The sequence below is a fragment of the Mytilus galloprovincialis genome, chromosome 11 (assembly GCF_965363235.1).
Source record: "Mytilus galloprovincialis chromosome 11, xbMytGall1.hap1.1, whole genome shotgun sequence".
Taxonomy (NCBI): Eukaryota; Metazoa; Mollusca; class Bivalvia; order Mytilida; family Mytilidae; genus Mytilus; species Mytilus galloprovincialis.
Window position 1 is genome coordinate 45,902,136 of NC_134848.1, and position 144,179 is coordinate 46,046,314.

Here is a 144,179-nt window from a genome sequence, read left to right on the forward strand (position 1 = left end):
CCTCTGAACGTTACAAATATGTTGTCAATCAAGAAATCAAACATCTTGATAATATCAGTTTCAGCGATTTTTTTGTTTATATCAGAGTTATCCTTTACAAAGTAGGATTTATCCCTCCCTAAGACAAGATACTTGTATCTACGTTGGCCATTCTTTTTTTTATAAAGTAAAGCAATACCAACTCTTTTAATTTGTCTTTTAGTTCTGAATGTGGAACACTTGTGTAAAGAGTAGAAAAGTCAAATGTTTTAATACTGTTACAAGATGAAAGAGTGTTAGATTGTATGTTCTCTAAAAGATCTTTGGAATTTCAAGTGTCCACATCTGATTCACACCACCTCTAGAATAGGCAGTTTCAGAATAACTTTGAAGCCCGTCTTTGATTGCTAATAAAATAGATGTTAATAATTTAGAAAGAAGTTTCGTGGAGCACTTGCAAGACCCAGCAATATACCGTTGCTTGTAAGGACACTTATGTAGTTTATGTATTCAATACAGTGATGGAAGATCCAGTTCTTCATCTTTGGTGGAAATTCCAAAGGAACACAGAACAAACCTATGATTATCAAGGATTTCCTCTTTGGAGTGTGAAGTGTCGTGAGGGTATATGTTGAGTTTCCAAGTGAATTGTCAATACCTAATTTGTTTATCAAGCGGTTAATGTAATGCGTTTTACACACACAAAAGATGTTGTTTGGGGCTTTATCTGCGGGGACAGCAATATATTTGTCATGGAGGTAGGATAGGTGTTTTGCAACATTTTGGGTCTTTAAAGATTGACGTAGCATGGGCATTGATAGACCCATTCAGTTTCATAATTCTGATTTGTATTAGGGAGTGAGAACATTGCAAAGAAATAATTCGTGTTGATTCCGGCTGCTGTGGAATAAAAGGTTAGGTTTGTGTTATTGAAATTTGAGAAGATCATGTTGAAGTAGACATTAACAGCCCACATGTACAGTCATTATGTCATTAGTTGTGATATAAAAAACAGGTTTTTGTACCGTTATCAATAACGCCGCTATTGCAAGATAATCACTATATATGTTCAAGGTGAAATGGAAGGTTCTTACACGAATCGATAGCAGGCAAGTGATTTATTTGTTTTTGTTAATCAGATGTGGACACTAAAAAAATCAATAGGGTTATTGGTGAATTTACAATCTCAATCATTAAAACATTGTACCAACATTAAAACCTTTGATTTTTTTTAACTCTTTAAACCACTATTCCACATACTACACGTTTTAAATATCTAGTTTTGGGCAGAAATTCAGCTTACTTTGTGAAAAATCATACAAAATCAAGGAAAAATACACCGAAGAGGATATCACTGCCGTGCTGGACTTTTTAATTGACATGTTTGTTGAATTTGGAGGTTTGGTCTTCCAACAGACTATTGGTAACCAAATGGGTACCAATTGCGCTCCTCTACTTGCAGATTTGTTTTTGTATTCCTATGAAGCAGAATTTATTCAAGGGCTCGTATTGAAAGGAGAAAAGAAATTAGCCCAGTCTTTTAATTTCACCTTGCGGTATATTAATGATGTACTGTCTCTTAATAATAATAGATTCAGTGATCACTAACATTTAATATATCCAAGTGAACTTGAAATTAAAGATACTACCGACACAGATTCATCGGCTTCATATTTAGACCTTTTTCTCGGGAGTATGTGTTTCAACTGATACGTTACTCTAGAGCTAGTTCAAAGTACGTTGATTCTGTTGAAAGAGGAATATTGCTTTCTCAAAAGTTGCTTAGACAGGGCTATGAGTCAATAAAATTTAGGTCATCACTGAAGAAATGTTACGGTTGCCATCATGAGCTGATTGGCAATTATGACAAAAGTGTGCCAGAAATCAAATTTGATATTCTTCCTCAGTCATAATAACTTTCCATTATTACCGAACTGAACAAAGAAATAACCCGACGGGTGCCGTATATGGTGCAGGAAATGCTTAACCTTCTGGAGCACCTGATTTTACTCCCGGTTTTTAGTGGAGTTCGTGTTGTTTCTTATTCATTATTTATAACTGTTGATGTGAATGTCCTTTGGTTTTTGAGTCTTTGTTTACTCCTTGGTTTTGATTGTTATTGTCTCATAGTAGGTCAGGTAATGCTGAAAGAAGGAGGAAGGATCTCGGTTGATTTGAACATCAATAAGGTTGTTCAGACTAAAATCGATTGGAGAAAGCTCACCTACACTATTTCCAAGATTATTGTTTGATTTGTTCATGCCAAAATAATTGCATAATGTGATTATTTTAAAAGGAAGTGTCTACTGGGTCATGGTGTTGTCTACTCATTCGCTCATCGTCGTCGTTTTACGCTGAAATTTGTTCAGTTAGCTATATCTTTGCCCATGTTGATTTTGTGGATGTTTTCGTTTTATTCCGCGGTTTATATGTTGTTACGTACTATTGTATTTCCATGTATTTCCCGGTGCTCAGTCTTTTTGCGTGTGTTTTTAATATATTCCTGTCGCGTTTCTTACATCTTTCTTCGTACGTAAGAAGCACTTTACCGAGTAGTTCCTTCTTCGGGAACTCTCAAATCCGAATACTCTTGTTCAAGGATTTCTAAGAATCGAAACAACTGAAGAATTGTACAGAATAATATATTTCAGTTCATATGCCAAAATTTATAATTAAAAATCGCATTCATTTTACAATGTTGTATGTTGTAAGTCTTAAATTAAAGATAGATCGTTTCTTTGTAGGTCGATCAACAATCGCATGAAAATGAGAGATAAACACGTGTTCAATTTTTTTTTATATGTTGCTGAATTGTCAAACGACTTACACAATATCATGTCAACCAATGCCAATATATTATTCATTGTACGAAGATGGTATCATCAATAACGCAAAGGTAGCTGTTATTTCATTACAAAAAGAAGCAACAACCTGTTTTTAAAATAAAACTGATATTATTTGAATGTTAGGAAATCGTAGACAGTTTATTCTTATAACAAAATATTATGAACAAAAATGGCAATGATCATAAATACGCTCTTACCTATATGTTTCAGGTGTATTACAGTGAAAATAAATGCTTTGGCAATGGTCCTAGTATCCATTCAATGTCAATGAAGATTCAAGTGAAGAACTGAAAATAAATTAAATAATTGATAACATATTTATCAAACGAAAAATGTTAATAACGCATTACTTAAAGTTTATGGTATGGGTCTATACCTTTAATATGAGACAAACACTTTCAATAAGTATTATAATCTTTGGGTTATAATTGATTTGTTTCCTATATCCATCGACCCAAAATGTTAGCATAACCGATGTCTTTTTATCTTTCTAGATATACAAACAGATTTTTAATCCACCATTTTTTATATAAGGAAATGTCTGTACCAATAGTTATCAAAGTTACCAGGATTATAATTTAGTACGCAAGACGCGCGTTTCGTCTATACAAGACTCATCAGTGACGCTCATATCAAAATATTTATAAAACCAAACAAGTACGAAGTTGAAGATGATTGAGGATCCAAAGTTCCAAAAAGTTGTGACAAAATACGGCTAAGGTAACCTATGCCTGGGATAAGAAAATCCTTAGTTTTTCATAAAATTCTAAGTTTTGTAAAACAGTTAATTTATAAAAATGACGAAACGCGCGTCTGGCGTATATATAAAAATTTAGTCCTGGTGTCTATGATGAGTTTATTTATTGATATTCATGTCAACACAGAAATGTTGACTACTGGGCTGGTAATACCCTCGGGGACGATCACCATCAGTTTTTGGTGGGGTTCTATGTTGTTTCTTGTGTACTATTATTTGTCTGTTTGGCTTTTTAAATTTTTACCCATGGCGTTGTCAGTTTTTTTTCGATTTATGAGTTTTTCTGTTTCTCTGGTATCTTTCGCCCCTCTTGGAACTTTTGATTTTGTCATTTGATAAAGACTTTTTAATTTGAGTTTACCTTGGAGTTCTGTATTTTTTTGTTATTTAACTTTTTTAAACCACACATCTATTCATCATAATTATCCATCGGAAAGGTTCGTAAATTGTGCGTGACTCTATGGCGTCATTTATTTTAGATAGATTGGATCACCTTATCCCTGCGCTATATAAGTTCTTAGTGATTAATATCATACAGGATAAATCAAAAATAATGTTTTTGTTCCGAAGTAAATATAAACTAATGAGTGTAATGGTGATTCTCAATTATTAGCTTTAAAATGTAAGAATAATTCATACAAAAGAGAATCATGTTTTAGCTGCTCGCTCAACATCGGAGGAAGTGACGATGTCCCTTAACACTCAAATAATGTTTCCAAGTATCAAAGGTTTTGAGGGAGATGCAACTCGATATGGCCGTGTGGTCTATTGTCGCATATAAATAGGTATGATATTTGTATTGATACAAATTTTGGGTTTGCCAACTCATATTGTATAAAAAAAATCTTTGTTTTGAAGATTTGACCTCGAAAATAAAATATCTTTTTTGGTCCAATTTCCCAATAAATATTGATAGTAAAATTTTATATACTCCTGCCTTCATCTAGTTAAATTTCTGTTTCTAAGAATCAAACATAATTTATTGGAGAACATTTTGGATCGTATGTTTCTGTCAGATTTTTAATGAAGCTTTTATTTCCAGACAAAGCTAACCATAATCGTATTTTGACTTTGCTAAATTTTCTGATTTGGAAGCCTATGTTTTCTTATTTAAGAACAATAATTATTATCCTTTAAACAGCTTCTGCATTTTTTTTTCGAAATGGTTACTATATACTATATAGAAAATTTTTAAACTAAAAGTGGAGTAATTATTTGTTAAATAAAGAACCAATGATACAACTTTTGCAATCAATTGTATCAGAGAAAGAAAAGAATAAAAAATTGAACCGCATTCAAGCAATTTGTTTTCAAATGATTATAATGGATGATTAGCAAACTCAATAGACAATATAATAACAGTTAACGTATTTTAAAACATGTTAATGGAAAAACTGATTTTAATATGCGACAATACATTATATAGTCATGTTAACATACAATGTACCATCGCTTATCAGTAGATCTTCCATGAGACTACATTATAAAAGGTTATAAATTATAAAGGAGTTAAAAGATTTATTACAATAAACTTGTTTTGCATCGTTTGCCATCAATAGAACTGAAAAAAATACTTAATGGATTTTCGATCAATATTCAAAAATATGCGTTGTGTATTTTTTTTTAATCTCAATTTATTTCATATCGATTGGGAATAAGATTCCCTTATCATGGATAAAAAGGGTCACATGACATTCATTATTCTTCAGTAATAAATTCCATCGGTAATTAACAGAACAAAACAGACCAGAAAGCCGGTCGTTAACGAACTTTACATGATAATGACCGGTGGAGCGTGGTGTCCCTGTTAATGACCGGTAGGGCGTGGTTTCTTTTGTTTTTAAAATTATATTTAAGTTCTTTTTATTATATGTGTTTGTGAATTCTTAAATTAAAGAGAACTTGATTAAGTATTTTTATTATGAAAAATTGCACTAAAATGAATGGCAGTATTACTACGACTAGTCTTCACTCTTTCCCATAGAAATCGTACAACTACTCGGGTTCTCTTTAGACATTTTGATATCATGAGAATTTTCCAAAACATGGTTTCTCAATGAAATAAACATAATAGTTCTTGAAAAACTGGTCATTTTCGTGTTACATCGACTGCCCTTAAGACAGTGGCATTGACTGTGACAGCGATAATGACCTCGTCTTCGGCTGAGTCATTATCATTATCTAAGTCAATACCACTGTCCTGTGGGCAGTCCATATATCACGATAATGACCAGTTTTTTCAAGAACTATTATATAATTAATGCACGTATTAATTCAATCTGCATGTTTTATCGTTAATATGCTTGAATGTCGCTTGATAAAAAGACTAATACTCCAATTTTAAAGGTTGCATGCATGCTTTAACACTCTACAAGCTATATGACGGAAAAGAACACAGAAATAAAAATAAATATTCATCAAATGTCAACTTAACCTCTTTCAATAAAAGGAAATGACAATAGTTATTACAAATAATATGCACAAAATAGACAAACTTGTAAATAGACTGACGAGTGGTTCGTTGATTAGAAATGCAAAAAAGTTAACATAAACATATAAAAAAGTAATATATATATATAGGATATTTGATAAATATTCGCATACTCTGTCTGCAAAATTATAGACATACTAACCAGAAAATCAAAATATATCATCAACTACTGACATGCGCCTTGAAGGTTTTAATCAATGAAATCATTCTACAACTGATTTTGTTTTCTATCTATCCTTAGTATTCTTAGTAACTATCATTAAATATATTTTGAAGACAAAATCATGTATGCATGCACGCACCGTTTGAATCATAACTTCAAAAGGTGCGCGCATGCATACATGATTTTTGTTACATTACTACTTAGAGATAATAAGATGTATTGAGGTATGATACAGTTAAAATCGGAAAGAACTACTTATAAGTCAGTTAAATATTCTTGCTTCCTTTTATTACAAGTGTAATTGATCATTTTACATTTAAACCTGATTGATAGATTAGAAATATGTGAAGTTTATTTTGTTGTATATGTAACATATCAAATGGTACATTACCAGGAGTGATCAAATGAAATAACAAGTGATGAGAGATCTTTCTTTTGACAATCCTGACACCTTAAGATACATAATACGAAAAGTTGACTCGACATTTACCGATGACATTGAACTAGATTATTCATTGTTATTCCGGCCGCAATCCAATCGAATCAGTTTTACGGGGGGAACATTTGCACTAATTAAGATATTAAGAGGCCATTTCAATAGTGTGCATTTTTTTGTCAGTAAAATTGGTACCATCTATATTATTTAAGATTACTCTCTAAATTTACTTTGGAAATATAAAAAGAAATGCTTTGTAATATCAAAAGTATCTTTGAAGATATTCATAACAGATAGGATATACTCGATAATATCTATTTATTATATGTCCAAAGTTGAAAATCCAATCAGTCGTTGTATTAACTATAGATATGGATGCAAATACTTTTTATAATATTTTCTTTTGGCTTGGTGTTAAGGTTATACACAGCTTGTCTAGACAAGGCAATTCAGAACTTCATGCCATTGTCGTACAAGTAAGAGATTCAGCTAGCTAATAAATCAGGTTCAAATGAAGTGTTCAGGTAAACAATTATCAAAATGTATGCAAACAATGAAACTTACACTTTTGATTTGTTTTTTCGTACGAGTGCTTTTCTGGATTGCTTGATATATAAGATCATAACATGAGAAAATATATATTATAAAGACCAACAAACAAAAACAGTCTATTGCTCAGTGTTATTCAAATGTTTGTACATGTTTTATTTTTACTAAATTGTTTCGATTTTAAGAAATGCATTTTTTGTCGATTTCTGCATTTCCTACTTTGTGATAAAACGGTTATCTCCGTCATGTTCTATAATGATCATATTCAACTTGAACGTTTATATTGTCAATTCAACTTTAACTTTTAAAATGTCAATAACTATTGGTTAACCTTAATTACTCCAATTTTAGTCATTTTAATGAAGTGTTATTATGTATTTTAGCTGGCACGCCTATTTAAATGCCATACATGATTATATTATAAGAATAAAATTGAGAAAGGAAATGGTGAATATGTCAAAGCGACAACCACCCGACCATAGAGCAAACAACAGCCGAAGGCAACCAATGGGTCTTCAATGTAGCGAGAATTCCCGCACCCGTAGGTGTCCTTCAGCTGGCCCCTAAAATATGCATAATAGTACAGTGATAATGGACGTCATACTAAACTCCGAATTATACACAAGAAACTAAAATTTAAAATCATACAAGACTAACAAAGGCCAGAGGCTCCTGACTTGGGACAGGCGCAAAATTGCGGCGTGGTTAAACATGTTTATGAGATCTCAACCCTCCCCCTATACCTCTGGCCAATGTAGAAAAGTAAAAGAATAACAATACGCACATTAAAATTCAGTTCAAGAGAAGTCCGAGTCTGATGTCAAAAGATGTAACAAAAGAAAATAAATAAAATGACAATAATACATAAATAACAACAGACTACTAGCAGTTAACTGACATGCCAGCTCCAGACCTCAATTAAACTGATTGAAAGATTATGTCTTCATCATATGAATATCAGGTACAAAGAAGCCTATATCTAACATTTAATTTGAAGTGGGAAACTAGATAACACAATTTCGTGTCCGACTAATTAGACAATTGTCATAATTGTGGTCACGTTATCCAAATACATGTATTATTTTAAGGATGAGGACACGAACATGTCAACATTTACCATGAATAACGTTACTACCTATTACCTTATTGAACTGACGGTACGAAATGCAGTTTTAAAAGAGGGGCGAAGGACACCAGAGGGACATTAAAGTCGAAATAAATACTAACAACGCTATGGTTAAAAAATAAAGAACAGAAGACAAAACAATAGTACACAAAACAAAACATAGAAAACTAAAGACTAAGCAACACGTACCTTACCTAAAACTTGGTGTGATCTAATGTGCTTTGGGAGGTTAAGCGGATTCTGTGCCAATTGTTCTGTCCTTGTTAGTACACACCCAGTAATAAGTCTATAAGCATAACATTACTGCAACTTTTGTCATCTGCTATTATATTGTTTACTGACTTATTTCTCTGTCTTGTGTGTTCTTGCGTTTTTTTACCTACTTTTATCCTTTAGCGTAATGTTAGAGCGGTATCCATAACAGTGTCATATAACCGGTTTCAATCCACCATTTTGTTCTTTCTTAAAATGTCCTCTACCAAGTCAGGAATATGGGAGATGTTATTAAATAGTCCGTTTCTATGTATGTTGGGGTTGTTTTTGATGCAGTGTTTCTGTTATTCCGTAGTTTTCCTCTAATAGTTGATGTGATTCCCTCGGTTGTAGTTTTTTACCCGGATTTTGTTTGATGAATGGCGAAAGAATTTGAACAAAACCTGGAATGAGGTATGGGTGTTTGAAGGTCAATGTATGATTAATTAAAAAAGGACATTCTTCACCATTTCATTTGCATAGAAAATAAAATGAATGACTCGTGTCGTAATTTGTGTAAAATGTCATTGAATAATTAATGTTAATTGGGATTTTCTAACAAATGTTATAATGTTTCACTGTTATCAAAAGAAGTCATCAAATATATCAGGCTTTATTTACAATAGACCCCCAAGGACATTCGAATGAAGTTCAAATTGAAAAGGATTGACGTTTGAACGATTATTGCACCGGAGGTAGGACATTCTGGACGTCATTTAAAGTTTTCATTAAAACACTTATTATTCTCGTTTTGAAATTCCTTAGTTCTTTTGAAAAATTATTAAATCCTATGCGTCCTGATCTTAACCTCTTAATCCGCTATATGCGTCCTGATCTTACCTCATTCACAATGAACTTTAAAAGCGTCAATTATATTTTGTCGGCCCTGAAATATTGCTATTTCAAATGAATAATAATTGCTCTTTTAAAACAAAATTACAAATTACTGATGATAATTTCTGAAATGTCATTTAAAAGTAATTAAGGTACTTCCTGTTTCGTGTATATTCAATAATACTTATTATTAGTTCACTTCGTGTAAATATACTTCTTTGGTGAGGACATACAAAACAGCTGCCTAAATATAAAGAACATTTCTTTCGATCAAGGTTAGTATTTAGATAAATTTCTCATATTTTAAAATAAATATTGCCAGTATATTGTTGAAAGAAATAAAAAATAATGATCAACTAAAAAATGTAACTAATAACATAAAGCGGTACCAGATTTACTGCATCAACCATGCAAAATTTAAAGACTGCTATTTATATAACTGTAAAAGACCGAAGCAAGGCAAATAAATAAACTCATCATATATTCCAGGATCAAATTAAATTAAAGAGAGACATTATATGAATATTTCTTTAACACAACTATAACTAATGTGTACTATGAGTTTCTGGAAAGACAATGGCATATTGTTCTGACATGTTAAATTTAAAAATTGTTATAGCTGACTCGATATAAAAAATATAGTATTTCTATCTTGAAATAAATGATAATGATATTTGGTTGAAAAGAACTAAAAAAAGTTACGAATAAAAAGATATACTGCACTCCACAAAAATTCATATATGAAATTCCATAAACATAAACCATATCAATAGCTCATACCAACAAACATGGTAACAACTGTCATATTACCGAATTGGTGCAGGCATGTCCGTACGTAGAAAATGATGGATTAAACTTGCTTTTATAGCTAAATGTACCTTGTTCATATTATTCTCATATTGAATTCATCTAGAAGTACTTAAAAGTTACTATTCTGATCGCATTTGTTACTTGGTCTGCACTGCGACATATCATGCTACCGAAACTGCTTTCGTAACATATTTTGACTCTATGCCAACTTTACGGAGATATGGTTAATGGATTACATGACATTAATACACCATATGTTTAGATAGGGAAAAGTTAAATCACAAAAATACTGAACTTACAGGAAAATCAATTCGGAAAGTCCATTATCACAAGGCAAAATCAAATAACAAAACACATCAAAAACGAATGGACAAGAACTGTCATATTTTTTTACTTGGTATAGGCATTTTCAAATGTAGAAAATGATGGATTAAACCTTGTTTTAATGCACTAACCCTATCACTTTGGTGACAATTATTATAGAGTAAGAACGATTTTCGAGCTAACACATCTGTAAAAATCATTTATTGACTATCGTCCTGTGACCAATAGTTCATATATGTTCAGGAAGATAACACATTAACGATAAATACTAGACATTTGGAAGGTGTAATACCACCAAATCAGGATACGTCACATCCGTTTATATGCGAAAATATGTCGAAAAACATATTCCCGTGAATTTGACAGTTGTAGATAATTAATCCTACATTGTATTGCTGTATACCATTTCAGTATCATAAACATATGTCTTGGGTATTTCAAGGCACAATTATATTTTCATTTGGGATTTCTATAGAATATTTTGTAATCTTGAGGTTACATGATGACAAAACCCTGTACATATATAAAATAAGTGGAGACATTTGATTGGTTAACTTCCAGTGATGGTTACATTCTTGTATGCAATGAAATGTTATGTGAAAATTTTTCTATAGTACTGGACAGGATAAAACTTTACTCATGCCAAGTATTTCTTTATTTGAAACAAAGATAAATTCTGCACATTTTTTTTGAAAAGTGCAAATTTAACAAAGACTAATTGGGGAAAATTAATGGGGGTATAACACCTTGGAATGACACACTATAGACAATGTGTGTATAATGGATAGGGACATAAATTTAGCTTTGTAACAAGCCACATACGGACCATTGAAAGAGATGTTGCTAGTGTATTCAATGCACATAGAGCATTGCACACTACTTTCACGAGGCACCAGACTCAAGTCATTATTGTGATCGAACTTGGCTGACAATTAATGATATTGCACACGTGATTATGCCGTTCGAAGAAACTTTATTGATAGTTATATACTCCTGTTAAGCCTTAGGGTGTTTGAAAACAAGTTAGATTTTAGAGTTATAAAAAAATGCCTTCTTTTTCTTTATTTCTGTCAGAGAAAAACATTTAAGTTGGCGGGATACTCTGTGTATGGTTATGGATGGCATAATGTGATATTGTTTGTCAAGACAAACTGGTCTAAACTTACCATATAGTGTCCCTGTTCGAGTTATGATTGACATGGGTTGCTCGTTCAAATCGATACTGTTTATAATTTTACCTGTAGATTGAACCGGCGGTTAGTGGTTGGTGTTGGTTTAGATGATGAAATAAATTTGGTGAATTCCTGTTTTTTGTATTTATTTTATTGTTTTATTGAAGAGGTCAAATAGAAACCGTTTTCAATAATCAGGAAAGTTTGTTTACTGTCTTAACTACTAGTATTTACTTTTTCGCATTTCGCACACCTATGTATAATGAATTTCTATCATCAGAGATTTCTAGGGTATTGTTCCAATTGACACCATTTTAATGTTTTGTGCATTTAACAAACTTGAGGCACTGAAGAGACTGTGTCACTCACCTGTTTTTACTGATATTTAAGAAATCATGTAAAATAAGGTTAAAATCATAATTGATAGTAATAGATATTAGATATCATATTGATATTTCAGATAATAACAAAAAACTCAACAATTTCCGTATAATAACTAACTCAGGGACAGCAACCTAACAACAGGTTATCGGATTCGTCTGAAAATTTCAGGGCAGATAAATCTCAATCTGATGAACATTTTATGCCACCTGTCAGATTTTCCCTAATTGTTTTGGTTTCAGAGATATAAGTCAAAAAATACATTTTAGCCCAATGTTCTAGTTTTAACCATGTCGGCCATGTTGTTTGGCATGTGGGGTCATCGGACAATTTTTTTTTATAAAACTAAATACCCTAGTGATGATGATGACCATTTAGGTTAAATTTGGGCCTTTAGTTTCAGAGAAAAAGATTTTTTGTAAAAGTTAACAGAACGACAACGACATTTCAGGTCAGGTGAGCTAAATAGGAGATGTGGTCTTAATTGATTTAACCCCTTTTTTATTCAGAAAATTGAAAGACATCTGTCGCCTTTAATTCTAAACTTTACATTACTTTATAGGTGACCAAGTTCACAGCTATGATGGGATCAAGAACCTTAAAGATATTAATATTGACTACAATGGTATTGGCAATTGCCAGAACATGTAAGCTAAGATTTTAATATATATATATATATATATATATATATATATATATATATATATATATATATATATATATATATATATATATGCACGTCTACATATTATGCCCATATAATCTATCTAGTTTCATGAAATTCTATTGTATGATTTCTGGGGAGTTTCAATGACAAACTGCTGCAGTAGTATGTTTAGGCCAAACTTTTACGTTCAAAGTGGCACAGCTCATTTAAAAAATATGAAATCATAATTTCATGTCGATATGCACATCTATATAGTATATACGTATTTTCCACACAGCTTCGTGAAATTTCAGGTACGTATTTTCTACGGTTTCGTAAAATGTCTGGTACGTGGTTTCATAGAGTTGTGAGGACAAAACTTAACTGCCGGACGGGTCTAAAAACATTTTACCCTACGGAATAAAATAATAACAACGATAAGTAGATATAGGAAGATATCGTGTGAGTGCCAATGAGGCAACTCTCCATCCAAGTCACAATTTATAAAAGTAAACCATTATAGGTCAAGGTACGGTCTTGAACATGGGGTCTCGATTCACACCGAACAGCAAGCTATAAAGAGCTCCAAAAATTACTAGTGTAAAACCATTCAAACGTAAAAACAACTGTAAAAGTGTCGTTATATTTTTGCAGACGATGATACGTGTAGTTACAGTATGATCAAACATTGTAATACTGATTATAACGATTGTGTCTGGATTAGTGATTGGTGTGACGGTAAAACGGACTGTGTGGACCTTTCCGATGAGGCCAATTGTACAGGTATGCGGTATTCTATGATACTTCTTACAAGTACTTAGAATAATATGAAGGAAAATGATAACGTCCATAGTTTGACCATTTTTGAACAGGTTTATATGTTCACATGTTTTCTCAAAATGCACCCATTATGACAAATGATCAGTATGTTATTGCCATGAATGGACAATTTTAACTTATTTGTCAATTTTTGGAATATTCGCAAAACCTAAAAGATCAGTAGACACATAACAAGTAAATATTATCTACTATATAAGATCTCGAAAAAAGCCAAATATTAACGAAACAATTAAGAAATTATTTGCATGAAAGTCTATTATTTTTTAACTGTAAAGATTTGTAGGAACATTAAAAGCATAAATTTACTACAGTTCAAGATCTACAAAAAATTACAAATATTAACATGCAAGAAGTCACTTCCATGAAACGATTTCTTTTACTTCAAACACGTGTGTAGCTCACCTGACCCGAAGGGCCAAGTGAGCTTTTCTCATCACTTGGCGTCTGGCGTCCTTAAATCTACAAAATTATTCTCTGAAACTACTCGGCCAATCTAGTTTCGAAAATGAGTCCGATGACCCAGCCAACCAACCAATATAGCCGCCATGGCTAAAAATAGAACATATGGGTAAAATGTTGATTTTGGCTTATATCTCTGAAACCAAAGCATTAAGAGCAAATCTGAAATGGGGTAAAATCTTTAAAAAGTCAAGAGTTATCTGCTCTTTAATTTTCAGACAAATCATACAACCCGTTGTTGGGTTGCTGCCCCCCAAATTAGTAATTTTAAGGAGATTTTGCAGTTTTTGGTTATTATCTTGAAGTTTATTATAGATAGAGATAGACAGCAAACATGTTCAGCAAAGCAAGGTCTACAAATAAGTGACATGACCAAAATAGTCAGTTGATCCATTAAGGAGTTATTGCCCTTTATAGTCAATTTTTAACCATTTCACCCCTTAATTGGTAATTTTAAGAAAAAAATCAGCTTGATGGCTATTATCTTGAATATTATTATAGATAGAGATAAACTGTTAACATCAATAATGTTAAGCAAAGTAAGATTTACAAATCAGTCAACATGTCCAAAATGGTCAATTGACCCCTTAAGGATTTATTGCCCTTCATAATAATTTTTTTACCAATTTTCGTAAATTTTGTAAATTTTTACCAAATAATTTCCACTGAACCTACTGGGTCAAGTTATAGATAGAAATAATTGTAAGCATCAAGAATTTTCAGTAAAGTAAGATCTACAAACACATCACATCACCAAAACAAAATCTTGTCATGAATCCATCTGTGTCCTTTGATTTATATATTTTTATATCTACAATACAAAGACGGATGAGCGATAAATGTCAGTCCTCAAATACCTCTCTCTTATTTTTGTTCTGTCTATAGTTTACTCTTTTGTAATCAATAAAAAAATAAGTCAATTGGGAAATGCAATGTGTTGTAATATGTTTTAGAATACACATGTCCAAAATATAGAACTAAGTGTGCTAACGGATACCAATGTCTGTACAGACACCAGTTTTGTGACGGGGATGTAGACTGTACGGATGGCAGCGATGAGGATGAAGCTTTTTGTCAAGGTATATTGAAGAATATATATATGAATATAAAGTAGGATCTGCTTATCCTCTATGAACATCTGACTTCGTGTTCAAATTTCAAAAGAGTACGTATGCCAACAGTATTAATTGTTTTTGAGAGTATAGATATAAGAAGTTGTGTTATGAGTGCATATGAGACAACTCACCATCCAAGTCACAATTTATAAAAGTAAACCATTATAGGTCAAAGTACAGTCTCAACAAAGAGCCCTGGCAAGCAGCAAACAGCAAGCTATAAAGGGCCTCCAAAATGAATAGTGTAAAACGATTCAAACGGGTAAACCAATGGTCTTATAATTATATTCCGGACAGGTGCAAACAATTTGCAGCTGGTTGAAACATTTTAATATATACAAACATTTACCCTTTTCTGAAACAATAGTGTAACATCACAACATAGAAAAAGATGTGTATGTGTTATTACTAGTATATAAATAACACATAGCTGAGAGGGTGATAGTATACAGTTATTTAATCACTATATTACTATCAGTGGCGGATCCAGAACTTTTCCTAAGGGGGGAGGGCTGACTGACCTAAGGGGGAGGGGCCCGCTGACTGCTCCAGTCATGCTTCAATGATTCCCTATATAATCAACCAAAATTTTCCCACGAAAGGGGGCCCCGGGCCACCCAGGCCCCCCACCCCCTGGATCCGCCTATGACTATGCAATAGATCAAAATTTATTTCCAGAGGTTTAAAGATCAGCTATTTGTTCTATTGCCTAGAGCCAACGGTTGAGGGCAGTAGAACCAAGAGCTGATCTTCATACCGAGGGAAATATCTTTTGATCTATTGCACATATGCATGTTTTTTGAAATTTTGGATCCTCAATTGCTCTTCAACTTTGTATTTGTTTGGCTTTATCATATTTTGATATGAGCGTCACTGATGAGTCTTAATATGTAGACGAAACGCGTTTCTGGCGTACTTAATTATAATCCTGGTACCTTTGATAACTTCTTATTACCTAAAACATACTGAGACAGTTCTCACAAATTCTTAGAAATAAAACACATGAAAGTAACAACGTTAATAATTATAATGTGTAAGGAGCATACATGTATAACCAATACTTTAGAAATGTAATAAAACGAACACAAATCGGAGTAATTTAAATAACAAGAAATCATTAAACACAGCATATTAAATACTCTTCAACATTTAAGTTATTGCAGACAATCCACACAATAAACCAAAGAACGTTTTAAAGACCCAATTTTATTGGACAACATAAATACTTTTTATCTAATCAGATTTCTGAATAAGAGGTCATAACAGGTCAGTGCAACAGACTGCACACAGGTGCAATAGAACGATAATTTCCAGTGTAATAGACCATGGAACAAAAAATGGCAGAACAATAGCAAATAATATAGAAATAATAATAAAACAGTAAAATACTCTTTATTAGGTAATAAAGCAGAATGTTACTCCAAGAAAACATTTCTTTCGACGGGTACCAATGTTTAGTTGAAAGCAAATCAGTCTTAAAAATGCTATCAAAATGTGAGTCTTAACTCATTTTAACTCTCATTCCACGAAAGATCAAACTGCAGTTACAAGGGTTACATTATATCTTTACCCCACTAATATTCTATTCAATCATAATCTTGATTTAAGACTTGAAAACAACAGTTTGTTTTTGACGTCTTCACAGTGAATCCATGTAATGTTGGATGTGTACAGATTTATTATGTAGTCTAAGATGCCTGAAAGGTTGTTATTTGCGTTAGACAAGCTTTCAGTAACTGTGAATACTCTCATATCTGTACTTTGTGTTTTGTTGTTGTTGGAATGTACACTTCTATGTTTTTGTTATATGTATTTCCAAGAGCTTGTTATTCAGTGGTTATCGTTTGTTGCTGTCTTACATATATGTTTTTCGTAAAAACACATTGTACATTTACTATGCTGTTAGTTTTCTCGTTTAAATTGTTTTACATTTAAGTTTCGGGGCCTTTTATAGCTGACTGCCGTATGGACTCTGCCCATTGGTGAAGAACTACGGTGACATATAAGTGTTACTTTCTGTGTCATTTTGTCTCTTGTGGAGAGTTGTATCATTGGCAATCATACAATATCTTCTTTTTTTATATTTACTTCAAATCGCATTCACTTATCGGAAAGATACACACAGGCACAACAGAAAAAAAAACACATTTCGCTATCACTTCAAAATGTAAATTTGATAAAAACAAAACTTACCTGTTCTTTTTTTATCACACATGTGTAGTTTCAGTTTTAACCATGGTTTTAAATTTAGAATTTACTTTCCCCAACAATTGCGAGAGGAATAGAAAACACCTGTCAGTATAAAGGTCGAAAACAGAGTGTTGAATGATATAGTGGAATGTTTCGTGGACTGATTTGGATGTTTTTCGATATCATTTGGAAACGGTTATACCATAATAGTCAACCAACTCGTGATGGCGTCCGTAAAATTTCCGAAGGGATGTTTTCAACTTCACCCTTTGGAACTCTTGGTTTAATAGCTTCCTTGTGAGCAGAAATCCTCTATCAAGGAAATCATGAGAGGAAACACAAGCCCAGGAATATCGTATCATTGGGAGATATATACTCCGTATGCATGCGCTGCTGGAATGTTGCTACATAGGTAAGGAAATTTCACAATTGGGAAGCTAAAGTCATCTCTTTTGTCGTGTAGTTTTGTTTTCGACAGACCCTCATTGTCAATTTCTAGATGTAAGTCAAGATATGAGGCAGACTTACCTGTAACTGTAGTACCTTGTATCTCTATTTCGATGGGATAAATTCGTTTAACAAAGTCACCAAACTGTTTTGTATTATAAAGTGAGATAACATCATCTATATAGCGGAACGTAAAGTTAATGGATATTGATAGCTGCTCATCTTTCTTCCTAAACATTATCTTTCTTAGGTGTAGTGTACCCCGTCTATTCTCACCTTCCGTTTTCATTTTTTTTATTACGTTACCCTTTAATGACAGATGTATTGTTCTTCATTTCAGACTATAAATGTTTGGATGGATACATGAAATGTCGTGATGAACAGCAATGCATTAGGGTAGATGCTATGTGTCGGCTAGATACTGTGCGTCATCATTGCAATGATGGCTCTGATATGGACGAAGAGTTTTGTAAAGGTTAGTGCAGTTTACTCCTTGCTATTAGACGTCTTCTCTAAAACATTCAAACTGAAGTTAATTTCAAAATGTTTAATATATAAAAGTAAGTACTGTAATGACGTGTACATAGCTTTATCAAAGTGTACACGCTTGAATAAAAACCAGACCAAATCAAATACAACGTTAATCGCATACGATACAGTAGATATCCCTCGTTGATTTGTTGTTGATATATTTGTTACAAGGTCAATGCCGATTTGTACGTTTAAAACAAGGAAAAGGAACATATACCTTCATGACTAACTTTGTTAAATAATTTGGTTCGAAATTCACATCTTTGAAGCAAAAACCCTGAAATTTCACGAATAAGGACTTTTAATGAATGTAACAGTTCTTTTGAACGAACAATCATACCTTTATCTTTACCTCGTTTTCTTGTGAATTGTTCCCTTGAGCCACGGAGTCACAATTCTGTAACAAGTTTTAGGTTAAACAAAATTGTTAATTTAGGAATTTCCTATTAGTGAAATAAAGTAATTGACAAAACATGCAGAAAAATATTCGATCGTTGATGTTTTCTTAAAATTTTGGCGGAGTTCTTTAAACATTGCTTGGCGGATTATAAAAACTTGGGGTCCATGTGCTTTTTTTTTCAATAAAAGCAATAAACCTTGATTACAAATGGATAATGGGTCTTTTGTCAATAAGGCGCTAAACTAATTTGAGAAAAGTTTTAATCGCAACAATTTCGTGAAATCATTCCCGCCTTTCCTAAGTACGCAATAGTTCAGTAGTATAGCCAAGGTTTTTCAAAAGCAATGAAGATAACGAAAAGAAATATTCGCGAACAAAAAAAAATCTGTTAAAAAAAATAATGTACGTCTCTATCCAACATAAGAATTACAATGCATGTTTTTTTATTTGCTTTTTGGTCGAGTCGTTGTCTATTTGACACAATCTTTTTTTTCATTTTTCATTTTTTTTTGGAATCATATGGGTTGTATTCAAAAAACATTTATCATAACATTTTTTTTAGATTTACAAACTGTTATTTTACAATTAGATGAAAAAAGTGAATAAGCAAACAATTGAAACTAAGTATTTAAAAAAAAAGAAGATGTGGTATGATTGCCAATGAGACAACTCTCCACAAGAGACCAAAATAACACAGCAATTCACAACTATAGGTCACCGTACGGCCTTCAACAATGAGCAAAGCCCATACCGCATAGCCAGTATAAAAGGTCTCAATATGACAATGTAAAACAATTCAAACGAGAACACTTACGGCCTTATTTATGTATTAGTTATATGTCTAAATGCTATTTTGGTACTCTCGTCCAAGATGACTTAAAGAACGTCATATTTTAACATTTACATATTTTTATCATGTTCCTTTGCATTTCCTTAATTGTGAAGTTCATAAATATTATAAAAAAAAAAAATGGTCTTCTAACATTATGTTAACTTACGATAACTTCAACTTCAGTAAGCATAAATCAATTTGGAGATTAACATATCAAATAAGCGTGACTATTTAAAAAAAATAATAGTTAAAATATTTGAAGTTTCAATTAGATTTGCATTTAATAACTTGACAAACTTCTCAATATCAGTAATTATTTTGAAAAAAAAGTACGCATACCGTCCAAATACTGTTATGGTCTGATACATGTATTCTTATTTGCAGCTGCAGATTGCGGTGAAAACGCAAGGAAGTGTGATGATGGTGCCCACTGTGTATATGATTCTGCAATGTGTAATGGATTTCAGAACTGTCCCGATGGAAGTGATGAAGCACCGCAAAATTGTACAAAGGGTAAGTAAAACAAATTAAAAAAAGGCTTTAAAATGGTAAGTGGGTGAATAAATTTCACATGCCATAATCATTTTGCATAATCAGCTGTGACACAAAATCAAACCTCGGTTCATTTATACAAAACGATTACTCGTGATTTCTAGATTAAAAGAGAACGGAATTAAAGCTAAAATATCATGCCATGATGTGCTCAAGTAAGAACAAACCCATTGAAAAGTCTAATAAGAGCGGTCAACTTAAAGGAAAACAGAACGTGAATGAAGCTAAAATTTGAACATTTCTACCGATATCTGAAAAACATATATCCGGGTAAATTCTTCTAAATCTTCATTAGACATTCCTGTATTAATTTTGCATCATATGAATAAAGGAATAGGTTATCAATAAAAGGGGTACACACATTTTTGTTCAAAACCACGTCAGCAGTACTAAACAATGTTGGCCATCATTTTCTTTTCAAAGTAGGAACAACGTGTAGGTTAGTTTTGAATGACGATTGTAAATGGTAGAAAAGTTAACTGTTTTCATAATACTGCATTTAATAGACTTAGATTGTATGTACTTTTTAGAATGTCCAACCATTTCAAAAATACACTCAAGAGCAAGTAGTTTCACAATTAGTTCACGCATCAGTGAAATATAACGGAATTTGATGAGACTGTCAACAAAGTGAGAGGTTTAGCGCTATAAAACCAGGTTTAATCCACCATTTTCTACATTTGAAAATGCCTGTACCATGTCAGGAATATGACAGTTCTTGTCTATTCGTTTTTGATGTGTTTTGTCATTTGATTTTGCCTTGTGATTAGAAACTTTCCGAGTTGATTTTCCTCTGAGTTCAGTGTTTTTTTGTGATTTTACGTTTTTCTATGAAGCCCGGCTTTAATCTGTATATGTTTTATTTTAACATGTCATAACAGACAGGCAATGCCAATCTGGTTTATGGAAGTGTGCCGATGGAATCGAGTGTATAGACGAAAGATTTGTGTGTGACAACTGGTGGTATTGTAGTGACAAATCCGACGAGAACCCAGAATTGTGCACTCAAGGTATAAAATACGTGTTTAAAAGAAGATCTGAATATCTTTTTAAAGATGATTCTCATCCTGTTTGATGTTGTACAATAGAACTCATCTCTTCATCCGTGCTATCTATGTATTTAGCATAACCATATTCGTGAAAGTGTTTCAATCTTAATGTGTTGAACACTGTAATGATTTCCCCTTATTACAGTTTAAAGAAAAAGTGAAAACTTGTAAATGATACCGCATGCTTACATGAAGCAAAATAAGGTTTAAATAAAGAATAATTAAAGGCAACAGTAGTATACCGCGGTTCGAAACAGATATACGGGTAAACCAACTCTAATGGTTCCCGTAAACGATTTTCGAATGGACGACTTTCGAATGGACAACTTCGGAAACGATTTTTAGGGGATTGTTTTGTACCATGTCATAAATTTATAACTAATAGTGTAATAAATAAAATTAGTAATGAAAAAAACAGATTTTTGCTGAAATTTTGGTACCCGCGAGCCTTCAGAAATAAATTATTTTTCTTATCATGTATGATAATATCGTAGTTTCTGCTGCTATGAAAATCAATAAAGCAGAGTGGATTAACAATTTTTTTTAATAGAAATATTTACATTTAGATATATATATATGTCATTCTATTTTTCATCCTACCAAACTGACCGTGTATATTCTGAACACAGCTCTAAATTTGACTGAGATATTTTCACTTCGATGTATGTCATTCTCTTTGTTTATTCTACCAAACTGACCGTGTATATCTGGGTACTCTAAATGTGTCCGAGAAATTTTTATTTAGATGTATATGTCATGACAGAGGTCGGGTGTCATATTGTTATTGTACGATTCTTTTTTTCTTATTCTTATTCCACACTTTTTTGTTCAGCTTAGTTCTCGGAACTGAATGGACCAATGTTGATGGAACTATAACATAATGTTGATCACCATGTGTAGTTGTGCACTATACTTTGGAATTAAAAACATGGCTGCCATAGCCATGGAAACAGCAAAAATATGAAAAATTTCATGGAACATTCCAGAACATTAGTGTTAAATTAATTCTACAGCCATTTAATGTTATTTTATGGTATATTATAATGGGGAGCACAATATGAAGCAGCAGTTTGACTTCGGATTTTTTTAATGGCGGCCGTTACCATGGAAACAGCAAAAATATAAAAAAATTGTAAAATTCAATGAAATTTGAAACAAATGTTGCTTAGCATATATAAACTTGACTTTAGACTTTGGAGTTTTCAAAACAGCTGCCGTTTAGTGGCAATAGGAGGACAAGGGTTACATCCGCTATTGCTGGGAATGGCAATTATTGTTCTCTTTAGTATTCTACCAGACAGACAGTGTATATCTGTGTACTCTAAATGTGCCGTATATATTTTTATTTTGATGTATACGTCATTCTCTTTTCTATTTTACCAGACATACCGTGTATATCTGATTACTCTAAATGTGCCGGAGATATTTTTATCTAGATGTATACGTCATTATCTTTTTTATTTTACCAGACATACCGTGTATATCTGATTACTCTAAATGTGCCGGAGATATTTTAATTTAGATGTATATGTCATTCTCTTTTCTATTTTACCAGACAGACAGTGTACATCTGGGCATTCTAAATGTGCCGATGGAATACAGTGTATTCCTGATGGAATGGAATGTACTGGTGAGAGCGAATGTATTGACTACTCAGACGAATCACCGGAGATTTGTCATAATAGTAAGTTATTAGTATTATTATTTATTGAAATTCGTGATCAACAACACAGCAACATTTTGATCGTCATTTCACTACATTTTACTCTGTAACCTCCAATTTTTGACAGGTGTAGAAGTGTTGGTAAGTCTTCAGTTGACTATGTTATTTTTAGTGAACTATTAATGGTTTGTTGGTCTTTTTATGCCCCATTTATGAGCATTATGTTTTCTGGTCTGTGCGTCCGTTCGTCCATCTTTCATGCTTTATGTTAAACATTTTGGTGATGAAGTTGTAGTCCAATCAACTTGAAACGTAGTAAACATGTTCCCTATGATATGATCTTTCTAATTATAATGTCAAATTAGAGATTTTATCCCATTTTCACGATCCACTTAACATAGAAAATTATAGTGTGGATTGGGCATCCGTGTACTAGGGACACTTTCTTGTTTTTTAGCCATGGCGTTGGCTGTTTGTGTTTGTCTTAAAAAGTTGAATATTCCTTTGGTATATTGTGCATCTTTTTTTTATGTGTGTTAGGAGCGTTTATCCTATGGTTTATTCCATTCCAGAGCTACCACCAGTAGTAAAAGATTTACGTGCAATACCGTATCAAGGAAAAATTAAAGTATTTTGGATGTGGCCAGACTTTGCTGGATCTGCACGTGGATATAAAATAATCTATGGCAAGGAACTGTCAAGTTTACGACATACACAAGACCTTGGACCAAGTAGAATCATGCACATAATCAATAACCTAGGTAAATATTAATTGTTGCACAGACGACTTATAATAAATATAATCTGCAGAAAAATATGTTTTGAAGGCCAGAGACGTAAAACAACACAATTAAGATAAAACTTATATAATTGCTACCCAACTGTTTGTGTTGGTATAGGTGGAAATTTAGACTGAATGATTGATTGGGGATTGCTTTACGCCGCACCGGCACAAGGCTTTATTTAAATGTTTTTTTTAGGATGTACTTAGGTGAGGTTAGGTGAAAATTCATAAATTAAGAAGTTAAAATTAATACTTTAAACTGGTAGAGCATCAATTAAGGATAAAAATAAGCTAAAAATATTGACAGGTCATGGACCTCCTTTTCGAAATATTTGAGATTTAAAATATGGCGAGAAAAGGCTGACTCGGACTTCTACCTTATATTTGCATTGGTATTATTAGTTCTCAAAACAAAAGAAAGAAAATTAAGAATCTTCTAAAATTTTGGTAAATGACCTTTCATGAACTTTTATGAAAATAAATGGGTGTTATGGGGCAAAATATTTTACATTGTATTGTATGGAAAAACACCAAGGAGTCTGAACATTTGACACAAATTCCAAAACCTCACCTAAGTACATCCTTAACTGACAAAAAGTCATTCCATTTTTTAAAGCGAACATACTTATTAACAAATAAAAAATGATCAATACAATTACATAATTACTTAAAGTCATTTTAAAGTGATACAACAAATTCAAATGTTGATATATATTCCAATTTCTTTAAAAAAAGGAAACAAAGGTTTCAACAGGAATGTTATTATACATATTGGACAGTTAGAAAATCTGTATTTAAATTTATATTACCAGTATATATTAATTCATTTGACCAATCTTTTGTTGACCGTTTATGTCATGCGATTTAAAAAAATCACGGTATGTATGCAGACAATATGTGAAACATTTTAAGATGAGCACGTTGCATGTGATTTAAAAAAAATTAAGATAAATACAGATTGGAAATACCGTTTTTTGTTTTGTTTGAAAAATTCTTTTAAACCATATAAGGTGAAATAACTCAGATAATTATAAATAAATGTGTAGTAAATATACTTAGTGTGTAGCAAGAGAGCGGGTCGTGTGGCCAAAATGTTTCTGTTCATTTTCTTGAAAGCTATACTCTCATATTTTTTTAATTCTATAGTTTGTACTCTTTCTGTCATTCAAACGTTTTATCAAATTGAAAAAGACATAAATTAAATTTTGGCTACACTCGATTTGTTATACCGATTATAATTAAGATCCCAGTCTGTCTTACATAGATATAACACATAGGTCTTGAAGGATTGCACATGCTGCTTTCTCTTGAAAAGTAATTTGTCAGTTATATGGCGTATTGCAAGACAAAATGAGGTAAGCTTTGGTATTTCAATTGCAAACAACTATCCTAAAGTATTCATTTTTTAGAACCATATACTAGTTATACAGTAAGCGTTGTAACGTATAACAACTTGGGCGTAGGACAGGAAGTTACCGTTAAGGCGACGACTACTGGAGTATGAACTGTGAAGGTAATATTTATATATAATTATGACAAGATGAAATACTATCAATTTTGACATTATGTGCTATATGATTAGCTAGATTTACCGAATAATATGTTAAACTGACAGTTGGCTCATAAGAGCACGCAGCGATTTATAATATTCTCTCTCATAAAAAGCTGAGCGTTTTTGAATTTAGCTGTTATGTTTGTGAAACAAAAACAATTTTTTTTGAAAACAACTGCCATGTACTGACTTGGTACATGACGTTTTAAGATAAATGGTGGGTTGAACCTGGTGTAGGTGCTAACCAAAGATCCCACTTGTATGGCAATATTTCATTTGAAAATACCTCTCAAATGACAACACACCATGACAGAATTACAGCACAGACAAACGGAAGAACACTTAGCACACAGATGTGCAAATCTTCGTTACATGTAAATCACAGAATAACACACGAACATCTTCCATTAACTAAAGCACAAGACATCACAAACAGTGACGTGTTATAGTTACGAATATATAATCTTGAAATTTATCTAATTTGTTTTACAATACTATTCTAAACAGTTAGCTTGATTAAAAAGACGATAATTATAGGCTATTTCAAAACAGAAATGCTATGACGTTTAATTGTTAGGACCAATATAATGCTTTGACCATAGAACATGGAAATTAACACGTCCAATCTAATAAATGCGAATATGTGAAATAACCTTACCTACAGATTTAAAACCTCAAAAGATAAGACTTAATTTGTTTTCTCTTATTTTTGAGAGTAAATTCACATTGCGATAAGACGTGTCACGGTACTTGTCTATCCCAAAATCATGTATTTGGTTTTGATGTAATATTTGTTATTCTCGTGGGATTTTGTCTGATGCTTGGTCCGTTTCTCTGTGTGTTACATTGTAGTGTTGTGTCGTTGTTCTCTTATATTTATTGCGTTTCCCTCAGTTTTAGTTTGTTACCCCGATTTTGTTTTTTGTCCATGCATTTATGAGTTTGAACAGCGGTATACTACTGTTGCCTTATTTAACAATAGATATCCAAGTGATTATATCTAACCGTAACCACAACAGAAACATCAACAAATATTGGATGAATAAATACCGATACACGTCGAAGAGCGATACAAATTCACACTTGTCAAAACTTCATATTTGGTTGATTGATTGATTGTTCGTTGCTTTACGCCGCATTAGCACAGAAAGACTGTATCGCGGCGAGAGCCAATTCGAATATTTTTACAATTTAAAGCATATTCTTAAAATAAGACAAAAAGTCCTTCAATATACTAAAATTTATATTTTGGATTAGGTCACAGGAGTAATACATCCATGAATGATTTGTCACTGGACGTACATGTAATGCAATAAACCATCATTAAATTAGAACTTCCATTTTTCAGGTGTACCATTGCGTAGTGATGAAAAGTGCAACCAGAAAGAAAAGTCGTAAACGCCGTTTGATGGATTATGTGATCAATCGTGCTAAATTTTGAATATAAATAAATTGCTTATATCGTTTCGTTGCGGTATTACCAAACTGTTTTCTTTGTCGAATTTTTCTTTCACTAAGCGTAGAGTTTGGTATAGTATTGGAAAACAAAGGTTTTTAATCTGTTTTTATAAAATCGTGTTCTATAGTTACTTGCTGTCTTTGAATGAATAATTGCGTAAACGATTAAATTATCCATGCTCCATAATGTAGCGAGCACAATTTAAACATGTTCTCAAAATTTTGAATTTGTTTGTTCGAATGAAAATGTCTTTTATGTTATGTTTTAAAGCCCCCCCCCCCCCCTTTGAAAAAAAAAGAAAACCCATCCCGGAACTGGCATATCGAATGTAATAGACAGAGCATGCCACACTCACGTGTTTTGATGTTATTAAAAAAAATATATCAACAGGTAGTGATTAGAGCAACTTTGTGGAATATACATGGGAAAAAGACTTGGTAAATAAACTCATCATAGATACCAGGACTAAATTTAGAATAAACGCCAGAGGAGCGTTTCGTCTTCAAAAGACTCATCAGAAACGCTCGAAACCAAAAAAGTTAAAAAGGCCAAATAAAAAACGAAGTTGAAGAGCATCGAGGACCAAAATTTCTAAAAGTTTTGCCAAATACAGCTATTTAACGGTTATGTATGCCTGAGGTAGAAAAGCCTTAGTATTTCAAAAACTTCAAAATTTTGTAAACAGTTATTTTATAAATATAACCATATCAATGACAGTAAACGACCTCATATTGTATGCTCACGGCAAATACAAATAACATGTACTTTTTCAAGCAGTGATACATGTAGTGTTGCAAATTTATACCATCTTTTAAATATTATCATAATCCCAATGCAGTGAAATTTAAAACAAATAAAAATATTGTTATTTAAGTATCAGACATTTTTCAACATAGTGTTTGGAGTTCTTTGTTTTTTTCTAAACTTTGTGGAAGCATAAGGGTTCACAAAAATTGGCAGAAACAACAACAAAAAAATTCAAAAAAAGTGTTGCTAAACTTTTTTGGCTTAGTATACATCGATTCATAGTTTGTAACGCAGTAGTGAAATTTTGATTTGCTTGAAAATATACATTAAATTTTCTTTTTCTTCAAAACTGTCCCGTGGCCTTGACGTTTTAAATAAGTCAGAAAAACGTGTATCAATTTAACCCCCATTTAAAGCCTCGGTCACGACTTAACGGATAGCTCGAAAGAACCCATAACGGATAATGATTGGATCTGAAACGGATAAATATATAAAACAGAAGATGTGGTATGATTGCTAATGAGACAACTCTCCATAAGACCAAAATGACACAGAAATTAACAGTTATAGGTAACCTTACGGCATTCAACAATGACCAAAGCCCATAGCGCATAGTCAGCTATGAAAGACCCCGAAATAACAATGTAAAAGAGTTCTAACGAGAAAACTAACGGCCTTATATATACAAAAAAATACACGAAAAACAAATATGTAACACATAAACAAACGACAACCACTGAATTACAGGCTCCTGTCTTGATACAGGCACATACATACATAATTTGGCGGGGTTAAACATGTTAGCGGGACTCTCCCCCTTCCTCACCTTGGACAGTGGTATTATAAAAGTACATCATTAAAACGAACTATAAAAATCAGCTGAAAAAGGCTTAACTCATCAGATGGACAAAAATAAGGCAGCTTTGACAATTTAAAATTCTCGTCAGAAATGCTGATTATTGGTATGTCAGATTTCTTAAGATGTATCAATTCTTATTATTCATAATCGATCTTAGAGTAAGGGCACGTCTTCATTATCAAACAGCTCTTATTCAGGCCAGACATTGCCATTTGGTGGCATTTTGAAGAACAAACCAAAATCAGTTACACAGAAACATTTTGAATATTTATGCGATTTACATGTAATCATTATTGTCGCCCTTAATTTTTCCGTACATCTTGTTCATCCGTTTTATCCGGTACGCTTCCGTTAGGTGTCCGTTTTATGTGGCACTCGTCCGTTAGATGTACGTTTGACGTCTGTTATGTCCGGTACGGTTCCGTTTCTCTTACGTTGCATATCCGGTGTGTGTCCGTTATGCATTCGTTACTCGTCCGTTTTACTTGGTTTGTACATCAACGGACTCCAAACGGATAACAATTTTGTCAACGGACAACTTTTATTTTCATTCGTTAGGCGGCCGTTCGTTCTATCCCGTAAGGTGTGACCGAGGCTGACAAGGAAAATTCAGTTTTATGTAGATACTTACTCATTCTTCAATTAGGAAAATGTATGGGCCTCTGCGACATCATTATATGACAATTTAAAAAAACTTTACTAAAAATAAAAAAAGCAATGTCCATATTTAAAGTTGATAAGACACTCATATGAAAAGGTTCTCGATTAGCTGATGAAATATAACCTGATGTGTAAGCTAAACTTTGAAACGATCTAGCCAATCTTAACTTTTAGTAAATAACGCTAAGTTAAGATATCAATGCAGACACCGACATGCAGTTTCATTTGCTATTTTATCTAACATTAACTTCTTACGTTTTCGTTATATCTTTCACGCAGTAGAATTTCTGATAAAGATATTAGAATAATGTTTCAAATTATCAATGGGCTTCAAGATACAGCTTACACGCTACCTCCCAAAGATCTTTTTCCTATAAATATTATACGCATTTGTTTAAATCGTTTGTATTTAGATAGTATATAAATACAGCTCCTGTGTATGAGGTCGATACAAGGATTTTGACACGAATGAAGTATATTGACTGAGTACGAAGTCCGAGGTAAATAAATTTCTTTTTGTCGTTCTATCCAGTATTGACCTCATACAAAGGCTATAATCGTTATATTATTAATTTCCGACCATATTTGTATCTAAATCGTCAGTGTTATATATTCGATCATTTGATTTTGTTGGAATTCTATAGATATCACATTGTCTCATAGACAATAACAAATTACGTGTGACATAGTTGTTATTATTTTTAATTTATTTTCTTTAGTTTATTTTTGTACATCTTATATGTTTGAAGATTTTTTCCTTAAATAATCGATCATAATTATCATTTGTTTCAAAATATTTAACAATATCATGGAATTCATTACCTGACGTCACAGAGTATATCGGTTTTCAAATATTTTATAAATAACCGTGCAATATGATTTTTCCTATCCGCCATTTTCTATTTACCTTCGAAAATATAGTTCATTATGTGACTATCCCTGAACGAAGCAAATTAGTAAAAATATATGAATTAATAATATTCTTTGATATTATTTATCTAATACTTTAAGGATTCGGGATTTGTTACAATTTGACTACAAGTACATTCGTAATCACTCAATTTGCACACCGATACTGTTGTGTTTAGCTTCACGTAGGTAAAAAAACAGAATATTGCACAGGGTTTACAGAATGTAACGCGCGTCTGGCGTATATATAAAATTTAGTCCTGGTATCTATGATGAAGTTATTCACCCAAATACATTCACGAAGATGACTACGCTAGTTCGATCAATTCGATCACTCCGAATATACGACATGAATTCGTGATATTATGGGCACCAAACAGAAATAAAGTGTAGATACAATTAGGTGTATGATTAAGTACATGCAGGTACCTCAAGAATCGTTTAATTTACATTATGCTATGTTTAGTAATGAACATGATGAACACCTTGTCTACATTTGAGTCGATTTAGAACTTGTGAACCAGAAATGTTACAATTTTAAGAATCTATTGTATGCTGACCTATTAACGTCTTTAGGAGTAATATTTTCGTAGGTTAGCTGTTTAATTGGTGTATACGCAAAACGTTTTCTTATAACGTACAATATGATCATTTGAAGAAAACAATCTTTTTTATAAGCTTTAGTTTTATTCTATACATGTTTATGAAATCAGTTAGAAAAGTACAGTAGTTCCATTTAGAAATCAAGTCCAGTTTCAAAGATGAAAAGGATAGTTAAACAACTAAACTGTGTTAAATGTACTGCAACCATTCATCTCTGCTGTGCTCATTGCTATCATCTCGTCTTCGCTGATAAGTTTCACGTTCCATTTCGTCAGGATGAAAATTATTGCCACATCTGCTGGCGTAATGACTTTCGGCGATATTGTCATTTTCTTGCATGGGCTTAGATATTACCTTCTTATCTTTAATGTTAGGAACTGGTCTAATTCGGTTTTGTAGCCTGACACCATGACGTGTCCAGAAGTGAATGCAGCAGTTAAGTATGTCTATGCCGATCAAGAAAACGATTGGTAGAATGAGAAAAACAATGCATCCCCAACCTATGGATTGTGCAGATTTTCTTTTGTCTTCAGATGAGTTTTTCTTTCGTACCTCCTTTGTGATAAAGCTTTTGCAACCGTGCTGATATCGATATCATCACGGGTGGCTGATACAGCACTCTTGCCAATGATTGTATTACACATACAATTTATCTGTATTTACTACTAAGTATATATATAATAAATGCACATATAAACTTTTTTCGTAGATGAAAAAAATGGCCACATTTTTTACATACGCTCTAATAGACACAGATTTAGAATCTAAACACTCAATGAGTGATTGCCCCTATAATTTGTTGCATTCCAATCAAAAGTTTCAAAGAGGAAGATTTTTTGAAGTACAAGTATGTTCACAACTCTGTTTCATATAACAAGCTTTTTAAAAGACTGTCATCAATTGAAAGTATGTGAAAATCAGGTGCTCCGCAGGGCGCAGCTTTATACAACCGCAGTGGTTGAACCCTGAACAGTTGGGGCAAATTAAAGTTGGTCACAATGTTCAAGCTTGATGCTGTCTGAATTTGGATTGTGATTGCATTTTTGACAAAATAAAGGTTTTTGTTACAAAATAAATGTGGTCAAAGATCAACAAATCTATTGCACAATACTGTGCAATTGAAGATTTCTTCTTGAAAATTTTCAAAATTTGAAATTTGAAATATTTTGAAAAAAAAGGAATGCCTTAAAAAATTGTTGACAAATCCCCCCCCCCATTTATTGAAACCCCCTTTAAGGAATAACCCTTAAACACAATCCCATCCTTTCCTTTTAAGTATAGAACCTTGTAGTACAATTACAGAGAGATCCTTATACTTAAACCCAAGTTATTGTTTGGAAACTAGAAACATGCTTCTTTTTGTCCCTTTTTTGGCCCCTTATTCCTACATATTTTGGACAATTAATCCAAAACTAAATCCCAGCCCCCCCCCCCCCCCTCCCCCCTTTGTTATATTGAGCATTGTGGTACAATTTGAGAGAGATCCATACACTTACACACAAGTTATTGTCTTGAAACTAGAAAAATGCTTGTTTTTTTGCCCCTTTTTGGCCCTTAATTCCTAACTTTGAACCCATGACCCATTTAAATGAATCCAAACCTTCTACGTGTGGTTTTAAACATTGTGATACAATATCAGAGCAATTGAAATACTTATACACAAGTTATTATCCCTAAACTATAAAATGCTTGTTTTGGGCCCCTTTTGGGCCCTTAATTCCGAAATGGTTGGGACCATCCCCAAAATCGATTAAAACCTTCTTTTTGTGGTATTGAACCTTCTGAAAAAAAATCATAAAGATCTATACACTTAAACTAAAGTTATTGTCCGGAATATAAGTCTACTTTGATCAGTTTTAGTTAAAATATTAAGGGGCAAAAACTATAACAATTAGTGCATTTTATAGATATTTGGGAGCATATTTTTACCAATTTCCCAATATTTGCCAGGCCAAATTTTTTTACTTGTCTTAGAACTGATATGCACATTTAAAAAAATCCTAAAAGTTGAAAAAAATAGATATGATCTTGAGAGAAAACACCTACTGAGTACATGTACTACATGCAAGTTATCTAATACATCTGTTGCACGAACCTCTCTGGCAACCTGCCAAAAGGTAAAAAAAATGTCAAAATGCATTTTTTCTTTTTTTTTTATAATGTTCTTTGCAAAATATAACAAGATAATGCTATTTTTAAGAGATATATCAATTATCCAGACCTTTAAAAAGTACCTAAATATTGTGATTTTTTTTTGCATTTTTTTTTTTTAATAATTCACAAATATGCAAATAAGGCTGTTAAATGAAAAATAGTGTGAATTTACAAAAAATTTTTTTTTATCTTAACTCCTAAATACCCAAAGATTTTGGAAATATATATAATGTTGCCCAGTTATAACTACCAATTTGGACGAAATTTGAGATTTTGTATTGTTTTATGGCAGACTGGCTCTTAATATACACAACAGCTCTTTTGAAATAATTATTTTTATCAACGTTTCAGAAATTTATGAAATAACGGATATCTTTACGGTATATTTATCAAATTAAGAAAACAATGTTGACTTTTTCATCAAAATTTGTACAAATAATCTCCACACGGTAAAAAATAATGCCGTTTAAAAATAAGAGGAGTCCATGTACTCGTTATCAAGTTAAATCAGTTTAAATCATATAAAAAAAAAACCAGTCTAAACATGCATTTTTTCACTGTATGTCAAAGCTTAACGTCGCGAAAATAACATGTTTCATTAGCAACGTCATTGCCTCCCATGAAACTGTATCGTATGCCCTTAAAATAAAAAAATAAATAATTTGAGATGTTATTAATATTCGCATACTCTGTCTGTAAAAATGCTTACCGGAAAAACAAAGTATACCTCAACTGTACTGCCACGCACTTTGAAAGTTTCAACCAATTAAATCATTCTACAACTGATTTGTTTTTAATATTTATTCTTAGTATATTTAAAAGCTGTTATTTAAATTTAAATATATTTTGAAGACAATTACCAATTGTTTAAGTCATAATTTCAAAAGTTGCGCGCATGCATACTTGATTTGTTTTACATCATAGAGTAATTAACTTTTAGAGATAATTAGATTTATTGAGGTATGATACAGTTAAAATCTGAAAGAACTACTTATAAGTCAGTTAAATATTCTAGATTTTCTTTATTACAAGTGTAATCGATCATTTCAAATTATAACATTAGTGATGGATTAGGAATATTTTAAGGTTTATGTTGTTGCTAGACACATCAAATGGAATATTATCAGAAGTGATCAAATGAAATAATAACCGATGAGAGATCTTTCATTGGAAAATTCTAACAACCTTTAGATACATTAAACAAAAAATCTGGTCAAGAATATACTCGAATTCCACCGATGACATTAAAATGGGGTATTCCTTGTTATATAAAAAAAAAGAAGATGTGGCATGATTGCCAATGAGACAACTGTCCACAAGAGACCAAAATGACACAGAAATTAACAACTATAGGTCACCGTACGGCCTTCAAAAATGACCAAAGCTATTTGATAAAAACTTTTTTTTGTTATTTTTCTTTTTTCACCACAAATGTGTTCATCATAATTCTCCTTCGGAAAAGTTTGACAATTGTGCACGACTCTATTGCTTCATTTGCCAGATAGAGGGAATCGCCTATATCCCTGCACTATAAAAGTTCATAATATCATACAGGATAAACCAGAAATAATGTTTTTATTCCGAGGTAATTAATCACAATTCCCTAGGCTAATCACTGCAATGCTTATTCTCAATCATAAGCTTTAAATGAACGAATACTTGGTGCAATATAGAATCATATGTTTTCAACTGCTCGCTCAGTATCGGCCAGAAGTGAAAATACCCTAAACGCACAAATAATGATTCCTTCTACCAAATATTTTGATGGAGATGCAACGACATCAAAGGTGGCCTATTGTCACATAGAAATAGTTGTGATATTCATATTGATACAAATTTTGATTTTGTCAACTCAAGTAATATAAAAAATATTTTGTTTTGAAAATTTGAACTCGAAAATAAAATATCTTTTTTTGTCCTATTTTCCCATAAATGTTGATAGTAAAGTTTTCTTTGCTTTTGCTTATATCGAGGTAAATTTCTGTTTCTAAGAATCAAACATAATTTGCTGGAGAATATTTTGGATCGTATGTTTCTGCCAAAGTTATGCCGGTCTGCATAATCATTCCCAGCGAATCAATTTTACGGCGGAAAAATATTCACTAATTAAGATATTAAGAGGTCATTTTAATAGTTTGATTTTCCTATCAGTAAAATTGGTACCATTTATTATTAGTATTTAAAATTTCTCTCCTTATTTAATTTGGAAACATAAAAAGAAATGCTTTGTAATATCAAAAGTATCTTTGAAGATTTTCATAACAGATAGGATATAATCGATCATATTTAATTATATCCGAAGTTGAAATCCAATCAGTCGTTGTATTATCTATAGATATGCATGCAAATACTTCTTTTCTTTTAGCATGTTGTCTAGACAAGGCAAATCAGAAATTCATGCGACTGTCGTACAAAATAGAGATTTAGCTAGCTAATTATTTAGTATCAAATAAAGAGTTCAGGTAAACAATTATTAAAAATCTTGCAAAAAATTAAAAATACACTCTTGATTTTTTTTGGCGTACGGAACTCTGTTCTTGATTTAAATTCATCTTGAACGATATATAAGACCATAACGCGATAAGCTATATAACATAAAGACCTACACATAAAAATATCCGCTTTCTCACTGTTATTAACATGTTTGTATATGTCGTTTTTTACTAGATTCTATATTTTTTTAACAAATGATTTTTTGTCGCTTTTTGCATTTCCTATATTGTGATAAAACAGTTATCTTCGTCATGTTCCATATTCACCTTGAACTTTTTATTGTCAATTCAGCTTGACCTTTTAAAATGTCAATGACTATTTGTTCTCCTAAAATACTGCAATTTTAGTCATTTTAATGACGCGTAATTATGTATTTAAGCTGGCACGCCTATTTAAATGCCATTAATAAATACTTGTATAAGAAACCTATATCTAACATTTAATTTGAAGTGGGAATCTAGATAACACAATTTCGTGTCCGATTAATTAGACAATTTTCATAATTGTGTTCACGATATGCAAATACATATGCAATTTTTTTTTGAGGATGATGACAAGACAATACCGTCATTTACCATGAATAACGTTACTACCTATTACCTTATTGAACTGGCGGTACAAAATACAGTTTTAAAAGAGAGGCGAAAGATACCAGAGGGACATTTATGTCTAAAAAATGAACGCTATGGTTTAAAAAGAAAGAACGAAAGACAAAACAAAACAAAACATAGAAAACTAAAGACTAAGCAACACGTACCTCACCTGAAACTTGGGAGATCTAACGTGCTTTGAGATGGTAAACAGATTTTGCGCCACTGGTTGCACTCGTTGTGCTGTCCTTGTTAGTACACACCCAGTTTATAAGTCATGTTTTGTAAGCATAAAATTACTGTAATTTTATCATTTGCTATTATATTATTTACTGACTTATTTCTCTGTCTTCCCCCCCTACTTTTTATTCTTTCACGTAATGTTTGAGCGGTATTCATAACAGTGTCATATAACCGGATTCAATCAACCATGTTTTTCTTTCTTAAAATGTCCTCTACCAAGTCAGGAATATGGGAAATGTTATCAAATAGTCCGTTTCTATGTATGTTGGGGTTGTTTTTGATGCAGTGTTTCTGTTATTCCGTAGTTTTCCTCTAATAGTTGATGTGATAGCCTCGGTTCCAGTTTGTTACCCGGATTTTGTTTTGATGAATAGCGAAAGAATTTAAACAAAACCTGAAATGAGGTCTGAGTATTCTATGTGTGATTAACTAAAAAGGATATTCTTCACCATTTCATTTGCATAGAAAATAAAATAAATGACTCTTGTCATAATGGGTGTAAAATGTTATTGAACAAATAATGTTAGTTGTGCTTTTCTAACGAATGTTATAATATTTCACTGTTGTTCATGTTTTTGTCCATTAACTATTAAGAAGTCATCAAATATATCAGATTTTTTTTACACTAGACCCCTCAATGACATTTAAATGAAAACTATTAAAGGTAACATGAAATTCCAATTGAAAGAGGATTGAGGTTTGAACGATTATGAGGAAATCCTGGACGCACGTAAATTAAAATATCATTAAATACTTATTATTCCCGTTTTGAAATTCCTTAATTGTGAAAAATTATTAAATCCGCTATATGCGTCCTGATCTAAACCTTATTCACAATGAACTTTAAAAGCGTAAATAATATTTTGTCGGCCCTGAAATATTGCTATTTCAAATGAATAATAATTGCTCTTTTAAAACAAAATTTCAAATTACTGATGATAACTTCTAAAATGTAATTTAAAAGTAATTAAGATAATCGTACTTCCTGTTTCGTGTATATTCAATAATACTTATTATTAGTTCACTTCGTGTTAATATACTTCTTTGGTGAGGACTTACAAAACAGCGGTCTAAATAAAGTGAACGTGTCTTCCTATCACTGTTTTTCGATCAAGGTAAGTGTTTAGATACCTCAATACTTTTAAACAAATATTGTCAATCTATTGTTAAAAGCAATACAAATAATGGTCCAACTAAAAAATATAACTAAATATATTAAGTTGGACTCATCACTTTCAGCGTTTTACTGCCCTTCGGAAGAGACTTATGAATAAGGACATTACTGTCAGGCCTCTAGTTGTTTGTAAAAAAGTTACAGATTAGAGTTAAAAAGGTGTTTCTTTCCCTTTATTTCTGTCGTGAAATAATCAATAAAGTTGACAAGATATACTGTGTATGGTAAAGGCTGACAAAAGTGTTATTTTTTGTAATAACCATAGCACATAATGTGCCTGTAGCTGTTCAAATAATGATGGGTCATGTGCAGCTCGTTCGTTCGAGTTGTTCATGTTTGTGTTTCTATCTGTCAAGGCTGTTGGTGGTAAGTTTTGGTCTGGATGGTAACATATTTAGGTATATTCTTGTTTCTTTTCTGTATTTTTTGTTCTTTTCTGTATTTTCTGTTCATTTTTTGGTTTTATTGAAGTGTGTCAGTTGAACCAGGTGTATCTGTTGCAGTAATCAAGTACGTATGTTTACTATCATAACTATTAACGTTTTCGCTTTTATCTTGCACACTTACGTATAATGCATTTCTGACATGATATGAATGTCTAGTGAATTGTTCCAATTAAGTCCATTTCACAGTTGTGTGCTTTTAAGATTATTTAACAAAAATGTCCGTTATTGATTTGGGGATGTACGGGGGGCGGGCGGGCGGGCGGTCGGGCTGTCGGGCGGGCGGGCGGCAATCAAATGTTGTCCGTGCATTAACTCATGAACCGTTCAACCAAAGCTTTCAAAATTTTAATGTGTTATTACTGACAACTATACGAAGGTCAAGTTCAATAATGGCGATTTTGACTTTTACCGTTCAGGAGTTATGGTTCTTGAAAGATTGAAAAATGGAGTTGTCCGTGCATTTACGCATGAACTGTTCTACCAAAGCTTCCCAAAGAGGTAGGGACAATTTGTCGGCAATTTGTTTCATTCGATAAGATAGGTAAATAATGTTTTAAATAGCCCGATAGATGCTATTTATAGTACATAAAAATACGTCACATCATTTATTTTCATACCTTGAACAGGTATTCCTACAAAAACAAGGCCATGACTATTGATTTTTTAATATTGATTTTATTTTATTATTAACATCCTTTATGCAAGGTGCCATACCATGTAACTTCTCAAGGAGCCAAGTAATATCGAACTGATTCAAATCGTGATTTTCTCATTCTGAATATGTATATCTGTTACACAGTAATTGTCCTGGTCTTTTAAGGCTTTATCGTCTATAAGATTAGACAAGAAAATACATGTACATGTATATATTTTAACCGGAGAACATCTTACATCAGTTGGTCATAGATCACCCTGTGTTACTACTTCATGTTGTATTGCCTTTTCTGTAATTTTAACAAATCGGCCCTTCGTTGCGATACAGATGCAACAGCTTCTTGATGTTTTACCTACAATCACGATTTGTAGTGTAATTGATTTGTTCTGTTATGTTGTTTTATTTTTCTGATGAGTTATGTACCCGTGTATAGACGGTGGTAAACATTTCAGTACTAGTATCTTTACAGTTTGTGATTTGGCGACAAAATTGTTGTTAACTGCATTTGTTACATATAATACCATGTTCAAAAAAGGTTTCGACGAAATGTGTTTTGTTGTTATGAAAATTGTATACAATGGCCTTATTTAAAGTTATGTGTATATTACACCCCCATAATATAGGCTTAATTTCTATAGAATTAATTCTCGTGTTATTGGTTATGTACAGGCACCTACATCAGTTTGACGGCAGTTGTCCCTTGGATATATGTAATAACGTAAACACATGAATAGAAAGTAATTCAAGAGTATGGACAGTCATAGGATTGCACACAATAAGCGATACTTTGTTTTTTCTTTGATACACGTAAAATTATTTACTAGTACACCAACTGAATAGTCAAAATGAACCAAAATGACTCTATGAATCAAGCAAACAACCGAAAACATATGATAAAAACTTTAAAATTTAATATAACAACACAAAAAAATGCAAAAGTTCTGAGCGAGGTTCGAACCCTTTCTTCAAAACCGTCATTTATTAGTAGTTCTGTGCTCTATTGGTGGAGCTACGGCGATTCTTATCATTATTACTCTTATTTAGAAGCTATATTGGTACAATTTATCGATGTTACAATTTTTTCTTTAAAAAGTTGTTTTTTATGTAATAAGGACACACTAAACCAATTTCATTTTTGAAGTAAAAAGTAGTATGAATAACAACAGTTATAAGCATAACTTTTCTTTGGTTTGAAATGTCCTTCTTGGGGGATTCCCTGTTTTTTTCCACAGAAAAACATCCGAGATATTGGACTTTCATCCTTTTTTTAGGGTTAAATTAACTATTGATCACACATATCATACTATATGTAAATCGAGATATTGATCAAAAAGCATTTTTATTTTTGGTTTTTATAGGAAATTTTACTCTGTTGGCACTTTTTGAAATTGGCCCTTCTGTGAAAAAAATCCTCGGCATATTGGCCCTACCTCTTTTAATATGTTGTTACTAATAAAAGAATGGAGGTCAAGTTCAATAATGACGAATTTGACTTTTACCGTTCAGGAGTTATGATTCTTGAAAGATTGAAAAATGGAGTTTCCAGTCGTGTCCGTGCATTTATGCATGAACTGTTCTACCAAAGCTTCCGAAATTTTAATATGCTGTTACTGATGACAAAATGGAGGTCAAGTTCAATAATGACGATTTTGACTTTTACCGTTCAGGAGTTATGGTTCTTGAAAGATTGAAAAATGGTTTTTCCCGTCGTGTAACGTGCATTTTCTCATGAACCATTCAACCAAAGCTTTTGAAATTTTAATATATTGTTACTGATGACAAAATAGAGGTCAAGTTCAATAATGACGATTTTGACTTTTACCGTTCAGGAGTTATGGTTCTTGAAAAATCGTAAAATGGCGTTTCCATTCAGGTTGTTGCATTTACTCACGAACCATTCAATCTAAGCTTTTCAAATTTTAATATGTTGATACTGATGACAAAATGGAGGTCAAATTTGATATTGACGATTTTCACTTTCACCATTCATCAGTAATGGTTCTTGTGATATAGCCAGGACACAAATAAATGTTAATAAATCCGGTTTGCTGTCGTTGTGACAGCCTCTTGTTTGTTAATATTTTATTTCTTTCATAAATTTCAAGGAACACGAGTCATCATTAATATTGATATTTATGTTACTTTATAGGTGAGCTAGTTCACCACTATGATGGGATCAAGAACCTTAAATATATTAATACTGACTACAATGGTATTGGCAATTGCTAGAACATGTAAGCCATGATTTTAATATCACATTTAAAGAGTACTATTGATACTGCTGTTCATTCGGAAAGTTGACCCTGCGACATCCGCGTATTCACCAGCCATGGTTTTAACAACTTACATATTACATTAAGAAAATACATGTATTTATAGACAGTAAAGCTTATGAGGTGAATTAATTTTAAAATGATAGATAAATTGTAGCATTGAATGTCATCCGAATAAAATTGTAAGATTTATGTTTTTAAAAGAATTTGTAATAATCAGAAATCACCCGTTATGTGAGGACCATCACAGTGAATGTTAGAACCAATTTCTATAAATGATGATATGTATGAAATGCAGTAAATAAATAATTAACCAAGGACAAGCAAATAACACATCTGTAAAATCAAAGAACCTTTGAGGCAAACTCATATACTTTAGGGTCCAACATTGTCACTGGACATACATTATCTCTTATAGTTCCTACAAAACTATGCACTTCTACATATTATGATGTCCTTTTTGTCTATAAAATTATACGAAATTCTACTGTGTGGTTTCTGAGTAGTTGCGATGACCAACTGCTGCAGTAGTATATTTAGGCAAAAATTTTAAGTTCAAAGTGGCACAACTAATTAAAAAAAATATTGAATCCTAATTTGCTGTCGATATGCACATCTACAAAGTATGTTAGTATTTTCTATAAAGTTTAATGATATTTCTGGGTTGTGGTGTCAGATGGTGTGATGACAAAAAACAGGAATGACTGGTGGACGGGTCAACCACATTATACCCTACGGAGTAAAAAAAATAACAATAATGATGATACACAAGCTGGATCTGATAAAAATCGACCTTATGTAATTAAATATCAAAACATCTGTTAACTTTTTTTCGGGTTGACAAAAATATCGATGCAAAGTATGTTACTAATTTGAAATTGAGTGGATATAAGAACCCTACAGAACAGACCAAAATCTTTCTTTAATTTCTTATTTGAATGTTACAAAATCAATCAAACACTTATAAACGTACATGTATAAAGTGCACTTGTAAATGGTCGATTTCTTTCCTTCACAGCTGACATTGATAATGAACAAGTATTGTGTTTTGTCATTTTTATGAATTTTACCAATTTTTGTTGCCATGGTAACAAAAAATTTCAAAAAAACCCAGATGTTTTTTTCCTGTTTTTAATAATTCAATGTATGAACTTTAAGATGCAATCATAGTTTATAATGAACTTGTCTGCTCAATGTCAATTTTTCTTGATTTAAAGTATGATATTTAAGCTATTTTCAGAAAATGTCAAAATACAGGTATTTGCACCTATTAAAAAACCATTTTAGCCTAATATCAAAAAATTTTTTCACAACCTCAACATCAAAATATAAACTTCAAATAATGCCTAATTATATGTTGAAATTATTTTTTTTCTTGAAATTGTCATTATCATGAAATTGCTGCAACCAAAAAGTAGACATTTTCCAATTTTCATGCCTGATTTCATCATAAATTCCTCAAAAAAATGGCTGCATGTTTCTACAGCAACCGTTCAACAAATTTAAAAAAAAAAGCTTGCAAACTTTATTTCAATCTTAGCTAACTATTATATAAAAGAATAAAGCAATTCTGAGACATACATGAATCACCCCCTGCCTGGATCTTACAAATAGCTGTACTTAAATATCTGCATTCCTGCATCACATTTTGCTAACTTGATAGATTATCTGGACCTTAGGCTCTCGTTTTTTTTAAATCCAAGATGGCGAAGACACGATACCAGGACTAAATTTTGTATATGCGCCAGACTCGCGTTTCGTCTACTAAAGACGCATCAGTGACGCTCGAATCCAAAAAAGTTAAAAAGGTCAAATAAAGTACGAAGTTGAAGAGCATTGAGTATCAAAATTCCTAAAAGTTATGCCAAATACAGCTAACTTTAAGGTAATTTATACATGAGGTAGAAAAGCCTTAGTATTTCAAAAATTCAAAATTTTGTAAACAGGTAATTTACAAATATAACCATATCAATGATAATTCATGTGATAGTTAAAGTGATGTTGTTTTTATATTGTTGCAGACGATGATACTTGTAGATACAATACGATCAAACATTGTAGTACTGATTATGACGATTGTGTCTGGATTAGAGAGTGGTGTGACGGAAAAACGGACTGTGCTGACCTTTCCGATGAGGCCAATTGTACAGGTATGTGGTCTATAAAAATTGTTACTAGTTCTTAGAATAATATGAAGGAGAATGATAATGTTCATTATTTGACCCATTTTGAACAAGTTTATATTCTCAAAATGCATCCTTTATGACAAATGATGTTATTGCCAAAATTTTGTGAAAACTGTCTAATTATGAGAAATTAAAGGGTGACAGGTATGTGAAGCTTACATAAATGAAGAGATAAATGAAAAATGAAAAAATTGATACCCGATTTATATAATTCCAAGGCCGTTGGTTGGCACTAGAAGCGACGAAGCAGCGCATATATTTTTGACGGGCAAATATCCATTTTTTGATGGGACAAGCTCTGACGTCCCACGGCCCAAGCTTGTCTGGCAAACAGCCGTTGAACGTCGGAGTAATCAAAGACTAATATAAGTGGAAACCGTATTTTTTTATTTTTTTTTATCTACAATACAAAGATGGATGAGCTATAAGGGTCAGTCATCAAATCCCTCTCCCTTATTATTTTTTTGTTCTGTCTATAGTTTACTCTTTTGTAATCAATAAAAAAATAAGTCTATTAGGAAATGCAATGTGTTGTAATATGTTTCAGAATACACATGCTCAAATTATAGAACTAAATGTGCTAACGGATACCAATGTCTGCACAGGTACCAGTTTTGTGACGGGGATGTAGACTGTACGGATGGCAGCGATGAAGATGAGGCTTTTTGTCAAGGTATATTGAAGAAATATATATGAATATAAAGTAGGATCTGCTTATTCTCTATGGCCATCAAACTTCGTGTTTTTATTTAAAAGGAGTACGTATGCAAAAAGAATGAATTGTTTTTGAGAGTAGAGGTATAATAAGTTGTGATATGAGTGTCTATGAGACAACTCTCCATCCAAGTCACAATTTATAAAATTAAACATTATAGGTCAAGGTACGGTCGCAACACGGAGCCATGGCTAACACCAAACAGCAAGCTATAAAGAGCCCCAAAAATGACTAGTGTAAAACGATTCAAACGGGAAAACCGAGGGTCTAATATTTATAACAAAAGTGCACACACTGAAATGTCTCGCCTTCTTTACTAATCATTGATATTATGTTGATAGTCCTAAATATAATGCTTTATTACAACTTTCACATAAATTTAACATTAACCAGGAAAACTAAACATTGACCAATGAACCATAAAAATGAGGTCAAGGTCAGATGAACAATGCCAGGCAGACATGTACAGCTAACAATTCTTCCATACAACAAATATAGTTGACCTATTGCTTAAAGTTTGAGAAAAACAGACCAAAACACAAAAACTTAACTATAACCACTGAACCATGAAAATGAGGTCAAGGACAGATGTCATATGCCAGTTTGACATGTACAACTTACAGTCCTTTCATACACTGAATATACTAGACCTATTGCTTATAGTATCTGAGATATGGATTTGACCACCAAAACTTAACCTTGTTCACTGATCCATGAAATGAGGTCGAGGTCAAGTGAAAACTGCCTGACGGGCATGAGGACCTTGCAAGGTACACACATAGCAAATATAGTTATCCTATTACTTATAATAAGAGATAATTTAACATTACAAAAAATCTTAACTTTTTTTTTAAATTGTCACTGAACCATGAAAATGAGGTCAAGGACATTTAACATGTGACTGGCGGAAACTTCGTAACATGAAGCATCTATATACAAAGTATGAAGCATCCAGGTATCCCACCTTCTAAAATATAAAGCTTTTAAGAAGTGAGCTAACGCCGCCGCCGGATCAGTATCCCTATGTCGAGCTTTCTGCAACAAAAGTTGCAGGCTCGACAAAAACGAGAAACACTTATGAACAACATCTACAAAGAACAACTACTGAACATCAGATACCGGACAGATGCAAACAATTTGCAGCTGGTTGAAACATTTTAACCAGTCAACCAACTCGTGATGGCGTTCGTAAAATTTGCGAAGGGATGATTTCAACTTCACCATTTGGAACTCTTAGTGTAATAGCTTCCTTGTGAGCAGCAATCCTCTTTTAAGGAAATCATGATAGGAAACACAAGCCCGGGAATATCGTGACAATTGGGAGATATATACTCCGTATGCAGGCGCTGATGGAATGTTGCTTCATAGAAATGGAAAATTCACAATTGGGAAGCTAAAATCATCTGTTTTGTCGTAAAGTTTGTTTTCAAACGACCCTCATTGTCAATTTATATATGTAAGTCCAGATATGAGACAGACCTATTTGTATCTGTAGTATTCTTTCTCTAGTTCGATGGGATTGATTCGTTCAACATAGTCACCAAACTTTGTATTATTTAGTGAGATAACATCATCTATATAGCGGAACGTAATGTTAATGTATTTTGCTAACTTCTCATCTTTCTTCCTAAGAGTTATCTTTCTTAGGTGTAATGTACCCCTTCTATTTTCACTTTCCATTGTCATTTTTTTTATTATGTTACCCTTTTATGACAGATGTATTGTTCTTCTTTTCAGACTATAAATGTTTGGATGGATACATGAAATGTCGTGATGGACAGCAATGCATTATGGTAGATGCTATGTGTCGGCTAGATACTCTGCGTCAGCATTGCAATGATGGCTCTGATATGGACGAAGAGTTTTGTAAAGGTTAGTGCAGTTTACTCCTTGCTATTAGACGTCTCCTCTGAAAACATTCAAACTGAAGTTAGTTTTAAAAATGTTTAATGTATAAAAGTAAGTAGTGTAATGACGTGTTCATAACCTTATCACAGTGTACACGCTTGAATAAAAACCAGACCAAATCAAATACAACGTTAATCGCATATGATAAGTAGATATCCCTCGGTGATTTGTTCTTGATATTTTTGTTACAAGGTTGTACTTTAAAAAAAAGAAAAGGAACATATATCTTCATGACTAAATTTATGAGATAATTTGGTTCGAAGTTTGCATATTTGAAGCAAAAACCCTGAAATTTCACGAATAAGGACTTTTAATGAATGTAACAGTTTTTTTGAACGAACAGTCATAACTTTACCTCGTTAACTGGGGAATTGTTCCCTTGAGCCACAGATTCTCAATTCTGTAACAAGTTTTAGGTTAACCAAAATCGTTAATTTCGGAATTTACTATTAGTGAAATAAAGGAATTGACAAAACATGCAGAAATATTTCGGTCATTGATGTTTTCTTAAAATTTTGGCGGAGTTCTTTAAACATTGCTTGATTGATTACAAAATAAAAAAACTTGGGGTCCATGTGGTTTTTTTCTCAATAAAAACAATATTTTTTTGTCAATAAGGAGCTAAACTAAGTTGAAATAAGTTTTAATCGCAACAACGTCGTGAAATCAGTCCCGTCGTTCCCATGTACGCTGTAGTTCAGGAGTCGATTTCACAAAAAACTTACTGAATTGTTCATGACTTACGATCAATCTTAAGTTTTGTTTGGTGGAATCGACTCCAGTAGTATAGCCAAAGTTTGTTTTTTTCGAAAGCAATGGTAACGAAAAGAAATGTTCGCGAACAAAAAAAGATAAATCTGATAAAAAAAATTAAGGTACGTCTCTGTCCAATACAAGTATTACAATGCATGTTATGTTATTTGCTTTTTGGTCGGGTCGTTGTCTGTTTGACACAATCCTTATTTCCTTTCTCATTTTTGGGGGATCATATGGATTGTATTTAAACACACATTTATCAAAATATTTTTCATCTAATTTACAAATTGTTATTTTACAATTAGATGAAAAAAGTGGAAACTAAGTATTTCTAAAAAAAAAAGAAGATGTGGTATGATTGCCAATGAGACAACTCTCCACAAGAGACCAAATTGACACAGCAATTCACAACTATAGGTCTTCAACGATGAGCAAAGCCCATACCGCATAGTCAGTATAAAAGGCCCCAATATGACAATGTAAAACAATTCAAACGAGAACACTAACGGCCTTATTTATGTATTAGTTATATGTCTGAATGCTATTTCGGTACTCTCGTCCAAGATGACCCAAAGAACGTCATGTTTTTGACATTTACATGTTTTTATCATGCATGTTCCTTTGCATTTCCTCAATTGTGAAGTTCATAAATATTATTAAAAAAAAATTGTCTTCCAACATTATGTTAACTTACGATAACTTCAACTTCAGTAATCATAAATCAATTATAACATATTAAATTAGCGTGACTATCTAAAAAAAATAATAACTCAATCTTCGTCTCAACGTCAAATTCATGGTACCCCAGTGAAACCAATAACTAGGAGTAGACTTGAAAAGTCACCAGTTACTCCTACAGAAAAACTTCATGATGGTGCTACAAATAATAGTACAAAACGATCAAGAACCACGAAAAAAAAAATCTAATCTGTCTAAGTGTAATCAGCAGTCAATACTAGTGAACACTGTAATATTGTATTAAACCTATTTGTGAAGGTCAACCAAAATGTAACCTAATTATCAACGCTCCAAAGGGGATTTACCTAAGTTTACTGAAGCATAATGGATGTTACAAATAAATATTAAAAATACTCACCAACTATGGTATTAAACAAACATCTTCATATCTGTACAGTAAATTGTAAAGGCTTACAAAAATCTGATTAAAGAAAAAGATTGTTTTAATGGTAAAAAACCCAAAAATGTGACGTCAAGGGAAATTGCCATATGGCTGGAAAAAAACTCAACTTTAAAATTATAGAGGACTATAAAGATAATGAAGGAAGGCTATTGCTTGTTAATATTGAAATAGATGACACTATTATAACAATAGCTAACATTTATGCGCCAAATAATTCAAAAAACCGAAATATTTTTTTTTTAAACTGTACATACTGTAATAGAAGAAAAAAGTTTGGGTCAACTAATTCTATGAGGTGATTATAACGAAATTTTATCCCTTATTGATTCAAAAAGCAAATCTAAGCACCAAAAAAATTAAAAAAAACTGCTCACAACTTAAATAAACTTATAAAGTCCCTTAAACTAAGTGATGTGTGGAGAAACAGAAATCCAAACAAAATTCAATATACATGGAGTAGAAAAGATAGATCGGAGTCGACAATAATAGATTATTTTTTAATTGCTCCTGAGGTATTCAAAAACTGTGTTTCATGTGATATAAGACCAATAGTACTACAATACACAAATCACAACTGTGTTTCCTTAAAAATAAATTTAAGTAGAGGACAAAACGGAAGGGGATACTGGAAACTTAACAATAGTGTACTTCAAAATGAAGACTACATTGAAATAATTTATAAGATAATACAAAATTATAAAAACAAGGCAAAATCTAAAACTGAACTTGATATTCTGTGGGACAATTTCAAAATTGAAGTTAGAGACAAGACAATCAACTATTGTAAAATAAAAGCTAAGAATAAAAAAGACCAAATCAGCAAGTTGGAAAAAATGTTAACGGAATTAAAATTATAGACCAGTCATCATGCAATGATAAAAACAAAAGCAATTTAGTACAGAAAGTAGAAAATGTAGAAAATGAAATAGGAAAACTCTATAATGAGAAAATAAAAGGTACTCGAATAAGGGCAAGAGTAAAATGGGTTGAAGAGGGAGAAAAAATTCAGCATATTTTATATGGATGGCAAAAATTAGACAGAATAGAAAAACAATAACCCAATTATATGATGATAAGGGTCAAGTTACAAGATATCAAGACAAAATATTAGTATTAGAAACAAATTATTAAAAAAATTTGTACTCTACAAAAAATCCTGAGATAGAAGAAACAAAAAAGTATTTAGAATCTCTAAAAGAATATAAAAAATTAAATGACTCTGAAAGTATTAATTGTGAAGGGGAAATAACTGTTGATGAATGTACTGATGCAATTTTTAAAATGAAACTTAATAAAGCTCCTGGGCTTGATGGATTAAATTTTGGGAAGAATTAAAAACTTTTATAGTCGCTACTTTTAATTATTGTTATGAAAAAGGAAAGCTATCAAACACTCAGAAGGTAGGTTTTAATATCCTTAATTTATAAAAAAAAATGACCCTTTTTCACTAGATAATTATAGACCTCTCACTCTTTTAAATTATGATGCAAAAATACTTGCTTATGCATTAGCACAAAGATTAAAACCCCTGCTACCCAAAATTATACACACTGACCAAAAAGGATATGTAAAAAATAGGTATATTGGTTTTTATATTCGACAAATACAAGATGTTAAAGATTACTCTGAAACTTTTAAAATAGATGGGGCAATCTTATTCCTTGACTTTACAAAAGCATTTGACTCGTTAGAATGGGACTTCATGTTTGAGACTTTAAAGACATTTGGCTTTAAAAATAATTTTATTAGGTGGGTTCAAACAATGTACTCGGATATCAAAGGATGCATTATTAATGACGGGTGGGTTTCTACACGATATAGTGCTTCTCGTGGAATTCGACAAGGATGTCCGTTATCATCGTTACTATTTGTTCTAGCAGTAAAGGTAAAGGCAATTAAGATAAGGGAAAATAAAAATTTAAAAGGACAAGAAATAAAACTAGACGGTAAAAGTAATACTCTGAAAATTTGTCAACTAGCAGATGAAACTAATTTATTTCTTCAATAAAAAAAAAGATGTTACTAATTAATTTAATAGAAATATTTGGTACTTTCTCAGGTTCAAAATTGAATAAAACAAAAACTGAAGGGATATGGCTAGGCCAATTGAAACACTGTCGTGATAAATGTGAAGATATAAATTGGTGTACTTCACCTATTAAAAGTCTTGTAATTTATTTTGGGTATAATAAACAAGAATGTAAAAAATTAAACTTTGAAAAACAGCTTTTGAAATTAGTATGGCGTACAATTTGGAAATTAGTATGGCGTTCATTATCACTGAACAAGTATATATTTGTTTAGGGGCCAGCTGAACGACGCTTCCGGGTGCGGGAAATTATCGCTACATTGAAGACCTGTTGGTGACCTTCTGCTGTTGTTTTTTCTTTGGTCGGGTTATTGTATCCTTGACACATTCCCCATTTCCATTCTCAATTGTATTTAAAATGTAAAAAAATTATAGCTGATTGGAGTAAAAGAAATCTTACTATTATAGGAAAGATAGTCATCATCAAATCACTTGTTTTGCCAAACCTAACATATATTGCATCAAACACTATAATTCCTAAAGAAATGTTGCAAAATTTTAAAACTTTGATATATAATTTTATATGGAAAGGCAAAAAAGACAAAATAAAAAGATCCACACTTTCAAAAGATTTTTTGGTAGGTGGACTTGAAATGACAGACATTGATGTTTACATAAAATCACTGCATATCAATTGGATTCTAAAATTATGCGAAGATAAAAATGATAATTGGACAATCATTCCAAAATTTTAATTTAACAAATTATGGAAAAATCTTCTTATATTCAAAATGAATTTAAAGAGTATTAAAGACATTGATAAAAATAAGTTACAAAATATGCCAGACTTTTACAAGCAACTAATTAAAGATTGGATTAGTGAAAAAGGAGGGAACACAAAAGATCCCAAAAGAGTTTTTGAAATTAGAAAACAAGTTTTTTTGGGAAATGATAATATAAGGTTTAACAGAAAATGTCTAAACTTTGACGATTGGATAAAAAGCGATATAATTAATATAAATGATATCATTGATGAACAGGGTAAAATCTCTGAAACTACCATCTTATCTAAGCTTAAATATAAACAAAATTGGATAAACCAAATATATATATGTTAAAAAAACCTATACCAATGAATTGGAAATTAATTCTTTGTACTGAAGAATCCATCAAAACTAAAGTTAAAGTTGTCAACGACTTAAAAATTAGGTACACAACAATAACTCCATTAACGAGCACTAGAGAACTCCATAAAATGTTCAAACTAAAAGAAAATCATGAAAAACCGAATGGTTTTCTTTTGTGGGAAAAATTATTTGACAAAAATTTAAGTTACAAGTTCAAAAATAATGTTGTTTTTATTTTTCAATATCTCACTGTTAACAGATTGAAAATATTTAGATGGAAACTTATTCACTATATTCTGCCATTTAATGAACTATTAAAAAAGTGGAAAATTACTGAAGACAATTTATGTAAGCATTGTAAAGAAAAAGATAACTATGAACACTTTTTTGTGAACTGCTTATTTAATACAGACTTCCTAAAAATAGCAATGAAATAAATAAACTCCCTAGGGTATAGACAAAAACATTATAAGTCTTAAAAATCTACTAATAGGGTACAAAAGTGAAGACTCAGCATACTTTGATATTAACTACATACTAACAATAATATCCTTTTCGTTATATAAAGCATATTATGTCTCAGAAAAGAAAACAAAAAATTTCAGATATTATAGAAATGAACAATTTTAATAACAAAAATAACAGTAAGACAATTCTAAAAACAGATAAATTCATTGAAGATTATAAAAAAATCAGAATTAAATCAATTTTAAATGTTTGAAACATTATTTTATAAAAAGTACAAAACGTAAGCACAATTGTTAATTGTTTACATTGATTGATTGATTGTTGGTTGCTTAACGTCCAGTGGCAAATATTTCATGCATATTCAGGACGAGAACAAGTTCACAATAAATACAATAGGTAGGTTGATACAATAGAGGCCATCTGGGATGATGGTCGGGGAAATTTGGACTGCCACTGAAAAATAAGGGTATATTGGATAGGGACAGAAATTTTGCCTTGCAACAGGCCACCTACGGACCCCTCACAGAGTTGTTGCAAGGGTTCTTAACGTGCAAAGAGCGTGGCACTCTCTTTACTCGAGGCATCGGACTTAACGTCCCCCTTCTGACCGGACTTGACTGCGAACTTGATACATCCCGCACAGCCAAACGGACGCCCCACTTTGGCAAGCGTTTTACTGCCGGTCGGGAGAAGACCAAGTGACCATATTTCTATAGCCAGTCACCCTTGGTGTGGTAATTGTTTACAAGCCATATATGGTCATGTTTATTCACAGGTTCAATCATGCATGTCGGCATGTGTTACAGATATGTTTGTAATAATGTTCAACCATGCATAAGTATCGACATGGTACATATTGTTGTTTTATTTATAAACATTATAAGAAAAAAAAAGATAAACACGTGTAATCACGATTATTTAATAATTCACAGTGTAGACAAATTGTGAATTGTGCACGCTAAAATGAATGATTTAACTTGTGTTATACATATACACGACGACATACAATATATCAAAAGAAACTTAAACAAAAATTGTATACTTACCAAATTTTATAAAATAAGTTAAATCCTGTTTATATAAGAATATTTAGACACAATCGATAAAGCGATAACGCACATGCTTGCCGAACGAATACTATGCCCAATTTCTTTAAATGGAACACGGATCATTTGATAAAATGGATAACGGAAAAGATTCCGGAAAAGTTAATGTATAAAAACTAGAAGCTCTAAAGAGCCTGTGTCGCTCACCTTGGTCTATGGGCATATCATAAACGAATAAAAATTTACAAAATTTACAAAATTTATGAAAATTGTTTAAAATTGACTATAAAGGGCAATAACTCCTTAAAGGGTCAACTGATCATTTTGATCATGTTGACTTATTTGTAGGTCTTACTTTGCTGTACATTATTGCTGTTTACAGTTTATCTGTATCTATAATAATATTCAAGATAATAACCAAAAGCTGCAAAATTTTCTGAAAATTACCAATTCTGGGGCAGCAACCCAACAAGGGGATGCCTGATTAGTCTGAAATTTTCAGGGCAGATAGACTTTGACCTAACGAACAAATTAATCTCGTCAGATTTGCTTTTAAATGCTTTGGTTTCTGAGATTTTAGCCAAAAACTGCATTTTACCCTATGTAATATATTAAGCCATGTCGGCCATCTTGGTTCGCAGGCAGGGTCCTTGGACACATTTTTTAAACTACATACCCTAATGATGATTGTGGACTAGTTTGGTTAAATTTGTCTCAGTAGTTTCAGAGGAGAAGATTTTTGTACAAGATAACAAAAAGTTACGAAAAATTGACAAATATTGACTATAAAGGGCAATAACTCCTTAAGGGGTCAACTGACCATTTTGGTCATGTTGACTTATTTGTAGATCTTACTTTGCTGAACATTCTTGCTGTTTACAGTTAACCTCTATCTATGATAATATTCAAGATAATAACCAAAAACGGCAAAATTTCCTTAAAATTACCAAATTGGGGCAGCAACCTAACAACGGGTTGTCCGATTCATCTGAAAATTTAAGGGCAGATAGATCTTGACCTGATGAACAATTTCACACCGTCAAATTTGCTCTAAACGCTTTGGTTTCAGAGATATAAGCCAAAAACCGCATTTCACCCCTATGTTCTATTTTTAGCCATGGCGGCCATCTTGGTTGGTTGGCCGGGTCAACGGACACATTTTTTAAACTAGATACCCCAATGATTATTGTGGCCAAGTTTGGTTAAATTTGGCCCAGTAGTTTCAGAGGAGAAGATTTTTGTAAAAGTTAACGACGGAGGCAGGACGACGACGGACGCCAAGTGATGAGAAAAGCTCACTTGGCCCTTCGGGCCAGGTGAGCTAAAAAGGAAAGACTTTTTTAAATAAGATCTGTATGTGTATTCACAATATTTATTTTATATAATTGTGAAATCAATTATATTATAGCTACTGATATTATGAATAAGTTATATCTTACCAAATAGTGCTTCCCTAAACTATAAGGTAAACAAACATGAGGGATACTAAGTTACAAGCTGTAAACTTAGAAAATTGTTACAGCAAATATGCAATAAAGATATTATTACGTTAAAAAAATAAAAAAAATAATAAATAGTTAAAATATTTGAAGAATCAATTAGATTTGCACTTAATAACTTGACAAACTTCTCAATATCAGGAAATTGTTGAAAAAAGTACGCATACGGTCCAAATACTGTTATGGTCTGATACATCTACTGTTATGGTCTGATACATGTATTCTTATTTGCAGCTGCAGATTGCGGTGATAACGCAAGGAAGTGTGATGATGGTGCTCACTGTGTATATGATTCTAACATGTGTAATGGATTTCAGAACTGTCCCGATGGAAGTGATGAAGCATTGCAAAATTGTACAAAGGGTAAGTAAAACGAATAAAAAAAAATGGCTTTAAAGTGGGTGAATTAATTTCATATGCCATAATCATTTTGCATAATCAGCTGTGACACGAAATCAATCCTTGGTTCATTTATATAAAACGATTACTCGTGATTACTAGATTAAAAGAGAACGGAATTGAAGCTAAAATATCATGCCATGATGTGCTCAAGTAAGAACAAACCCATTGAAAATTCTAATAAGAGCGGTCAACTTTAAGGAAAACAGAACGCGAATGAAGCTAAAATTTGAACATTTCTACCGATATATCCAGGTAAACCAACTCATAATGGTTCCCGTAAAATTTTCGAATGGACGACTTCAACTTCACCCATTGGAACTTGGTTGCATAACTTCTTTGTTAGCATCAAACGTCTTACAAGGAAGCCCAAACTCTAGAATACTGTATCAGCTGAGAGATTAAGACTATATATGCTGAAACGTGAGGTATTGCTAGCTTCTTCTAAATCTTCATTAGACATTCCTGTATTAATTTTGCATCATATGAATAAAGGAATAGGTTGGCAAAAAAAGGGCACACACATGTTTTGTTCAAAACCACGTCAGCAGTACTTAACAACGTTGGCCATCATTTTCTTTTCAAAGTAGGAACAACGTGTATGTTAGTTTTGAATGACGATTGTAAATGGTAGAAAAGTTAATCGTTTTCATAATACTGCATTTAATAGACTTAGATTGTACGTAATTTCTAGAATGTCCAACCATTTAAAAATACACTCAAGAGCAAGTAGTTTCACAATTAGTTCACGCATCATTGTAAATATAACGGAATTTTATGAGACTGTCAACAAAGTGAGAGGTTTAGCGCTATAAAACCAGGTTCAATCCACCATTGTCTACATTTGAAAATGCCTGTACCAAGTCAGGGATATGACAGTTCTTGTCTATTTGATTTTGATGTGTTTTGTGATGTGATTAGGAATTTTCCGATTTGATTTTCCTCTGAGTTCAGTGTTTTTGTGATTTTACGTTTTACTATGAAGCCCGGCTTTAATCTGTATATGTATTATTTTAACATGTCATAACAGACAGGCAATGCCAATCTGGTTTATGGAAGTGTGCTGATGGAATCGAGTGTATAGACGAAAGGTTTGTCTGTGACAAATGGAGGTATTGTACTGACAAATCAGACGAGAACCCAGAATTGTGCACTCAAGGTATAAAATAAGTATTTAAACGAAGATCTGAATATCTTTTTAAAAATGATTCTCACCTTGTTTGATGTTGTACAATAGAACTCATCTCTTCATCCGTGCCATCTATTTAGTTTAACCATATTCGTGAAAGTGTTTCAATCTAAATGTGTTGAACACTGTAATGATTTTCCCTTATTACATCTAAAGAAAAAGGGAAAACTTGTAAATGATACCGTATAGCAAAATAAGGTTTAAATAAAAAATAATTAAGTTCAATAATTAACAGTATTATACCGCTGTTCGAAATTCATAAATCGATTGAGAAAAAAACCAAACAAATCCGGGTTACAAACTCAAACTGAGGGAAACTCATCAAATCTAAGAGGAGAACTACGACACAACAAAAACACATCATTATAATGTAACACTCATAGAAACGAGCTATAATATAACAATGGCCATTTTCCTGACTTGGTACAGGACATTTTAAGAAATCAAAGCACTGTAAGCGCTATAGGCAGTTAACCAAAAACCAATATTATATATTTACTAGAACACACCCGCGAAATCGCGGGCATATGCAGCTTGAAGACTGTTGTAGGATGATTTTTTGTAAAAGATATTATGTATGGAGAATTTCATAAAAGGTATCAAAAGCCCTCTCCCTTTTTCCAAAGTCCGATATTTGTTTCCTTTCTGTTAAATTCAATTATTTTCGTGTGTCTGGCCTCAGACCACAATTATTCTTCTCCTTTGCTACAATGCTTCTTTTGGTAAAAGTCAAATCAAATTAATAATTTGCACCGTTTCAAACATGAAATAAATGCAACTGCTTATATATAGACCATTATTAGTCTAATAAAATATGCTTCTAGGATAATCCATCAGTGTTTTCTTTTTCTTTTGAGAGCCTTATTAACATGCCAATGGTAGGATATGAATCATGTATAAATGACTACGGCTAATTTGAGGAGTGGTCGGACGGGTCCTGATCCCGATATCCCGGGCTTAAAACCATGAAATCCCGAGATGCAGAATTTAAAGAAATGCATATCCCGAAATCGAAAAATATATTCCCGGATCCCGTAAGGATCAATCCCCAAATCCCGAGCTTAAAAACACCCGATCCCGACGCCCCGAAAAATGTTCTGACTACTTCTAATCTACCTTACTTTAATTTTTGCCAAATCACTATTTTCCCTTTCAACAATAAATCGTTATGCCCCATTTATGGGCATTATGTTTTCTAGTCTGTACATCCGTTCGTTCGTTCGTTCGTCCGTCCGTGTCTGTCCCGCTTCAGGTTAAAGTTTTTGGTCGAGGTAGTTTTAGATGAAGTTGAGCATGTTTTACTTATTTTAATATATGTGCAAGTGATATGACCCCTTAAACAGTAAAAATTTCAAAGAAAACAGTAGAAAGAATCAGGGCCGACTTTCTATACTAACATGTTAACATACTAACATAGAAAGTCCCTGACAGAATACAGACAGTCTCTATATATTAAAGTAGTATAATCGTAGTTTACATGTAGATACACGCGAAAAATAATTGTCTTCTCTAAGGAGGTATAATAGTTGTGGTTCTTGCGATCTAAACACCATGATATGAAACGCGAAAAATAATTGTCCTCTCTAAGGAGATATAATAGTTAATAATTTGCACCGTTTCAAACATGAAATAAATGCAACTGCTTATATATAGACCATTATTAGTCTAATAAAATATGCTTCTAGGATAATCCATCAGTGTTTTCTTTTTCTTTTGAGAGCCTTATTAACATGCCAATGGTAGGATATGAATCATGTATAAATGACTACGGCTAATTTGAGGAGTGGTCGGACGGGTCCTGATCCCGATATCCCGGGCTTAAAACCATGAAATCCCGAGATGCAGAATTTAAAGAAATGCATATCCCGAAATCGAAAAATATATTCCCGGATCCCGTAAGGATCAATCCCCAAATCCCGAGCTTAAAAACACCCGATCCCGACGCCCCGAAAAATGTTCTGACTACTTCTAATCTACCTTACTTTAATTTTTGCCAAATCACTATTTTCCCTTTCAACAATAAATCGTTATGCCCCATTTATGGGCATTATGTTTTCTAGTCTGTACATCCGTTCGTTCGTTCGTTCGTCCGTCCGTGTCTGTCCCGCTTCAGGTTAAAGTTTTTGGTCGAGGTAGTTTTAGATGAAGTTGAGCATGTTTTACTTATTTTAATATATGTGCAAGTGATATGACCCCTTAAACAGTAAAAATTTCAAAGAAAACAGTAGAAAGAATCAGGGCCGACTTTCTATACTAACATGTTAACATACTAACATAGAAAGTCCCTGACAGAATACAGACAGTCTCTATATATTAAAGTAGTATAATCGTAGTTTACATGTAGATACACGCGAAAAATAATTGTCTTCTCTAAGGAGGTATAATAGTTGTGGTTCTTGCGATCTAAACACCATGATATGAAACGCGAAAAATAATTGTCCTCTCTAAGGAGATATAATAGTTGTGATTCTTGCGATCTAAACACCATGATATTGAGAACGCTCTGAATGGCTTATTTTTTTTCTCCATTTTTGTTATCCATCATACGATTGGTTGGACTTTAGTCAAATGTTTTACTTATTTTAATATATATACAACTGGTATGACCCCTTAGATAGTAAACATTTAAAAAAAAAACAGTAGACAGAATACAGAGAGTCTCTATATATTAAAGTAGTATAATCGTAGTTTACATGTAGATAAACGCGAAAAATAATTGTCCTCTATAAGGAGGTATAATAGTTGTGGTTCTTGCGATCTAAACACCATGATATGGAGAACGCTCTGATTGGCTAATTTATTTTTCATTTTTGTTATCTATCATATGATTGGTTGTATTTGTGCATCTTTAAAACCGGAAGTCTTATCTATGATTAAAAGTCAGTCCGATGACGGAATCATATCCGGACTCCTTTTTTGTCGTTTTTCTCCCAAAATAACTCAATCTGAATAATCATAAGAATGGATGACAAATGCGACTATGCATGTTACCTATAGGACACAGAGGCATGATGATTGATTTATTGTGCAAGGAAGAGAAGCGACACCCAAAATGAGGTCTTCTCGTTTAATAGTATAGATGTTCATTTAATGAATTAACCATTAAGGCAAATAATTCATATTTTATCAAGGTTTTCAAAAGCAACGTCAAGTATATTTTGTTCATGGTCATGAGTCTGCAGTGGTACAAGTTCGCAATGATTGCAGTTGATAATTAACGTTGGTATTAGTTGACTGTTAGCAGTTCAAGTTAACTATAGTACAAGCTTGTTTAAGTATGAATGGACTTGCTTTCCTTGAAAGAAAACTGAGATTGTTTTCTACAATACAAAAATTATGAGACCCAAATCAGATCAAATGTGGGGTCTAACTGACCTGCAGATAGTAAATGTAAATGACCCCAACCTTCACCCTAAATCCATGATGTCCAAGTTTTGGAATAAAATGGCAAGTAATTATAAAATAGTTGGTCAAACATTCTTGGGCTTGAAAGATATGTTTTCTTAAAAATGAGCCATATCTAAATCAAAATTTTTATAGGACCAGATATAATTCCAAATATAATTAAGGTAAATTCTTTAAACCTACTCATTTTTTTCCATCAATAAAATTTTATAATAAACAAGAAATAATTGTAATATAATGCTGTTACGTAGTCTCACAAATAAAGCTCCCATAATTATTCATTCCCATGGTAGCCTGACATTGGGCAAAGTCTAGTACACATTGGTTAAGTCTAGCAAAGGGATATACATATGTGACGCCTAAGAGATTGACCTTAAATGTCATTCAATCTTTTAGAAATGATAAACAGGAATGAATATGGTTTATGGGTTGGTATTTCAATCTTTTACAAGTTCTCAGAACACACACAAGAGGAGTGGGGTGACCCTAGGGACTATCCATATATTTCATTTGATGTCTTTTCATTGTCCCATACAAAAATACATATGGTTTAGGGGTGGGGATCTCAACCGTTATCAAGTTTTTAAACAGGAGGGGATGGGGTGACCCCAGTGACTTCCCCTATATTCCATTGTATTGTTATATTGTCAAATACATGCATATATATGGTTGAGGGTGGGGATCTCATCTGTTTCCAATTTGTCAAACCGGAGGGGTTAGGTTGACCCTAAGGACTCTCCCTATATTTCATTTGATTAGTTATAGTCCCATACATGAGTATATATATATATGGTTAAAGGGGGAGGATCTAGACTGATTCCCATTTCTCAAACAGGAGGGTGTACAGTGACCCTAGGGACTCCCTTTATAATTCATTTGATTTGTTATACTGTTCCATACATGAATATATATGGTTCATGGTTGGGGGTCTCGACCGTTTTTAAATTCTCAAACAGGAAGGGGTAGAGTAGCCCCACGAACTCGGAGTCTCCACCTATATTTTATATGAGAGGGGGTAGGAGGGGTCCTGATCCCGAAATCCCAGGCTTAAAAACACAAAATCCCGAGGTCCCGAAATTCGAAAAAAGAATTCCCTGATCCCGAAATCCCAAGCTAAAAAACAGCCGATCCTGGATTCCCGATAAAGGTCCTATCCCCCTGATTTGTTATGTGTTGTCCCATACAAGAATGTGTATGGTTTAGGGGTGGGGATCTCGACCGTTTCCAAGTTCTCAAAAAGGAGGGTTTGAGTGACTGCAGGGACTTCCCATATATTACATTTGATTTATTATATTGTCCCATACATGAATATATATGGTTTAGGGTTGGAGATCTTGACCTTTTCAAAGTTCACAAACAGGAGGGGAAGGGTGACCCAAGAGACTCCTCCAGTATTTCATTTGATTATTTATATTGTCTCATACCTGAATATATATGGTTTAGGGGTGGGGATCTAGACCTTTTCAAAGTTCACAAACAGGAGGGGTGGGGTGACCCAAGAGACTCCCCCCAGTATTTCATTTGATTAGTTGTATAGTCTCATACATTAATGTATATGTTTGAGGGTTGGGGATCTCATCCGTTTCAAAGTTATCAAACAGGAGGGGGTAGAGTGACCCAAAGGACTCCACCTATATATCATATGATTTGCTTACATTCAGGTATCATATAATCTAGCTGCACTATTTGTGAAAATAAAGTAAGAAACTTCTAGCTATTTTAAATGACCCTTCAAAATTGAGGAAAAAAAATACCCATTGAAATTGCAGGAATATGTATAGACTTTAAAAGCATCCAACATGCATTATCAACATTTATCACTGATAAAGAAAATTCATACTGTCACCAGGAACATATTTATAGTTAGATATACTGTTCTATATGATTTCAACATTAACATTTGTCAAAATGTAATTTTGAGTTCCTGTACAAAATATTTTCTGCTTTTTTTTTCTTTAACATATTGGTTTTCAATTCTAGTGTTCATATTTATTTACCATGCATAGATGTATTTTGTCATCCGTATGGAATTGTTTTAGTTGATCGCCAAATCCGGAATTACTATTATCTGCTCCCGGAATCGGATCCGATATTATTATTGGCATCCATTTTGTTTTCAATGTTGTTTTTGTCAGTCAGATACGATTTTACTCGAATTGACACATTATTTGTCGTCGATTTTCTGTATAAAGCTAGCGGTTGAAAAAAATGATCATCGCTGTCATGAATAATAATGATGAAAATAAGTTTTGAGATCGTTTATTTGGAGACTTTGGTAAAAAGGTTTGCAAAGTTATTAATTATTTTCTTGCAAGTGGCATATCGGGCGTAGCTAGTAATCAAGTCGAAAGTCCGACTGCAAAAGTGGAAGGTCGCGGACCTCTGATGACCGCTAATTTGAACCCCTGTCTACGTTTTGAAAAGATGCGCAAATTTCGTCTTCTAATTTAAAATTGCCGCCAACAGTATGAATTTTAATAGACTACTGACGTAGTTGTCTACGTATTGATGACAAACAATATTCCTACGACTTTTGCCATTTGGGAAATCTAAACTACCTGTCTTTAGAAATTTTCGGCGATTAAATATTTCATCCATTTGTTCTTTGACATCTTAGCCAAAAGCTCATTGGATAATAAACTACATTTGTACATAAGGAATCCTAATGTGCTCTACTTCCTACGTGCAACTTCAAAACTTTTGGATAAATTGACGATCATTTAAGGTTTTTCTGGTCATATTTTTTGTAATCCAGAATTAAAAGTATGAAAAAAACTGTTCAATTAGTTATAAATAACATACTATTCAGCTAGATAATAACAATGGCACGTATTTCAGCATTTATTGGGTAGAACAGAAATCTAGGGTGCTCGCATAAGGCAGCTTAACTGCCTGAAAAATGGTAGGTTGTAAAAGAGGCCATCCGGGATGAAGGTCGGGGAAATTTGGACTGCCACTGGAAAATGAGAGTATATTGGATAGGGACAGAAATTGTGCCTGGCAACAGACCACCTATTGACCCCTCGAAGAGTTGCTGGAAAGGTTCTTAACTTGCAAAGAGCGTGGCACTCTCTTTGCACGAGGCATCGGTTTTAACGTCCCCATTAAGACGGGACGTAGCTGCAAATGTGATACAACCAAACAGAAGTCCCACGTTTGGATGCGTTTTACTGCCAGTGTCGGAGGAAGACCAAGTGACCATATTTCTATTCCCCAGGCACCCTCTGGGGACGATTTCATTGAAATTCTAAGCTAATTTCCTATTCGAAATTAGTGAATTTACAAATTTACTAATGAATTAATTTGCACATTACTGCCTCCCAAAAGCAGTAGATGTGCAAGCCTTTACATACAACTCACCAAAACTGTGCTTTCAATTTTTGTTACATTTATTCTATACCTTAGCATATCAATGCTATTAAGATTATCTAATTGTGTATTTAAATTGAGCCTGGATATAAAAATATACCAATCCCCATATAGGGAAGCACCTACGAGGTTGAATTTTCAGGTTAAATATAAAGATACGGAACACGCAAATCAAAAGGGTCACGCTTATGTTTTTTTCAACTTAAAGGCCAAGGTTCAACATAACACGATCACAATGCAAAAACCCGTGTACGGTTCACCTAAATGAATACAAATTGTTGAAGAGACTTAAGGGGACTCGCGGGTATAAATCATTTTTTAAAATAAGATTTCGATATATTTTTCTATAAATGAACTTTATCATTACTTAATATAAAAATGAAATAAAATAATCGGGTCACCGTTCGTTTAAGCTGACAATCTGTCCGAAGGAGCAAACAAATTTGTTACTGTCCTTTTTTTGTTGAACTAATAGAATTAGAGGTAATTTCGAAATAAAAAAAAGAACTAAATTACAAAAATCGCTTAAATGTTACAATTATTTAGTTAATGTACATCTCATATGAAAACAATAATAATAAATATAGGTCACCGATGAGTTAAAAACGATATTTCAATTTTTAGCCAAAAATGGCATTTTTGCACCAAAGGGAGATAATGTGGAGCTGATTCAATGATATATACATTTTAAAAGTCACCAGGTGGCAAAACCGAATCGACTTTTAGGGGATTTTTTTGTACCATATCATAAAGTAACAACTAATAGTGTAATAAATAAAATTAGCAATGACAAAACGGATGTTTAATTTTTTTATGAAAGTTTGATACCCGCGAGCCTTAAGAAATAAATTATTTTTCTTATCATGTATGATAATATCGTAGTTTCTGCTGCTTCGTAAATCGATAAAGCAGAGGAGATTAACAAAATTTTTGAAAAGAAATATTTTTATTGAGATGTATATATCATTCTCTTTTTCATTCTACCAATTGACCGTGTATATTCTGAACACAGCTCTAAATTTGACTGAGATGTTTTCACTTAGATGTAGAATATAAAAGAGAATGACATTCAAGACAGATTGTGTATATCTGGGTACTCTAAATGTGTCTGAGAAATTTTTATTAAGATGCATATGTCATTCTCTTTGGTATTCTACCAGAGTGAGACAGACTGTAAATTGGGTACTCTAAATGTGCCGTAGAATTTTTGTTTAGATGTACATGTATAATTATGTCATTCTCTTTCTATTTTACCAGACATACCGTGTATATCTGGGTACTCTAAATGTGCCGTAGATATTTTAATTTAGATGTATATGTCATTCTCTTTTTTTTTATTTTAACAGAAATACCGTGTATATCTGGTTACTCTAAATGTTCCGGAGATATTGTTCTTTATATGTATACGTCATTCTCTTTTACCAGACAGATAGTGTATATCTGGTTACTCTATATGTGCCGTAGATATTTTAATTTAGATGTATGTGTCATTCTCTTTTCTCTTTTACCAGACAGATAGTGTATATCTGGGTTCTCTAAATGTGCCGGAGAAATTTTTATCTAGATGTGTATGTCATTCTCTTGTCTATTTTACCAGACAGACAGTGTCCATCTGGGTACTCTAAATGTGCCGATGGAATACAGTGTATTGCTGATGGAAAGGAATGTACTGGTGATAGCGAATGCATTGATTTCTCAGACGAATCACCGGAGATTTGTCATAATAGTAAGTTATTAGTATTATTGTTTATTGAAATTCGTCAACAACACAGCAACATGTTGATCGTCATTTCACATTTTACTGTGTTGAAATACTTCCTACTTAAAAAAAACCAACTGCCATAACCTCCGATTATTGCCGGGTGTAGTAGTGTTGCGAAGTCTTCAGTTGACAATGTAATTTAAGTGTACTATTACTGGTTTGTTGGTCTTTTTATGCCCCATTTATGAGCATTATGTTTTCTGGTCTGTGCGTCCGTTCGTACATCTGTCATGCTTTAGGTTAAAGTTTTTGGTCGAGGTAGTTTTTGATGAAGTTGTCGTCCAATCAACTTGAAACGTAGTAAACATGTTCTCTATGATATGATCTTTCTAATTTTAATGCCAAATTAGAGATTTTATCCCATTTTCACGGTCCACTTAACATAGAAAATTAAAGTGCGGATGGGGCATCCGTGTACTAGGGACACATTCTTGTTTTTTTAGCCATGGCGTTGTCTGTTTGTGTTTGTCTTAAAAAAACTGAATGTCCCTTTGGTATATTGTGCCACTCATTTATGTCTGTTAGGAGCGTTCATCCTATGGTTTTATTCCATTCCAGAGCTACCACCAGTAGTAAAAGATTTACGTGCAATACCGTATCAAGGAAAAATCAAAGTATTTTGGATGTGGCCAGACTTTGCTGGATCTGCACGTGGATATAAAATAATATATGGCAAGGAACTGTCAAGTTTACGACATACACAAGACCTTGGACCAAGTAGAATCATGCACATAATCAATAACCTAGGTAAATATTAATTGTTGCACAGACGACTTAAATATAATCTGCAGAACAAAATGTTTTGAAGGCCAGAGACGTAAAACAACACAATTAAGATAAAACTTATATAATTGTTACCCAACTGTTTGTGTTGGTATAGGTGGTAATTTAGACTGAATGATTGATTGGGGATTCCTTAACGCCGCACCGGCATAAGGCTTTATTATAAATGTTTTTTTTTACCGACAAATAGTCATTCCATTTTTTAAAGCGAACATACTTATTAACAAATAAAAATTGATCAATGCAATTACATAACTTAAAATCATTTTAAAGTGATACAACATATTCAAATGTTGATATATATTCCAATTTCCCTTAAAAAAGGAAACCAAGGTTTCAAAAGGAATGTTATTATACATATTGGACAGTTAGAAAATCTGTATTTAAATTTATATTACCAGCATATATTAATTCATTTGACCAATCTTTTGTTGACCGTTTATGTCATGCGATTTTAAATAAATTACGGTATTTATGCAGTCAATATGTGAAACATTTTAAGATGAGCACGTTGCATGTGATTTAAAAAAAAAAAAGATAAATACAGATTAGAAATACCGTTTTTGTTTTTGTTTGAAAAATTCTTTTAAACCATATATGGTGAAATAACTCAGATAAAATTATAAATAAATGTGTAGTAAATATACTTAGTGTGTAGCAAGGGAGCGGGTCGTGTGACCAAAATGTTTCTGTTCATTTTCATGAAAGCTATCCTCTCATATTTTTTTAATTCTATAGTTTGTACTCTTTCTGTCATTCAAACGTTTTGTCATTCAAACGTTTTATCAAATTGAAAAAGACATACATTAAATTTTGGCTACACTCGATTTGTTATATCGATTATAATTAAGATCCCAGTCTGTCTTACATAGATATAACACATAGGTCTTGAAGGATTGCACATAGTGCTTTCTCTTGAAAAGTAATTTGTCAGTTATATGGCGTATTGCAAGACAAAATGAGGTAAGCTTTGGTATTTCAATTGCAAACAATCATCCTAAAGTATTCATTTTTTAGAACCATATACTAGTTATGCAATAAGCGTTGTTACGTATAACAACCTGGGCGTAGGACAAGAAGTGACCGTTAAGGTCACGACTACAGGAGTATGAACTTTGAAGGTAATGTTAATATATAATTATGATCAGATAGAATACGTATCAATTTTGACATTATGTGCTATATGATTAGCTAGATTTACCGAATAATATGTTAAACTGGCAGTTGGCTCATAAGAGCACGCAGCGATTTATAATATTCTCTCTCATACAAAGCTGAGCGTTGTTGAATTTAGCTGTTATGTTTGTGAAACTAAAACAAACTTTTTGAAAACAACTGCCATGTATTTACTTGGTACATGACGTTTTAAGATAAATGGTGGGTTGAACCTGGTGTTGGTGCTAACCAAAGATCCCACTTGTATGGCAATATTTCATTTGAAAATACCTCTTAAATGACAACACACCATGACAGAATTACAGCACAGACAAACGGAAGAACCCTCAGCACACAGATATGCAAATCTTTGTTACATGTAAATCACAGAATAACGCACGAACATCTTCCATTAACTAAAGCACAGGACATCACAAACAGTGACGTGTTATAGTTACGAATATATAATCTTGAAATTTATCTAATTTGTTTTACAATACTATTCTAAACAGTTAGCTTGATTAAAAAGACGATAATTATAGGCTATTTCAAAACAGAAATGCTATGACGACGTTTAATTGTTAGGAACAACACAATGCTTTGACCATGGAACATGGAAATTAACACGACCAATCTTACAAATGCGAATATGTGAAATGAACCTTAGCTACAGATTTAAAACCGCAAAAGATAAGACTTAATTTGTTTTCTCTTATTTTTGAGTGTAAATTCACATTGCGATAAGACGTGTCACGGTACTTGTCTATCCCAAATTCATGTATTTGGTTTTGATGTAATATTTGTTATTCTTGTGGGATTTTGTCTGATGCTGGTCCGTTTTTCTGTGTGTTACATTGTAGTGTTGTGTCGTTGTTCTCCTATTATATTTAATGCGTTTCCCTCAGTTTTAGTATGTTACCCCGATTTTGTTTTTTGTCCATGCATTTATGAGTTTGAACAGCGGTATACTACTGTTGCCTTTATTTAACAATAGATATCCAAGTGATTATATTTAACCGTAACCACAACAGAAACATCATCAACAAATATTGGATGAATAAATACCGATACACGTCGAAGAGCGATACAAATTCAAAACTTCATAATTGGTTGATTGATTGATTGATTGTTGGTTGCTTTACGCCGCATTAGCACAGAAAGGCTGAATCGCGGCGAGAGCCAATTCGAATATTTTTACAATTTAAAGCATATTTTTAAAATAAGACAAAAATTTATATTTGGGATTAGGTCACAGGAGTAATACATCCATGAATGATTTGTCACTGGACGTAATGCAATAAACAATCATTAAATTAGAACTTCCATTTTTCAGGTGTACCATTGCGTAGTGATGAAAAGTGCAACCAGCAAGAAAAAGTCGTAAACGCCGTTTGATGGATTATGTCATCAATCGTGCTAAATTTTGAATATCAATAAATTGCTTATATCGTGTCGTTGCGGTATTACCAAACTGTTTTCTTTGTCGAATTTTTCTTTTTCATACAAAACAGTTTTGTTCCCCTGATGAATATTTTAAGATAATTTATCTACAAGCTATTTTTCACCTAAGCAATTCAAATATGTGATATAAAAATATATCTTCATGTGCTGTTTTAAGAGATAAAGGGGGATCAAAATTGTAGACACCAACTTAAAGTTTCGGGTTTTTAGACATTTCTTACCTTGGGATATACACACTTAACTTTCTTATTTCAAAAGATAAGCAAAAGCGGATTTTTGTAGAAACATGATACAAATTTATTTACATTAACACGATTAATATGATCTTAATATACACAACAGCTCTTTGGAAATAATCATTTTTTTATTAACGTTTCAGAAATTATGAACTAACGGATATTTTTACGGTATATTTATCAAATTAATAAAAATCCATGTTGACTTTTTCATCAAAATTTGTACAAATAATCTCCACACGTTATAAAATTAATGCCTTTTAAAAAAAAGAGGGGTCCATGTACTCGTTATCAAGTTAAATCAGTTTAAATCATAAAACAAACAGTCTAAACATGCATTTTTACACGGTATGTCAAAGTTTAACGTCGCGAAAATAACATTTTTCGTTAGCAACGTCATTACCTTCCATGTAACTGTATCGTATGCCCTTAAAATAATAAAAAAAAAATTGAGATGTTATAAATATTCGCATAATCTATCTGTAAAATTATAGACATGCTTACCGGAAAATCAAAGAGTACCGTTAACTGTACTGCCACGCGCTTTGAAAGTTTCAACCAACTAAACCATTCTACAACTGATTTTTTTAATACTTATTCTTATTTTTCTTAAAAGCTTTTATTTAAATTTAATATATTTGAAGACAATTACTAATTGTTAAAGTCATAATTTCAAAAGGTGCGCGCATGCATACATGATTCCTTTTTACATTATAGAGTAATTGCTTCTTAGAGATAATAAGATGTATTGAGGTATGATACAGTTAAAATCTGAAAAAAACTACTTATAAGTCAGTTAAATATTCTAGATTCTCTTTATTACAAGTGTAATATAAATTTCATAAATTCAAATGTGACGTAATTTTTGTGCTTTTTCAACATCGTATGTGACGTCATTTTTATGATTTATTGCGTTGAGGCCTGGACTGAGTCGGGTGTGTCTATTCTGTGTTGGTCTTTGCATTATGTATTCGTGTTTGTTTTCTGTAATTAGTTAATACTTCAGTTTCATTATGTATATCTATTATATTCATTTAATAAAATTTACTGTTTGCAATAGCATTAATTGTTCTAAATGATAAGGATATTCTTATCGCAAGCTTAAAAACATAGCCGTATTGGACACAACCTTTTTTCAACTTTTGATCTTCAGTGCTGTACAACTTTGTACTTTTTTTTCACTTTCAATCTTTTATATCTGGGCGTCACTGGTGAATCTTGTGTGGACGAGGCGCGTTTTTGGCGTATTGAATTTTAAACCTGATGCTTTTTGTTATCCATTAATCATGTGTTTCTTTGTCTAATACGTTCTCCTATTTATTTGTATTGTGGTCCTGTAATATTATGTTGTCATTTCAATGTTATATTTAACATTGCCATAACAGTGCGAGGTTTGGCATGCCAAAAAACCAGGTTCAACCCACCATTATTTCCTTTGAAAATGTCCTGTACCAAGTCAGGAATATGGCCATTGTAATATTATAGTTCGTTTCTGTGTGTGTTACATTTTAACGTTGCGTCGTTTGTTTTCTCTTATTTTTTAGTGTAAATTCACATTGCGATAAGACGTGTCACGGTACTTGTCTATCCCAAATTCTTGTATTTGGTTTTGATGTTATATTTGTTATTCTCGTGGGATTTTGTCTGATGCTTGGTCAGTTTCTGTGTGAGTTACATTGTAGTGTTGTGTCGTTGTTCCCCTCGTATGTTTGGTGCGTTTCCCTCAGTTTTAGTTTGTTACCCCGATGTTGTTTTTTGTTCATGGATTTATGAGTTTGAACAGTGGTATACTACTCGAATTTTACCGATGACATTGAAATGGGGTATTCCTTGTTATATAAAAAAGAAGATGTGGTATGATTGCCAATGAGACAACTGTCCACAAGAGACCAAAATGACACAGACATTAACAACTATAGATCACCGTACAGCCTTCAATAATGAGCAAAGCTATTTGATAAAGACTTTTCAATTTGAGTTTTCCTTGGAGTTCGGTATTTTTTGTTATTTTTCTTTTTTCACAACAAATGTGTTCATCATAATTCTCCGTCGAAAAAGTTCGTCAATTGTGCACAACTCTATTGCGTCATTTACCAGATCGAGGAAATCGCCTATATCCATGTACTATAAAAGTTCATAGTGATTAAAATCATACAGGATAAACCAGAAATAATGTTTTTATTCCGAGGTAATTAATCACAATTCCCTAGGCTAATGACTGCAATGCTTATTCTCAATTATAAGCTTTAAATGTCCGAATAATTGGTGCAATATAGAATCATATGTTTTCAACTGCTCGCTCAGTATCGGAAGGAAGTGACAATACCCTAAACGCATAAATAATGATCCCTTCTACCAAATATTTTGATGGAGATGCAACGACATCAAAAGTGGCCTATTGTCACATAGAAATAGTTGTGATATTCATATTGATACAAATTTTGATTTTGTCAACTCAAATTATATAAAAAAATATTTTGTTTTGAAAATTTGAACTCGAAAATAAAATATCTTTTTTTGTCCAATTTTCCCATAAATATTGATAGTAAATTTTTCTTTACTTTTCCTTATATCGAGGTAAATTTCAGTTTCTAAGAATGAGAATATTTTGAATCGTATGTTTCTGTCAAAGTTATGCCGGTCTGCATAATCACTCCCAGCGAATCAATTTTACGGCGGAAAAATATTCACTAATTAAGTTATTAAGAGGTCATTTTAATAGTTTGCTTTTCCTATCAGTAAAATTGGTACCATTTATTATTATTATTTAAAATTACTCTCCTTATTTAATTTGGAAACATAAAAAGAAATGCTTTGTAATATCAAAAGTATCTTTGAAGATTTTCTTAACAGATAAGATATAATCGATCATAACTTATTATATCCGAAGTTGAAATCCAATCAGTCGTTGTATTATCTATAGATATGCATGCAAATACTTCTTTTCTTTTGGCATTTTGTCTAGACAAGGCAAATCAGAAATTCATGCGACTGTCGTACAAGTGAGAGATCTAGCTAATTATTTAGTATCAAATAAAGAGTTCAGGTAAACAATTATTAAAAATCTTGATGATTTTTTTTTGCGTACGAAACGCTGTTCTGGATTGAAATTCATCTTGAACGATATATAAGACCATAACTCGATGAGCTATATAACATAAAGACCTACACATAAAAATAGCCGCTTTCTCACTGTTATTAACATGTTTGTATATGTCGTTATTTACTAGATTCTATAGTTTTTTAACAAATGATTTTTTGTCGCTTTCTGCATTTCTTATATTGTGATAAAACAGTTATCTTCGTCATGTTCCATATTCACCTTGCACTTTTTATTGTCAATTCAGCTTGAACTTTTAAAATGTCAATGACGATTTGTTCTCCTAAATTACTGCAATTCTAGTCATTTTAATGACGCGTAATTATGTTTTTAAGCTGGCACGCCTATTTAAATGCCATACATAATTACTTGAATAAGAAGCTTATATTGTGATAAAACAGTTATCTTCGTCATGTTCCATATTCACCTTGAACTTTTTATTGTCAATTCAGCTTGACCTTTTAAAATGTCAATGACTATTTGTTCTCCTAAATTACTGCAATTTTAGTCATTTTAATTACGAGTAATTATGTATTCAAGCTGACACGCCTATTTAAATGCCATACATAAATACTTGTATAAGAAGCCTATATCTAATATTTAATTTGAAGTGGGATTCTAGATATCACAATTTCGTGTCCGATTAATTAGACAATTTTCATGATTGTGTTCACGATATGCAAACACATGTATTCTTTTTTTGAGGATGAGGTCAAGACAATGCCGTCATTTACCATGAATAACGTTACTACGTATTACCTTATTGAACTGGCGGTATAAAATACAGTTTTCAAAGAGAGGCGAAAGATACCAGAGGGACATTTATGCCTAAAAAAAATCAACGCTTTGCTTAAAAAAGAAAGAACGAAAGACAAAACAAAACAAAACATAGAAAACTAAAGACTAAGCAACACGTACCTCACCTAAAGATCTTACGTGCTTTGAGATGGTAAACAGATTTTGCGCCACTGGTTGCACCCGTCATGCTGTCCTTGTTAGTACACACCGAATAATAAGTCTATAAGCATAAAATTACTGTTATTTTATCATTTGCTATTATATTATTTACTGACTTATTTCTCTGTCTTTTGTGTTCTTGTTGGTTTTTGTTGTTGTTTTTTCCCCCTTTTTTATCCTTTCACGTAATGTTTGAGCGGTATCCATAACAGTGTCACATAACCGGATTCAATCTACCATGTTTTTCTTTCTTAAAATGTCCTCTACCAAGTCAGGAATATGGGAAATGTTATCAAATAGTCCGTTTCTATGTATGTTGGGTTGTTTTTGATGCAGTGTTTCTGTTATTCCGTAGTTTTCCTCTAATAGTTGATGTGATATCATCGGTTCCAGTTTGTTACCCGGATTTTGTTTTGATGAATAGCGAAAGAATTTAAACAAAACCTGAAATGAGGTCTTAGTATTCTATGTGTGATTAACTAAAAAGGATATTCTTCACCATTTCATTTGCATAGAAAATAAAATAAATGACTCTTGTCATAATGGGTGTAAAATGTTATTGAACAAATAATGTTAGTTGTGCTTTTCTAACGAATGTTATAATATTTCACTGTTGTTCATGTTTTTGTCCATTAACTATTAAGAAGTCATCAAATATATCAGATTTTTTTTTACACTAGACCCCTCAATGACATTTAAATGAAAACTATTAAAGGTAACATGAAATTCCAATTGAAAGAGGATTGAGGTTTGAACGATTATGAGGAAATCCTGGACGTACGTAAATTAAAATATCATTAAATACTTATTATTCCCGTTTTGAAATTCCTTAATTGTGAAAAATTATTAAATCCGCTATATGCGTCCTGATCTAAACCTTATTCACAATGAACTTTATAAGCGTAAATAATATTTTGTCGGCCCTGAAATATTGCTATTTCAAATGAATAATAATTGCTCTTTTAAAACAAAATTTCAAATTACTGATGATAACTTCTAAAATGTAATTTAAAAGTAATTAAGATAATCGTACTTCCTGTTTCGTGTATATTCAATATAACTTATCATTAGTTCACTTCGTGTAAATATACTTCTTTGGTGAGGACATACAAAACAGCGGTCTAAATAAAGTGAACGTGTCTTCCTATCACTGTTTTTCGATCAAGGTTAGTGTTTAAATACCTCAATACTTTAAAACAAATATTGCCAATATATTGTTAAAAGCAATAAAAATAATGGTCCAATTAAAAAATGTAACTAAATATATTAAGTTGGACTCATCACTTTCAGGGTTTTACTGCCCTTCGGAAGAGACTTATGAATAAGGACAGTACTGTCAAGCCTCTAGTTGTTTGTAAAAAAGTTACAGATTAGAGTTGCAAAGGTTTTTCTTTCCCTTTATTTCTGTCGTGAAATAATCAATAAAATTGACAAGATATACTGTGTATGGTAAAGGCTGACAAACGTGTTATTTGTTGTAATAACCATAGCACATAATGTGCATGTAGCTGTTCAAATAATGATGGCCATGTGCAGCTCATTCGTTCGAGTTGTTCATGTTAGTGTTTCTATCTGTCAAGGCTGATGGTGGTAAGTTCTGGTCTGGATTGTAAAATATTTAGGTATATTCTTGTTTCTTTTCTGTATTTTTTGTTCTTTTCTGTATTTTCTGTTCATTTTTGTTTTTATTGATGTGTGTCAGTTGAACCAGGTGTATCTGTTGCAGTAATCAAGTAGGTATGTTTACTATCATAACTATTAACTATTTCTCTTTTATCTTGCACACTTACGTATAATGCATTTCTGACATGAAATGAATGTCTAGTGAATTGTTCCAATTAAGTCCATTTCACAGTTGTGTGCTTTTAAGATTTTTTTTTTTTTTTTTATATTTCATTTCTTTCATAAATTTCAAGGAACACGAGTTGTCATTAATATTGATATTTATGTTACTTTATAGGTGAGCTAGTTCACCACTATGATGGGATCAAGAACCTTAAATATATTAATACTGACTACAATGGTATTGGCAATTGCTAGAACATGTAAGCCATGATTTTAATATCACATTTAAAGAGTACTACTGCTACAGCTGTTCATTCGGAAAGTTGAACCTGCGACACAATAAATCCGCGTATTCACCAGCCATGGTTTTAACCACTTACATATTACATTAAGGAAATACATTTATTTATAGACATTAAAGCTTATGAGGTGAATTAATTTTAAAATGATATATAAATTGTAGCATTGTATTTCATCCGAATAAAATTGTAAGATTTATGTTTTTAAAAGAATTTGTAATTATCAGAAATCACCCGTTATGCTAGGATCATCACAGTGAATGCTAGAACCATTTCTATAAATGGTGATATGTATGAAATGCAGTAAATAAATAATTAACCAAAGACAAGAAAATAACACATCTGTAAAATCAAAGAACCTTTGAGGACAAACTCATATACCTTAGGGTCCAACATCGTCACTTGTCACTGGACATACATTATCTCTTATAGTTCCTACAAATTTATGCACTTCTACATATTATGATGTCCTTTTTGTCTATAAAATTATACGAAATTCTACTGTGTGGTTTCTGAGTAGTTGCGATGACCAACTGCTGCAGTAGTATATGTAGGCAAATATTTTAAGTTCAAAGTGGCACAAGTAATTAAAAAAATATTGAATCCTAATTTGCTGTCGATAAGCACATCTACAAAGTATGTCAGTATTTTCTATAAAGTTTAATGATATTTCTGGTTTGTGGTGTCAAATGGTGGAATGACAAAAAACAGGAATGACTGATGGACGGATCAACCACATTATACCCTACGGAGTAAAAAAATAACAACAATGATGATACACAAGCTGGATCTGATAAAAATCGACCTTATGCAATTAAATATCAAAACATCTGTTAACTTTTTTCGGGTTGACAAAAATATCGATGCAAAGTATGATACTAATTTAAAATTGAGTGAATATAAAAACCCTTCAGAACAGACCAAAATCTTTCTTTAATTTCTTATTTGAATGTTACAAAATCAAACACTTATAAACGTACATGTATAAAGTGCACTTGTAAATGGTCGATTTCTTTCCTTCACAGCTGACATGTTAAATATCTGCATTCCTACATCACATTTTGCTAACTTGATAGATTATCTGGACCTTAGGCTCTCGTTTTTTTTAAATCCAAGATGGCGAAGACACGATACCAGGACTACATTTTGTATATACGCCAGACTCGCGTTTCGTCTACTAAAGACTCATCAGTGACGCTCGAATCCAAACAAGTTAAAAAGGTCAAAGAAAGTACGAAGTTGAAGAGCATTGAGTACCAAAATTCCTAAAAGTTTTGCAAAATACAGCTAAGGTAATCTATGCATGAGGTAGAAAAGCCTTAGTATTTCAAAAATTCAAAATTGTGTAAACATGTAATTTACAAATTTAACCATATCAATGATAATTCATGTGATAATTAAAGTGATGTTGACTTTATATTGTTGCAGACGATGATAAGTGTAGTTACAATATGATCAAACATTGTAGTACTGATTATGACGATTGTGTCTGGATTAGTGAGTGGTGTGACGGAAAAACGGACTGTGCGGACCTTTCCGATGAGGCCAATTGTACAGGTATGCGGTAGTCTATACAAATTGTTACTAGGTCTTAGAATAATATGAAGGAAAATGATAATGTCCATTATTTGACCCATTTTGAACAAGTTTATATGCTCACATGTTCTCTCAAAATGCGCCTATTAATGACAAATAATTAGTAAGTGATGCCATGAATGGACAATTTTGACTTATTTGTCAATTTTTGGCATATTCACAAAAACTAGTAGATCAGTAGATACATAAAAGATAAAAATTATCTACTATACAAGATCTACAAAAATACAAAATACTAACGAAACAATATAGATTAGTAGGAACATTAAAAGCATAAATTAACTATAGTTCAAGAAAAAATGAGAAATATCAACATGTAAGAAGTTATTTCCATGAAACGATTTCTTTTTACTTCAAAACCGTTTATGTGGAAACCGTAATTTTTTTTTATATCTACAATACAAAGACGGATTTATTTTTTGTTTTGTCTATAGTTTACTCTTCTGTAATCAATAAAAAATTAAAAAAAAAGTCAATTGGGAAATGCAATGTATTGTAATATGTTTCAGAATACACATGTCCAATTTATCAAACTAAATGTGCTAACGGATACAAGTGTCTGTACAGACACCAGTTTTGTGACGGGGATGTAGACTGTACGGATGGCAGCGATGAGGATGAAGCTTTTTGTCAAGGTATATTGAAGAAATATATATGAATAGAAAGTAGGATCTGCTTATCCTCTATGACTTCGTGTTCATATTTCAAAGGAGTACGTATGCCGACAGTATTAATTGTTTTTGAGAGTATAGATATAAGAAGTTGTGGTATGAGTCCCTATGAGACAACTCTCCATCCAAATCACAATTTATAAAAGTAAACATAGGTCAAATTACATGCTCAACACGGACCCCTGGCTTACACCAAACAGCAAGCTATAAAGAGCCCCCCAAAGTGTAAAACGATTTAAACGGGAAAACCAACGGTCTAATATATATAAAAACGAGAAACACTTATGAACAACATCTACAAATTGATTGATTGATTGTTGGTTGCTTAACGTTCAGTGGCAAATATTTCATGCATAATTAGGACGAGAACAAATTCACAATAAATACAATAGGTAGGTTGATACGATATGGTCCATCTGGGATGATGGTCGGGGAAATTTGGACTGCCACTGGAAAATCTTGGATAGGGACAGAAATTTAGCCTTGCAACAGGCCACCTACAGACCTCTCAAAAGAGTTGTTGCAAGGGGTCTTAACGTGCAAAGAGCGTGGCACTCTCTTTACACGAGGCATCGGATTTAACTTTCCCCTTCTGACCGGACGTGACTGCGAACTTAATACATCCCGCACAGCCAAACGGACGCCCAACTTCGGCAAGCGTTTTACTGCCGGTCGGGAGAAGACCAAGTGACTATATTTCTATATCCCCGTGTCCCCCTTGGGGTGACAACATCTACAAAGAACAACTACTGAACATCAGATTCCGGACATATGCAAACAATTTGCAGCTGGTTCAAACATTTTAACCAGTCAACCAACTCGTGATGGCGTCCGTAAAATTTGCGAAAGGATGATTTCAACTTCACCATTTGGAACTCTTGGTTTAATAGCTTCCCTGTGAGCAGCAATCTTCCATTAAGGAAATCATGATAGGAAACACAAGCCCGGGAATATCGTATCAATTGGGAGAAATATATACTCAGTATTTAGGCGCTGCTGGAATTTTGCTACATAGAAATGGAAAGTTCACAATTGGAAAGCTAAAATCATCTCTTTTGTCGTAAAGTTTTGTTTTCAAACGACCCTTATTGTCAATTTCTAGATATAAGTCAAGATATGAGACAGACAACTGTATCTGTAGTATTCTTTATCTCAAGTTCGATGGGATTGATTCGTTCAACATAGTGACCAAACTTTGTATTATTTAGTGAGATAACATCATCTATATATCGGAATGTAAAGTTAATGGATATTGCTAACTTCTCATCTTTCTTCCTAAGAGTTATCTTTCTTAGGTGTAGTGTACCCCTTCTATTTTCTCATTCCATTGTCATTGTTTTATTATGTTACCCTTTTATGACAGATGTGGTGTTCTTCATTTCAGACTATAAATGTTTGGATGGATACATGAAGTGTCGTGATGGACAGCAATGCATTAGGGTAGATGCTATGTGTCGGGTAGATGCTATCCGTAATCATTGCAATGATGGCTCTGATATGGACGAAGAATTTTGTAAAGATCAGTGCAGTTTACTCCTTGCTATTAGACTTCTTCTCTGACAACATTCAAGCTGAAGTAAAATTAAATTTTTAATGCATACAAGTAAGTAGTGTAATGACATGTACATAACCTTATCAACGTGTACACGCTTGAATAAAGACCAGACCAAATTAAATACGACGATACAGTAGATATCCCACGTTGTTTTTTCTTGATATTTTTGTTACAAGGTCAATATAAAAAAAAGAAGATGTGGTATGATTGCCAATGAGACAACTGTCCACAAGAGACCAAAATGACACAGACATTATCAACTATAGAACACTGTACGGCCTTCATCAATGAGCAAATCCCATACCGCATAGTCAGCTATAAAATGTTCCGAAATGACAAAGTAAAACAATTCAAACGAGAAAACTAACGGCCTTATTTAAATTAAAAAAAATGTCGATTTGTACTTTAACAAGAGGCTGTCACAACAACAGCAAACCGGATTTATTAACATTTATTTGTGTCCTGGCAATATCACAAGAACCATTACTGATGAATGGTAAAGTGAAAATCGTCAATATCAAATTTCACCTCCATTTTGTCATCAGTATCAACATATTAAAATTTGAAAAGCTTAGATTGAAAGGTTCATGAGTAAATGCAACAACTGAATGGAAACGCCATTTTACGATCTTTCAAGAACCATAACTCCTGAACGGTAAAAGTCAAAATCGTCATTATTGAACTTGACCTCTATTTTGTCATCAGTAACATCATATTAAAATTTCAAAAGCTTTGGTTGAATGGTTCATGCATAAATGCACGGACACGACGGGAAACACCATTTTTCAATCTTTCAAGAACCACAACTCCTGAACGGTAAAAGTCAAAATCGTCATTATTGAACTTGACCTCCATTCTGTCATCAGTAACAACATATTAAAATTTGGGAAGCTTTGGTAGAACAGTTCATGCGTAAATGCACAAACACAACTGGAAACTCCATTTTTCAATCTTTCAAGAACCATAACTCCTGAACGGTAAAAGTCAAAATCGCCATTATTAAACTTGACCTTCGTATAGTTGTCAGTAATAACATATTAAAATTTTAAAAGCTTTGGTTGAACGGTTCATGAGTTAATGCACGGACAGCATTTGATTGACGTCCGCCCACCCAGCCCGCCGTACATCCCCAAATCAATAACCGACATTTTTGTCACAAAAATCCGGTTAAAAACAGGAAAAGAAACATATACCTTCATGACTTACTTTTTGAGATAATTTGGTTCGAAGTTTGCATATTTGAAGCAAAAACCCTGAAATTTCACGAATAAGGATTTTTAATAAATGTAACATTTCTTTTGAACGAACAGTCATACCTTTACCGCGTTTTCTGGTGAATTGTTCCCTTGAGCCACGGAATCACAATTCAATTCAAGTTTTAGGTTAAACAGAATTGTTAATTTTGGAATTTACTATTAGTGAAATAAAGAAATTTACAAAACATGCAGAAAAAAATCGATTGTTGATGTTTTCTTAAAATATTGACGGAGTTCTGTAAACATTGCTTGATGGATTACAAAATAAAAAAACTTGGGGTTTATGTGGTTTTTTTTTTCTCAATAAAAACAATCATTTTTTTGTCAATAAGGCGCTAAACTAAGTTGAAATAAGTTTCAATCGCAACAACGTCGTGAAATCATTCTCGTCGTTCACAAGTACGCTGTAGTTCAGGAGTCGATTTCACAAAAAAACTTACGATTAAGATTGGTCGTAAGTATACTGAATTGTTCATGACTTACGATCAATCTTAAGTTTTTTTGTGAAATCGACTCCAGTAGTAAAGCCAAAGTTTTTTTTTCGAAAGCAATGGTAATAACGAAAAGAAATGTTCGCGAACAAAAAAAGATAAATCTGATAAAAAAAAAAATAATATACGTCTCTGTCCAATACAATTGGTCGGGTCGTTGTCTGTTTGACACAATCCTTATTTCCAATCTCAATTTTTTTTTTGGATTATATGGGTTGCATTTAAACACACATTTATTAATTTTTTTTTTTTAGATTTACAAATTGTTATTTTACAATTAGATGAAAAAAGTGGAAACTAAGTATTTCTAAAAAAAAAAGAAGATGTGGTATGATTGCCAATGAGACAACTCTCCACAAGAAACCAACATGACACAGCAATTCACAACTATCAGTACGACCTTCAACAATGAGCAAAGCCCATACCGCATAGTCAGTATAAAAGGCCCCAATATGACAATGTAAAACAATTCAAACTATTTATAATACAAAGAACAAGTCGATTAATGAATAAAAGTCCCTTTAAAAACGTGAAAAGTGTTAAAAATAAAACACCTGGAAAAATGTATATTTATAGTCTCTGTGAGAGTCAACCAAAATGTAACCTAATTATCAAAGCTCCAAAGGGGATTTACCTAAGTTTACTGAAGCATAATGGATGTTACAAATAAATATTAAAAATACTCACCAACTATGGTATTAAACAAACATCTCCATATCTGTACAGTAAATTGTAAAGGCTTACACAAATCTGATAAAAGAAAAAGATTGTTTTAATGGTCAAAAACCCAAAAATGTGACGTCAAGGGGAATTGCCATATGGCTGGGGAAAAATCTAAACTTTAAAATTATAGAGGACTATAAAGATAATAAAGGAAGGCTATTGCTTGTTGACATTGAAATAGATGACACTATTATAACAATAGCTAACATTTATGCGCCAAATAATCCTAAAACCGATTATTTTTTTTTAAAAACTGTACATGCTGTAATAGAAGAAAAAAGTTTGGGTCAACTAATTCTAGGAGGTGATTATAACGAAATTTTATCCCTTATTGTTTCAAAAAGCAAATCTAAGCACCAAAAAAAAAAAAAAAAAAATGCTCACAACTTAAATAAACTTATAAAGTCCCTTAAACTAAGTGATGTGTGGAGAAACAGAAATCCAAACAAAATTCAATATACATGGAGTAGAAAAGATAGATCGGAGTCGACAATAATAAATTATTTTTTAATTGCTCCTGAGGTATTCAATAACTGTGTTTCATGTAATATAAGACCAATAGTACTACAATACACAAATCACAACTGTGTTTCCTTAAAAATAAATTTAAGTAGAGGACAAAAAGGAAGGGGATACTGGAAACTTAACAGTAGTGTACTTCAAAATGAAGACTACATTGAAACAAGAGGCTCTCAAGAGCCTGAATCGTTCACCTTAATTTTTTTGGTCAAATCTCTCATCAATGATTATTTTGGCTTTTCAATTTATTTAAATGTTCTTTGAATCGTCCTATTTTCTTCAAAAGCAAAAAAAAAAATCATGTTCTATGTTCTATTTTAGCCATAGGAGCTATGTTTCTGACATACAAGGAAATGAAATATAAAATTTATACTAGATACTCTGAAACTCATTTAGCCTAAGATTGGCTGAAATTGATACAGCAGTTTCAAAGGAGAAGATTTTTTAAAGTAAGTCAATATGATGAACAAATTGTGAAAAAAGTCTTTAAAGGGCAATAACTCCTTAAGGGGTCAATTGACAATTTTGGTCAAATTGACTAATTTGTTGATCTTACTTTGCTTAACATTTTTGCTATAAACAGTTTATCTGTATCTATAATAATATTCAAGATAATAACCAAAAACTGCAAAATTTCTTTAAAATCATCAATTCAGGGGCATTATCCCTGAAAAACCAGTTACCCAATTCGGCTGAAAATTTCAGGACAGGTAGACCTTGACCTAATAAATACTTTAACTTCTTGTCTTATTTGCTCTAAATGCTGGAGTTTTTGAGATAAAAGCCAAAAACTGCATTTTACCCTGTGTTCTATTTTTAGCCATGACGGCCATGTTTTTTGACGAAATAAAAAAATAAAGCAGAAACTTTATTTTATACACCCTACTGATCATTCAGTTGAAGTTTGGTTGAATTTGGTTTAGTAGTTTTAGAGGAGAAGATTTTTTAAAGTTAGCAAATATGATGAACAAATTGTGAAAAATTGTCATTAAAGGACAATAACCCCTTAAGGGGTCAATTGACAATTTTGGTCATATTAACTTAATTGTAGATCTTACTTTGCTGATCATTTTTGCTGTTTACAGTTTATCTTTATCTATAATAATATTCAAGATAATGACCAAAAACTGCAAAATTTCCTTAAAATTACCAATTAAGTGGCAGCAACCCAACAATGGTTTGTTTGATTCATCTGAAAATTTCAGGGCTGATAGATCTTGACCTAATGAACATTTTTACCCCATGTCAGATTTGCTCTAAATGCTTTCGTTTTTGAGATATAAGTCAAAAACTGCATTTGACCCCTATGTTCTATTTTAAGTAACGGCGGCCATGTTTTTTGACGGATCAAAAATCGAAGCACACACTTTGTGCAGGATAATCTAAGGAACAATCATGCTAAGTTTCATTCAAATCCATTTAGTAGTTTCAGAGGAGAAGATGTTTGAAAAATTGTTAACGACGACAGACGACGACGACGACGACGACGGACGCCAAGTGATGAGAAAAGCTCACATGGCCTTTTAGGCCAGGTGAGCTAATAATTATTAAGATAATACAAAATTATAAAAACAAGGCAAAAACTGAAACTGAACTTGACATTCTGTGGGACAATTTCAAAATTGAAGTTAGAGACAAGACAATCAACTATTATAAAATAAAAGCTAGGAATAAAAAAGACCAAATCAGCAAGTTGGTAAAAATGTTAACGGAATTAAATAAAATTATAGACAAATCATCTTGCAATGACAAAAACAAAAGCAATTTAGTACAGAAAGTAGAAAATGTAGAAAATGAAATAGGAAAACTCTATAATGAGAAAATAAAAGGTAATCGAATAAGGACAAGAGTAAAATGGGTTGAAGAGGGAGAAAAAAATCAGCATATTTTCTATGGATGGAAAAATCTAGACAGAGTAGAAAAACAATAACCCAATTATATGATGATAAGGGTCAAGTTACAAGATATCAAGACAAAATATTAGAATGAAAACAAATTATTATAAAAATTTGTTCTCTACAAAAAATCCTGAGATAGAAGAAACAAAAAATTAATTAGAATCTCTAAAAGAATATAAAAAATTAAATGACTCTGAAAGTAATAATTGTGAAGGGAAAATAACTGTTGATAAATGTACTGATGCAATTTTTAAAATGAAACTTAATAAAGCTCCTGGGCTTGATGGATTAAATGTTGAATTTTACAGAAAATTTTGGGAAGAATTAAAAACTTTTATAGTCGCTACTTTTAATTGTTGTTGTGAAAAAGGAAAGCTATCAAACACTCAGAAGGTAGGTTTAATATCCTTAATTTATAAAAAAAAAATGACCCTTTTTCACTAGATAATTATAGACCTCTAACTCTTTTAAATTATGATGCAAAAATACATGCGTATGCATTAGCACAAAGATTAAAACCCCTGCTACCCAAAATTAAACACACTGACCAAAAAGGATATGTAAAAAATAGGTATATTGGATTTAATATTCGACAAATACAAGATGTTAAAGATTACTCTGAAACTTTTAAAATAGATGGGGCAATCTTATTCCTTGACTTTACAAAAGCATTTGACTCGTTAGAATGGGACTTCATGTTTGAGTCTTTAAGGAAATTTGGCTTTAAAAATAATTTTATTAGGTGGGTTCAGACAATGTACTCGGATATTAATGGATGCATTATTAATAACGGGTGGGTTTCTACACGATTCAGTGCTTCTCGTGGAATCCGACAAGGATGTCCGTTATCATCGTTACTATTTGTTCTAGCAGTAGAAGTAAAGGCAATTAAGATAAGGGAAAATTAAAATTTAAAAGGACTAGAAATAAAAGTCGGTAAAAGTAATAGCAGATGATACTAATTTATATCTTCAATCAAAAAAAGATGTAACTAATTAGTTTAATAGAAATATTTGGTACTTTCTCGGGTTTAAAATTGAATAAAACAAAAACTGAAGGGATATGGCTAGGCCAATTGAAACACTGTTGTGATAAATGTGAATATATAAATTGGTGTAATACACCTATTAAAAGTCTTGTAATTTATTTTGGGCATAATAAACAAGAATGTAAAACATTAAACTTTGAAAAACAGCTTTTGAAATTAGTATGGCGTACAATTTGGAAATAAGTATGACGTTCATTATCTTTGAACTAGTATATATTTGTTGAGGGACGCTTCCGGGTGCGGGAATTTCTCGCTACATTGAAGACCTGTTGGTGACCTTCTGCTGTTGTTTTTCTATGGTCGGGTTATTGTCTCCTTGACACATTCCCCATTTCTATTCTTAATTGTATTTAAAATGTAAAAAAAAATAATAGCTGATTGAAGTAAAGAAAATCTTACTATTATAGGAAATATAGTCATCATCAAATCACTTGTTTTGCCAAACATAACATATATTGCATCAAACACTATAATTCTTAAAGAAATGTTGCAAAATTTTAAAACTTTGATATATAATTTTATATGGAAAGGCAAAAAAGACAAAATAAAAAGATCCACACTTTCAAAAGATTTTTTGGTAGGTGGACTTAAAATGACAGACATTGATGTTTACATAAAATCACTGCATATCAATTGGATTCTAAAATTATGCAAAGATAAAAATGATAATTGGACAATCATTCCAAAACTTTATTTTAACAAATTAGGGAAAAATCTTCTTATATTCAAAATAAATTTAAAGATTATTAAAGACATTGATAAAAATAAGTTACAAAATATGCCAGGCTTTTACAAGCAACTAATTAAAGATTGAATTAGTGAAAAAGGAGGAACACAAAAGATCCCAAAAGAGTTTTTGAAATTAGAAAACAAGTTTTTTGGGGAAATGATAATATAAGTTTTAACAGAAAATGTCTAAACTTTGACGATTGGATAAAAAGCGATATAATTAATATAAATGATATCATTGATGAACAGGGTAAAATCTCTGAAACTACCAACTTATCTAAGCTTAAATATCAACAAAATTGGATAAACCAAATATTGTGTTAAAAACTAAAAAAAAATCATGAAAAACCGAATGGTTTTCTTTTGTGGGAAAAATTATTTGACAAAAATTTAAGTTACAAGTTCAAAAATAATGTTGTTTTTATTTTTCAATATCTCACTGATAACAGATTGAAAGTATTTAGATGGAAACTTATTCACTATATTCTGCCATTTAATTAACTATTAAAAAAGTGGAAAATTACTGAGGACAACTTATGTAAGCATTGTAAAGAAAAAGATAACTATGAACACTTTTTTGTGAACTGCTTATTTAATACAGACTTCCTAAAAATAGCAATGAAATTAATGAACTCCCTAGGTATAGACAAAAACATTATAAGTCTTGAAAATCTAGTAATAGGGTACAAAATTGAAGACTCAGCATACTTTGATACTAACTACATACTAACAATAATATCCTTTTCATTATATAAAGCATATTATGTCTCAGAAAAGAAAACAAAAAAATAAACATTTTGAAAATTTTCCAAAAAGAAATTTCAGATATTATAGAATTGTCAAATAAATTCATTAAAGATTATAAAAAAAAAATCAGAATTAAATCAATTTTAAATGTTTGAAACATTATTTTATAAAAGTACAAAACGTAAGCACAATTGTTAATTGTTTACCAGGTTCAATCATGCATGTCGGCATGTGTTACAAATATGTTTGTAATAATGTTCAACCATGCATAAGTATCGACATGGTACACATATTGTTGTTTTATTCATAAACATTATAACAAAAAAAAAGATAAACACGTGTAATCACGATTATATAATAATTCATAGTGTAGACAAATTGTGAATTGTGCACGCTAAAATGAATGATTTAACTTGTGTAATACATATACACGACGACATACAATAGATCAGTAGAAACTTAAAAAAAAATTGTATACTTTAAAAAGTTTTATAAAATAGGTTAAATCCTGTTTATATAAGAATATTTAGACACAATCGATAAAGCGATAACGCACATGCTTGTCGAACCAATACTATGCCAAATTTCTTTAAATGGAACACGGATCATTTGATAAAATAGACAACGGAAAAGATTCCGGAAAAGTTAATGTATAAAAACTAGAGGCTCTAAAGAGCCTGTGTCGCTCACCTTGGTCTATGGGCATATCATAAACGAATAAAAATTTACAAAATTTACAAAATTTATGAAAATTGTTTAAAATTGACTATCAAGGGCAATAACTCCTTAAAGGGTCAACTGACCATTTTGATCATTTTGACTTATTTGTAGGTCTTACTTTGTTGTACATTATTGCTGTTTACAGTTTATCTGTATCTATAATAATATTCAAGATAATAACCAAAAGCTGCAAAATTTTCTGAAAATTACCAATTCTGGGGCAGCAACCCAAACAAGGGGATGCCTGATTAGTCTGAAATTTTTAGGGCAGATAGACTTTGACCTAACGAACAAATTAATCTCGTAAAATTTGCTTTAAATGCTTTGGTTTCTGAGATTTTAGCCAAAAACTGCATTTTACCCTATGTACTATATTTAGCCATGTCGGCCATCTTGGTTCGCAGGCAGGGTCCTCGGACACATTTTTAAAACTACATACCCTAATGATGATTGTGGACTAGTATGGTTAAATTTGTCTCAGTAGTTTAAGAGAAGATTTTTGTACAAGATAACAAAAAGTAACGAAAAATTGACAAAAAATTTACTATAAAGGGCAATAACTCCTTAAGGGGTCAACTGACCATTTTGGTCATGTTGACTTATTTGTAGATCTTACTTTGCTGAACATTATTGCTGTTTACAGTTTTCCTCTATCTATAATAATATTCAAGACGGCAAAATTTCCTTAAAATTACAAATTTTGGGACAGCAGCCTAACAATGGGTTGTCCGATTCATCTGAAAATTTGAGGGCGGATAGATCTTGACCTGATGAACAATTCCACACAATGTCAGATTTGCTCTAAACGCTTTGGTTTCAGAGATATAAGCCAAAAACTGCATTTTACCACTATGTTCTATTTTTAGCCATGGCGGCCATCTTGGTTGGTTGGCCGGGTCAACATTTTTTTTAACTAGATACCCCAATGATTATTTTGGCCAAGTTTGGTTAAATTTGGCCCATTAGTTTCAGAGGAGAAGATTTTTGTAAAAGTTACCGACGGAGGCAGGACGACGACGGATACCAAGTGATGAGAAAAGCTCACTTGGCCCTGCGGGCCAGGTGAGCTAAAAAGGAAAGACTTTTTTAACAAAGATCTGTATGTGTATTCACAATATTTATTTTATATAATTGTGAAATCAATTATATTATAGCTACTGATATTATGAATAAGTTATATCTTACCAAATAGTGCTTCCCTAAACTATTAGGTAAACTAACATGAGGGATACTAAGTTACAAGCTGTAAACTTAGTAAATTGTTACAGCAAATATGCAATAAAGATATTATTACGTTAAAAAAATTAAAAAATAATAATAGTTAAAATATTTGAAGTTTCAATTAGATTTGCACTTAATAACTTGACAAACTTCTCAATATCAGGAAATTGTTGAAAAAAAGTACGTATACGGTCCAAATACTGTTATGGTCTGATACATGTATTCTTATTTGCAGCTGCAGATTGCGGTGAAAACGCAAGGAAGTGTGATGATGGTGCTCACTGTGTATATGATTTTAACATGTGTAATGGATTTCAGAACTGTCCCGATGGAAGTGATGAAGCATTGCAAAATTGTACAAAGGGTAAGTAAAACGAATTAAAAAAAATGGCTTTAAAGTGGGTGAATCAATTTCATATGCCGTAATCATTTTGCATAATCAGCTGTGACACGAAATCAATCCTGTGTTCATTTATATAAAACGATTACTCGTGATTTCTAGATTAAAAGAGAACGGAATTGAAGCTAAAATATCATGCCATGATGTGCTCAAGTAAGAACAAACCCATTGAAAATTCTAATAAGAGCGGTCAACTTTAAGGAAAACAGAACGCGAATGAAGCTAAAATTTGAACATTTCTACCGATATATGAAAAACAGATATCCAGGTAAACCAACTCATAATGGTTCCCGTAAAATTTTCGAATGGACGACTTCAACTTCACCCATTGGAACTTGGATGTATAACTTCTTTGTTAGCATCAAACGTCTAACAAGGAAGCCCAAACTCTAGAATACTGTATCAGCTGAGAGATTAAGACTATATATGCTGAAACGTGAAGTAATGCTAGCTTCTTCTAAATCTTCATTAGACATTCCTGTATTAATTTTGCATCATATGAATAAAGGAATAGGTTGGCAAAAAAGGGACACACACATTTTTTGTTCAAAACCACGTCAGCAGTACTTAACAACGTTGGCCATCATTTTCTTTTCAAAGTAGGAACAACGTGTATGTTAGTTTTGAATGACGATTGTAAATGGTAGAAAAGTTAATCGTTTTCATAATACTGCATTTAATAGACTAAGATTGTACGTAATTTCTAGAATGTCCAACCATTTAAAAATACACTCAAGAGCAAGTTGTTTCACAATTAGTTCACGCATCATTGTAAATATAACGGAATTTGATGAGACTGTCAACAAAGTGAGAGGTTTAGCGCTATAAAACCAGGTTCAATCCACCATTGTCTACATTTGAAAATGCCTGTACCAAGTCAGGGATATGACAGTTCTTGTCTATTTGATTTTGATGTGTTTTGTCATGGGAATAGGAATTTTCCGATTTGATTTTCCTCTGAGTTCAGTATTTGTGTGATTTTACGTTTTACTATGAAGCCCGGCTTTAATCTTTATATGTATTATTTTTAAACATGTCATAACAGACAGGCAATGCCAATCTGGTTTATGGAAGTGTGCTGATGGAATCGAGTGTATAGACGAAAGGTTTGTCTGTGACAAATGGAGGTTTTGTAGTGACAAATCAGACGAGAACCCAGAATTGTGCACTCAAGGTATAAAATATGTGTTTAAAAGAAGATCTGAAAATCCTTTTAAAGATTCTCACCCTGTTTGAAGTTGTACAATAGAACTCATCTCTTCATCCGTGCCATCTATTTAGTTTAACCATATTCGTGAAAGTGTTTCAATCTAAATGTGTTGAACACTGTAATGATTTTCCCTTATTACATTTAAAGAAAAAGGGAAAACTTGTAAATGATACCGTATAGCAAAATAAGGTTTAAATAAAAAATAATTAAGTTCAATAATTAACAGTATTATACCGCTGTTCGAAATTCATAAATCGATTGAGAAAAAAAAAACAAACAAATCCGGGTTACAAACTCAAACTGAGGGAAACTCATCATATCTAAGAGGAGAACTACGACACAACAAAAACACATCATTATAATGTAACACTCATAGACACGAGCTATAATATAACAATGGCCATTTTAAGAATTCAAAGCACTGTAAGCGCTATAGGCAGTTAACCAAAAACCAATATTATACATTTATCTTCATTTAATGAATTAACCAGTAAGGCAAATAATTCATATTTTATCAAGGTTTTCAAAAGCAACGTCAAGTATATTTTGTTCATGGTCAGAGTCTGCAGTGGTACAAGTTCGCAATGATTGCAGTTGATAGTTAACGTTGGTATTAGTTGACTGTTAGCAGTTCAAGTTAACTATAGTACAAGCTTGTTTAAGTATGAATGGACTTGCTTTCCTTGAAAGAAAACTGAGATTGTTTTCTACAATACAAAAATTATGAGACCCAAATCAGATCAAATGTGGGGTCTAACTGACCTGCACATAGTAAATGTAAATGACCCCAACCTTCACCCTAAATCCATGATGTCTAAGTTTTGGAATAAAATGGCAAGTAATTATAAAACAGTTGGTCAAACATTCTTGGGCTTGAAAGATATGTTTTCTTAAAAATGAGCCATATCAAAATCAAAATTTTCATAGGACCAGATATAATTCCAAATATAATTAAGGTAAATTCTTTAAACCTACTCATTTTTTCCATCAATAAAATTTTATAATAAACAAGAAATAATTGTAATATAATGCTGTTACGTAGTCTCCCAAATAAAGCTCCCATAATTATTCATTCCCATGGTAGCCTGACATTGGTCAATTGATTGATTGATTGTTGGTTGCTTAACGTCCAGTGGCAAATATTTCATGCATATTCAGGACGAGAACAAGTTCACAATAAATACAATAGGTAGGTTGTTGTAATAGAGGCCATCTAGGATGATGGTCGGGGAAATTTGGACTGCCACTGGAAAAATGAGGGTATATTGGATAGGGACAGAAATTTTGCCTTGCAACAGGCCACCTACGGACCCCTCAAAGAGTTGTTGCAAGGGTTCTTAACGTGCAAAGAGCGTGGCACTCTCTTTACACGAGGCATCGGATTTAACGTCCCCTTCTGACGGACGTGACTGCGAACTTAATACATCCCGCACAGCCAAACGGACGCCCCACTTCAGCAAGCGTTTACCTGCCGGTCGGGAGAAGACCAAGTGACTATATTTCTATACCCCAGTCACCCTTGGTCAAAGTCTAGTACACATTGGTTAAGTCTAGCAAAGGGATATACATATGTGACGCCTAAGAGATTGATAAACAGAAATGAATATGGTTTATGGGTTGGTATCTCAATCCTTTACAAGTTCTCAAAACACACACAAGAGGAGTGGGGTGACCCTAGGGACTATCCCTATATTTCATTTGATGTCTTTTCATTGTCCCATAAATAAAAACATATGGTTTAGGGGTGGGGATCTCAACCGTTATCAAGTTTTTAAACAGGAGAAGATGGGGTGACCCCAGTGACTTCACCTATATTTCATTTCATTTGTTATATTGTCAAATACATGAATATATATGGTTGAGGGTGGGGATCTCATCTGTTTCCAATTTGTCAAACAGGAGGGGTTAGGACTCTCCCTATATTTCATTTGATTAGTTATAGTCCCATACATGAGAAATTTTTATTAAGATGCATATGTCATTCTCTTTGGTATTCTACCAGAGTGTGACAGACTGTAAAACTGGGTACTCTAAATGTGCCGTAGATATTTTAATTTAGATGTATACGTCATTCTCTTTTACCAGTCATACCGTGTATATCTGGTTACTCTAAATGTTCCGGAGATATTGTTCTTTATATGTATACGTCATTCTCTGTTACCAGACAGACCGTGTATATCTGGGTACTCTAAATGTGCCGTAGATATTTTAATTTAGATGTATATGTCATTCTCTTTTTTTTTATTTTAACAGGGATACCGTGTATATCTGGTTACTCTAAATGTTCCGGAGATATTGTTCTTCATATGTATACGTCATTCTCTTTTACCAGACAGACCGTGTATATCTGGGTACTCTAAATGTGCCGTAGATATTTTAATTTAGATGTATATGTCATTCTCTTTTTTTTTTATTTTAACAGGGATACCGTGTATATCTGGTTACTCTAAATGTTCCGGAGATATTGTTCTTTATATGTATACGTCATTCTCTTTTACCAGACAGACCGTGTATATCTGGTTACTCTATATGTGCCGGTGATATTTTCACTTAGACGTATATGTCATTCTCTTTTCTATTTTACCAGACAGATAGTGTATATCTGGGTTCTCTAAATGTGCCCGAGAAATTTTTTATCTAGATGTATATGTCATTCTCTTGTCTATTTTACCAGACAGACAGTGTCCATCTGGGTATTCTAAATGTGCCGATGGAATACAGTGTATTCCTGATGGAAAGGAATGTACTGGTGATAGCGAATGCATTGATTTCTCAGACGAATCACCGGAGATTTGTCATAATAGTAAGTTATTAGTATTATTGTTTATTGAAATTCGTCAACAACACAGCAACATGTTGATCGTCATTTCACATTTTACTGTGTTGAAATACTTCCTACTTAATAAAAAACACCTGCGATAACCTCCAATTATTGCCGGGTGTAGTAGTGTTGCTAAGTCTTCAGTTGACTATGTAATTTAAGTGTACTAATATTGGTTTGTCTTTTATGTCCCATTTATGAGCATTATGTTTTCTGGTCTGTGCGTCCATTCGTTCATCTGTCATGCTTTAGGTTAAAGTTTTTGGTCGAGGTAGTTTTTGATGAAGTTGTATTCCAATCAACTTGAAACGTAGTAAACATGTTCTCTATGATATGATCTTTCTAATTTTAATGCCAAAAAGTAAAATCACAAAAATACTGAACTTAGAGGAAGATCAATTGGGAAAGTCCATAATCACATGGCAAAATCAAATAACAAAACGCATCAAAAACGAATGGACAAGAACTGTCATATTCCTGACTTGGTACAGGCATTTTCAAATGTAGAAAATGGTGGATTAAACCTGGTTCTATAGCGCTAACCCTCTCACTTTTGTAATGACAGTCTCGTCAATTTCCGATATTTTTACATTGATGCGTTAAATAAACAGACACAATAAATATAATAGTCAAAGTATGGGTACATCAGTCATCATCGTTTAACAATTTTAAAAGGAACAATTTAACAGAACACAAAAACATCTACTATCTACGAACACATTTATTGAGTGTCTGACGTCAGAAAATTTTATAAATTAGAGATTTTATCCCATTTTCACGGTCCACTTAACATAGAAAATTAAAGTGCGGATGGGGCATCCGTGTACTAGGAACACATTCTTGTTTTTTTTAGCCATGGCGTTGTCTGTTTGTGTTTGTCTTAAAAAGTTGAATGTTCCTTTGGTATATTGTGCTTCTCTTTCATGTCTGTCAGGAGCGTTCATCCTATGGTTTTATTTCATTCCAGAGCTACCACCAGTAGTAAAAGATTTACGTGCAATACCGTATCGAGGATACATCAAAGTATTTTGGGCATGGCCAGACTTTGCTGGATCTGCACGTGGATATAAAATAATCTATGGCAAGGAACTGTCAAGTTTACGACATACACAAGACCTTGGACCAAGTAGAATCATGCACATAATCAATAACCTAGGTAAATATTAATTGTTGGACAGACGACTTAAATATAATCTGCAGAAAAAAAATGTTTTGAAGGCCAGAGACGTAAAACAACACAATTAAGATAAAACTTATAATTGATTGGGGATTGCTTTACGCCGCACCGGCACAAGGCTTTATTATAAATGTTTTTTTAACTGACAAAAAATCATTCCATTTTTTAAAGCGAACATACTTATTAACAAATAAAAATTTATTACAATTACATAATAACTTAAAATCATTTCAAAGTGATACAACACATTCAAATGTTGTTATATATTCCAATTTCTATTAAAAAAGGAAACCAAGGTTTCAACAGGAATGTTATCATACATATTGGACAGTTAGAAAATCTGTATTTAAATGTATATTACCAGTATATATTAATTCATTTGACCAATCTTTTGTTGACCGTTTATGTCATGGGATTTTAAATAAATTACGGTATTTATGCAGTCAATATATGAAACATTTTAAGATGAACACGTTGCATGTGATTTAAAAAAAAGAAGATAAATACAGATAAGAAATACCGTTTTTTGTTTTGTTTGAAAAATTCTTTTAAACCATATAAGGTGAAATAACTCAGATAATTATAAATAAATGTGAAGTAAATATACTTAGTGTGTAGCAAGAGAGCGGGTCGTGTGACCAAAATGTTTCTGTTCATTTTCTTGAAAGCTATCCTCTCATATTTTTTTAATTTTATAGTTTGTACTCTTTCTGTCATTTAAACGTTTTATCAAATTGAAAAAGGCATACATTAAATTTTGGCTACACTCGATTTGTTCTATCGATTATAATTAAGATCCCAGTCTGTCTTACATAGATATAACACATAGGTCTTGAAGGATTGCACATGGTACTTTCTCTTGAAAAGTGAATTGTCAGTTATTCGGCGTATTGCAAGACAAAAGAGGGACGAAAGATACCAAAGGGACAGTCAAACTCATAAATCTAAAACAAACTGACAACGCCATGGCTAAAAATAAAAAAGACAAACAGAAAAACAATAGTACACACGACACAACATAGAAAACTAAAGAATAAACAACACGAACCCCACCAAAAACTAGGGGTGATCTCAGGTGCTCCGGAAGGGTAAGCAGATCCTGCTCCACATGTGGCACCCGTCGTGTTGCTTAAGTGATTACAAATCCGGTAAATAGTCTAATTCGGTAGGTCATATTCATGAAAGGGAAGGGGATTGTAGTTACGACGTAAGGAACATATCCGATATCATTTGTGAAACGGTTATTCCATAACGGTCAACCAACTCGTGATGGCGTCCGTAAAATTTACGAAGGGATGATTTCAACTTCACCATTTGGAACTCTTGGTTTAATAGCTTCCTTGTGAGCAGCAAACCTCTATCAAGAAAATCATGATAGGAAATGCAAGCACGGGAATATCGTATCAATTGGGAGATATATACCCCGTATGCAGGTGCTGCTGGAATGTTGCTACTTAGAAATGGAAAGTTCACAATTGGAAAGCTGAAATCATCTCTTTTGTCGTAAAGTTTTGTTTTCAACCGACCCTCATTGTCAATTTCTAGATGCAAGTCAAGATATGAAGCCGACTTAACTGTATCTGTAGTATCCTTTATCTCTAGTTCGATTGGATAGATGCGTTCCACATAGTCACCAAATTTTGAATTGTTTAGTGAAAGAACATTATCTATATAGCGGAAAGTAGAGTTAAAGGATATTGCTAACTTCTTATCTTTCTTCCTAAGAAGTTCCTGCATGAAGTCAGCCTCATAATAATAAAGAAACAAGTCGGCGAGTAGAGGGGCACAGTTTGTTCCCATTGGAATGCCGACAGTCTGTTGAAAAACACGTCCTCCGAACGTAACAAAATTAGGTAAGCTTTGGGGTTTCAATTGCAAACAATCAACCTAAAATATTTATTTTTTAGAACCATATACTAGTTATGCAATAAGCGTTGTTACGTATAACAACATGGGCGTAGGACAAGAAGTGACCGTTAAGGTGACGACTACTAGAGTATGAACTGTGAAGGTAATATTAATATATAATTATGATCAGATAGAATACGTATCAATTTTGACAATATGTGCTAAATGATTAACTAGATTTACCGAATAATATGTTAAACTGGCAGTTGGCGCATAAATGCGAGCTTAGATTCCGCAGCGATTTATAATATTCTCTCTCATACAAAGTTGAGCGTTTTTGAATTGAGCTGTTCAGTTTGTGAAACAAAAACAAACTGTTTAAAAACAACTGCCATGTTTTTTGACTTGGTGCTACCCAAATATACCGCTCAAATGACAACACACAGTGACAGAATTACAGCACAGACAAACGGAAGAACACTAAGCACTGATGAATGCACAAATAATTAATATAGTATTTGTTACATGTGAACCACAGAATAACACACGAACACATTCCATTAACCAAAGCACAGGACATCACAAACAGTGACGTGTTATAGTTATAATCTTGAAATTTATCTAATTTGTTTAACATTACTATTCTAAACAGTTAGCTTGATTGAAAATACGATAATTATAGGCTATTTCAAAACAGAAATGCTGCGACGACGTCTAATTGTTAGGACCAATACAATGCTTTGACCATGAAAAATGGAAATTAACACGACCAATCTTACAAATACGAATATGTGAAATGAACCTTAGCTACAGATTTAAAACCGCAAAAGATAAGACTTTAACAATACATATCCAAGTGATTATATCTAACCGTAACCACAACAGAAACATCATCAACAAATATTGGATGAATAAATACCGATACACGTCGAAGAGCGATACAAATTCACACTTGTCAAAACTTCATATTTGGGATTAGGTCACTGGAGTAATACATTCATGAATGATTTGTCACTGGACGTAATGCAATAAACCATCATTAAATTAGAACTTCCATTTTTCAGGTGTACCATGGCGTAGTGATGAAAAGTGCAACCAGCCAGAAAAAGTCGTAAACGCCGTTTGATGTATTATGTGATCAATCGTGCTAAATTTTGAAAATAAATAAATTGCTCATATCGTTTCGTTGCGGTATTACCAAACTGTGTGTTTTCTTTGTCGAATTTTTCTTTCACTTTAGTGAAGAGTTTGGTCTAGTATTGGAAAACAAAGGTTTTTAATCTGTTTTTATATAATCATGTTCTATAGTTACTTCCTGTCTTTGAATGAATAATTGCGTAAACGATTAAATTATCCATGTTCTCATAATGTAGCGAGCACAATTTAAACATGTTCTCAAAATTTTGAATTTGTTTGTTTGAATGAAAATGTCTTTTATGTTGTTTTAAAGCCCTCCTTTTTAAAAAAAGAAAACCCATTCAAATGTGTCACTTTAACATTCTGTTTGGATTCAGTCTCAAAAACACGTTTTGTGAGAAAATTGCCTTAAATAGGTCATTTTTGGAATCATGTCTTTCACCGGAAAAAATCGTCAATTTCGCACGCCTTTATGACGTCATTAACCAGATAGGGGCGCGCCTGTATCCCTATTCTATTAATAGTTCCCAGCCCTTTCATAAACGTCATTCTGTATGATGGTAAAGAAATAATTAATGTTCCGTAGGTACATAATATTGATTGCCGTATAACTGAGGGAGGGTAACCATCCTTTTAGATTTTAATTTCCCAAATATTTTGTGTAGTATAACATTAAACTTTTTCACCCGTTTGCTCAACATGTGTTGGAAATTTCTATGCATTCATTTTTGTCACATGGTGATGGAAGTCACATGACAGATTTGTCTGAAAACCGTATCCCGGAACTGGCCTATCGGATTTAACATGAATGTAATAGACAGAGCAAGCCACACTCACGTGTTTTGATATTATTAAAATAAATCGTAACTTCGAATATCAACAGGTAGTGATTAAAGCAACTTTGTAGAATATACATGGGGAAAAGACTTAGTAAATAAACTCATCATAAATACCAGGACTAAATTTAGTATATACGCCAGACGAGCGTTTCGTCTTCAAAAGACTCATCAGTGACGCTCGAATCCAAAAAAGTTAAAAAGGCCAAATAAAGAACGAAGTTGAAGAGCATTGAGGACCAAAATTTCTAAAGGTTTTGCCAAATACAGCTATTTAACGGTTACCTATGCCTGAGGTAGAAAAGCCTTAGTATTTAAAAAACTTCAAAATTTTGTAAACAGTTAATTTATAAATATAACCATATCAATGACATTAAACGACCTCATATTGTATGCTCACGGCAAATACAAATAAGATGTACTTTTTCAAGCAGTGGTACATGTAGTTCTGAAAATTTATACCATCTTTCAAATATTATCATAATCCAAGTGCAGTGAAATTTAAAACAAATAAATATATTGTTATTTAAGTATCAGACATTTTTTAACAATAGTGTCTTGAGTTCTTTGTTTTCCCTTAACTTTGTTGAAGCATTAGGATTCATCCCGTCTATTCTTGTGCCAATGGCACCAGAAAGAACCTCTTTGTTTTTCATAATTTTCTCAACAATGTCTACACACTGGTTCAATTTCATTTTTTACAAGTAAATGTATGTATTTCAAGCATGAAACGGTGTCTGAGCATAATGTTGAACGCAAGACATCAACATGTTGATAAATATTCCGTATCAACTTCTCAATTAATACAAGATGGTCTTGCAGTATAGATTTTCGGAACTGACTTTGTTACTCATGAATAGTAATTTTTAGTATTGTTGTCTTTCGTTTTTGCTACAGTGCTGTGTCTATATAAATTATTATTTACTTAGTTACTTGTTCAAATAGCGATTCATTTGACATGGCCCGGTACTTCTACAACCCATCATTGTGTTCGTGCGTAATGATAAATTTGTGTATTCTCTAAAAAAAGAGGATGAAATAGAAATTGCGCAACTTAATATCTCAAAAATACTGACATCAGAGGAAAATTCAAAAACAAAAGTTACTACTCTAGTGCCAAAACCAAAAGCTCGGGCGAATGGATATCAACTGTCAAATTCCTGATTTGGTACAGGCATTTTCTTTTTTAGGAAATGGTGGATTAAACCTGGTTTTAAAGCTAGCGAGTGCAATACAAGTGAGATGTTTAGCTAGCTATATAACCAGGTTTTATCTACCATTTTCTTCATAAGAAAATGCCTGCACCAATTCAGAAATATGACAGCTGTTATCCATTCGTTTGAAAATTGACAAATATATTATTGTTCCTCAATTCTTCTGTCATCAAGAAAGCGTTTTTGCAATGAATGCCATTTAGAAAATGACCTTCGTTATTATCCTATATATAATTATCCTTTAAATGATTTATAATTTGTTGTCAAACTGTCATTGACATAAATTACAGTCAATTATATCATTTGTTATTATAATTCTTCAAAGGTTTAAACGCCATTATGCCGATTCAATTAACAATTACGAGTAACTGAAACTGGCTTTTAATAATTCATTTAAATAACATTCACACACCATGTCATTTCTCATTGCAAACTACATTCGTTCAGTTCGTGTACAGATTTTCACTGTTGAAATGACTTTGACCAAACAACTGTTGTTATAAATTCACTTAAAAGGCCAAGTTATCACAAAATCAACAACCCCACGAGGAGGGTCAGTAAAAAAATAACAAATACTAAATTACTGCCTTTTTTAAAACTTTATCAGATACAAAGCACAAAAGTCAATAAACAGAGAAAGACTAGACACACAAGGTAACAATCTATTAGTTCATACTATATTTCCAAGCATATATCTCTTAAGTTTAGGCTGTGTTCAACCAAGATGTTTAATCTTTTTCATGCAGTCACTACTAGAAAAAGAGAAATACACAAATCTCTTCATTTCATATAAACTACGAGATTAAAAATCTTTTAAACTACTAAAAAAATCTGAATCAGTAAAATAGATAAAAAAAAGTCAGAAGAAAATTGTAAAGACCATAATCAGAGACCACGGTCAAACCCATAATGATATAATATATACAATAGGTAGGTTTTGTAATAAGAGGCCATCCGGGATGATGGTCGGGGAAATTTGGACTGCCACTGGAAAATCAGGGTATATTGGATAGGGACAGAAATTTTGACTGGCAACAGAGTTGTTGCAAGGGTTCTGAACCACTATATTTCTGAGTCTAAAATCCAAATATATCACATAATACATGACTACTGTCATTTTCGTCAAATTTGACATATTTACAAGGTTTCACTAATTATAAGAAGCGTCAAGAAGTACGTAAATGTATCATAATTGTAAACGTCACTCAACAGAAATACATGTAAATTCTATCCTACTACATCTTAATCAATGAAGTGTTTTAACAAATGGCATGCTTTAAAGGAACAGGTAAAATGATAATAGATAATCATTTGTGTCAAGATAGTGGAGAGGAGTATAACGTTTTGTACAAATATCTGCTTAATAAAGAATACTCCGAAAACAGCTCAGTTTTGCCAAAATACAGCTATTTAACGGTTATATATGCCTGAGGTAGAAAAGCCTTAGTATTTCAAAAACTTCAAAATTTTGTAAACAGTTATTTTATAAATATAACCATATCAATGAAAGTAAACGACCTCATATTGTATGCTCACGGCAAATACAAATAACATGTACTTTTTCAAGCAGTGGTACATGTAGTGTTGAAAATTTATACCATCTTTTAAATATTATCATAATCCCAATGCAGTGAAATTTAAAACAAATAAAAATATTGTTATTTAAGTATCAGACATTTTTCAACAATAGTGTCTGGAGTTCTTTGTTTTTTTCTAAACTTTGTGGAAGCATTAGGGTTCATCCCGTCTATTCTTGTGTCAATGGCACCAGAACGAATCTTTTTGTTTTTCATAATTTTCTCAACCAGGTCTACACACTGGTTGAATTTCATTTTTTACAAATAAAGGTATGTATTTCTAGCATGAAACATTTAATGTACATTGTGTCTAAGAAAAATGTTCAACGCAAGACATCAACTTGTTGATAAATATTCCGTATCAACTTCTCAAATAATACACGATGGTCTTGCAGTATAGATTTTCGGAACGGACTTTGTTACTCATGATAACTTGTTATAGAATCTTTAATTTGTTTCTTGGCTTATTATTTTAACCGTTTAGTCTATTTAAAACAGTGTCCATTTGACGTGGTTCGGTACTTGCACATCTTGTCATTGTGTGGGCCTTTTAAAATAGTAATTTTTAGTATTGTTGTCTTTCGTTTTTGCTACAGTGCTGTGTCTATATAAATTATTATTTACTTAGTTGCTTGTTCTAATAGCGATTCATTTGACGTGGCCCGGTACTTCTACAACCCATCATTGTGTTCGTGCGTAATGATAAATTTTCTAAAAAAAGAGGATGAAATGGAAAATGATTAACTTAATATCTCAAATATACTGAAATCATAGGAAAATTCAAAAACAAAAGTTACTACTCTAGTGCCAAAATCAAAAGCTCAAACGAATGGATATCAACTGTCAAATTCCTGATTTGGTACAGGCGTTTTCTTTTATAGGAAATGGTGGATTAAACCTGGTTTTAAAGCTAGCTAGTGCCATACATATTATTGTTCCTCAATTCTTCTGTCATCAAGAAAGTGTTTTTGCAATGAATGCCATTTAGAAAGTGACCTTCGTTATTATCCTATATATGATTATCCTTAAAATGATTAATATTTTGTTGTCAAATTGTCGTCGACATAAACTACAGTCAATTATATAATTTGTAAATTACAGTCAATTATATAATTTGTTATTATAATTCTTCAAAGGTTTAAACGCCATTATGCCGATTCAATTAACAATTACGAGTAACTGAAACTGGTTTTTAATAATTCATTTAAATAACATTAACATACCATGTCATTTCTCATTGCAAACTACATTCGTTCAGTTCGTGCACAGATTTTCACTGTTGAAATGACTTTGACCAAACAGCTGTTGTTATAAATTCACTTAAAAGGCCAAGTTATCACAAAATCAACAACCCCAGGAGGAGGCTCAGTAAAAAAATAACATATACCAAATTACTGTCATTTTTAAGACAAGTAAAAAAACTTATGATCAGATACAAAGCACAAAAGTCAAGAGAAAGACTAGACACACAAGGTAACAATCTATTAGTTCATACTGTATTTCCTAACATAAAGCTCTTAAGTTTAGGCAGTGTTCAACCAGGATGTTTAATCTTTTTCATGCAGTCACTACTAGAAAAATAGAAATACACAAATTTCTTCATTTCATATAAACTACGAGATTAAAAATCTTAAACTACTAAAAAAATCTGAATCAGTAAAATAGATAAAAAAGAAGTCAGAAGAAGATTGTAAAGTCAGAATCAGAGACCACGGTCAAACCCTTTATCTCATTATATACACAGAACAGCAGTAAAGACTGTAAAATAGTGCGCTGTTCTATATAATCTATTGTGGGGATCGATAAAACATTCAATGCATGTTACATGCTCCATACAGACTGCTGTAAATATGGAAACAATTTCAGACCCCCTCCCCCCTCCCCCTTTACGCTCGGGACTGTTTTTATACATGACGATAGTGACTGAATATTTCATCAATTTTTCAACCATCGAACAGTAAAATGTCGCGGTGTTGATACTTCAGAACTGGTCTTTGGTTCTGTTGAGGAAATTGGATTTTTAAATACAGTTGATTGATTGATTGTTGGTTGCTTAACGTCCAGTGGCAAATATGTCATGCATGTTCAGGACAAAAACAAGTTTATAATATATATAATAGGTAGGTTTTGTAATGAGAGGCCATTCGGGATGATGGTCGGGGAAATTTTGAAAATGAGGGTATATTGGATAGGGACAGAATTTTGACTGGCAACAGAGTTGTTGCAAGGGTTCTGAACCACGATATTTCTGAGTCTAAAATCAAAATATATCACATACTACATGACTACTGTCATTCTCGTCAAATTTGACATATTTACAAGGTCTCACTAATTATGAACAAGAAGCGTCAAGGAGTACGTAAATGCAACATTATTGTAAACGTCACACAACAGAAATACATGTAAATTCTATCCTAATGCATCTTAATCAATGAAGTGTTTTAACAAATGGCACGCTTTAAAGGAACAAGTAAAATGATAATAGATACTCATTTGTGTCAAGATGGATGGAGAGGAGTATAACGTTTTGTACAAATATCTGCTGAATAAAGAATACTCCGAAAACAGCTCTTTAAATGAGAAACGAGCATTACCAAAACGTGCCCAAAGCTTTATAATTAAGGAAAATAAGCTGTACTACAGAATTAATGAAGGTTAGTTTTATATTTATATTTGTATAATCATCAATAATTAACAGTGTTTGTTTTGAATTAAATAAAAGAGATTTTAAACCCAAAAATAATCAAATATCGATCATGGATCAGAAGATGTAGATAAAATAGAACTATCCTTTAAATAATATCCACAGGTTATAATACCTGTAGTATACAGATAAGATGTCAGTGATATTTTATCCTAACTAGAATAAATCTTAATTAAGAGACACTTTTCTAATGTTAGCACCATATGTCGGTGCATTACTTCACACAGGAACATACTGTTCCTAGCTTGACAAGGTCATTTAATAAATGAAAAACGGAAGTAATATGGAAGAATGAAATACAAATGTTAATACACAATTTATTAACACTCATCTCAAATAAAAAGAAGATCATGATTAAATATAATTACCTTTCCATCATCAGAATCCTCCAAATGTAAAAGGTATGTAAATTTCGTCATCTAATTTGAAATTGCCGCCAACTCGGGCAACTTATTAATAGACTTCTGACGTTTTAATACGTATCGACGACAAACAATATTACTACGATTTTTGCCACTTGTGATATGTAAACGACTTGTCTTTAGATGTTTTCGGCGATTAAATATTTCATATATGTAAACGACTTGTCTTTAGATGTTTTCGGCGATTAAATATTTCATACAATTGTACTTTTACATGTTAGCCAAAGGCACTGGAGACATAAACTACATAAGGATTTCTTTTAGGCACTACTTCCTATGTGCAACTTCAAAACTTTCGAGGGGTTCAACGATCATATAAGGTTTTTCTCGTCATATTTTTTGGTAATCCAGAATTGAAAGAAAGAAAAAAGCGTTCAATTAGTTATAAATAACATTATTTAATAACAATGGCACGTATTTTAGCATTTATTGGGTAGAACCCAAACCTAGGGTGCTCACATAAGGCAGCTGAACTGCCTTATAATGTGTCAAGACTGTACAAGAGTAATATATCTTTAAGTATAACTGTTCACGGTAGACAGCCCAAGGCCACACATATGGACGATCACTACTGCTCAGCTCAGTTTAAATATATGCGAGAAATTTCACACTTGTTTTCCCAGATGACAAATCAAAAGTTGATTTTGGAGAGCCAACAATGGCCTTATCATCAGGTGTACGTGGGAAAAACGCCATTGTTGTCATAGAATCTATGCTTTCGTGTTTAAATCATGACTGTCAAAGCAAGGGATCTTTGGCATCGTCTTAGATTTCATATAGATATACCTTATGAAAAAGTTTAGTCATTCTAGCGTAACCAAGTATTTATGATTGTGGTGTCTTCCAACCAAACAACCCATTTAGACATGGTATGGAACTCCTTAAAGTGATGAACTAAAAAAGATAACAGAAAGCCTGTTCTAATGCTTTTTATTGACAATACTAGACAATACTTTATTAATAAACCTCAGACACATAGGTGTACAAGAGGCCCTGAACACCGATTAACCTATCATTCAGTGAAACTGAAAATGTCAATCTAAACGGACGATACTTTCAAGGCGAACTGAACAATAGAAGTACTATTTTGTGACGTTGGGAAAGGGACTATTCAATGAAATTGTTCATAATGATGCAAAGAAAAGTGTATAAACCAGGATAGAGATCCAACTGCTTTACTTCGTCCTTCTTTTGTTATTTTGTTAATTATTGCTATCATTATTTCATAGCAATAATCAATTTTGGAATAGATTTGGCCATAATTATCATATACATCACATTAATACAGTATTTAACTGTCATATGCTTAATGCGTATATCATTATGTGCACTTAGTGCACACTGGACTTTAATCGTTAAAATATATCATTGGTATTATACACTTTCTGTATATGACACACACACCATAACATTATGAATCTAATTCTAATTCATGTAAAGTTGAATATCACTTGTTAACAATATGCGACGATATAGATACTAATAAAACTGTTTACATTATGGTAAGGATACTGTTTAAGAGATTAGTATACAATTGTACCAAAGATTTCCAAGATACTGACATATCGACATCTATCAAACTGCAAATGTTAGACATAGAGCCTTGTGGTATAAAAGTTATACCAACGTCAATCTTAATGGACGGTTCTTTCAAGTACGTTTTTTGACGTAAGAGGGACAATTCAAATAAAAATGTCTATAATAATGCTGTGACAGCGGAAATTCACGTTTCACTTCTTGTTTCAGATTTTTATGTTTTATTGTATATATTTATATGTTTTAATAAAGATTCTTATTTTCGTGAATTTTATAATAAAAGTTAATTTCCAAGTTTAAGAACTTTACAGATATATGAAATCGTGACCAGCAAACAAGAAACATCTATTTTTATACAAGCTTGTTCTTATTCCAGGTGAGTGAAGTTTATTTATTATATATTTCTTAATACAAAGTTTTAAAACAGAATAAGTAGCATTTTTGTTCATATTCATATATTTTGCATTTATACTTAGTTCATAAATTACATTATTTTTATATTTTTTATTTAAATTAAGTTAGTTTGCGTACTCGAAATGGAATTCTTTATACAAAATATATTCAATTATAATAACAAGAGTATATTCTTTTAATTCAAGTTTTTTTCTAAAGTTTCAAGAGTTCAAAATAAGTATTCAATTGTTTTTGTTAATAGTTTTGTTATTTTCAATGCGTTTTATTTTAATATGCGCGTGTTTCAATATGCTTTATTCAATTTCAGTTAGATAATTAAACGATGCGACATTTTCAAGCATTTTACTATTTTAATTTGTTTAAGGATTTAATAGATATTTTGTATAAAGTTAGTTACGGTTTTCTTTAACATGTTTAAGTACTTAAAGTTCTTTTATTTTGGGGTCATTGTTCATATCACTGCAGAGTTACTCCCCTTATTGAAGTAGCGTTTTAACCCCACCACATTATTTATGTATGTGCCTGTCCCAAGTCAGGAGCCTGTAATTCAGTGGTTGTCGTTTGTTTATGTGTTACATATTTGTTTTTCGTTCATTTTTTTACATAAATAAGGCCGTTAGTTTTCTCGTTTGAATTGTTTTACATTGTCTTATCGGGGCCTTTTATAGCCGACTATGCGGTATGGGCTTTGCTCATTGTTGAAGGCCGTACGGTGACCTACAGTTGTTAATGTCTGTGTCTTTTGTGGATAGTTGTCTCATTGGCAATCATACCACATCTTCTTTTTTATATTTATTTTGACAAAATAGAAAAAGATGTGTTCTTCATTCATTCGACTATTCAAGGTGTTTTATAGTGTTCAATTAATCATGCTATTATGCGTAACGTTCAATTCTTCATGCACATAGGTTATAAATATTTTCTCATGGCAATTGTTCATTCAAACGGCCAGTGCATAGAAAAGGGGGTGCTCTTGCATTCATGTTTTATTTGTGTTTCAGTTATATTTATCTGGCACATTGTACATAGCTTTTGGTTAAATGTTTTATACAGTTTAGTAAGAATTACATAAATTGTGTATTGAGAAACAAGTTTAAATGAGATGAACTTACTTTGGCATTGTTTCCATGGAAACTGTAAAATATACTATTCAAATTATCTCCCTTTATTTATATTCCATTCCCCCAGTTTAAGTTCATATTTATATTTCATTTTTATATTTCATTCCCCTAGTTCAATTCATATTTTATTATTTCAAGTGAGCTATCATTCAAAGTGAACTATACTTTTGGGTGGGTTGATTTTTCTTATTCGCATTATTCAAATACCATTGTATTCATGTTTCTATATGTATGTTTTTATTTATGTTTATTGTTCATTGTATTGTTATTATACACTTGCATTCGTGACCAGCAAACAATAAACATATATTTATATACAAGCTTGTTCTTATTCCAGTATTCTATGTTCCAGTTCAGTGCAGTTCCAGCACAAGTTCACACAAGCAGTACACGGTCACCCACATTACACATACAAACATCAGCAAGTCCACTAACTCTGTCCAACCATACCCAAACAAAGTTTACAATGCTAAGAAAAGTGTATCAACCAGGATTAAGATCAAAATATTTTTTTCGTCCTTCCTTAAGTGGCACTTATTTGGAATAAAGCCAAACGGTCAATTTCACATTTTATTACGAATTACGAGACCATAAATGTGTATTAATGTTCATTAATTAAAGTTTATGTAAGTGTTTATTTCCTTGCAAATGCCATTTGTTTACTTTATCTTTTAATCTTGACTTATTTATTGAAGTCTGGGAATTGTCTGACCGCAATGTTAATAGTCTATCTTGTTTGATATAAGGCATGTCAATCTTAAGTAAGTCCTCCCTTACTTGTCTATGGTACATTAGAAATTTGGTTAAGTTGTAGTTGTAATTGTTATATGAATTAGATACACATGTTTATTTTATGTAATATTTTTAGTATGCCCCACCTACGATAGTAGAAGGGCATTATGTTTTCTGGTCTGTGCGTCCGTTCGTCCGTCTGTCTGTTCGTTCGTCCGTCCGTCTGTCCCGCTTCAGGTTAAAGTTTTTGGTCAAGGTAGTTTTTGATGAAGTTGAAGTCCAAACTTAGTACACATGTTCCTTATGATATGATCTTTCAAATTTTAAAGCCGAATTAAACTTTTGACCCCAATTCCACGGTTCACTGAACATAGCGAGTTTCAGGTTAATGTTTTTGGTCAAGGTAGTTTTTGATGAAGTTGAAGCCCAATCAACTTGAAACTTAGTACACATATATCCTATGATATTATCTTTCTAATTTTAATGCCTAATTATATTTTTTTACACAATTTCACGGTCCATTGAACATGGAAAATGATAGTGCGAGTGGGGCATCCGTGTACTTTGGACACATTCTTGTTTGTAATTATTTAAAATGGCTTCGAGAAAACGAAAATCCGCTACCGTTGTCGATTCAACTAATTCAAGCAAAAAATCAAAAGAGGAATTAATAGCAGAACTTGTTGTGATTGGAGTTAATGATCATGCTTCATTTAGTCAAAAACAATTACAAGCTTTGTTAAACGCTAATCGTCAAGCTATGCTTGATGTTAATGTGCAAACAACTGATGACACAGAAGTTAATGATATCATATCAAAGAACACTATTTGTGAAGTATCGGCCAATGTTAAATCGCTGACCGAAACAGTTAAAAGTCAAGGAGAAATTCTTAAAACAGTAGTGGATCTTCAAAAGAATGCTTCCGGGAGTGATATATCGCATAATTCTGGTACTCAAATTCATTCGTCATCTCAATTAATCGAAACACAGGGATATAGTGCATCCGGGAAAGTGTCTGCTGGTATGTTCCCTCACATGCAAACAGTGTCACAAACCCAGCGACAAAATATTAAAGAAGGCAAGTACATTAATTTAGTTTCTTTGCTAATTCATGTAAATGAAAATCAAAGTGATACTCAGCAAATAGAGGCAGATGGATCTATTCTTCTTCTTAAACCAAAAGATCATAGCCTGCAGCGTGATTTATCCACCCACGAATACATAGAGGCATTTAACATTTACAAAAATATTGTTTGCGAATTCGAAGATCGTCGGGTAGAACTGGACATGTTTTTACAAGACATCATAAAAATGGCGTCGAAGTTTAAAGGTAACTTTTTCTATGAATATCATAAGGCCTTCGCTAAGAAAGTTGCGGCAATTAAATTAACAAAAGGTTTGACCGTTGACTGGTCAATTAGAGATGAGAAACTGTATTCTTCAGTTTGCTTAGGGAGAGCTATCAATACATGTGGCGTATGAGGACGTTCATTGCATAGCACTGAGATGTGTAACTTATCTGATACCTCACAGGGAAAAAACAATTATTTCCAACAAAAACGGAATCCTACAACACCGTATTCTAAACCACAATCAGCCGATATTGACCCATACGGAAGACCAAAGCTATTCCACAAAAGAAAGAAGTCTGCAACTATTATCTCGCTGGTAATTGCCACAGGGATCCGCGTGCCGCTATGCTCATGTTGACATGAATATAAAATCGTCAACTCAAATCAAACCCTCTACAAATGGTGTACCAAAAACAACCAAACAAGCAAATATATGACTAGATAATGATAATGTGTTAATGCATGCCACGACACCAATTAATGTAGATAAGTTAGCGTGGGAGCTACAAAGACATCCAGATGGATATTTCGTAAATTCATTAATTAACGGGTTACGTAAAGGGTTTTTTACGGGCTTATCATCTTTACCGGAAAAGGTCTTAGAATGTAAAAACCTGCTTTTATTTTCGCTTTCTACTACAAAATGTCCAGATGACGTTTCCGGATTAGTCAAATCAGAGTTAGACAATAATTTTGTTATAGGCCCATTTACGAAAGCACTTTTTGATATATACAGGGTTAGTCCTGTTAGTATTGTTGAAGGTAAATATTCTAAGAAGAAAAGACTTATACTTGATTTATCTTCACCTCACAATAGTGATGAGCATAGTAGTGTCAACGACCTCATCAATAAAGAAGATTTCTTATATTAAAATCGATGATGCCATTAAAATCATCAAAGAATACGGTTTTGCCTCAAGGTGTTGTAAATTGGACGTATCTAATGCATTTAAATTATTCTCTATTCATCCGAGTTTATGGCATTTATATGGATTTAAATGGGAAAATTTATGTATTACTTTTACACTAGATTAGCATTTGGGTGTCGTTCAAGTCCTAAAATTTTTGACAATTTATCTATCGCTATGTGTTGGATTTTACACAATAATTATGGAATTAATACAGTTCTACATCTACTAAAAGATTTCTTAACAATCGACAGACCGCCAGCAAATGTCGACGCTACTATGAAAATCTTAGTTTCCGTGTTTCACTTGAAATTCCGATCGCAAAACATAAAACTTTAGACCGGTAACATGCATCGAATACTTGGGTATAATATTGGACACTATTCGTATGGAAGCTAGATTACCCGAAGATAAATTATGTCGAATCAAGGAATACCTATTGTTTTTCCTCAATCGCAAAACATGTACAAAACGTGAGATGTTAAGTTTATTGGGTCATTTAAATTTTGCTATGAGAGTAATTATTCCTGGGAGTTCGTTTATATCTTATCTACTTAACTTAGCTCACTCTGTTAAAGAACTTCATCACCATGTGACTTTAAATTCTAGTTGTAGAACTGATTTATCATTGTGGCATAAGTTCTTAGATTAGTGGAATGGAATTTCTTTCTTTATTGATGATGATATAGTAAATGCGTCTGATTTTGATTTATATACCGATTCTGCGTCAACCGTGGGATTTGGAGGTTATTTAAAAAATCGTTGGTTTCAAGCGTTGTGGCCCGTAGAAATGAAATTAGATACGGAATTATCATTGTCTACGGCTTACATGGAATTATATCTGATAATAACTGCTGCTATTATATGGGGTGATGAGTGGTCAGGGAAGCGTATCCTATTTTACTGTGATAATATGGCTACAGTTTTAATTATAAAGAAAGGAAGATTGATTGATTGTTGGTTGCTTAACGTCCAGTGGCAAATATTTCATGCATATTCAGGACGAGAACAAGTGCACAATAAATACAACAGGTAGGTCTTGTCATAATAGAGGCCATTTGGGATGTTGGTCGGGAAAAATTGGACTGCCACGGGAAAATGAGGGTATATTGGATAGGGACAATAATTTTGCCTTGCAACAGGCCACCTACGGGCCCTCAAAGAGTTGTTGCAGGGGTTCTTAACGTGCAAAGAGCGTGGCACAGCCAAACGGACGCCCCACTTCGGCAGGCGTTTTACTGCCGGTCGGGAGAAGACCAAGTGACCATATTTCTATTCCCTAGTCACCCTTGGGGGATTGTCTTGCAACAGAATATTAATGAAGTATTTAAACGGTGAATATTAGGCGTATTGAAAAAGATGTCGTCATAATATACACACTCAATGACATTAAAAAAATCTTTTTTCATTCGTTAGGAAAGTTTTTAGATAATTGTTTTGAAATCACTCCTTTACAATAAAAAGGATGCCAATAATGAATAATTTGACCGGAGATACTAACATATCACAAACTATCCAATTGCAATGTATACCATCGGAGCACGGTGGTATAACAGTTGTATCAATGTCAATCTTAACGAACAGTACATTCAAGGTGGACTGAACGACATAAGCAATATTTATTCGAATCGTTGAAAGAGGGATTCAGAGAAAACTTCTAAAGTAATGCTTAGAAAACGTGTATCAACAAGGATAGAGATTATGCTTTACTTTGTACATTGTAAATAGAACATAGTGCTCCGTCATCAGTCATGTAATATGATAACATACACGTCAGGAGAACTATAATTTAACTGTCTCTATTTTGTTCATCCATAGACTTTTATTTTGACTTCTTGATTTGAGTATGTTTTTTTTCCATCTCATAAAAAGATATTTCGCTGGAACTGACTCTAACCGGAAAAAATATTATTACCGGTACAGACGTTGATGCTAGAACAAACTTTTCCTGTAACAAGAGATATTAAGAAGTTAGAAACAAATCAATAACATGTACAGCATCAGGATGGAATAGTAATATTCTCTATGGCCGTTATGAGACCAAAAATTTGTCCATTATATGCACATATTCTGGATGAGACTGCGACATTCTTCAGAGACCAAAAATCTTGCCATTACGTGCAGATTCTGGATGAGACAGCGATATTTCTCAAAGCAGCTGTAAGAACTGAAACAAGGTACTTACATGCACACAGTCTGGATGTGATGGTGATATTCTCCATAGTCGCTGTGATACCAGAAACGTGTCGATAACATTAAAAACATGAGGCTCTCAAGAGCCTGAATCGCTCACCTTAATTCTTTTGGTTAAATCTCTCATAAATGATTATTTTGGCTTTTCAATTTATTTAAATGTTTTTTGGATCGTCCTATTTTCTTCAAAAGCCAAAAAAAATAATCATTTTCTCCTATGTTCTATTTTAGCCATAGGAGCTATGTTTCTTGACATACAAGGAAATAAAATATAAAATTTATACTAGATACTCTGAAACTCATTTAGCCTAAGTTTGGCTGAAATTGATACAGCAGTTTCAAAGGAGAAGATTTTTAAAGTAAGTCAACATGATGAACAAAATTGTGAAAAAAGTCTTTAAAGGGCAATAACTCCTTAAGTGGTCAAATGACAATTTTGGTCAATTTGACTTAATTGAAGATCTTACTTTGCTGAACATTATTGCTGTTTACAGTTTATTTCTATCTATAATTATATTCAAGATAATAAACAAAAACAGCAAAATTTCCTTAAAATTATCAATTCAGGGGCAGCAACCCAACAACAGGTTGTCTGATTCATCTGAAAATTTCAGGGCAGATAGATCTTGACCTGATAAACAATATTACCCACGTCAGATTTGCTCTAAATGCTTTGGTTTTTGAGTTATAAGCCAAAAACTGCATTTGACCCCTATGTTCTATTTTTAGCAATGGCGACCATGTTTGTTGACCATGTTTGTTGATAGATCAAAACTTCGGATACAATTTATAAATTAGATACCCTAAGGAACATTCAGTTAAAGTTTGAAAGTATTTGGCCCAGTAGTTTCAGAGGAGAAGATTCTTGAAATAGTTTACGACGACAGACGACGGACGCCAAGTGATGGCATAAGCTCACTTATCCCTTCGGGACAGGTGAGCTAAAAATGAGGCTGGAATAGCGATATTCCTCATAGCCACTGTGAGACCAGAAATCTGTCACTTACTTAAATGCAAAGAATCTGGATGGGATAGTAATATTCCCCATAGCCACTGTGAGACCATGAAAAGTGCATCACATGCACCCAATCAGGATTAAAAATGATTTTCCCCATAGCCGCTTATAACAGAAACAAGTCACAGAAATGCACAGAATCTGGTTGGGATAGCGATATTCTCCATAGTCGCTGTGAGTACAGAAACAAGTCACTTAAATCCACAGAATCTGGGTCGGATAATGATATTCTCCAGTCACTTACATGCACAAAAAATTGATGGAATAGAGATATTCTCCATAGTAGCTGTTAATACAGAAACAAGTTAATTACATGCACAGAATCAGGATAGGATATTAATATCCCCATTGCCGCTGTGAGAACAAAAACAAGCCCATAACATGCACAGAGTCAGGCTGGAATAGCGATATTCCTCATAGCCACTGTGAGACAAGACACCAGTCACTTACTTAAATGATGGGATAGTGATATTCCCCATAGCCCCTGTCAGACCATAAAAAGTGCATCACATGCACACAACCAGGATTGGAAAATGATATTCCCCATAGCCGCTTAGAACAGAAACAAGTCACACAAATGCACAGAATCTGGGTGGGATTGCGATATTCTCCATAGTCGCTGTGAAAACAAAAACAAGTCACGTACATACGTATACATGCACAAAGAATGGAAGGAATAGAGATATACTCCATAGTCGCTGTGAGAACAAAAACAAGTCGCTTACATGTACAGAATCTGGATGGGATACAGATATTCTTCCGTTGCTGCGAGAACAGAAACAAGTCACTTAAATCCACAAAATCTGGATGGGATAGTGATATTCTCCAGTCACTCTGAGAACAGAAATCAGTCACTTACATGCACAAAAAATGAATGGAATTGATTGATTGATTGATTGTTGGTTGCTTAACGTCCAGTGGCAAATATTTCATGCATATTCAGGACGAGGACAAGTTCACAATAAATACTATAGGTAGGTCTTGAAATTATAGAGGCCATCTAGGATGATGGTCGGGGAAATTTGTACTGCCACTGGAAAATTAGGGTATATTGGATAGGGACAGAAATTTTGCCTTGTAACAGGCCACCTACGAACCACTCAAAGAGTTGTTGCAATTGTTCTTAACGTGCAAAGAGCGTGGCACTCTCCTTACACGAGGCATCGGATTTAACGTCCATATTCTCCATAGTAGCTGTGAATACAGAAACAAGTCACTTACATGCACAGAATCCGGTTGGGATAATTAAATTTCTCATCCTGATCCGAGAACAAAAACATGTCACTTAGATGGACAGTATGAGTAGGATAATGATATTCCCCATAGCCGCTGAGTGAACAGAATCAAGTCACTATTGTCCGGAATATGACAGTTCTGGACTTTCCGATTTGATTTTCCTCGGAGTTCAGTATTTTTGAGATTTTAGTTTTCAATCAAATGCACAGAATCTTGATGGGAAAGCGATTTTACCCATGATCACTGTGAGAACAGTAACAAGTCCCTTACATGCACAGAATCGGGATGGGATAGTGATACTCCTCATAGCCGATCTGAAAACAGAAACAAGTCCCTTGCAAGCTACATAATTGTCGTTTATAAATTACGTCGGAAGAGGGAATATTCCAAAATAACTTCTAAAATAATGCTTAGAAAAGTGCATCAACCAGAATAAAGATCAAACTACTTTACTTCGAACATTTGTTTATCTCAGCTCTTCGATTATTTTTTATGTATACTGTTGCTTACTTTATTTGATAGCATTGATCAATTTTGATTTGGATTTGGAAGTAATCGTCATACACATAATATTAATGAAATATTTAACTGTCCTGTGTTTGATCCATTAACAGTAGGACTTGGCACTCACATTTCTTCATCTTCAATAATGTGTGTTTCATGATTTAATTGCTAAGAATATTATCATGATTGATTTCATTTATTTTTCAGGAATAAATCCATGGAATCAATTTCACATTTTAATTCGAGTTTGGTAATAACGATATGCCTTACCGAAATGTTCACGGTGTAGAAATTTAAATTAGATAGGTACTGGACATTACTCTATAAAACATGTTATAGGTTTAATATATGATTCTGTCTGTACATTAAACACAATCCATGACTTCTTATTCTGATTTAATTCGAAGTTGAAAATCATATGTAAACAATAGCTTAGAATCACTCCTATACGATTGATTGTTGGTTGCTTAACGTCCAGTGGCAAATATTTCATGCATATTCAGGAAGAGAACAAGTTCACAATAAATACAATAGGTAGGTCTTGTCACAATAGAGGTCATCTGGGATGTTGGTCGTGGAAATTTGGACTGCCACTGGAAAATGAGGGTATATTGAATAGGGACAGAAACAGGCCACCTACGGACCCCTCAAAGAGTTGTTGCAAGAATTCGTAACGTGCAAAGAGCGTGGCACTCTCTTTACACGAGATATCGGATTTAACGTCCCCATTCCGACCGCACGTGACTGCGAACTTGATACATCCCGCACAGCCAAACGGGCGGGAGAAGACCAAGTGACCATATTTCTATACCCCAGTCACTCTTATACGATGTCAGTGATTTTTGGACAGCATATAACAAATCACTTATATACTAACATGTCGCTATCTATCTAACTGCAAATCATTTCAATGGAGCCTGGTGGTATATAAATTGTACCAATGTCAATCTTTACGGATGGTACTTTAAAAGTGGGATGAACGACAGAAAAAATATTTTGGTGACATTTGGCCTCATTTTGTATTTTAATGTTTTGATTAGTTTTAATTATTTGATTCTTATTTTACTTGTTAGCTTTTATAAATTTATTGATTGATTGATTGTTGGTTGCTTAACGTCCAGTGGCAAATATTTCATGCATTTTCAGGACGAGAACAAGTTAACAATAAATACAATAGGTAGGTTGTTGTAATAGAGGCCATCTAGAATGATGGTCGTTAAGAATTTGGACTGCCACTCGAAAATGAGGGTATATTGGATAGGGACATAAATTTTGCCTTGCAACAGGCTACCTACGGACCCCTCAAAGAGTTGTTGCAAGGGTTCTTAACGTGCAAAGAGCGTGGCCCTCTCTTTACACAAGGCATCGGATTTAACGTCCCCCTTCTGACCGGACGTAACCGCGAAATTGATACATCACGCACAGACAAACGGACGCCCCACTTCGGTAAGCGTTTTACTGACGGTCGGGAGAAGACCAAGTAACCATATTTGGTATTTGTGTGTAGGGTATTATGTCATTCTGCAGAATAAATTAATTAACTTTCCTTTTGATTATTAAATAATCAGTGGTATTTTCCAATCACACTGTTTCATTTTCAATTTCCTATAAATCATGAAATTCTTAATCATTCAGTGTATAACAATGAATTGTGTGTGCGCTGTTTATTATAAAAGAAACACAATTAGTTTTCCCATATTTTGATTTTTTCTTTGGAGTTACCCAAATCGTCACGGTGTAGATCCTTTTATAGCCATGGCATTGTCTTAATGTCAGTTTATTTTCGATCTTCGAGTTTGAATGTCTTTTAGGTATTTTTTGCTTCTTTATTTAAAAAATACATGCCGTTGGTATTGTAAAACAATCCATGAGTTAAAAAATAGTTCCGGTTTTCAGTTGAATGTCGCTAATAGACTAATTGATTAGAAATCAATCTTTTACGATTGTACAGATACGAACAAAGAAACTAGTACACTACAAATACCTTAAAAATTGATAATCGCCATCTAACTTGTAGCATATTTCAGCAATGGAGCCTGGTGGTATAAGAATTGTACCAATTTCAATCTTAACGGTCGGTACTTTCATGATGGACTGAACGGCACAACTTGAAAGAGGGATAATAGTGTGTATTGCAACTTACGGGTTATTTCATTATTTATTTACCCCCAAATGGTGACTGCGGAATAGAATCATGGTCACCATTGGTCTTTCTCCGACCCGCAGTAAAACCTTCGCTTAAATGGGGCGTCCGTTAAGATGTGTGGGATATATAAATTAGCAGCAACGTCCGATCACAATAAGAACGTTAAAACTGATGCCTCATATAAAGAGAGTGCCACGGTCTTTCTATCTACGTTAAGAACTCTTGCAACAACTTTTTAGGGAGCCCGGAATTGACCTGTTGCGAGGCTTAATTACCGACATTCTCCTATTTTCCCTCATTTCTCGCGGCATGTCTATATATCTGCGACCTTAATCCTACACGCCTCTATTTCTTGTTCTCTTAAAAAAATATGCAGAAAATACTTGCCACTGGAGGTAGACTTACCAATAATCAATCATTATTTAAACGTTACTTATTTGCTAGCTTTGAGCAATTAAGTTTGTGTGGAGGTGTTTTTGTCGAGTAACAGAATATTACTATAATAGTATTTAAACGGTGATTAATGGGCGCATTGAAAAAGGTGTCTTAATATTACACAAACTCAACGACATTAAAAAATCTAATCATTTTTTCTTTCTTTAGTCTTGTTTTTGACAATTGCTTTAAAATCACTTCTATACAATGGAAAGGATACCAATAATGAATAATGCATTGGATTGATTGATTGATTGTTGGTTGCTTAACGTCCAGTGGCAAATATTTCATGCATATTCAGGACGAGAACAAGTTAACAATAAATACAATAGGTAGGTTGGTACAATAGAGGCCATCTAGGATGATGGTCGGGGAAATTTGGACTGCCACCGGAAAAGGAGGGTTTATTGGATAGGGACAGAAAGTTTGCCTTGCAACAGGCCACTTACGGACCCCTCAGAGAGTTGTTGCAAGGGTTCTTAACGTGCAAAGAGCGTGGCACTCTCTTTACACGAGGCATCGGATTTAACGTCCCCCTTCTGACCGGACGTGACTGCGAACTTGATACATCCCGCACAGCCAAACGGACGCCCCACTTCGGCAAGCGTTTTACTGCCGGTCGGGAGAAGACCAAGTGACCATATTTCTATACCCCAGTCACCCTTGGGGACATAATGCATTGGAGCCCGGTCGTTTAATAATTATACCAATGTCAATCTTAAAGAACAGTACTTTCAAGGTGGACAGAACGACAAAAGTGATGTTTATTGGAATGGTTGGAAGAGGGATTCAGAGAATACATCTAAAATAATGCTTAGAAAAGTGTAAAAGATCAACTGCTTTACTTTGTACAATATAAATAGAACATATTTCTCAGTCATCAATCAGATAGTATAAGGAGAACTATTAATAGTGATTTTCTTTATAGCCGCTGTGAGACGAGAAAATCTGTCCTTCATGTGCACATAATCAGGATGAGACAGCGATATTCCTCATAGACGCTGCAAGAACAAAAAACTGTCCATCTATTGTACAGTATCTGGATTGGATAGAGACATTCTCCATGTGAGACCAGAAACAAGTCACTTACATGCAAAGAATATGGATGGGAAAGTTATATTCCCCATAGACGCTGTGAGAACAATAGCCTGTCCCCTACATGTACATAATCTGGATGGGTCAGTGATATTCCCAATAGCCACTGTGATAACAGAAACAGTGCGACACTTGGTTCAACCCAACATTCGTTCTTATGATGTCCCGTACCAAGTTAGGAAAATGGCAGTTCTTATCTTATCATTCGTTTCTGGGTGTTGCATTGTAGTTTTGAATATTGGTTGCACTTCAGTGTTTCCGTTGTTTTCCCCGTATAGTTTACCTAAATATTGGTTTGATACCCGGATTGTTTTCTCTCAATCGATTTATGACTTTCGTACAGGACTTCATATAATTATCAATCAGTTCTCTGAATGGATACATGTCGCATCTCCGATACTATCGAACATCAGTACTGGGATAGTGGTGACTGCACTAGGAGGGTGTTACTGCCCAAACTTTCATAGATATGCACCATCTTACAATTCCAAGAAATTACAAGCTGACGTGTCAACCGGAAGACAGAAAGAAAGTTTGTCGTTGTTAGTACCAATGAAGAGATAGCAGTTAGTACTACAAACAACAAAGTTATTTTTAAATATAACTTTTTCACATAGCGCTAGATCATATTCATCATGTACAAAGATATAACATAATTATAGATGTATGTTTATAACATCCTTCGATTGTAAGTGTACAGTTGTTGTTAACATCAACGAACAAACTAAATTGTAATAATACTTCATACCTGAATCAACAAAATTACTTTCAATCGACCAGCGTGACTAAAATTGTAATGTATGACTTGATAAGAATGTTATGCTTTACAACAACACCGTTTAATAGACGATATCTCTAACTAAATAGCCATCGAAAGCGAGTAATCCGTTGTCATACACAAGATGTATTTTATTCTCACCTCACGACCTTAAATACAATTTAACTATGTACTATAACGTCAAAGATATTTTCAATATAATGTAGGACAGAAAGTCACAATTCATTTTTTGCTGATTATTTTCTTCAAATAAAATTCTAATTCTAATTTCTACAAAAATATTTTGGTATTTTTCTTGAACTTGTGTATATAAACCTAACTTTGTAAATAAAATTTATCATAGATGATCAAATTATTGTAAATAAACAAAATGTCAAAGTGGCTTGGCACTTAAATGGCTTCATGGTGCCAAGAAATCTTTCTTGTGCATGATCAAAATTAAATAAATTTTTATTTTTCAAGTAAAATGACACGTTTCCTAAACTTTAATATGAATTTATGGTTTAGAAACTGCCGTAACCTGTGGTTGTACAGACAATACCCCTTTGTTTGTCTCTTGTGCTCTTACAGGCCTTAAGTTGTCTTCCTCCTCTAGGTCGAGGTATCCTCAATGCTCAACTTTGTACTTGTTTGGCTTTATAAATATTTTGATATGAGCGTCACTGATGAGTCTTATGTAGACGAAACGCGCGTCTGGCGTACAAAATTATAATCCTGGTACCTTTGATAACTATTTACCATTCTAATAGACAAAAATGTACGATTCGATTGATGTTATTTGATATATCATAAGGTAGCGATAACCGACCAAATTTGAAAAATTCGTCAATATATATACACTTCATATATATCAAATTAAAGCTCGTTTCAAGAGAAAATCAATGCAACAAAAATCAAGTTGATATCTAGTAAAATAAAAAAAAGTTGTGTAGGAAAACGTTTTTCGAAAATCCGCCTTTATTCTGTCAATCGACTGTTTATTGAATAATGGTGCATATTTTGACTTAAACGGTCTGTAATAGAGTTCTAGTATAACATATAGCAGTACTATGGTATCTCTATGTCTAGGCTGGATCGCATGTCAACATGTGGGGGTACTAGCTGACATTTTGCAGTCCAGTACGCATCATATTTTTTTTGCAGGGGAACTAACTGACATTCTGCAGTCCAGTACGTATCATATGTTTTGCAGGGGAACTAACTCAGAGCTTTGGGTCGGTATAGCTTTAGGTCCAGATTCCTTTGGCAATATGGTTTATAGTCAATAAATCACTAAGTTGAGTGTTCATATAATAATTATTCACACAAAAGATATATCATACATATTTACATAGCATGTATATGACTATAACAAATCTATGTCACCATATTAACATTCAATCCTTAACCGAAGGCATCCTGATTCAGTTGTTTTCCTGAAAGTTGGATAATGTATCGGCGGTGTCTTTTCAAAAGCACCCTTTTCATACTCCACCGAACAAGATGATGCAGATTCAGCAGCATGGACTAATGCGTGAAGTCCACAAAAAAACTTATTAAATTTGAAACTGATGTTTCCTCTAAATCAGTCACATTGTTCCATGCATCTCCAAGTTTCTCTTCAAGTATTTGAGTTCTATATTCCTCTAATAAGGTATTAAATTTAATTTTTGTCGCAGCCTTGTCAGACATAGTTGAAGTAATGTTTAACAATATTTGTTTATTAACATCATTTTTACAAAGTTTACCAGCTTCAGTAATGTCCTCAAATTTCTTTAAAGGTACAAAGTGTATCACTCCCAGACTTTGTAAGTAAATGTCTAAGCCCTAGGACCCAAAGTTTATCATCACTATCGGACACAGGAAAACCTTCATATTTCCCACAAAACTTCGAGGTTTCGTCATTCAAGAGACATGTATTTGTTTTACCGCTTAAGTCTTCTGTTATTTGCATTTGAGACAACATCAAATTCAATCTTTGTATATTCATGTTATTGACAGTCGAAGTACTTTTAATAGTTTCGGTCCTTATAGGAAAAGTATATACAGCATTTTGAAAATTTAAATTTTTTTCATAAAATCCTTCTCTGCTTTTTGATTTGTTTAAAGATTCACCCTTTTTTTTAAATTGTTTGCACGGATTTCTTTAAAGCACTAATTGAAGAATCTGTAAATCGCTTACAAGCTCTAATTTCTTCACTTTTAACTTTTTGAAGTATGACTTTATATTTCATATTAATTTCAGCCATATCTTTAATTTAAATTAATTATGTACGAGTATATATTATAAAGAAATGTTACAATTGTTTGAGTTTCTTCTGTAGTTTTCAACATATATGCACCTTCTGTTTCAACGGTATTGCCTGTATAAATATTTGATAACCTGATGTTTAATGGTATTGAAGCGATTAAACTGGCATTCTTTATTGGGCCTATAGTCTCCACTCAACATTGTTTGCACTTATACGTCCTGTGGGAAGCCTCCAGGAAGTGAATCACAAGACAATGTGGCCTCTTGGATGATCGATTCATTTTTAAATAAATCTTCAGTGTAAATATTGCGAGTATAATAAACATGTTCCTCGATGAAATGGTGTACGATATCAGTTTGAGAAGAACGTGAAGAGAAAGTGCTTGTGCTAGTGTTAGTAGTGTTAGTGTCAGAATCTCCAGGATGCTACAAAGGATAAAAGTTGGCATATACTAGCGACTAAGCATGCTAAAGCACCGCCCCCTTTCTTAAAATGATTTGCGCAGCTACCGATGTGTCCTTGTTTTTGCTATTTATACTGTTGAAATACATTATTTTCATTCTTCATAGGTGCTTTTGTTCGCCCTTTGTATTTTCATTAAGAAATATTGTTCTGAAATTGACGATTTTCAAGCTACAACATTGTTAAAATAAGATTGAGACCCCCCTTTTTATTTCATATCGCTGGATTCCGCCATTTATCTTCTTTCTATTTATGTGCTCAAATGCGTTCTACGTCAGAGATTTGGCGAAAAACATGTGATTGAAACATGTGACCCAATGCGGTTAGACAAAATGGTTGCCTCCATATATTATGTAAAAAATTAAAATAACGGTATTTCAGAAGACGAATGCAGTTGTTTTGAGAACGGGACACATTGCAAATAGTTACAAAAAACGTAACTTTAAACTTAGATAGGCTATTTTAAAGTCTTTAAATGTGTTTCAGTATCAAAACATGCAGAGATATTATCAGCATACAGTGACCCTATTTGCCTTTGATAGACCTTTGAATCCAATATGGCGGATCTTTTGTTATCGCTACATAAGGATGATTTCTTTCGACATACTTGTAGTGTTTTAAACAAAGAAAGTTTTCGTAATAAATCACTTTTCCACTTATCAAACTCCTTTGCGGTATTTTTAGAGACCGTATATTTGATACGAAGAGGGGTACCACAGATCAAATTTCTTAACATGACTGACGAATTTTATGATCCTAGCAGGGACTTCTCACTTGTGCATGTGTCTGGGTATTAAGTATTTTTTTAATTAAACGCGAATTATCGAAGAGCTAATACACCAAAAGTTAACAATCATCAAAGACTGGTTAATTTCGATAGAGTTTACACTTTAAAAGGTATGCATGCAGCTTACTTTTTCAATAATAATTATAATAGTGTGAAATAGTCTCAGCATCACCACATCAGGTATATTAGTGATTTGCATCTACAAGATTTTCAAAGGCAATTATAGAACATCATCTGTCAATCAAACGAGCCATATGTGGTCAGCCATTTGGTCTGAAAGTAGGTGATATGAGATTTACTAGTATAGGGTGTCCTATGAATCACTCTATCAAACAACAGACATCTGTCAAAATATCTCAACAAATTGGCTCATGAATATAGTTATCAAAGGTACCAGGATTGTAATTTAGTACGCCAGACGCGCGTTTCGTCTACATAAGACTCATCAGTGACGCTCATATCAAAATATTTATAAAGCCAAACAAGTTCAAAGTTGAAGAGCATTGAAGATCCAAAATTCCAAAAAGTTGTGCCAAATACGGCTAAGGTAATCTATGCCTGGAATAAGAAAATCCTTAGTTTTTCGTAAAATTCAATGTTTTGTAAACAGGAAATTTATAAAAATGACCACATTATTGATATTCATGAAACTATGTTTTAAAAACTAGGATCTTCTAATTCTCTACGGAGATGCTCTTTTGCTAGAACAGTCCAGTCTACAGTCTGTAAAAAAAAATGAAATTGATTGAAATAACTGTTAACTTTCTGTATGTTCATCCGACTCCAATAATGATGCACATGTTATTCTAGAATTGTTGGCAGTAGCACGTTAATAAAATTTAAAAAGACAAATGTATATATCGTATATCAATGCGAGGTCAGCCTTTTCATTATTAAATCTGAACAGTTTGTTTTGCAATGGGCGTGTGGTCAATGCCAATGAAGCAATGCATTATGAATAAAACAATATTGTTTCCTTTTATTTTAATGATTTTTTCAATTACCTAGCTCAACATGCAGACTTCGTATACGTTCAGGTATTTCACATCCAATCTTTTATGGTAAAATTCGTTTTTAAGCACAAAAATGTCAGTATTCACCTCAGAAGCTAACCAAACCTTTAAATAGACTGATTAAGAAGGGACATAGTTACGATACTGTTGTCATGTCATTAAAGATTGCATATTTTGGCTTTAATATTGATATACCTATAGGGTCTTTGCATCGGGACTAAACACATTTATTTAAAAATCAGTCGATGGCATGACACGGGTTATGTTCTTCTCATATGTTATGATGGTATGATACTAAACCCCTAACGGGAGGGATTGTGCCTGATATTCATACGATGATCTTTCAATCAGTTTAATTGAGGTCTGGAGCTGGCATGTCAGTTAACTGCTAGTAGTAGTCTGTTGTTATTTATGTATTATTTTCATTTTGTTTATTTTCTTTTGTTACATCTTCGGACATCAGACTCAGACTTCTCTTGAACTGAATTTTAATGTGCGTATTGTTATGCGTTTACTTTTCTGCAGTGGCTAGATGTATATGGGGAGGGTTGAGATCTCATGAACATGTTTAACCCCGCCGCATATTTGCGCCTGTCCCAAGTCAGGAACCTCTGACCTTTTTTAGTCATGATATATTTTCAATTTTGGTTTATTGTGTATAATTTGGAGTTTAGTATGGCGTTCATTATCACTAAACTAGTATATATGTGTGTGTTAAGGGGCCAGCTGACGGACGCCTCCGGGTGCGGGAATTTCTTGCTGCATCGAAGACCTATAAGCGACCTTCTGCTGTCGTCTGTTCTATGGACGGGTTGTTGTCCCTTTGAAACATTCCCCATTTCCATTCTCAATTTTATTAGTATGAGCCACTTGTTGTTTCATCGATATCTGACAAAAAAATGTGCACGGCTTTTGACAATTGTTTTATATCAGCAAACGAGACTTCGCACGAATATATCCCACGTTCTGTAACCACAATTCATTGATCCACTGCTGGTCATGACGTTATCCTTGCACCAAGTATACAGAACATTCTTTCTGGTGCCAAGTTCTTGTCCATTCGTTTTTGATATGTTTTGTTATTTGATTTTGCCATGTTATTATGGACTTTCCGATTAGATTTTCCGCTAAGTTCAGTATTTTTGTGATTTTACTTTTTACTAGTCTTTATTAAGACATTGAATTCATCATATCCCCAAATGTCAACATCTTGGTGCCTCGTTCTTGTCCATTCGTTTTTGATATGTTTTGTTATTTGATTTTGCCATGTTATTATGGACTTTCCGATTAGATTTTCCGCCAAGTTCAGTATTTTTGTGATTTTACTTTTTACTAGTCTTTATTAAGACATTGAATTCATCATATCCCCAAATTTCAAGATCTTCGGGAATAATTATACCATCTAGGTTGATTCCGGCGGATGGATATCGGGTCGTCTTTTTCAGTACTCTATCTATTCTTTCAAATTTTGTATCTATGAAATCTTTCCTTCAAATTTGCATTCTGCAAATAGAAAATCCATTGTCGCAAAGACTGTAAACTTCAACAGCAACAGGCTCATCGAACGAGGTGATATATTTACATTGACGAATGGAACTGCATGAAATTATGGACGTTTCCCCGGAATACTTGGACAGACGTTCTCGGTTGTATCTAATAACCCAAAACTTATTTGCATAATTAATGCATGATGGAAATTCAGGCGATAGTAATACATCGGAGTGACCTCAAGGTCATCCTCTGTAAAAATGAATATAGTACAGAATAAAAGACGTGTACTATTCTAGAAAAAAGGTGGGTCAATAACTGTAATATGCACTTCGTGATTAGAAACATAATTAAAAATTTACTATTTGTTTGCAAAGGGATGGATTTCAAAAGAAAAATTAGTATAAACAAATTTATCTTCCATTAGAAGGTTTCTGTTTGGTAAAATAATTATTCACACTTTATCAGTCAAAAAATTTATTAATTTTCGTAACAGCCATTATACTTATTCATGTTAACAATATAAAACTAGAGGCTCTTTAGAGCCTGTGTCGCTCACCTGTTACTGTATTTACTGATGTCAGCCATCTTGGTTGGTAGGCGGGGTCATTAGACACTTTTTTTTAAATAGATACCCTAGTAATGGTAATGATTTTTTAAATAGATACCCTAGTAATGATTGTGGCAAAGTTTGGTTAAATTTGGCCCATAGTTTTAGAAAAGAAGATTTTAGTACAACTTACAAAAATGACAAAAAGTTGTTCAATATTGACTATAAAGGGCAATAACTCTTTGAGGGGTCCTCTGACAATTTTGGTCATGTTCACTTATTTGCAGATCTTACTTTGGCGAACATTAATTGCTGTTTACAGTTTATCTCTATCTATAATAATATTGAAGATAATAACCAAAAACTGCAAAATTTCCTTAAAATCACAAATTTTAGGGCAGCAACCCAACAACGTGTTGTTGGATTTATCTGAAAATTTGTTAGGGGATAGATCTTATTCTGATGGACGTTTAAATCTTGAAAGATTTGCCCTTAATGTCTTAGTTGCAAAGATATAAAGCAAAAACTGCATTTTACCACATTGTTCTAATTTTAGCCATGTCGGCCATTTTGTTTGGTAGGCGGGGTCATCGGACACATTTTTTAAAATTTTATACCACAATGATGATTGTGGCCAAGTTTGGTTAAATTTGGCCCAATAGTTTCAGAGAAGAATATTTTTGTACAAGTTACAAAAAATGACGAAAAGTTGTTCAATATTTACTATTAAGGGCAATAACTCCTTAAGGGGTCCTCTGACAATTTTGGTCATGTTGACTTATTTGTAGATCCTACTTTGCTGAACATTATTGCTGTTTACAGGTTATCTCTATCTATAATAGTATTCAAGATAATATTCAAAAACTGCAAAATTTCCATAAAATTACCAATTTTAGGACAGCAACCCAACAACGGGTTGTTGGATTTATCTGAAAATTTGTTAGGGGATAGATCTTGTTCTGATGGACGTTTAAATCTTGAAAGAATTGCCCTAAATGTCTTAGTTTCAAAGATATAAAGCAAAAACTGCATTTTACCACATCTATAATACTAAAATTACGAGGTCCAATTTGTCAGCCGTCATCACGTGAAAACGACGAATCAAAGAATTGAACTTTATATATAACTAATATAGTACTAAGGTGTAGATTAAAAATTACACCACTCCAGGCCCTTTTGTTTTCCACGTAATTAATATTGCCAATAATTAAGAAGTTCCGGGTCGAGTCCGATACCGATACCAATAGTATATTCACCTGTTACCTATTACCTTATCTGTACGTTCCGCATCGGACAGGCGCACCAACAAACGGTGTATTCAGGATTAATATGCTATATACACGGGTCATAATCACAGGGTTGACACTACTAAATTGTCGAATTGTTACCTATTGAAGTATTTTAATCAGTAAGACTTTCTAAGATAACAATACGAATACTAAAAATCTGGACTAAAAATAAGGCGTATATAGGTACAGTTTTCAATTTGTTAGCGGGCATGACGTAAAACAGCGAATCAAAGAATTCAACTTTATTTATAACTAATATAGGACAATGCTGTTGATTAAAAATTTTCCATTCCAGGACTTTTTGTTTTCCAAATAATTAATATTACCAATAATTGATAAGTTCCAGTTCGACGGGTTCAAACAGAAAAATTTGAAAGCAGAGAAAACTGTGTATCTTATTATCGGCATGACTTTATCAGATGACAATACTAATACTAAAATAATGCTTGCGCATAGTTATATACTTTAATTCAGTCACGGACCCGCGATTTCACGGGTGTGTTCTAGTTGTTCTAATTTTAGCCATGTCGACCATTTTGTTTGGTAGGCGGGGTCATCGGACACATTTTTAAATTTTATACCACAATGATGATTGTGGCCAAGTTTGGTTAAATTTGGCCCAGTAGTTTCAGAAAAGAAGATTTTTGTACAAGTTACAAAAAATGACGAAAAGTTGTTCAATATTTACAATAAAGGGCAATAACTCCTTAAGGGGTCTGTGCGGGATGTATTAAGTTCGCAGTCGCGTCCGGTCAGAATGGGGACGTTAAATCCGATGTCTCGTGTAAAGAGAGTGCCACGCACTTTGCACGTTAAGAACCCTTACAACAACTCTTCGAGGGCCCGTAGGTGGCCTGTTGTAAGGCAAAATTTCTGTCCTTATCCAATATACCCTCATTTTCCAGTGGCAGTCGTAATTTTGATTCATATCAAAGCAATGCTAAGGTGATGATCATTTTCCTGAACTAATTTAGATGCATGTTTTGGGCCATCTCTATCTGGCCTCTGCTGTGGAGTCTCAATGGTGTCCTTGGGAAGTTTTCTGTTGTTTTTTTTTTACTTTTGACAGTCCCTGTTTTCATTCCCTTTTCTATACATTATCAGATAGCTGTTTAAATTACTGTCCTTTTAGGTGGAAAGTTGCCTTGTTGGAATTGATACTTCATCCTCTTAACTTTTTCTTTTAATTATTGTCGACAACGTTTCGGTGAAAAGTAGTAATTAAAATTTATCAATTTTCTTTTAGCAGGTTGGTTTTTCGTTTTCTTCTGCTTTTGTTTAGGAGAATTTATTTCTGTGAAATAAAATGACTTTACATTATACAGTCAGTAAGGATGAAAACATTTATTAATAAATTTTCAACTAAAGTGAACTAAACTAAATCAGTATAATTAAAGTTATCAAAACATAACTTATGGATTTACCTAATGTAATTGACGTCTCATGTTCAACTGGAATGACTTCAGTATCCTCCAGTTGTTGATTCTGTTGGTGTGCTAAGTTTTTTTGACACACCAGGCCCTTGTGACAATTTGGATGGTGTTACAAACTTGATAGGTTGAGCCTGTACTTTTGGAAGGAACACCTCATTACGTGTTGATTTGACAAATTCCTCATGTTTAAGCACAGGCTCAACATGTTTTTAATCTTTCGAGAAATTCTCTATGGCCACAATATTTGAGGAGTTGCCTCTTCTGCACCTCATTCCTTACACAAAATATAAGGGAGAGATCTATTGTTTGCAGATCTGCTCACTTCTTTCATTGGACCTTAATGCATTAAATGCCTCATCTGTATTGCTTATTTTGACCTGGCATCAGCTTAGGTGTTGATAGTCCGTTCTCATTGTTTTCCCTATTGAAAAATGAAAAAAAAAAAAACATGTAAATCCTTTTCAAGATTCAAACGAATCTGATGAGTCTTGTATCGACCAAAAAGTGTGACTGGCATAGTAAAATTATCAGCATTTATCTTTTATCTAGATATTTATTAATAAATGTGGTGTTATAGCATGATGTATAAAAAATAAAATGTGGTATGATTGCCAATGAGACAACTCTTCACAAGAGACCAAAATGACAGAAATTAACAACTATAGGTAACTGTACAGCCTTTAACAATGAGCAAAGCTCATACCGCACAGTCAGCTACAAAAGGCCACGAAATGACAATGTAAGACAATTCAAAACAAGAAAACTAATAAATCACGTGGTAACAACACACACTGTCTATGAAATTAATTCAATAGATGAAGATTTTTTTTCAAGAAAAAAACACATTTTGACCTATGTTCCTTAGCTTGTTATCCTTTTTTTTATTTATCTTATAGTTATGATTAAATCATTTCTGAAAATTCCAAAGTCATTAACTAAATCAGTATGAAATTAAAGTTTTGATTTTTGTTAAAACGTATAACTTATGGATTTACCTAATGTAATTGACGTCTCATGTTCAACTGGGATGACTTCAGTATCCTCCAGTTGTTGATTCTGTTGGTGTGCTAAGTTTTTTGACACACCAGGCCCACATGACAATTTGGATGGTGTTACAAACTTAATAGGTTGAGCCTGTACTTTTGGAAGGAACTCCTCATTACGTGTTGATTTGACAAATTCCTCATGTTTAAGCACAGGCTAAACATTTTTTTTAATCTTTGGAGAAATTCTCCATGGCCACAATATTTGATGATTTGCCTCTTCTGCACCTCATTCCTTACACAAAATATAAGGGAGAGATCTATTGTTTGCAGATCAGCTAACTTTCTGATGTTTTTAACTATTTGCTTGATGGCCATGGATTTGATCCTTCTTTCATTGGACCTTAAGGCATTAAATGCCTCATCTGTATTGCTTATTTTGACATGGCATCAGCTTAGGTGTTGATATGCTGTTCTCATTGTTTTCCCTATTGAAAAATTCAAAAAAAAATATGTAAATCCTTTTCAAGATTCAAACGAATCTGACGAGTCTTGTATCGACCAAAATGTGTGACTGGCATAGTAAAATTACAAGCATTTATCTTTATCTAGATATTTTTTAATAAATGTGGTGTTATAGTTATATTTATAAATTACCTGTTTACAAAATTTCGAAATTTTGAAAAACTAAGACTGTTCTACCTCAGGCATAGATTACCGTAGATGTATTTGGCAAAACTTTTAGGAATTTTGGTCCTCAATGCTCTTCAACATCGTACTTTATTTGGCCTTTTTAACTTTTTTGGATTCGAGCATCACTGATGAGTCTTTTGTAGACGAAACGTGCGTCTGGCGTATATACAAAATTATGTCCTGGTTTCTATGATGAGTTTATTAATAGCATGATGTATAAAAAATAAAATGTGGTATTCATTGCCAATGAGACAACTCTCCACAAGAGACCAAAATGACAGAAATTAACAACTATAGGTAACTGTACAGCCTTTAACAATAAGCAAAGCTCATACCGCATAGTCAGGTACAAAAGGCCACGAAATGACAATGTAAGACAATTCAAAACAAGAAAACTAATAAATCACGTGCTTAAAACACACACTGTCTATGAAATTAATTCAATAGATGATTAAAAATAAAACCCATTTTGACCTATGTTCCTTAGCTTGTTATCCTTTTTTTTTAATTATTTATCTTATAATTTTGATTAAATCATTTCTGAAAATTCCAAAATCATTAACTAAATCAGTATGAAATTAAAAGTTTGATTTTTGTTAAAACGAATAACTTTTGGATTTACCTAATGTAATTGACGTCTCGTATTCAACTGGAATGACTTCAGTATCCCCCAGTTGTTGATTCTGTTGGTGTGCTAAGTTTTTTGACACACCAGGCCCACATGGCAATTTGGATGGTGTTACAAACTTAATAGGTTGAGCTGTACTTTTGAAAGGAACTCCTCATTACGCGTTGATTTGACAAATTCCTCATGTTTAAGCACAGGCTCAACATTTTTTAATCTACAAAATAATAAGATTTTTTTTATTAGATGCTCTGAAATTCAAATATACAAGCTTAAATTACACTTATACAGTTAATAAGTTAATATTGAAAGTAGATTATTGAAGGACTAAAAAAAAATAAACACAACTACTGATCTATGAGCTTGTTTCTTAAGACATTACAATACGTTTGGAAAAGTATTCTCTCTTGTTGTTTTTTTAGTTTTATCAATAAATAAGTTTTATTAAAGAAAAACCAACATTTTTTTAAAGATTTAAACAAATGCACTTGCATACAATACATTTATGAACAGAAAACTGAATGTTAATAGTGTATAATTTATGTTTAATATCAAATAAATAAAACCAGAGGACTCAGAAAATCTGACAAAAACAACAATACGCTCAGCAAAGGACCTTAATCTAAATATATGTGCAAATTACAAGTAACCATGTGTATCAGCTTGTTTATAATTTATATCATTTATTTTCAAAGCTATCAAGTTCAGTTTGAATATTGTTAGTTACATCTTGTAACTCATAGTAAAGATTGAGAGGTATCCTTATTTGTATGTGTTCTGTCTAAAACTGCACAATAATGAGTCTGAAGTTCAACATTACGAAACAGCTTTTCGATCATTGTTTTGATAGAGTCTCTTAATTCAGCCTTTGTAATTTTCTTCTCATATTTTTCCTCGTCTGGTGTGATAAAGATTGGCCCACGTGTTGGTTTATCTGTGGGTATCTATAGGTATACCAAGAATACACGAATTGATCCTTCTCTGTGTTGACTGTTAAAGAAAGGTGTTTAGTTCTGAATGAAGTTTCTTTCTACAAACAGATGTGTGTTCATCCATATTTCATTGTAGAAAGATGTTGCATTAAAACTGCTCGGTAGGAGGTTATGGCATTGCTGATTTCTTTTGTTCAATATTCTGACTGTTTTGATAAACCGAGGAGGTCTATTAATTTATCTTACAAAAACTCAGTAGTGTTATAGCAAATTGATTTCCAGGTTTCGTCTGATGGCACATTTCCTTTTGGTAGATATTGTTTAATTACTTTATTCTTTTCCTCCAAAACAAAATCAAGGTCCTGCCCTTTTGATGGATCTCCACTCACTATGAAAGAAATGGTATCGTCCCAAACTGTCTTAACTTCATCAGACATGAATTTATACTGAATACAGTCAAAAAGTTCAATGGTTTGATAGTGTGGATGAAAGCGTCCACAAAATAATTCTTTAAGATGATATTTTGCATGTTTTTCACTTTCAGCATTGTTACGTCTCATACCCATTCTGAAGTTAATAATAGCTTGCGAAAATCTGCATATTTGCAAATGGAGGAATGCATGGTTAGAGTTGTGTGCCAAAAATTCTTTGTAAAAGCGGAAGTAATTTTCTACAGTGGCTTCTTGGTTCGTTCCTTTCAAGCTTCTGATAAATGGTATCACCATCTCCTTCAGAGAAAAAGTTGCCAAGCTACATGATGGTCTTTGCAAGTTTTTGCAAAATGTTTTGCATTTTCTGTTTTAAACCCCTTGAACTCACATATTTTTTTTTAAAGGGGGTCCAGTTTAGTTCAAGGAATGCTTTCATAGAATTCATTTCAAAGTGACCACGCATGCATGGTCAGGCAAATTCCCTGGAACAAAAAGGACGTAAAGGTTGATGGTTTAATCTGTGGTGCTCTTTATAGGTGTTCCTTGATGAAAAAGTCTGGTTGCAATGGTTGCACATGTCAGATTCTTCCAGTATTTTTTTATAAAGTCTGTGTGGTCTACCACCACAACAGACAAAGACCCAACTACGTTCTTTCCCTCGTATCTTTTTATTCCCATATTGATTCCAATAAGCCTTAGAACTCTAAAGACCCAGTTTCATTGCTGTTAGGGTTAACAAATGCTGGCATGCCTAACATTGTAGATGTTGGCCCCTCATGATTGGATGGAACATGTTGGTATCGCACATATTTTGAATCTTGGTTATCATCTGTTTGACTGATCTTTTTTTCATCAGTTTTTGACATTGCTTTTTTGTTGGTTCCACATGTGTCAACATCTTTCTTCTTGATTCTTGCATCTTTCAGTCCTTCTCTCCTCTTACAATTATCATAAACTATCTTGTTCTTGTTATTCTCTGCCTTGCATAATGTACAAACTAAAATGTCTTTCCTTCTCTTTGCTTCGTGTGGTTTTTTTTTGTCAATTTCATCAAGATAAGAATCCTCTGCCTCATTCATTTTATGTTCATATCTTACAGCATCAATGGCATTCTGAATGAAATGGTGCAACTGTTCAAAATGCAGCTTTTCTAGCTGTTCACATTCTTCGCATGTCTGTCCCCTTATTCCAGTGATACCTTGTACAAATGTATCTTTGTCCCTCATAACACCCCAAGGGTGACTGGGGTATAGAAATATGGTCACTTGGTCTTCTCCCGACCGGCAGTAAAACGCTTGCTGAAGTGGGGCGTCCGTTTGGCTGTGCGGGATGTATCAAGTTCGCAGTCACGTCCGTCAGAAAGGGACGTTAAATCCGATGCCTCGTGTAAAGAGAGTGCCATGCTCTTTGCACGTTAAGAACCCTTGCAACAACTCTTTGAGGGGTCCGTAGGTGGCCTGTTGCAAGGCAAAATCCCTGTCCCTATCCAATATACCCTCATTTTCCAGTGGCAGTCCAAATTTCCCCGACCATCATCCTAGATGGCCTCTATTACAACAACCTACCTATTGTATTTATTGTGAACTTGTTCTCGTCCTGAATATGCATGAAATATTTGCCACTGGACGTTAAGCAACCAACAATCAATCAATCAATTGTCCCTCATAACATGTTCCTCTAATTGATTTCCATCTTCGTGTTGGTTTGCCCTGATGCTTTTGAACCGTTCTTGAAAAAGAACTGCTAAAATCATTTTTGAGATTTTGTCCGAAAACTGGAAAATTCCCCCTTTTTATATGGATCTTATATTGGTATCGCGTCGTCGTCGTCGTCGTCCGAATATTTTGTCACTAGTACGGACATAATTTCATGGATGTTTTATAAAAATATGTCACTAGGGACAATTTTTCATAGTGTAGCTATTTTTTATATCTGTCTCTAAAGAAGGGAAATAATTAAGCAATCATTGAAATGTTTTATCAATGAGTTAAATCATAATTTAAATCGAAATCGAAATAACATAGATGTAAACAAAAATGGAAAGTTGTGAACATAAACAACTATATGACTTTGTGTGATGGTCAAAAGTTGGAACTCTCCAACGTAATGCGCAGGAAGAAACGACAATCCAGTATTTATGAATATTATTCATGACATTATTGATCTTATTAAAAATGACAATCCAAAGATATTAAAACAATTCATTGATTCCTACAGTAAATTTAAAAACAAAAGTCGACTTAGTCTTATTTTTATGTAAGTTAAATTATTTGGTATTAGACAAGACTTATATGCAATTTGGGCATGATATAACTATAACAAAATATCCAACAAAGGTCAACATACAATATCTTTTCAAATGACACTTTTAAATAGAAGTGGCCAATATTTATATTTAAATTCTGTTCTGAACAAAATTTCACAGGGTATCCGTGAGATTTTGTCCATGGGACATAATTTCATGGGGACACTATCAAGCTGCGCCCTGTAAAGCATTTTATTTTAAGGAATAAAACCCTGTAACTCGGAAACGTAAATTCAAAATTTTTTAAAAATCAAATCGGAGGTCATGTCAATAGATATAAACAATTCTCTAAAATAACATGCAAGTTGATTAAAGCTTTCTTGAGTTATTGACTGAAAACTGGAAAATCCCCCATAACTCGGATATACACAATTGACCAAACTTTTTTTGCACATTAGATGAGGCGTTTTTGAGTTAATGTCCTACATGGTGACGATGGAAGGGCGAAGAGACCATAATACTTCCTGTAAACGGGCGTATAAAAACCGAGCATGATACATCATCTGGGTAATTGGCATTGACATTATGTCTAAGACCACAGCTACAAAGAAGGCTTAGAGTGTTTTTGATTTACTGCTGTTTTAAATTTTTTTGGGGTTCAATGAAGAACAGGGGAATATCTATATAGCTGTGGTATTACCAGTTCCAAATATATCGCTGCTACATTGCTTCCATTAGAATGGCATACTCAATATTTGAGAAAGAGACGAGAAAATATAAAATTCACACGTTTTTTAATATGAAGTACAATATAAATAGGTGCTATCTACCAATAATGTACTACACAGACATGCCAGGAGCGCCTGTTATGTTCTTTATTTAGTACATTGACATTATTGAAAGATACTAACTGAAATAAGATGGTTCTAAATCAGAATGTGTAAGTCTATAGTTTCTATCTGGAGTTTCCCTTATTGTTAAAACAGTTGACAATTTATGCATGTTACTGGACATATCATGGCAGATATTACTGTACTTTGACCAGCAGATCAGTCAGGTAGGCTTAAACTGCTTAAGGGAACATAGGCTGAAAATTGGTCCATCTGAAACACAAATTTACGGCGATGGATGTTTTTCATCCAATTTGACCAAAATGTATATGCATAAAAAGACATAAAACACCATTCCTGCCATTAACATATGGTTTTAATTTGCCAAGGATTTTTAAGAACCTGAAAATGAGATTTGTAACAAGCTCAATTGCAACTATAGGCCTCCATTAAATATAAATGACTTTAAAATAGAAATTTGCTTTTGACCGTCATGATTGTCATTCTTTCTAAACAAAAGGTTAAAATTACTTGAAAGTCATTTAAAAATCTAATAACTTTTATGAATTATTACATTTCTTTTTTTTTTCAATTTTCAGATCAAGTTTATGCAGCAAAAGTGTCATTAAAACTTCAAACTCAAAAATTTTCACAACAACAAAAATAGAGCCGATAAGAAAAAACTATGGTAAGCAATTTAAGATTTATATAGTCATGATTGTAAACAAGTCCTTTATTCCAGTAATTTGATGATGTGTTTACCTGGGGTCTGTTGTTCAACTTGTCGTTAAAATTTCGTAATCATTCGATTAAAATTTATCATATGATTAGTGTGTTATTTTAACGCGTCGTTTAAAATGCTTAAACTGTCGTTAAACTTAATCGACCTCTTTGAGTTGTATTAAATCTTAAACATATGATTAAGATATCAAAATGGCTGCCATTGATATGTTACATCTACCAAGAGTTAGAAGAGAAAAGCATTGATTTATACCACTTAGATAAAATGACCAATTAATTGTAACTCCGGACGAAAGTCGGGGTTACTATGGTTTTTTCAATTTGAATCAGGGTCTGGTACACACATGTAAAAAGTTACACAAATTATTTTGAATTCAAATTGTGTCCCATTCCATCTTTATCATGCATGTCTTTATGATTGAACTTCAGAAAGAAAAGACCACGGCACGGGCCATCGAGAGCCAGGACCCACGATGCTGTCACTACCTCTAGCAAGAAAGCCACTGACCAGAATGAAGCAGAAACCAGCCACAGCTAGGACGCCGTCGGCCTCATCAAATCCAAGTCGGACTCGGACTTTGAGAAACCTCATAAAAATCTAATAACTTCCATGAATTATTACATTTCTTTTTTTTCCAATTTTTCAGATCAAGTTTATGCAGCAAAAGTGTCATTAAAACTTCAAACTCAAAAATGTTCACAACAACAAAAATAGAGCTGTGAAGAAAAAATTATGGTAAGCAATTAGTTAGTGCTAACGAGTCGTTAAAATTTCTAAATTATTCGATTAAAATTAATCATATGATTAGTATGTTGTTCAACTTGTTAATTTTAACGCGTCGTTTAAAATGCTTAAACTGTCGTTAAACTTAATCAACCTCTTTGAGGTGTATTAAATCTTAATCATATGATTAAGATATCAAAACTGGCTGCCATTGATATGTTACATCTACCAAGAGTTAGAAGAGAAAAGCATTATAGAGGTTTTAATCCATTGAATGAAGATTTTAGTGATGAGGAACTACGACAAAGGTACAGGCTTGGAAGAGAAAGCATTGAATTTATAGCCAATGAGTTGAGAGCGGACTTGGAGAGAAATACGAATAAAAGAACAGCCTTGTAAGTTGAAGTGCAAGTCATGATTGCCCTTCGTTTTTATGGGAGTGGAAGCCAGCTGCAAGTGGTCGGGCACACTATGGGTTATGACAAGTCTACTGTGTCACACGTAGTGAGAGATGTTACCGACGCCTTGGTAGATGGGAAAGACCAGTACATAAAATGGCCTACAGAAAGACAGAAAAATATCAACAAACGTGCTTTTTATGAATAAGCTGGGTTTCCTTAGGTTATCGGATGTATAGATGGGACACACGTACATATACAAGCACCTACCGAAGATGAATCTGCTTATGTGAACAGGAAAGGGTTTACAGTATCAATGTCCAGGTTATTTGCGATCCTTAAGGTACGTGTGTTTTTTCCCTTCGTTCATATTCGAGGACGATAGAAAACTTGGTTCCTCCAGCTATTTATTTTCCTTGCTCGACAATGTACAGAGAATAAGTCATAAAAACGACAACTCAGATGGAAGCTAGAAAAAAATCGTCCCCACATTTCAACTATCAACTCGCCCACTCTCAAACACTATGCCATTCGGCAATTAAACGTGATGATATAATCACTAGACTGAATGTCAGAAAGTGGCAGTACCGTTCAGCTTAAATGACGTATGGAATTGTGATGTCCCTATAAAGAAACAAGCAATCATGTGGAAAACGGCAATGACAGATCGACGTTTCGCGCATACCTTTTAGACCACCTTATTATTACATGCCAACTATATAATTTGTACAGAGACACAACATAAACAGCCGTACCTTGAACAATAATGGTTTAATTTTATGAATTGTTACTTGGATTTTGGCACTCATACCACATCTTCCTATATCTATATGTGCACTTGTACAAATTATACCTTTAGCAGGTGCGTGAAATAATCTTAACAGTACAAGGCTGTATGATCGCCGGCTGGATTATTAAAATTGCTTCAGCGAAATTACTGCCCTGGCAAAAACTAGTTCAATTACCTTGAAACAAGATCAAGTTCGCCCTAACAAATATAATACAATGCAATATAGAAATAATATGCAGTATTAAATAATTCAACACGCCAGAACCACTCGCCTCACAGATATAATCAGAAAAAATATAATTTTTACTGACGACGGTTGTTCTCTAATCTTACAATACACTGAAGCACGCTCCACCGAAATAACTGAAAATTCACCCGATCTATGATATATTTAATATATATATATATATTACCAATTTTTTTCAACTGATCGGGCGGAGCTAACGTTTCAATTTGCATAAAGACAGTCCATTCGAAGATGTGTGAGATAAAGGATGATTGCCGTTATAATTATAATAAGAGATTTCTAATCACCTAGCATTTCCACCAAACAGATATACAGAAGAACTGAGTGTACGATATGAGAAGAATAAAATAGTTAAAGATTTATATCATTTATATGTGCAAAAGTAGGGTATTTTAAAGTTTTGGCTATTGCATTATTCTGTTTGAAAATGTTCTGATTGTGAGATTAATTTTAAACGTGATCAATAAAAAAATATATAAAAAACTAAACATTTAGACCCTTCAATTTCCTTTCTTATATATGATCAATTCAATTTGCAACTTTTCCCCGTGTACACCCGCACCACAAACACAAAAAATAAATGCATTTCGAATATAAGTAAGACATTTTTTTTCAAAACGTTATTGAATAACGACATATGCAAATTGTGCAACTGATGTCGCCATAGTTTTGCTTCATATCCACTAATTCCAAAATGTGACGAATATAATGTTTTTAATTTTTGATTTACAAGATAATCAACGGCTGTGTCTCATTGTTTATTTTGCGAAAACACGTATAGTGTTTACATATTTAAACCGGATCAATGACCATAACTGGACACTTCATTGATGAGTTTATCTATAGATGGACTGGTATATGGTGACCGAACTGGTTAAACTCCGCCCAGTCAAGTGAAACAAATCTAGTAACAATAAAACAATATCACGCATGCATACTTTTTGCAAATACTCCTGTACTTACCAACACTTTATAATAACTTGCTTAACAGAAAATATGCTATCACAGGTACACCACACTTTTGACGATGAGAGCTGTCCACAAGAGACCAAAATGACACAGACATTAACAACTATAGGTCACCGTACGGCCTTCATCAGTGAGCGAAACCCAAACCGTATAGTCAGCTATAAAAGCACGCTACCTTGCAGGACTCCAGACTATACTGGCTAGGTTTCTGAAGATTCTCCATCCAGGAGTAAACATTGCTGTCTTTCGTCCAGAAAATTTCTCAGCCAGTTTATTGATGTCGCCTATACAACAACAAATAGACAAACAATAGTACACATGACACAATATAGAAAACTAAAGAATAAACAACACGAACCCCACCAAAAACTAGGGGTGATAACTAAATTTTCCCCCGCAATGACCGCATATAACAAAATTGAAAGATCTTGTAGTGGCAATCATGCCACATTTCTTATTTCATATATGATTATTTGTGTATTATAAAATTATTTTGGATCATTTGCCTTTATCAAATTGTTCACATATTTGTTATTTGGTCCGTTAGAAAAGTTGTCCTAGTGGCTATCATTACCACATCTCCTTATATTTGTATATACTATTCCTGTTAGTTACATTTCCAACACATGAAAATAATTACCATTCACTACACTCCTGCTTGAATCACTCCCGGGACTTGGGGACTCCTTCCTTTTTGTTGGTACTTTCTTGAAGGAACTGAAGGAATCAATTGAAAATTCTGGATTCATATCAGGGAATTTATCAAATATGTCATCTAATTCTAGCTCATCTTCAGTTCATTGAGATTCTCCTGATTTTTCATTCTTTTTTTTTGTTTCTTTCATATTTTTCTTTAAGTCCTTTGATTTTTAGCCTGCATTTATAGTTGTATGTATTCATAAATTCACATACTTTCTTCCATTTATTCTTTATGGGTATATTGGATTCTTCCAATTCCTTATGCTTGTTTAACACTAACTTCTCAGCTGAAGGAGTCCATTGCATACCTGCAAATACATTTGTTTTTTTTAACAATCACCATCATATATATATGTGCAACAGCATATAAAGAACTGTACACATAAACTTGTGTTAGATATGTGTACATACTGTGATAAATATTTCAGTCGACCCCTTAAGGAGTTATTGCCCTTTATAGTCAATTTAGTAAACAACTTTTACTTCATTTTTTGTAACTTGTACAAAAATCATCTCTGAAACTACTGTGCCAAATTTAAACTAACTTGGCCACAATCATGATTGTGGTATATACTTTTAAAAATGTGTCGGATGACCCCATCTACCAAACAAAATGGCGGACATGGCTAAAATTAGAACATAGCGGTAAAATGCAGTTTTTGCTTTATATCTTTGAAACTAAGACATTTAGGGCAAATCTTTCAAGATTTAAATGTCCATCAGAATAAGATCTATCCCCTCATAAATTTTCAGATGAATCCTACAACCCGTTGTTGGGTTGCTGCCATATAAATTGGTAATTTTGAGGAAATTTTGCAGTTTTTGGTTATTATCTTGAATACTATTATAGATAGAGATAAACTGTAAACAGCAATAATGTTCAGCAAAGTAAGATCTACAAATAAGTGAACATGACCAAAATTGTCAGAGAACCCTTAAGGAGTTATTGTCCTTTATAGTCAATATTGAACAACTTTTCGTCATTTTTGTAACTTGTACAAAAATCTTCTTTTCTAAAACTATGGGTCAAATTTAACCAAACTTGGCCTAAATCATTACTAGGGTATATATTTTGAAAAAAGTGTCTAATGATCCCGCCTACCAACCAAGATGGCCGACATCAGTAAATACAGTAACAGGTGAGCGACACAGGCTCTTGAGAGCCTCTAGTGTATCAGATAGCAAATTTAAATGAGAACATTTTTTTTTTGTGTTAACCAACAAATATATTCATTCGCCAGGCCTATTCAATGACACAAATATATATATATTAACATGTGATAGAGGTTAAGAGTGTTGAAAAATATATTCCTTTTCTCCAATTTAAAAGAATTAAACGTCTATTTGAAAGAATGTTTTGGTGTATTAACTGGACCAAGTCACTCACAAACATATCATGAAACTACTTCGACTTTTTTTTGTTTGTGAGTGAATTGGTCAAGTTTATACACCAATAAATTTATTCACAAGACAATAGATTATAATTACATTAAACAATTGTTTTTATGATACCACCAATAATACTTCCCATTTCTTTGTAGGGCGTATAACTTAAGAATCAGAATAAGACACGAGGTTAACAAGAAGCAGAGCCGAGCTGAATACAGAAAAAACTACTACAAAAGTAAGAGAGATATTTTAACAGCTGGCCATAAAGCCTATCAATTGTTCAAAAGAATTGATGCTGAAATTACAGACGATCTTTGTTTCCTACAAGGAAAAAGTTGAATTCCGAGAAATCCAAGTTAAGGATGCAAGCTACGAGAGAGAGAAGAAAGAATGAAATGAAAGTATATAAAGTACTAAGAAAAGTTATGACCAGAAGGGAAAAAGAAAAACAAAGAAAAATATGGAGGGAAGCCAAAAAAAAGAAAATACGTTTGCACATGAGTGCCCAAGCTCACAAAAGAGAAAAGGAAAATAGAAGACAGCGATATCATAAGAATAAATCAGTAAAAGGCAACGCACTTAAAATCATCCTTAGAATGGCCACATAAAATCAATGAAAAACTTAACAATGTAAAGAATGTAAGAAATGACAAAACTGTCCGTGCCCTTAATGCATCAATTAAAAAATTAAAGAAGAATAAATCAGTAGGTGGAAGAGGTCTATACAAAAAAGTGATAGGATTTATATTAAAAAAATATGTAAATGAAGAAAGCATGAGAAAAGAGTTGGATATTGGTTCTTGTTCTTGACGTGCAAAAAAGCATGGCACTCTCTTTACACGAGGCATCGGATTTAACGTCCCCATTCTGACCGGACGTGACTGCGAACTTGATACATCCCGCACAGCCAAACGGACACCCCACTTCGGCAAGCGTTTTATTGCCGGTCGGGAGAAGACCAAGTGACCATATTTCTATTCCCCAGTCACCCTTGGGGAGCGCTAACCTCGATGATGGAGTACTGGTAGATGAGTCGTGGACGTAGTTCTAAAGATGACTGGAGGCGTTATCAGGACCAAAGCCGTGAGGCAGTGAAATGAAGGTCAATCACCCAACACCTAGGATACAGCCCTCGGACGTTAATCGGCATAACACTCCCCATGATACAATGGTTTTGGAGTGCATGTTAACGCGGGTACGCCAACTACTACGTCTACTGTACGGCTTGGATTGGTTTCTGTCATCTTAAGTAGTAAGTCGTTCATCATCTAACTGTAAAGCCTCATCGAAGATAGCGGGTAAAGAAGAGCTGGCCCAGCACGTCCGTTCAGCTGTAATGACTGAGACATGACTGGATTGGATTCGATTGTATGATTGAATTAAGCAAGTACAATCCTGACTTCTCTTTATATATTTTCTCCAAGTTCGGTATTTTTGTAAGATTACTCGGTACTAACAACGACAAAGTTATTTTCTATCTACCTGTGACTGGGCCTATAATTAACAATGAATACAGAAAACACACATGGTTAAACCGGCCACTCGCTTGGTGGTATATTGTTTAATAAAGGTAAACTACTGATGTGTTTGAATGACTGAATGGTTATTAACATGTGTAAGATGCATACCTGATACGTTGCTTTCATTATTGAACTTCCAAACACCATGACAAAAAGCATGTACCTGTATCAAATTTGGCTTCATGATAGAACACATGATAGAACACAGCTGAACTACATATTTAATTACAATACAACGCATCATGGGTACATTCCAATCTAACAGTTTGTAAATAAACAATAGCTAAGTATGCAGACCCGGAAGCGTCTTATAAGTTGGAGTATTGTTACATCCTTTCTTCTTTAAATAAAAAAAAATAAATTGAACTCTAAATTTTCACTTGACTAGAAATAATAAACTTTGACTAGAGAATTTAAAAAATGCATAACTTGCATAATAAAAATAACCCAACATACATTGTAAATGATAATATCAATTTCTATTGTGGGTGTACTACTGCTTTGATTTCAAAAAAATCAGCACTGTTGTAATCTTTTGATGCATGATCATTTGACAGAGTTCGAACTTGATGTGATCTTCTCGTTTTTGTTATCTTTCCTGATTGGCACACCGATTCAAAATGATTGGTTTTGCCACATTTTCTACACGCTGGACCTAGAATGTTCATGTTTTCTTCCACAATACTTACAGTTGTTATTATTTCGATATTGTTGCTTGTCATGTTTGACATAAGTGCTTTGTTTCTGTTTTTGTATTTGGTTTTGTCCTATTTCTTAATGCGTTTCCCTCGGTTTTAGTTTGTAACCCCGATTTTGTTTTTTGTCCATGGGTTTATGAGTTTTGAACAGCGGTATACTACTGTTGCCTTTATTTACTGCATTTACTTCAGTGTTGGAGGCAGCTGTAGGGTTTTCTAGCGTTTTAATTCTTTCTTTTGTAAGCTCAGCAGCTCTTCCCAATTGCATAGTTATGTCAAGTTTTACAGTTTTAAAAGGTTCTCATTTCTTTGCACTAACATTAGCATACACATTTATGTGACTCTTAGTGAAATGTCCACCATTTGTTTAAATATGCCAGAACTAACAACGACAAAAATATATTCATTCTACCTGTGCAAATCCGACTATCATTATGGCAGCATACGTGGTTACTATGGCCTAGTTCGATCACCAACCATACTTTAGTTTTGTTGGTATTAGTGCGCATGTCTGGTTTATTGAATAATCGAACTAACTTTGGTACCAGTTTAGTAAGTTAATATGGCGGCGTTTTTACGAAAAATGTGTATATTGGAAATGTTTGATGACGAAGATATTCATCGCTTGCTTGCCAAGAGATCAATAAATACATTAAGTGTGATTAATATGACGACCAGAAGAAGTTTCATGCCAAAAGTGACGGATTACATGGCAGTTATCGGACAAATGGCGGTCCCTCAGCACATAGATGATTTTAAAATGCATTACCACATCAGCAGAGATGTTTTTCATATCATATTGGAAAGCGTTCAAGACTTATTAATTCGAGGAGGAAGGGGGCCACATGACACTGTCACCCCAGAGAAACAGCTTCTAGTATGTGTCAGCTATTTAGCGACAAACCAGTCTATGAGGGAAACTGCACATTTCTTTAATCTGTCGAAGTCGACAGTGCATCAGATCATTAAAGAAGTGTGTAATATTCTGGTTAATCTGCGTGATAGGGTAAGAAAATGTCAGTGACCTAGGAAAACTAACTCTGGACCATGTTATTTTTGGTGTACTATTGCGCTAGAAAATTTTAATTGATCTTATTCTTAATTCTTGACATCTTGTTTACAATTTTTAGCCGATTTATGGGGGGAAAGGTTACTTATTAGTAACCATAGCATATTTCTGAATTGGTATCTACAATTTAAACAATATATTCAAATGCTAATAATGTAACATGTGTTTTTTTTTTAGATTATTCGTTGGCCATCACCTAGACAACAAACATAAATCGCAACTGAGGTAGAAGCAGTATGCTCTTTGCCTGGGATGACAGGTTTCATAGACGGTACACATATTCGACTGTGAGCTGCTATTGGTGGTGAAAGGGACTACTATAATAGAAAAGGGTATCCATCTATTCAGTTGCAGGTAAAACATATCACAGATCTTTCATTAGTAGCTATACAAATTTTAATTGAAGTAAAGTTTAATCATGTACAAAGATGTTTGTATATGGGGTTTCTGATTTTCATCCAACCGATTACAACTTCCATTAAGACTTTTGTCATGTCTTCCTTCAGGCTCATTGGTTGGTCCCAAAGTTTTTATGCAATTAACAACTTACACATTTCTTTTCTTTGGTAAAGTTGTTGTCTCTTTAACAGTTTTCAATTCTTTATTCTAATTTACATGATTATTTCATTGACGTTTTGCAGGCAGTGATGGACTACAATATGAAAATCATTAATGCCTACACCGGATGGCCAGGCTGTGTGCACGATGCACGCGTTTTAAGAAACTCAAGTGTATACATCAAAGCTGAAGCTGGCGAGCTATTTTCACAAAATTATCACATCTTCGGGGACAATGCATATCCTCTTCGTAATTGGTTAGTTACGCCATTTAAGAACTTTGGAAATCTGACAAGGCAACAAATTAAATTTAACAAAAGGTTATCAGGTGTGAGACAAACAGTTGAAAGAGCCTTTGGTCATCTTAAAGGGCGATTTCGCAGACTCAGAGATGTGCCTCTTCATGATCATAAAGAAGTTTGCAATCTTATTATTGCTTGTTGCGTCGTACATAACTTGTGTATTATTAATGAGGATGATGTGGAAGGATACATTGAATATGAGGAAGAAGATCCCAATAACTTTCCAAATGTTTACCAAAATGGACATGCCGGTGTTCTAAGGCGTTTACAGCTTGTTAATATACCATAGATCTTACAATTAACATTACATTGGATGTTTGTATATTGTGTAATTCTGATACATGCAAATAAATCTGTTGCTGTTTAAATAAAATACTATTTTCTGTATCAATTACTTTAATTTCTATTAGGTTCAGGGAAAGTTTCTTAATATTTATGTTCTATAGTATAATCTTGTTAACTGAAGTTTGACAAATGAACCATAGAATAAGGTCAAGTAAACATACGTCTTGGCATTATTAGACAGACAGACATGTACGCGTTACAAGTAACCACACAAAAGATTAAATTGACCAATAAATTATGAAAATTAGGTCAGATGATTACTGAAAGACGGACATTTATAAGTTTCAACCATTCAATACACCAAATATAAATGGACTGCTTATAGTAGTATCTGAGAAATAGACCATACAAGGAAAATGAGGTCAAGGTCAATGCAAATGAACATGCCATGTATGACAGAAAGAAACATTGTAACATAACGCATCTATATACTAGTATATATACAAAGTATACATCCAGGTCGTCTACCTTCTGAAAAAAAACTTCATCATTCTTTAGTAACAAGAATGGGCACACCAGATCATTATCCTTAT

At 33.0% G+C, this 144,179-nt stretch overlaps 3 protein-coding genes across 4 annotated transcripts; all 3 read left to right on the forward strand.

Annotated features, from left to right (window-relative positions):
- Nucleotides 1–9,630: 9,630 nt before the first annotated feature.
- On the forward strand, nt 9,631–26,669 carry LOC143052256 (uncharacterized). The gene is made up of 11 exons (XM_076225246.1): nt 9,631–9,708; nt 12,683–12,767; nt 13,421–13,549; nt 15,019–15,144; nt 18,158–18,292; nt 19,965–20,093; nt 21,014–21,142; nt 22,737–22,865; nt 23,417–23,605; nt 25,038–25,141; nt 26,529–26,669. Exons 2-10 carry the CDS (start codon nt 12,701–12,703, stop codon nt 25,130–25,132), a joined length of 1,128 nt encoding a protein of 375 aa, XP_076081361.1. The 5' UTR covers nt 9,631–9,708; nt 12,683–12,700; the 3' UTR covers nt 25,133–25,141; nt 26,529–26,669.
- A 10,252-nt stretch (nt 26,670–36,921) lies between these two features.
- On the forward strand, nt 36,922–95,057 carry LOC143052254 (uncharacterized). Of its 2 annotated transcripts, none has more exons than XM_076225244.1 (11): nt 36,922–37,012; nt 40,322–40,406; nt 42,467–42,595; nt 43,179–43,304; nt 45,084–45,218; nt 86,630–86,758; nt 87,840–87,968; nt 90,679–90,807; nt 91,793–91,981; nt 93,910–94,013; nt 94,915–95,057. In XM_076225244.1, exons 2-10 carry the CDS (start codon nt 40,340–40,342, stop codon nt 94,002–94,004), a joined length of 1,128 nt encoding a protein of 375 aa, XP_076081359.1. In that variant the 5' UTR covers nt 36,922–37,012; nt 40,322–40,339; the 3' UTR covers nt 94,005–94,013; nt 94,915–95,057. The 2 variants fall into 2 exon arrangements, with proteins under 2 accessions (XP_076081359.1, XP_076081358.1); XM_076225243.1 differs by lacking the exons at nt 86,630–86,758; nt 87,840–87,968; nt 90,679–90,807; ... (1 more) ...; nt 93,910–94,013; nt 94,915–95,057 and adding exons at nt 53,555–53,683; nt 54,750–54,878; nt 63,280–63,408; ... (1 more) ...; nt 65,245–65,348; nt 66,716–66,857.
- On the forward strand, nt 72,224–77,047 carry LOC143051985 (uncharacterized). Its single transcript, XM_076224955.1, has 5 exons — nt 72,224–72,302; nt 73,097–73,181; nt 74,649–74,777; nt 75,326–75,451; nt 76,872–77,047. The coding sequence occupies exons 2-5, from the start codon at nt 73,115–73,117 to the stop codon at nt 77,045–77,047; spliced, it is 498 nt and encodes a 165-aa protein (XP_076081070.1). The 5' UTR covers nt 72,224–72,302; nt 73,097–73,114.
- Nucleotides 95,058–144,179: the final 49,122 nt, after the last annotated feature.

Bases quoted from the DNA above. Each gene is read 5' to 3' on its own strand.
- LOC143052256 (XM_076225246.1), top strand. From the start codon at position 12,701: ATGATGGGATCAAGAACCTTAAAGATATTAATATTGACTACAATGGTA. The intron at 13,550-15,018 runs GTATGCGGTATT...AATATGTTTTAG, and splicing joins CGATGAGGCCAATTGTACAG to AATACACATGTCCAAAATAT. The intron at 20,094-21,013 runs GTAAGTAAAACA...ATGTCATAACAG, and splicing joins ACCGCAAAATTGTACAAAGG to ACAGGCAATGCCAATCTGGT.
- LOC143051985 (XM_076224955.1), top strand. From the start codon at position 73,115: ATGATGGGATCAAGAACCTTAAATATATTAATACTGACTACAATGGTA. The intron at 73,182-74,648 runs GTAAGCCATGAT...ATATTGTTGCAG, and splicing joins ATTGGCAATTGCTAGAACAT to ACGATGATAAGTGTAGTTAC. The intron at 74,778-75,325 runs GTATGCGGTAGT...AATATGTTTCAG, and splicing joins CGATGAGGCCAATTGTACAG to AATACACATGTCCAATTTAT.
- LOC143052254 (XM_076225244.1), top strand. From the start codon at position 40,340: ATGATGGGATCAAGAACCTTAAATATATTAATACTGACTACAATGGTA. The intron at 86,759-87,839 runs GTAAGTAAAACG...ATGTCATAACAG, and splicing joins ATTGCAAAATTGTACAAAGG to ACAGGCAATGCCAATCTGGT. The intron at 90,808-91,792 runs GTAAGTTATTAG...ATTTCATTCCAG, and splicing joins ACCGGAGATTTGTCATAATA to AGCTACCACCAGTAGTAAAA.